Source organism: Panicum virgatum, chromosome 6N, assembly GCF_016808335.1.
Source record: "Panicum virgatum strain AP13 chromosome 6N, P.virgatum_v5, whole genome shotgun sequence".
NCBI classification, from domain to species: Eukaryota; Viridiplantae; Streptophyta; class Magnoliopsida; order Poales; family Poaceae; genus Panicum; species Panicum virgatum.
Window position 1 is genome coordinate 52,475,561 of NC_053150.1, and position 127,756 is coordinate 52,603,316.

The 127,756-nt window shown below is 46.6% G+C and overlaps 12 protein-coding genes, 5 long non-coding RNA genes, 1 other non-coding gene and 1 pseudogene across 28 annotated transcripts in view; 10 read left to right on the forward strand and 9 right to left on the reverse strand.

The window, feature by feature from the left end:
• Positions 1-14,956: 14,956 nt before the first annotated feature.
• On the reverse strand, positions 14,957-17,261 carry LOC120679599 (peptidyl-prolyl cis-trans isomerase CYP18-2-like). The gene is made up of 6 exons (XM_039961219.1): positions 17,034-17,261; positions 16,807-16,902; positions 16,629-16,690; positions 15,974-16,107; positions 15,638-15,722; positions 14,957-15,283 (listed from the first exon to the last, which is right to left on the reverse strand). The coding sequence occupies exons 1-6, from the start codon at positions 17,259-17,261 to the stop codon at positions 15,238-15,240; spliced, it is 651 nt and encodes a 216-aa protein (XP_039817153.1). The 3' UTR covers positions 14,957-15,237.
• Positions 17,262-20,650: 3,389 nt separating this feature from the next.
• LOC120679154 (chlorophyllase-1-like) lies at positions 20,651-31,549 on the forward strand. The gene is made up of 3 exons (XM_039960666.1): positions 20,651-20,955; positions 21,196-21,644; positions 31,120-31,549. Exons 1-3 carry the CDS (start codon positions 20,710-20,712, stop codon positions 31,433-31,435), a joined length of 1,011 nt encoding a protein of 336 aa, XP_039816600.1. The 5' UTR covers positions 20,651-20,709; the 3' UTR covers positions 31,436-31,549.
• On the reverse strand, positions 21,984-27,078 carry LOC120679157. Its single transcript, XR_005677013.1, has 3 exons — positions 24,504-27,078; positions 23,091-23,270; positions 21,984-22,026 (listed from the first exon to the last, which is right to left on the reverse strand). It is a non-coding gene; the product is annotated as an uncharacterized LOC120679157 (long non-coding RNA).
• LOC120679155 lies at positions 27,873-31,109 on the reverse strand. The gene is made up of 3 exons (XR_005677012.1): positions 30,595-31,109; positions 29,182-29,361; positions 27,873-28,117 (listed from the first exon to the last, which is right to left on the reverse strand). It is a non-coding gene; the product is annotated as an uncharacterized LOC120679155 (long non-coding RNA).
• Positions 31,550-42,907: 11,358 nt separating the features above from the next.
• On the reverse strand, positions 42,908-43,984 carry LOC120679855. The gene is made up of 2 exons (XR_005677361.1): positions 43,800-43,984; positions 42,908-43,132 (listed from the first exon to the last, which is right to left on the reverse strand). It is a non-coding gene; the product is annotated as an uncharacterized LOC120679855 (long non-coding RNA).
• Positions 43,985-44,098: 114 nt separating this feature from the next.
• Positions 44,099-44,172, forward strand: TRNAV-CAC. Its single transcript has one exon. It is a non-coding gene; the product is annotated as a tRNA-Val (tRNA).
• Positions 44,173-46,767: 2,595 nt separating this feature from the next.
• On the forward strand, positions 46,768-47,354 carry LOC120678658. Its single transcript, XR_005676682.1, has 2 exons — positions 46,768-46,883; positions 47,014-47,354. It is a non-coding gene; the product is annotated as an uncharacterized LOC120678658 (long non-coding RNA).
• Positions 47,355-47,639: 285 nt separating this feature from the next.
• Positions 47,640-50,781, reverse strand: LOC120678657 (signal peptide peptidase-like 1). 3 transcript variants are annotated; one of them, XM_039959921.1, is made up of 5 exons: positions 50,415-50,781; positions 50,176-50,239; positions 49,006-49,872; positions 48,152-48,352; positions 47,640-47,970 (listed from the first exon to the last, which is right to left on the reverse strand). In XM_039959921.1, the coding sequence occupies exons 3-5, from the start codon at positions 49,801-49,803 to the stop codon at positions 47,854-47,856; spliced, it is 1,116 nt and encodes a 371-aa protein (XP_039815855.1). In that variant the 5' UTR covers positions 49,804-49,872; positions 50,176-50,239; positions 50,415-50,781; the 3' UTR covers positions 47,640-47,853. The 3 variants fall into 3 exon arrangements, with proteins under 3 accessions (XP_039815855.1, XP_039815852.1, XP_039815853.1); XM_039959918.1 differs by having other exon boundaries at positions 49,006-49,886; positions 50,415-50,777; XM_039959919.1 differs by having other exon boundaries at positions 49,006-49,804; positions 50,415-50,659.
• A 2,563-nt stretch (positions 50,782-53,344) lies between these two features.
• Positions 53,345-58,020, forward strand: LOC120679171 (dihydroxy-acid dehydratase, chloroplastic-like). Its single transcript, XM_039960676.1, has 14 exons — positions 53,345-53,998; positions 54,591-54,662; positions 54,995-55,042; positions 55,129-55,283; positions 55,416-55,610; positions 55,686-55,797; positions 55,960-56,029; positions 56,116-56,174; positions 56,255-56,378; positions 56,459-56,529; positions 56,665-56,766; positions 57,163-57,243; positions 57,391-57,549; positions 57,645-58,020. Exons 1-14 carry the CDS (start codon positions 53,519-53,521, stop codon positions 57,693-57,695), a joined length of 1,779 nt encoding a protein of 592 aa, XP_039816610.1. The 5' UTR covers positions 53,345-53,518; the 3' UTR covers positions 57,696-58,020.
• A 402-nt stretch (positions 58,021-58,422) lies between these two features.
• On the forward strand, positions 58,423-59,936 carry LOC120679895. The gene is made up of 3 exons (XM_039961557.1): positions 58,423-58,623; positions 59,300-59,379; positions 59,448-59,936. The coding sequence occupies exons 1-3, from the start codon at positions 58,543-58,545 to the stop codon at positions 59,698-59,700; spliced, it is 414 nt and encodes a 137-aa protein (XP_039817491.1). The 5' UTR covers positions 58,423-58,542; the 3' UTR covers positions 59,701-59,936.
• A 7,085-nt stretch (positions 59,937-67,021) lies between these two features.
• Positions 67,022-68,303, forward strand: LOC120677694. The gene is made up of 3 exons (XR_005676413.1): positions 67,022-67,103; positions 67,397-67,611; positions 67,793-68,303. It is a non-coding gene; the product is annotated as an uncharacterized LOC120677694 (long non-coding RNA).
• A 584-nt stretch (positions 68,304-68,887) lies between these two features.
• LOC120680266 lies at positions 68,888-71,048 on the forward strand. The gene has a single exon (XM_039961885.1). It carries the CDS (start codon positions 70,433-70,435, stop codon positions 70,886-70,888), a length of 456 nt encoding a protein of 151 aa, XP_039817819.1. The 5' UTR covers positions 68,888-70,432; the 3' UTR covers positions 70,889-71,048.
• A 147-nt stretch (positions 71,049-71,195) lies between these two features.
• Positions 71,196-82,499, reverse strand: LOC120680264. 2 transcript variants are annotated; one of them, XM_039961878.1, is made up of 8 exons: positions 82,417-82,499; positions 82,205-82,245; positions 75,947-76,000; positions 75,152-75,315; positions 74,854-74,923; positions 73,623-73,683; positions 72,369-73,361; positions 71,196-72,177 (listed from the first exon to the last, which is right to left on the reverse strand). In XM_039961878.1, exons 4-8 carry the CDS (start codon positions 75,223-75,225, stop codon positions 71,873-71,875), a joined length of 1,503 nt encoding a protein of 500 aa, XP_039817812.1. In that variant the 5' UTR covers positions 75,226-75,315; positions 75,947-76,000; positions 82,205-82,245; positions 82,417-82,499; the 3' UTR covers positions 71,196-71,872. The 2 variants fall into 2 exon arrangements, with proteins under 2 accessions (XP_039817812.1, XP_039817813.1); XM_039961879.1 differs by lacking the exons at positions 75,947-76,000; positions 82,205-82,245; positions 82,417-82,499 and having other exon boundaries at positions 73,623-73,752; positions 75,152-75,185.
• On the reverse strand, positions 82,397-84,054 carry LOC120678317 (homoserine dehydrogenase-like). Its single transcript, XM_039959442.1, has 7 exons — positions 83,986-84,054; positions 83,766-83,892; positions 83,280-83,395; positions 83,108-83,161; positions 82,952-83,008; positions 82,596-82,683; positions 82,397-82,509 (listed from the first exon to the last, which is right to left on the reverse strand). The coding sequence occupies exons 1-7, from the start codon at positions 84,052-84,054 to the stop codon at positions 82,397-82,399; spliced, it is 624 nt and encodes a 207-aa protein (XP_039815376.1).
• Positions 83,313-86,745, reverse strand: LOC120680267 (annotated as a pseudogene).
• A 1,714-nt stretch (positions 86,746-88,459) lies between these two features.
• LOC120680265 (ELMO domain-containing protein C-like) lies at positions 88,460-91,862 on the forward strand. Of its 4 annotated transcripts, none has more exons than XM_039961880.1 (10): positions 88,460-88,623; positions 89,140-89,304; positions 89,391-89,499; positions 89,855-89,967; positions 90,490-90,558; positions 90,715-90,830; positions 90,933-90,987; positions 91,082-91,202; positions 91,333-91,475; positions 91,575-91,862. In XM_039961880.1, exons 2-10 carry the CDS (start codon positions 89,167-89,169, stop codon positions 91,674-91,676), a joined length of 966 nt encoding a protein of 321 aa, XP_039817814.1. In that variant the 5' UTR covers positions 88,460-88,623; positions 89,140-89,166; the 3' UTR covers positions 91,677-91,862. The 4 variants fall into 4 exon arrangements, with proteins under 4 accessions (XP_039817814.1, XP_039817818.1, XP_039817815.1 ...); XM_039961881.1 differs by having other exon boundaries at positions 88,461-88,623; positions 89,143-89,304; XM_039961882.1 differs by having other exon boundaries at positions 88,468-88,623; positions 89,158-89,304.
• Positions 91,863-93,102: 1,240 nt separating this feature from the next.
• On the forward strand, positions 93,103-107,523 carry LOC120680263 (terminal uridylyltransferase 4-like). 5 transcript variants are annotated; one of them, XM_039961875.1, is made up of 10 exons: positions 93,140-93,294; positions 93,638-93,669; positions 97,592-97,777; positions 98,324-98,503; positions 99,253-99,437; positions 99,544-99,639; positions 104,945-104,990; positions 105,103-105,209; positions 105,909-106,010; positions 106,120-107,523. In XM_039961875.1, exons 1-10 carry the CDS (start codon positions 93,221-93,223, stop codon positions 107,185-107,187), a joined length of 2,076 nt encoding a protein of 691 aa, XP_039817809.1. In that variant the 5' UTR covers positions 93,140-93,220; the 3' UTR covers positions 107,188-107,523. The 5 variants fall into 5 exon arrangements, 4 of the variants coding, with proteins under 4 accessions (XP_039817810.1, XP_039817809.1, XP_039817807.1 ...); XM_039961873.1 differs by having other exon boundaries at positions 93,143-93,294; positions 106,096-107,523; XM_039961876.1 differs by lacking the exon at positions 93,638-93,669 and having other exon boundaries at positions 93,133-93,294; positions 106,096-107,497.
• Positions 107,524-116,786: 9,263 nt separating this feature from the next.
• LOC120680284 (probable 2-oxoglutarate-dependent dioxygenase SLC1) lies at positions 116,787-119,218 on the forward strand. Its single transcript, XM_039961902.1, has 2 exons — positions 116,787-117,843; positions 118,695-119,218. Exons 1-2 carry the CDS (start codon positions 116,890-116,892, stop codon positions 119,004-119,006), a joined length of 1,266 nt encoding a protein of 421 aa, XP_039817836.1. The 5' UTR covers positions 116,787-116,889; the 3' UTR covers positions 119,007-119,218.
• A 7,594-nt stretch (positions 119,219-126,812) lies between these two features.
• The window catches only part of LOC120677309 (protein RGF1 INDUCIBLE TRANSCRIPTION FACTOR 1-like), a 1,953-nt gene continuing 1,009 nt past the window's right edge, over positions 126,813-127,756 (reverse strand). The window contains exon 3 of the mRNA XM_039958454.1: positions 126,813-127,559. Coding sequence (XP_039814388.1) covers positions 127,398-127,559 — 162 coding nt within the window. The 3' untranslated portion in view covers positions 126,813-127,397. The remainder of the gene's footprint in view (positions 127,560-127,756) is intronic.

Sequence of the window (127,756 nt, forward strand, 5' to 3'; positions counted from 1 at the left end):
AATTAGGCTTTTTCATTTAAACAGACCGATCAAACTATCAATTTAAACGGGTCGTGGCTGGGATGTCCCGAAGTTGTGGCCCAAGCACGGCCTGCTCCATCAGGCCGCTGGCCTGGCCTTCCGGGATGTGCACATGCACCTCTCAGCAGAAACCAACCAATCTAGCAGGCTGTTAGTCTTAACGTAGCTCCCTAGAATTTGGGTTTGCGGCCTTGTGGTCCACATGTTCTAATTTGTCCTACATGCATACAAACACTGAGCGGAGTGACAAAATCGTCAAGTATTTATTTTTCAAGCAATACAGAAGTTAATGTGAAGACTGAGGTGTGTGAAGTTCTAAATATTATGACTGAATCTCTAGCAATAAATATTTGGGTTTACCGGCGATGGTGGGGGCTGATCGTAGTGATTGTTTCCGCCATCTCATTGATCGGGTGAATTCTAGAATCAATGGGTGCAAGGAAAAGTTGTTGAGTTTGGGAGGAAAGGAGATCCTCATGAAATCTATTGCTCAAACGGTACCAGTGTATGCGATGACAGTGTTTAAAATCCCAAAAAAACATTTGCAAAGGAATAACAAATGCCATTTCGCAATACTGGTGGGGTGACGACAATGACCATAAGAGGATTCATTGGCAAGAGTGGTGGAAACTTTGTATGCCAAAAGGTAAAGGAGGTATGGAGTTTAGAGATTTGCAATCCTTCAATTTGGCAATGTTAGCAAAGCAAGTATGGAGGTTGCTACGGGAACCAGAATCTTTGTGTGCTAAGAGCTCGCTACTATCCTGATGGAAAATTGTTAAATGCAAGAATGAAAGGTGGGAGTTCCTATACCTGGCAAAGTGTCTTAGCAGGCCTCTATTGCTTCAAGCTTGGTTATATATGACGGGTTGGAGATGGTACGCAAATTAATATATGGGAAGATAATTGGATCCCAGGCAGCCATAACATGAAGGTCCAAACACGAAGAGGCAACAACATACTGAGAACAGTGGATGAATTAATTAATCCTGTGGATTGTACTTGGGATGTTGAGCTGATACGTTCTATTTTCCAGCGGGTTGATGCTAATAGTATCTTACAGATACCGATTACCCCAAGGTGAGAAGATTGTGTGGCTTGGCACTATAATAGAAATGGAATGTTTTCGGGGAAATCAGCTTACCATGGTCAATGGAGAAACAAATTTGGAGCTAGGCAAGCTGTTGCACAAGGCAGTGAGACTAGTGAGCGTCAGGTTTGGAGGAAACTATGGAAACTCCAAGTGCCGGGAAAAATTAATTTTTTTGGTTGGAGAGCTCTACGTGGGTTGATAACGTGCAAAGCAATATTGGCTAATAGACATATTATCCCTAATGGAGGTTGTCCTGTGTGTCAAAAAGGAGCAGAAGATGTCAAACATAAGATCTTTTCTTGTGATCGAGCAAGAGCAGTATGGAGCTTGATAGGAGTTTGGGAGAAGGTAAGTCACCTACTTGATACTGATCAGTCAGGGTCCATCGTGTTGGAAGAAATAATCCATAGAGGAGAGGAGATTCTGGGGCTAGAGATAGGACTTGCTGAACTTATTTTGACAGGTGGCTGGTATCTGTGGTGGGAAATGCGACAGTTAACACATGGTGAAAAAGTTCAACTTCCATCAAGATCGGGTCTAGCTATTCTTTCACTGGTAAAGATTTATAAGATGGCAGCGAAACAGGGAGTTAAGTTATGACAAGGATGGAGAAAACCTCCTGAAGGTTACATTATGTTAAACATAGATGCTTCCTATGATGATAACCAGGGATGCGGAAGCGTTGGTGCAATAATCAGAGATGGATCGGGAGGGATGATTTTAGCAACATGTACTTTTATTCCCTACATTGTGGATGCACCAATGGGAGAAGCATATGCTCTAAAAGAGGGGTTGATGTTAGCCCAACATATTGGAGGCAATCGCTTGATTGTCCGATCTGACTGTATGGAGGTTGTTGAGATCATTAGTAATGGAGGCTTCACTGCAAACTCAGCTGCTGCAATTTATGATGAATGTAATATTATCTGGAGCGGTTTCGAGGAGATATCCTTTGAACACCTTAGCAGGGAAGCGAACCAAGTGGCACATGAATTAGCTAGGCACGCTATGTTTAGGAAAGAAAATTGTATGTGGGACGATGATCCCCCTAGTTTATTGTTCATTTATTATCCAATGATGTAACGATCCTCATTCAATAAAGCATGCCTAGGATTTTGTCAAAAAAAAGTGGTAGTCTTTTGATTTGTTAATCATTAATACTCAAAAAGATAAAAAGAGAATGATATTTGAGGAGGGTACAGACCACCATACACTTTGCTTTGAAATGACAACATTTCAAGATGTAGACAATATTCAAAACAAAAGACAATAAGGCAACAATGAAGCACCAATGTTAGAGAAGGATGGGACAATATAGAGAACAACCCAATGACAATTCTTAACAATATATCTTGTTTGCCAATCCAATAGTTGGCTTGCTTAATACTTAGGATTTAAGATCACACAATCTCTTATTTGCATAAGGCAACATCAGTTGTTGCATGTAATTGTTGCCCTTACTTCACCATTTAAGGAAATGGTGTAGGTGGGCATTTTGGGTTGCACACTGGGCAAACGGCCTCGCATTTTTCCCTCTTGGTATAACAATAAGCTACTGGCTTTTGGTTCATGCAGCAGTAGCAAACTTTGAAATGGCAAAGTGACCGGACACAGAATTTCAAGTAGATTGTCCTCTCATCTAATGGTATATAGTCAACTGCAGTAACATGGGCAGAAAACGCTACCCAAGCAAAAAGAATAATGAACAAGATGGTCATTGTAACAACCACCACGCGGACAGTCCGCGAGGTGACGGCGGACAGTCCGCGAGGCGTCGCCCAGATATTTATCTGGATGGGCTTGGGACCCACTCATCAATCCTCTCTTCTTCCTCTTCTCTTGCAGAGCCGAGCGGAGCTCGAGCTCCCGCGCCATCGTCGCCCCTTGCTTCGATCTCCCTCCTCCGTCCACCAGACCTCGATTCCTCGCGCAGGAACCTTCCTCGTCACCTCCTCCACCTTCCCAAACCCCTAAACCGGCTTATCCCCGGCCGGAATCTTTCCACCACCGCCGGACACCATTGGGGGTGCTTGAAGCTTGCTCCACCGCCGATCCGCCTCTCCGGTCGTCCTCCACTCGAACTGACCGCGGGAATGGATTCGTGGTGAGTCCCTTATGCTTCACAGCCTTTTTCCCCTTCCATGACGTGTCGCCGGCGCCGGAGCACGGCCTCCGCCGTCGCCGCCGCCCTTGCTGCCGCCTAGGGCGAAGGTCAGAAATTAGTTATCGCGGACGGTCCGCCTGGGAGGCGCGGACGGTCCGCCGGTCAGGTTAGTTTTTGTCCAGAGACGATGTTGCCTCTGGTTGTTTTTGCAAGGTTGACTGCGGACAGTCCGCTATAGGGGAGCGGACGGTCCGCCGTTGAGGCTTGAATTTGTTCCAGAGACGATGTCGTCTCTGGGGGTTCGCAGGGTTGAACTGCGGACGGTCCGCCACTTGGGCGCGGACAGTCCGCAGTAGAGTCTAGGAAATTGTCCAGAGACGTTTTTGTCTCTGGTGGGTTGAGTACTTGAACTGCGGACGGTCCGCCAGGGGTGGCCGGACAGTCCGCAGGTAAAATGGGAAAAAGTTCCAGAGACGTTGTTGCCTCTGCTGGGTTGGTAGGATAGTGCGGCGGACAGTCCGCCACTCGGGCGCGGACAGTCCGCAGGGTATTTCAGTTAAAGTAAACAAGTTACATTCTTGGGCTGCACTCATTTAATTCATATGCATACGTGTAGCATCCGCATCTGAGGGAGCCGTCTTTGAGGTGATCGCGGCACCACAAGAGCAAACGACGCAAGCCCAAGAGGAGAGGTGTGAGCACCCGGCCCAAGGCCCGTCTGGCCCCAGTGTTGAGCAGCAGGCGCAAGGCAAGCCCCGGTGCACATCCTAGTATTTTAAATTAAGACACCTATGTATGTTTCTACTACTTGTGCATTAAGTTCAGGAATTGTTTGGAACCCTAGTTGCATGATTCATAGGATTCCCGGAGTTATACTAGCATGTATAGGACGATAGTTGTGCTAAGCTTAATGTTACCGGTAGAAGACGAGTGGTCTCCTGCACTCGCGAGATGTAGGATGTTAGGAGTCGAGTAATTTCCGGTTACTCGCGAGATACGTTATTATCTTTATATAATTCAGTATGTGAGATTGGTTTCGAAATGAACATGGAAATGTGAGACCGGGCGGGGATGATGGATAGGTATGGCAGCAGGACAGGGTTCCTGGGTGTCTTAGCCCCGTCTGTGTCGATTAAGGACCGGTGGATGTGGCAGTGCTGATCGGGGATTAAACTGTACTAACCGCATGCCGGGAGTAGGAGATAGTCGAAACCGGTAAGCCGAGTACTGCCTTGCTTCGAAAGTACAGGAACCCGCACCCAACTCCTGGGGCGAGTCGAGTAGTCGCGGAGAATTGGGATGCATGTGTTTACTTTTGGTGGTCTCACGTTGAGCTCGGCTGACCATATGTCGTTGGGCTGGTTCCTGTAGTTCGAGGCGGGGAGGGGAATGGTTGGTATGTATAGTCCGACGGGGCAAATACGTGCCGTGTTGGTTAGGTCCACCTTGCAAGGTTAAATCGGATCGATTCGCCGTGTCTCGCGGTTATGAGGGCCTTGGTCTCTTTGTCACACCGTAGCAAAAATGTAGAATATGAGTTAGGTATGTTTATATAAAATATCGAGCTCATCGAATTATTTTGCTTGCGTCACCATGTTTGCTATAGTAGGTCTTTGCGAATATGAGATGAGAGTTAATTTATATAGAATCTGAAGCTAAAATAATGAAAGTAAGGAATTACTTTAGTTGCTTTTTCTGCAAAATAACCACCAGCCAAAAGCCTTGCATGTCTAGCTATGTGGGCTAAGTTATACCCACTGGTCGGGTAAGCCTTGCTGAGTATTAGAATACTCAGGGTTTGTTGCCAACATTATTTCAGGGCACACAGACGTAGACTTCTGTCCCTGCTGCGCCAAGTTCATCCGCCGGGATGCAGAGGGATGGGTGGTCGTGGAGCCGGACGTTTAGCAGGGATCTCTCTAGGGCTCACTTTTGGTAGCTGTAGGCCCCGTTCCTCTAGACGAACCAGGATTTCAGTATTGTAAAGTTTGTGAATTATGTATTTATTCAAACTCGGTTTGTAAAACTTAAGGTCAAGTTCTATGTATATTTGTTGTATATTCAAATATGTGTCGTGCTTGTACCATCTGCGCCCACCTTCGCGTGGGACTATCGGTGATGTTTCGATCGGGACGTGGGTTGCGAAAGGATCGCCAAATTAAGCCGTTAAGCTAATGAGCCCGATGTGTTCAAGTGACGGCCATTACGCTTAATTAGAGTTTTAATTTGGCGGTTCCGTCACAGCTGGTATCAGAGCCGAAACTCACCGAGGGTGGTACAGGCGTGACTAAATTTCGAGTTTTTCTAAAAATATAAAATGGGTTTTGTCCGTAAGGCGAGCATGCATCTCATTTTTGAAGGGTTTTTGGGGTTTTTCCGTGGGAATTGGTGGGGGTGTGAGTCTACGATCCTAAGGACCTTTGTAGATGGCGTACGGATCGAGAGGGTTGGTAGGGGGGCGTAAAAGGTTGCGAGAGTATCGTCGGCCGGACCGGAGGCACTGTCGCGAGGCATGTTCAGCGGACAGTCCGGTTAGGACCCGCGGACGGTCCGCCGGACCTTGAGAAAAAATTTACCAGAGCCGGGTGGAACTGAATCTGGTTGACAGTGCGCACGGCGGACGGTCCGCAGACTCTCCGCGGACAGTCCGGTCAACTAGGATTTTGGGAAGCGGACGGTTCGCCCATGTACTGCGGACGGTCCGCCGTACTAATTTCGGCTGGACCAGGGCAGCTCGGTCAGACCAATTGGTGGCGCCGATCGATCGCCTGGCCCCGCCTGCTAGTATCCTTCAGAATTGTTTTGAAGCCCTACATTCTGCATTGTGCCATGACTTGCAAGGATTAGTTGCTATCGGTTTTGTCTTGATTTACCATGGATGATGGAACTAACCTCGTCATGGTTGAATGCAGAATGGGAGAACCACCGAACCCTCCTGAGTTGGCCCAGGCCATTGCGGCCATGCTCACTGGGCGCGATGAGCAGACGGCACTCCTCCGTGAGCTCGTGGCGCAGGGCAGAGTGCCGCAGCCTGGACATCACCACCAGCCGCCTGCTCCTGGATATCCAGAGTTTCTGGCTACTCAACCACCGCTCTTCCATAAAGCGGATGAACCGCTGGAGGCAGACAGCTGGCTTCGGACTATCGAGTCCAAATTCACCCTGCACCAGTACAATGATGTGGACAAGGCAGGATTTGCCGCTCAGCAGCTTAGGGGCCCAGCACGCACATGGTGGGATAATCATGTGACAATGTTCCCCGCGGACACTCGTTTCACTTGGGAACAGTTCAAGGAAGCCTTCAGAGCGCATCATATTCCTGCAGGGGTTATTCGCAGGAAGCTCACCGAGTTCTTAGCCCTGAAGCAGGGCAATAACAGTGTACTACAGTACTCCCAAGCATTCAACACTCTCTCACAGTATGCTGGGTACCATGTGGACACTGACGAGAAGAAGCAGGCCTGTTTCAGGCAGGGGCTCAGTACCAAGCTCCAGGATCGCTTGGCGATGGTTAGGTTCGACAGTTTTAGTGAGCTAGTCAACGGGGCTATCATACAGGAGGACGCCCACCTAGCTCACAAGGCAGAAAAGAAGAGAAAGGCGCCGGCAGCGGGATCCTCAAGCAGTGCCCCTCAGAGGTTTCGCTTGGTGCAGTCGGGCCCACAGCGAGCCCCCTTTCAGCACCAGCCACAGCAGCAGTGGGGATACAGGCCCCCTCAGTACACTCAGCCACAGGGGATGGTCAGGCCTCCTGCTCCTCAGCAGAATGAGCAGAAGGTCTGGGTGCAGCAGCCGGGGGTGCGCCCCAATCTGTTTCCGTGCTACAACTGCGGGCAGCCGGGTCACTTTGCACGGAATTGCCCAATGCCACCCAAGCAAGGCCAGCAGTCGAGCCAGCAGGGTCAGAAGCAGCAAGTGGCCCACTTCAAGCCGGGGCAAGTGCACTACACCACCCTCGAGGGTATTCCTGAGGAAGCTCCAGTGATGGCGGGTACGTTCTCAGTAAATGAACAACCCGTTACAGTATTATTTGATTCAGGGGCGTCTCATACCTTTATTAGCAAGGGGTGTATTGTTAGACTGGGATTAAAAGTTGAAAGCATGCCCAAGCCATACCACATTCATTCGCCTGGGGGAAAGTTAATCACCAATCAGTTTGTTAAGCAAGTACCCCTACAGTTGCAAGGAAAAATTTTCCCTATGGCCCTGATAATGTTACCAACCCAAAGGATAGATATTATATTGGGTATGAACTGGATGGAGGGTCAGGGAGTTACTCTGGACACGACCTCACAATCCGTGCACATCAACTCCTCTATTCATGGTAGTATGATTTTGAATTTGAGGGATCCAGCGTCTTTGACTCATGCGGTGCACCACGCTGAGGGCAAGAAGCTAGAGGACATACCAGTGGTGTGTGAATATCCGGACGTCTTTCCGGATAATTTGCCTGGAATGCCACTGGACCGTGATGTGGAATTTGCCATTGAATTGCAACCGGGTATGGCACCGATATCTAGGAGACCTTACCGGATGCCACCCAATGAGCTAGCAGAGCTAAAGAAGCAATTGCAGGAATTGCTTGATAAGGGCTACATCCGTCCTAGCAAGTCACCCTGGGGCTGTCCTGCACTCTTTGTGAAAAAGAAGGATGAAAGCCTCAGGTTGTGTGTGGACTACAGACTTCTAAATGCTGTCACAATCAAGAATAAATATCCCCTTCCCCGGATTGATATTCTGTTTGATCAGCTATTCGGGGCCAAAGTATTTTCCAAGATTGATCTCCGCTCTGGCTATTATCAGATAAAGATTAGAGCTGAGGATATTCCCAAGACAGCTTTTTCCACCAGATACGGACTTTTTGAATATCTGGTCATGTCTTTCGGGCTAACCAATGCCCCTGCTCATTTCATGTACCTCATGAACTCGGTATTCATGCCCGAGCTAGATAAGTTTGTCGTTGTTTTCATCGATGACATTCTTATATTTTCCAAGAATGAAGAAGAGCATGCAGAGCATCTCCGCATTGTGCTTCAGCGCCTGCGGGAGCACAAGCTGTATGCCAAATTTAGCAAATGCGATTTTTGGCTCAAGGAAGTCCAGTTCTTGGGCCACATCATCTCAGACAAAGGGATTTCTGTTGATCCTAGCAAGATTCAGGATGTCCTGGATTGGCAGGCTCCTACCTCTGTTCCTGAGATTCGAAGTTTTCTTGGGCTAGCAGGATATTATCGCCGGTTTGTACCGGAGTTCTCAAAAATTGCTAGGCCCATGACCGAATTACTCAAGAAAGGAGTGAGATTTAGTTGGGGCAACAATTGTGAGCAGGCTTTCCAGACCTTGAGAAGACTTCTGACGTCTGCTCCTGTCCTGGCTCAGCCAGATATCACTCGACCATTTGATGTTTATTGTGATGCATCAGGTATGAGTTTTGGCCGCATTCTCATTTCCGCCTTTGACTTAGCCAGGTATGATTCTGGCCTTGATGTTTGTATGTGATGCATTAGGTACGGGCCTTGGCTGCGTCCTTATGCAAGATCAGCGGGTGATAGCTTATGCTTCCAGAGCACTTAGGCGACACGAAGAGAATTATGCCACTCATGATTTGGAATTGGCAGCAGTGGTGCATGCGCTGAAGATTTGGCGTCATTATCTTCTGGGTAATCCTGTGCATATATACTCCGACCACAAGAGTCTAAAGTATATTTTTACTCAGAATGAGCTAAACTTGCGCCAGAGACGGTGGTTGGAATTGATTAAGGATTATGATCTGGAAATCCACTATCACCCGGGCAAAGCTAATGTGGTAGCAGATGCATTGAGCAGAAAGGCAAGTTGCAACTGTATCTCAGTAACCCCTATGCATGCAACTCTATGCCAAGAGATGGAGAAGTTGAATTTGGCTATAGTAGCTGAGGGTACACTTACTCATATTACCCTCACTCCAATACTGCGGGATCAAATTATTGCCGCTCAAAGAGATAATATTGGCATGGAAAGGATTAGGCAGAGGCTCATGGAAGGTGACCCTCGTGTGGCATGTTTTCAGTTAGATGGCGAGGGTGTGTTATGGTTTAAGAACCGGCTGGTGGTACCTAAGGATTTAGAACTCCGGAAACAAATTCTTGATGAGGCTCACCTCTCTAGGTATTCTATCCATCTTGGCAGCAACAAGATGTATCAGGATCTGAAACAGCGGTTTTGGTGGACAAGGATGAAGCGGGAAATCGCAAGTTATGTGTCAGAATGTGACACCTGTCGGAGGGTTAAGGCTAGCCACTTGAGATCAGCCGGCCCCTTGCAGCCATTGAGTATTCCATCCTGGAAGTGGGAAGACATTAGTATAGATTTCATCGTCGGTCTACCCAAAACTTCCAAGGGGTATGACTCGATATGGGTTATTGTAGATCGTCTCACCAAGTCGGCCCATTTTCTACCGGTAAAGACCACACATGCGGCGAAGCAATACGCTCAGCTATATATAGATCGCATTGTGAGTCTTCATGGAATTCCAAAAACAATCATTTCAGACCGGGGTGCTCAGTTCATTGCCTGGTTTTGGGAGCACTTTCATGCCGCCCTCGGCACTCGGCTCCTCCGCAGCTCGGCTTATCATCCCCAGACTGACGGTCAGACAGAGAGAATAAACCAAATATTAGAGGACATGCTTAGAGCTTGCGTGCTCACCTACAGTCAGAAATGGGATGAGTGCTTGCCATTGGCCGAGTTTGCTTATAACAACAGTTATCAAGAAAGCATCAAGATGGCTCCATTTGCGGCCTTATATGGACGGAAATGCAGAACGCCTTTGAATTGGTCAGAAGCGGGGGAGAGAACTTTCTTTGGGCCCGATATGGTGAATGAAGCAGAAGAGCAGGTTCGGGTCATTCAGGAAAATTTGAAGATTGCCCAATCCCGACAAAACAGTTATGCGGACAAGAAGCGTCAATCCACCCTGTTTCTAGTGGGGGATCATGTCTATCTGCGGGTATCTCCAATGAAAGGGGTTCAACGGTTCGGGGTGAAAGGAAAGCTCGCACCTCGTTATGTTGGGCCTTTTCTTATTGTTGAGCAATGTGGGCCAGTGGCATACCGTTTGGAGCTTCCTGCCCACTTATCCGCGGTTCATAATATATTCCACGTATCTCAGCTCAGGAAATGCCTCCGTGTTCCAGAGAAGGTGCTTGACATTGAGAAACTACAAGTGGAACCCGATCTTGTCTATCCCGAATCCCCAATCAAAATCGTTGATCACAAAACCAGGGTCACTCGGAATCAAACCAGTGTTTTCTATAAAGTGCAATGGAGCAACCACTCCGAGCGGGAAGCTACTTGGGAGACGGAGGAATATGTTCAGGCTAAATGTCCGGAATTACTACAAGTCTATCAAGGTACACACCAATTTATAACTCTCCCTTTAGCTATTCCTTAAATCTCGGGGCGAGATTTCTTTTAGGGGGTAGGATTGTAACAACCACCACGCGGACAGTCCGCGAGGTGATGGCGGACAGTCCGCGAGGCGTCGCCCAGATATTTATCTGGATGAGCTTGGGACCCACTCGTCAATCCTCTCTTCTTCCTCTTCTCTTGCAGAGCCGAGCGGAGCTCGAGCTCCCGCGCCATCGTCGCCCCTTGCTTCGATCTCCCTCCTCCGTCCACCAGACCTCGATTCCTCGCGCAGGAACCTTCCTCGTCACCTCCTCCACCTTCCCAAACCCCTAAACTGGCTTATCCCCGGCCGGAATCTTTCCACCACCGCCGGACACCATTGGGGGTGCTTGAAGCTTGCTCCACCGCCGATCCGCCTCTCCGGTCGTCCTCCACTCGAACTGACCGCGGGAATGGATTCGTGGTGAGTCCCTTATGCTTCACAGCCTTTTTCCCCTTCCATGACGTGTCGCCGGCGCCGGAGCACGGCCTCCGCCGTCGCCGCCGCCCTTGCTGCCGCCTAGGGCGAAGGTCAGAAATTAGTTATCGCGGACGGTCCGCCTGGGAGGCGCGGACGGTCCGCCGGTCAGGTTAGTTTTTGTCCAGAGACGATGTTGCCTCTGGTTGTTTTTGCAAGGTTGACTGCGGACAGTCCGCTATAGGGGAGCGGACGGTCCACCGTTGAGGCTTGAATTTGTTCCAGAGACGATGTCGTCTCTGGGGGTTCGCAGGGTTGAACTGCGGACGGTCCGCCACTTGGGCGCGGACAGTCCGCAGTAGAGTCTAGGAAATTGTCCAGAGACGTTTTTGTCCCTGGTGGGTTGAGTACTTGAACTGCGGACGGTCCGCCAGGGGTGGCCGGACAGTCCGCAGGTAAAATGGGAAAAAGTTCCAGAGACGTTGTTGCCTCTGCTGGGTTGGTAGGATAGTGCGGCGGACAGTCCGCCACTCGGGCGCGGACAGTCCGCAGGGTATTTCAGTTAAAGTAAACTAGTTACATTCTTGGGCTGCACTCATTTAATTCATATGCATACGTGTAGCATCCGCATCTGAGGGAGCCGTCTTTGAGGTGATCGCGGCACCACAAGAGCAAACGACGCAAGCCCAAGAGGAGAGGTGTGAGCACCCGGCCCAAGGCCCGTCTGGCCCCAGTGTTGAGCAGCAGGCGCAAGGCAAGCCCCGGTGCACATCCTAGTATTTTAAATTAAGACACCTATGTATGTTTCTACTACTTGTGCATTAAGTTCAGGAATTGTTTGGAACCCTAGTTGCATGATTCATAGGATTCCCGGAGTTATACTAGCATGTATAGGACGATAGTTGTGCTAAGCTTAATGTTACCGGTAGAAGACGAGTGGTCTCCTGCACTCGCGAGATGTAGGATGTTAGGAGTCGAGTAATTTCCGGTTACTCGCGAGATACGTTATTATCTTTATATAATTCAGTATGTGAGATTGGTTTCGAAATGAACATGGAAATGTGAGACCGGGCGGGGATGATGGATAGGTATGGCAGCAGGACAGGGTTCCTGGGTGTCTTAGCCCCGTCTGTGTCGATTAAGGACCGGTGGATGTGGCAGTGCTGATCGGGGATTGAACTGTACTAACCGCATGCCGGGAGTAGGAGGTAGTCGAAACCGGTAAGCCGAGTACTGCCTTGCTTCGAAAGTACAGGAACCCGCACCCAACTCCTGGGGCGAGTCGAGTAGTCGCGGAGAATTGGGATGCATGTGTTTACTTTTGGTGGTCTCACGTTGAGCTCGGCTGACCATATGTCGTTGGGCTGGTTCCTGTAGTTCGAGGCGGGGAGGGGAATGGTTGGTATGTATAGTCCGACGGGGCAAATACGTGCCGTGTTGGTTAGGTCCACCTTGCAAGGTTAAATCGGATCGATTCGCCGTGTCTCGCGGTTATGAGGGCCTTGGTCTCTTTGTCACACCGTAGCAAAAATGTAGAATATGAGTTAGGTATGTTTATATAAAATATCGAGCTCATCGAATTATTTTGCTTGCGTCACCATGTTTGCTATAGTAGGTCTTTGCGAATATGAGATGAGAGTTAATTTATATAGAATCTGAAGCTAAAATAATGAAAGTAAGGAATTACTTTAGTTGCTTTTTCTGCAAAATAACCACCAGCCAAAAGCCTTGCATGTCTAGCTATGTGGGCTAAGTTATACCCACTGGTCGGGTAAGCCTTGCTGAGTATTAGAATACTCAGGGTTTGTTGCCAACATTATTTCAGGGCACACAGACGTAGACTTCTGTCCCTGCTGCGCCAAGTTCATCCGCCGGGATGCAGAGGGATGGGTGGTCGTGGAGCCGGACGTTTAGCAGGGATCTCTCTAGGGCTCACTTTTGGTAGCTGTAGGCCCCGTTCCTCTAGACGAACCAGGATTTCAGTATTGTAAAGTTTGTGAATTATGTATTTATTCAAACTCGGTTTGTAAAACTTAAGGTCAAGTTCTATGTATATTTGTTGTATATTCAAATATGTGTCGTGCTTGTACCATCTGCGCCCACCTTCGCGTGGGACTATCGGTGATGTTTCGATCGGGACGTGGGTTGCGAAAGGATCGCCAAATTAAGCCGTTAAGCTAATGAGCCCGATGTGTTCAAGTGACGGCTATTACGCTTAATTAGAGTTTTAATTTGGCGGTTCCGTCACAGTCATCTTGTAGCTACTACCATCTTTGTTGCTCATAATATTCTAGTTGTTGGGTTGAGAGGGAGAGAGAGAGAAGGTTGTGCCTTCCTGACGAAGGACATTATATATAGATGCATCATGAATGCAAATGTCTTAAAGAATGTGAACTCAAATTTGATTTTGATACTAAGAGTTAGAAGAGAAATCTAATTTTACTACTAAGATCAAGAATTCAAATTGAGTTTTACCTCCATATTTCAGAGAGGGTGATTTAGCTAAATGGAAATGATGTCACACCTGCATACATACATACATACATACATACATACATACATGCATGCATGCATGCATGCATGCATACATACATACATACATACATAGGGCCCCTATTTAGCACGCTGGGTGCTGAATTAGTATTTAGCACCCTCCTCCCCCGTCCAGAGAGCCAGGGAATAGATCGAAATCAGAAAATTGTTCTTTCAACCGGAAAAACACACTCACTGAAAGCCGAAATCGGAAAAGTATTCCCGAAACCGGAAAATTGTTATTTGAACCGAAAAAACACGCCACACCCCTCGACAAGAAACCAATGTTTCTTAAACCGGAAAATGGTGCTTGTAATGGAGAAACCCTAGGGTTGAACCGAGCTGAAATAAGAAAACAATGATTCCGAAACCCGAAGCATGTATCAGCTATGATCGGAAAATCAAAAATTCTAACAAGAAAAATATGAATATATGAAGCACGTTGGACTACATAAGAAATCTCTTTGCCTAGGGAAGAGTATCAGCTGTGATCAGAAAATCAAAATTTCTAGCAAGAAAATTATGGATATATTAAGCACATTGGATGTGGTTTCATGCTAAGGCTAGAAAATTGACAACATGGGTAGAAGAATGAGACTTTTGCAACAGAAAAACAAAATAAGGAGGACGCGAGGAGTGAGAAAGGAAAACAAAATAAGGAGGACGTGGGGAGTGAGAACCGCTTCGCATACAGTCCCACAAAAGGCTTCGAGCTTCGAGCCGGCGCAATTCCCAAACATTCAATCTCTCGGTCACGTTGAATCGATTTCCAGTTAGAAACTTGGGTTTTCCGGTTAGGACCTTTTACCTTTCTGTTTGCCTAAATTTTCTTGTCACGTAGACCGATTTCCGGTTAGGACTTTTCAGTTTTCCAGTTGCGGGATGAATGGTCATGACTCGGCTAAATTTTCCGGTCACGTAGATCTATTTCCGGTTTGAACCTCTTAATTTTCCAGTTGCGGATAGATGCTAGAAGGGCTTGGGTCTATGCGTGAATCAACCTGTTGTTCGATGGCATGTGGGGCTGGTCAGCGTGTTAAATTAACACGCAGCGTGTTATATATTATATGTCACGTCCGTGGTTACTGTTCTGCCAATCCTGAATAGTTCTAAATGTAAATTCCTAGAAACTTTGGACCTCATCTTTCAACTCGATCCTATCAGATTTGCATAATGATCGACTCCTCGGTCAACAACTTTGGATGACTGCTTTACTGCTTCTTTGGTCCACCGAACCGAATGAAACCGTATTCAGATTTAGCGCCATGTTTGTTATTTATATTCGTGAACCAAACACTGGGTCCATTCTGACCTAAATGGATGAGTGGAGATGGGGGCGAGCAGAACATCATAGTAGAGATCAGGACACACAGGAAGCCCCGTCGCCGCTTCAAATCCATGCTAGTACAATAAATGATATGATTGACTGAAAATCCCGGCCAATCTAAAAAAAGGTTTTCAGGTCAGACAGATCGAGAGATGAGATTCATCAATAGCTGAATTTTCGACTATAACAGTCGTTCAAGCCAGGACCGTGCCATTTCGCAATCTTTTTTCGCATGGCACCACTCCTAGGAACATTAAACCTAAACCAACACAAACATAGTTCAAAGAGCCAAACTCGGCACGTGATGCTTCAACTCAATCTTTGACGATGGCTCGAAGGATTTTTACTTCATGGATGGGCCTGAAACCAACAAAGGTAAGAAACCTCAGCAAGGACAAACAGAGACCAAAACAGGAGGACACACTAGTTTGACCACTAGATTGAATTGGAGAAACACGAGTTCCTGACAAGTGAAGCCATGGGATATGGTTTGCCTACTATATACATGGTATATATTCATCAAGTACCAGAAAATACAATCCTATGTAACTTCCTAATCAATGGTTACATAAGCAACTGTGTCACGTTCCCTTTCCATTCTACAGACACAAAATTAACACATGTACAGAAGCTCTTCGTGCACACTACAATGCCAATGCGGCAATGTAGTACAATAAAATACTTTCTCGAGGAGAAATCAGATCCAAGTATTACCTGTCATTCTTGTCGGTCTGCACACTTCCAAGGCGCTTAACGATTTCCATTCCTCTGCATACCCTCCCAAAAATTGTATGCTTTCCTGGAACATTACAACATCATTGTTAATTGTATGAAACCGCGAGCAAGCAGTCAGATTGAGAAAAGTTTGACTAGAGTGCTATATATATCTATCACGCAAAATTCAAATATGAGCAAAATTTGACGATTCACATTCCAAGATGCAAGACCTCCTAAAGTTGAACATTGACCTCCTAAAGCCAACACAAGGCAGATAAGCAAAACACATAGATGCAACTGGATATACCAATGATCCAAAGTGCCTAGCCTTACCATCAAGAGACTGACAAGGTGCGAGAGTTATGAAGAACTGGCTTCCATTTGTATTTGGACCAGCATTTGCCATGGACAGAATTCCAGCTCCAGTGTGCTTCAACTCTGACTTTATCTCATCCTCAAACTTTGCTCTACAATGAAAGAAAGCAACAGCAGCAAGCACACCAACCTTAGACAAGATCACGAGTTCGACAACTAAAGAACAAGAATGACACAGACAATTTCATCTTACAGACGGCCCTAGACTTACATACAGGCTGCCTAAATAGCTTTTCGCCAAGAAATAGAGTAGCTAATGTTTCCTAACATAATGTATTTTTTTACATTATGTTGGGAAACATAATGTATGCTAACGCTCCACCAAATACAGAGCATACATGTCTTACTGCTTTAAGCTAGCATTTGCTCGGCTAGAGTGACATTGTAATTAAAGGATAGCACATATAGCTAGCAGGCCAAAATCGGTGGTAACATGGCCATTGAAATGTTATGTTGTAAAAAAAAAGAGTAGCGAATCTTTACAACACAACACCTTATTTATACTCCACCAAATACAGGGTATACACACATGTATTGCTGCTGCAAGCTAGCATTCGCTGGACTAAAGGAACAATGTAATCCACCAAACAGGGGAAGTGTACAGATTGCTCACCCGTAGATGGACTCACCACCTCTGCCGGTTCCCGTAGGATCCCCACCTTGCACAATGAAATCCTAAACAGGCACAGGAACAGCATCCACTCATTAAGCAACCGCATCTCGGATGAGATCACGCAAGCAAGAGGATCTCAACAGCGAACGAAAGAAGGGCGGAAAGAAAAAGGAGAGACCTTGATGATGCGGTGGAAGATGACGTTGTCGTAGTAGCCTCGCCGCGCTAGCTCGACGAAGTTCCGGCAGGTCTTGGGTGCGTGCTTATAGTACATCTACGGATCGAGTAGGGTTTCGAGACTCAGCAAACAAGGAAGTAGAAGAGAAGGATGAAATCAAAGATTATTTATTCCTTGGCCCAGCGCCAAGGGAGCCCCCTGACGATATAGGTGGGGTGGGATGGTACCTCGACTGTTATGGCGCCCATGGAGGTCTCGAGGGTGACCTCCGGCGTGCCGCCGTCGGTGCTGCCCCACATCCTGGGCACGGCGAGGTGGGAGGCTGCGGCGGCGGGCGGCGGCGCGGGGAGAGGGAAGGGAGAAGCGAGGAGGCCCGTGCGAGAAGGGGGAAGCGAGGAGGCCCGTGCGAGGAGGGCGGCTTGGAGATATTTCGTGTACATTGCAGAAACAATCATCAAGTTGTGTCATATATCTATCTTTTGGAAACCTGAAGACTGATTCTGAAATCTGAACAGTAGTTCCGGCTAGAGAGATGGAGTAACTAAGTTTTTTTTTATAATACGTATATGTATTCTTAGATAAGAAAAAACGTACAAGTACTCGTACGCATACAGAGACGTACGTAGAGACGTACGTACAGGATACAGAGGAAGCTGATACAGCCAAACTTCACAAAGGACCCTAACCAAAAGAGAAATTGCAAAGAAGCCCCTGGAACCTTCGTGAAACCCCTGCCGCCGACCTCGTTGTCGCCAGCTATCGCCGTCGAGGAAGAAGCCGATCTTCACCGTGAGCTGCCGAGGCCCCATCGCACCCTGGCTTTTGAAGGAGTCGCAGCAGAAATCGCCGTCGGCTGTAGCCCATCGACCGGGGACACGCCCCGACCTCTGCAACCCCCGGATCCACGCTCGCCATCGACGGCCGCCGCCGCCGAGGTGAAGGCGAGCCCGATCCGGCCACCCAACCTCCACAAAACCCACAGCTTGCCCTCTGAGGAGGAAACAAAAGAACTCACCTCCGACACGGTACCAAGGTCGAAGAATGACCACAGTACCCGAGCTGGAGACGAGGAACAAACACGCAGGATCCAGTTGCCCAGATCCGCGAGACAAAAGGTTCACCAGCTCCCCGCCAGCAACAGGAACGACGCCGAACGGACGGAGAAGGAGCAGGAACCACCTTATTCCCCACACCATCGTCTTCCCCGCAACAACGATGGCGCACAGGAAACTGGACCTAAAACTACTAGGACTATTTACACCACCGCGCAGCAGAACCGGGGTCCCCCACTCTTCCGGCAGGCCAAACGCCCACCGGAATCGAAGGGGACCACCGGTCTCGCCGGTGGAGACGCGAGGTCGCCTCGGTTCCGCCTGCAGTCGCCTTTCTCTGGAAAGGTCGAGGAGGCCTCTCGAGAGGGTACCCTTTTGTTTTGACTAGCAAGGCGCGGGGAGGTTGGGATGAGGGGAGTAACTAAGCTTTAACGCTAGATAAATGATATGATAGTGAAAGACATTCAGTCAATTCAGCCCACATGCCACGAGCTAGGTGCATTTCTGGTTGGCCGTGTTCAGATGCCAAAATTTTGGTAAAAAAACATCACATAACATATTTGGACATATGCATGAAGTACTAAATGAATTATATTTATAATTTTATTTGTATGGATGAGTTGTAAATCGCGAGACGAATCTAATGAGTCTACTTGATCTATGATTTGCAACAGTGATGCTACAATAACTATTTGCTAATTATGAATTAAGTAGGCTCTTTAGATTCGTCTCGCGATTTACAACTCATCCGTACAAAATGTTTTGTAAATAGACTTTATTTAGTAGTTCGAAATAGCAAGATTATGTTTCAAAAAAAATTTGGCCAAATGAACTAAAAACAACCTTGGAGTAAGTATTTCTCGAGTAACAGGGACGAGGGGTTAAAAGTAGAGCAATAGTGTTTGTTCGACTTTTGCAATCGAACCCTATTTTTTCTATACTTTTCTACTCCAATCTTTAGCTGTTCTAGTGCTCTATTTCCCGTCCTCTCGGCGGCAACGGTGTTGAGGTCCCTCTCGATCGATCGCCTCTGCACTGCACACGTGTGTCTCTCTCTTTTGTTGTGTGTGTGTGTGTTTGAATAATTATTCGTGACACACGTGTGGTAATCGCCGCGCGGAGTGTGATGTGCCTGCTTGCAGTTGCAGTGCAGGCAGTACTGAGTGCAGGTGTAGACAGTGGCGGAGGACAACAAAAAAAATTTAGGTGTGGCGGAGGAACAGAGGCTCCCAAGATTCTCCAGCAAGGCAAACAGTGAGCAAGCAGCCCCAAAAGTCCAATCTTCGGGACGGAGCTCCGCCACAAATTCTGGAGGAAAATCAGCAAGCTCCGTAGCTGCAGAGCCAAGAAACCAGCAAGCAAGAGGCAACCTTTCTACCCCCGGCACCTCAAAAGTCAATCAGAGCCTCCACGCCCAACCAGCTCAGCTTCTTCTGCGAGCTGACCAACCGGGCGCCCCTAGCAAGAACCCCCAGCCTTGTTCAGATCGAACCCCGCCCACCAACTCACCCACTCCTGAACGGGGCTACTGGCTGCAAGAACGGCGGCCGCGTGCGGAGTGCGCGGGGTCGACGAGGGGCCGGCCGGCAGCGGGCGCACCGGCGCAGCCTGCGCGCGGCCGCGCGGGGTCGCCGAGGGGCCGGCCGGCAGCGGGCGCAGCGCAGCCTGCGCGCGGCCGCGCGGGGTCGCCGAGGCCCGAGGCGGCGAGGTCGACGAGGGGGCGCCGCCGCGCCGGCCGCCGCGGCGAGGTCGACGAGAGGGCGCCGGGGGCCGGGGCGGAGTGGCGGAGGCGGACGACGGGCGCGGGCGTGCGGCTAGGGTTCGGAGGGGAGTGCGCACCGGCGCAGCCTGCGCGCAGGGTCGCCGACGCGGCAACGCCGAGTCCCGAGGTGGCGAGGTCGACGAGGGGGCGCCGGCTGCTGGGGCGACGTCGACGAGACACGAGAGGGCGCCGGGGGCCGGAGCGGAGACGTGGAGACGCGGAGTGGCGGAGGGCGGAGGCGGACGACGGGCACGGGTGTGCGGCCAGGCTTCGGAGGGGACAGGGAGCTCGGGGAGTCGGACGCCAGCCGCTCGCTTTTGCCTCTCGGATACATGGGCTGGGCCAGTAAATGCGGGGGTATGAAAAATTTGTTTGGGCTTTAGGTATGGCGCGCGCCATACCGGGCCATAACAGGCGCTCCGCCCCTGGGTGTAGATGCATGCACATACAGCATGCTGATCGATGATGCACGACGGAATCTCAACACGGAGGATATATCCAACTATATACATTCAGGCAACAACAACAATGAATCGATCACTCATAAGAAAGAGAGAGAGAGCATATGCATTATATTCCTGCTGGGTGTGCATGCTTCACGTTTGGGTTCATCGTGGTCCTCCCGGGCTGTAGTGGCGAATCTAGCCCGAAAATGTAGAGGAGATCCTGTCCACTTTTTTCTTCTTTTTTTCTTCTTCCTTTCCTCTTCTTCTTCATTATTTCATCTAAAAAATAAAAAAGAATTTAGAGGAGTATCCCCTCTTGCCCCCCATGTGTATCCGCGGCGGGCTCCTACGACGGAGGATAGATGCTCGTTGGATCGGCCTGGGAATGCAGAGACAATCCATCCTCATCAGCAACTGCCGCTTTGCAGACAGCCGTAGTGCAGGTACTAGCTAGTAGTAGGTCTCAGCCGGGCCCACACCATGCAAAGCAACCAGCCGGCTGCAAAACTAGTCGTGGAACACGCACGCAAACATCCTATAAATGATCTAGCCGGCCTAGCTGTTGATCATTAATTCCATCCTGCTAGCTCGTTCATCCACACACTACTAGAGTACCAAATATACCAGCAGCCAGCCGCGATCGATGGCGTCGTCCCCGGTGGCCATGGGCACGGCGGTCTTCCAGCCGGGTCCGCACCCCGTCGCCGCCAGGCACGTCGACCAGAGCCAGGTCTCCGGCGTGCCCAAGCCGCTCATGGTGGTCACCCCCGCCGACGCCGGTACCTACCCGGTCGCCCTCTTCCTGCACGGCTGGAACCTCTTCAGCAGCTGGTGCGAGCGCCTCCTTTCGCACGTCGCCTCCCACGGGTTCATCGCCGTCGCGCCCCAGGTAAACTCACGAATCTATCCATATATAATATTATTATATTAGGTTAATCTCAGTGGGAGTGTCGTCGTAGTGTCATGGATATTAAATTCACTGACATGACAGCGTCATTATAGAGAGAGAGGAGGCAGAGTGTCATGCAATTGTGATGATTACCTAGTTTACTGATTTGTTAATTGTGATGATGACACTTCCATTGAGACCGACTTTACAAAAAAAATTAATTAACCAACCAACCAACAGCTCTACGGCGTGGGGGCGATCAACTTCGACGACCCCAAGGACATTAAAGCCACCAGGAAGCTCGCCGCCTGGCTCGCCGACGACCACCAAGGCCTCGCCCACGTCATCACCGACGTCTTCGCCCTGCCCGGCGTCAACCCCGACCTCTCCAGGCTGGCGCTGGCCGGCCACAGCCGCGGCGGAGACACCGCCTTCGCCGTCGCCCTCGGCCTCGACCCCCAGCATAGTATTAATCCCAACAACGACGCCGCCGCACCACCGCCGCCCAAGTTCTCCGCCCTCGTCGCCGTCGACCCCGTGGCGGGGCTATCCAAGCAGGCGCAGGTGGAGCCCATGGTCCTGACCTTCAAGCCGCGGTCCCTCCACCTGGGGATGCCGGTGCTCGTCGTCGGCACCGGCCTCGGCCCCAAGCACATCGGCGGGCCGCCGTGCGCGCCGGCGGGGGTCAACTGTGACAGAACCGTCAAGTTAAACGGCTTAATTAAACGTAATGGCCATCATTTGAACGCATCAGGCGCATTAGCTTAATTAAGTGTAACCTGACAGCCTGTTTCCAACCCACAGGCCGATCGAAACACACCAGAAGTCTCGCGCGACAGCGAGCACAGACGGTACCAGCATAATATAATTTCACAAAAATAGATAATAACATATATATTTACACAATCACTTTAAATTTAGAATTTACATAAATTAAATGACAGCAGCGGATGAGAATATGACCTGAGAGGAAGAAATTTGATTGAGAACCAATAAAACGAAATGATAACTATGAACACGTGAGGACGTCACATCGAGCCCACTGATGCGAATCCTGGTTAGCTTCTATACCTGAAACAGGGTAAACAACAAACCTTGAGTATACTAATACTCCGCAAGGCTTACCCGACCAGTGGATATAACTTAGCCCACATATCTAGACATGCAAGGCTTTTGGCTGGTGGTTTATTTTGCAGAAAAAGCAACTAAGGTAATTCCTCACTTTCATTATTTTAGCTCCAGGTTCTATATAAATTAACTCTCATCTAATATTTGCATAGACCTACTTTAGCAATCATGGTGATGCAAGCAAAATAATTCAATGAGATCAATATTTTATATAAACATACCTAACTCACATTCTACATTTTTGCTACGGTGTGACAAAGAGACCAAGGCCCTCATAACCGCGAGACACGGCGAATCGATCCGATTTAACCTTGCAAGGTGGACCTAACCAACACGGCTCGTATTTGCCCCGTCGGACAATACAAACCAACCATTCCCCTCCCCGCCTCGAACTACAGGACCGCCCCACCAGCGTATAGTCAGCCGAGCTCAACGAGAGACCACCAAAAGTAAATACATGCATCCCAATTCTCCGCGACTACTCGACTCGCCCTAAGGGGTGGGAAGGAGTCATGTACTTTCGAAGTAAGGCAGTACTCGGCTTACCGGTTTCGACTACCTCCTACTCCCGGCATGCAGTTAGTACAATTCAATCCCCGATCAGCACTGCCACAACGACCGGTCCTTAATCGACACGGGCGGGACTAAGACACACAGGAACTCTGTCCTGCTGCCATACCTATCCATCATCCCCGCCCGGTCTCACATCTGCATATCCATTTCAATCCATTTCTCAATTACTGAAGTATAACGACAATAATGTATCTTGCGAGTAACCGGCAATTACTCGGCTTCTAAAGTTTTCCTATAACTCGGGAGTGACGAGAAGTCACTCGTCTTCTATCGAGAACTTATTAAACATAGCAGTTCTATCGTCCTATACATACTAGTACAACTCCAGGAATCTAAGGATCATGCAACTAGGGTTCCAATCAACTCCTGAAACATAATGCACAAGTAATAAAAACGTATATAGATATCATAATTTAAAATAATCGGACATGCACCGGGGCTTGCCTGGGATGAACACTGAGTCAGTGTTAGTTAGATGATACTCGCTTGGCAAGTACCTTCCTTGGGATCATGCACATCGGGATCCATCCATCCATCTTCTAGACGTGTCCACCATTCACCGTCTTCTGTCCTGGCTTCAACGTGACATCCTTCACGTGGTTCATCTATCGTACCTAAATGAAATGCAGCAATGCATATGTATGAATGTAAAGTTCCGAGTTGTTTAGTGATTTAGGTGTTATTATTTTTTTCTTCACGATAAAGTTGTAGTCTAACAAATAGCAAACAATCATATCCCATGGCAATCGTTTATAGAGTAGTTAACTACATTTCTAACTACTCATGGCATCACGATCAATCAGCACAAAAGAAGTTCACTAACTGCACAAACAAGCAGTAGTTGATTCCTATAACATGCAGGTCTTGGCTTACTAATAATTAAATAACTCAGTACATAAATAAAAACAATTTCAGCAACAATTATTCTAAACAGAAGGTACAAAGAGAAATCTGCTTTGTAAAAATCATGTCATTTCATGCATCCATTTAATCCGAACAATTCATTCATTCAAACAATTCCTAGAACAAGATTGAATTATACAAGTCAGACCAGAGCAAAACAGAAGCTGAAAATTTAACAGGAGGTCGACACAGGGATTAATTAGCTACTGTGAATTTTTCATGATTTTATCTACACAGAATTAATTCTAAGAAAATAAACAAAACAGACATCAATCTTACAAGATTCATTTTTAACTTCTGTTCTATTCATGAACTGGTGCTCAAACTTCATGGACAAGCTAATATATTCAAAAAGAACACTCAGAAATATTTTCATGATTTATCATGAATAGAAACTATTTACCATAATTAAAGTCTACTAAACAAACATTAAATCAAAGAAATAGCTACTCATGAGAACTGACCACGAAATTTTTATAACAACACTAGTGTAACATTAACAAACCACCATAAAAATTTCAGAGCATAACAAGGCTCCAAGAATTAATTAAGAAAAAGAATAAACAACTAGCCTTTATGCACCTAGTAACATAAATCTAATTTTCCAGCAAAAATTTTAAACTAACAACCAGCATATTATGATTCTACTGCATAGATCTTTACACAAGGATTCCAGAACAATTGGATTTGCTAATTTACGAATTTTCTACGAATTTCTACCGAATTTCAAAGTTTACAGCTAGAAATTACAAAGAAGTCCTTAAAGCACTATTCGTCTGAGTCACAGTCTATTCAAATAACCCCCTGGACTTTCTTGAATTTCAACCCGAGGTCCTTGGTCGCGAAACAGAGCAGGGGCGGCGATTTCGGGCCCGATTCCGGCGGCAGGGCTCAACGTCGGCATGGGGAAAGTTGGGGAAAAGCTAGAGGGACTCGAGAGCTACCTCTGGGTGGTCTTAGAGCGCGAGGAGGTGGTCCGTGGCGGCGGTTCCACGGCGGGCGGCGGCCGGCGGCGGTACTGTGCCGCTGTGGCGGCGTTCCGGCGAGGCGTGGAGGTGATGGCCGGGCCTGGGATCTTCGTTGGGACGAGAGCAAACGGATTTGGGGGTTGGTGGGGGTCGGCGCTGGCTCGAGCGGCGGCTCGGCGTGGAGGGGCGGCCATGGCCATGGCGGGCGTGGCGACTGGCGAGCGCTCGCAGGCAGGCGGCGTAGGCAAGCTCGGCCGGTGCGTGCGCGAGAGCGAAGAAGAGCAGAGCAGCACGGCGCGTTGTGGCAGCGAGAGGAGAAGTGGAGCACGGAAGAAGCTTCGTGCGACCGGCGTCGTGGCGTGCGCGAACGGCGCCGTGGCAAATTTGGCCACGGTGAGCACGCACGGGGAGGAGAGAGCTACACGTGTGGCTTGATAATTTTGACCAAATTTGAATCTTCAAATCGTGTTTAGCACTCCTAATTGAGGGGTGTTACAATCCTACCCCCTTAAAGAAATCTCGTCCCGGGATTTAAGTGGAGAGAAAGTAAAGGAGAACAATCGATAAACTAAGGACAAGGATCGGTTGATGTGGGTGCTAGTCTCTAGATTAATCAATATATCTGATTTTAATGGTATAAATATTGCCAGCTGATTTGCTAATCCCTTGCTCGATATGATTCTGGAAGACATAAGTTGCATAGCAACCAGACTGTCATAATTTTACTGAAAATTAACCGTGCCACGGTATGAGCTAATCAATTGTTTTTCCACACTAAAAAGCTCCAGGGCTTCAGATTTTGCAGCAAGTGTCTGTGGATAATATATGTCGACACAAACACCATCAACGTCGGCTGAAAAAGTCCGGTTGATTATTCTCGTACTACAGAAAGTAGGATTTTTAAAGAAGAGAGGTTCTAAGCTTCTCAACGAATATGAATCAAGGAGATTTCTGAGAAGAATCAAATTCTCAATTTGGTGGTGAATCTAGATAGAACAGACATCAAAGTGAGTTTTTAACGAACTCTGGGAAACTGAAAAGAAAGGGCATCAAAGCAAGTTTTTCTCAAGAATATTCTTGCTCGATATTGTTTATTAATGGAACTGCATGATGCAAGATGCATATGTTGCCATGCATGTTAGTATACTACTATCCCAGAAACTCAAACCTAAAACAGCCCGTTCGCGTCGTTATTTGTCTAGGGCCTACCCCCTTAAAGAGGACGAAGTAGAGAAAAATATTTTATGGGTTGCATAAAAAAGACAGTCGTAACAGTCCATGTCCCTTCGTACTTAAGCGCCAGCGCGTACCCAGCGGCACAATCGTATGCGTCCATACGAGGCACTAGGTCTCGTCGCGGCACTATAGTTTGAAAGACAATCACCGCTACGAAAGAAAAATCATAGAAAGCAATCCAAGCAGCACAAATTCAGAGAGGTTTTTCATATTTCAAAAACATCAAAAGTTCTACGTAGACATACGGGACACATAACGTTAGTTAGCCTATCATCCGGTTTCACCTTGTTAAACCCATACCTAAACAATGTATGATTATGCAATGCAACAATATTGCATTCCTATTCATGCAAGATGACTATAATGTAGGTGATTAAAATCTTTAACTTATTCACATTGATTCGAGCAAGAATGCAAGTGAATCCATATTAAGGGTAGGAATCAAAATAATTAAGAATGAAGGATATCAATACTCGAAGAACAATAGAATGTCTTTAGTCACCAAGGATAGTTGGGATGGATTATCTTCGAGCATTTGAACACATGGTCTAGAGGCAAATTAATGTTGACCAATACTAGAAAAGATCATTGTTTGGATCAATTGGAAAGGTCGTTGAGCCACTAATCGGTTAATTGTAGTTAGTTATGGTATGAAAGTTATACCAAAATAACCAACCAAGGGTTTCACCTAAGGATAATATCTTTATTTGGACTTTCGAAGATAATGAGAATGTTAAGAAAGACCTGACCATTACTACTGAGTCGTAACTATAAGCATAGAAGGCACTGGATCAAAGGGGCCAAGTTTAGTCTGGAGATCCATATGAACATTCCCCTAAGGTCGTTAAAATTTCTATAATATGTAAATCTATAATTTCTCACATCTTTCTCATAATCAAGTTTTTCAGGAAAATTTATTTGGATAGCTAGAAGTTGGATCGATAGTAGTGTAGCGCAAAATTTCAAAACAGCGATGTATGCTCTTAGTGAACAAGTATTGGGTGCACCAGAAAAACCACCAAAAACTCCACACATGATGATATGATGATGCATGCTCGTCTAATTTCGTCCTCTCCAAAATTTGCCAACATAATTATATGGTAATATACGTGGATACTCGGTGGCATACATACGTACTCTCCCTATTATATATCTAGTCGTTTTGTACTCGTTCTAACTCACGCAATCGTTTGTTAGTGTACCTGCAGAAAATCACATGATATACATATATATATATATCCACGACTGGACCCTTCGTGCCAGCACACACGAACGGCCCCCATGTGTCCTACGCCACATGGGTAACGCATATGCAGTTGCCCACATATTCACACATACATCACCATCTACTATAGAGATGGCGCCCATGCGTTTAACGCTGCATGGACAGCGCTGCATACGTTACTGAGGCAACGTATTCACTTCCCGTACAAATCGCCTTACGGGACACCCAAGGGTAAACGTGTCCCAAGGTACACGGTCATGGCCAATCGCATGACAGATTTACATCTCGTAACATTGCCTTACGAGATGGCCGTGATTGCAACCACACGGCGGGAAGTCCGCACTCCATATCAGGCGGCAGATAGCGACAGGCTCATTTGAATAGAGCCTTATCACATCCTCGTATGCTCATCATACGGGACCCGCGCAGGTATGAAACACGTGGGCTATTCTAAGGGACTACCAAGAATGTTTACCTTGCTTACCTTAGCGTAGGTGCGTCGATACAATATTAAATAAATATTATGTAAGAAAGTAAGTTTTGACATAAATGTAATGTGCTGGAAATCAGTTGATATTATATAGAGCCACCTGATACAATTTACACTATATAGGGCTTATGTACTAATCTTCCCTAATCACTAAAGCGCAAAGAAACGTATCTTTCTAAAACTCATTTTTAAATTTTGAAAACACTAAAAATAATCATGCTAGTACCCTCCCTGGTGCATTTCAGCTCTGATACCAGCTGTGACAGAACCGCCAAGTTAAACGGCTTAATTAAGCGTAATGACCATCATTTGAACGCATCAGGCGCATTAGCTTAATTAAGTGTAACCTGACAGTCTGTTTCCAACCCACAGGCCGATCGAAACACACCAGAAGTCTCGCGCGACAGCGAGCACAGACGGTACCAGCATAATATAATTTCACAAAAATAGATAATAACATATATATTTACACAATCACTTTAAATTTAGAATTTACATAAATTAAATGACTGCAGCGGATGAGAATATGACCTGAGAGGAAGAAATTTGATTGAGAACCAATAAAACGAAATGATAACTATGAACACGTGAGGACGTCACATCGAGCCCACTGATGCGAATCCTGGTTAGCTTCTATACCTGAAACAGGGTAAACAACAAACCCTGAGTATACTAATACTCCGCAAGGCTTACCCGACCAGTGGATATAACTTAGCCCACATATCTAGACATGCAAGACTTTTGGCTGGTGGTTTATTTTGCAGAAAAAGCAACTAAGGTAATTCCTCACTTTCATTATTTTAGCTCCAGGTTCTATATAAATTAACTCTCATCTAATATTTGCATATACCTACTTTAGCAATCATGGTGATGCAAGCAAAATAATTCAATGAGATCAATATTTTATATAAACATACCTAACTCACATTCTACATTTTTGCTACGGTGTGACAAAGAGACCAAGGCCCTCATAACCGCGAGACACGGCGAATCGATCCGATTTAACCTTGCAAGGTGGACCTAACCAACACGGCTCGTATTTGCCCCGTCGGATAATACAAACCAACCATTCCCCTCCCCGCCTCGAACTACAGGACCGCCCCACCAGCGTATAGTCAGCCGAGCTCAACGAGAGACCACCAAAAGTAAATACATGCATCCCAATTCTCCGCGACTACTCGACTCGCCCTAAGGGGTGGGAAGGAGTCATGTACTTTCGAAGTAAGGCAGTACTCGGCTTACCGGTTTCGACTACCTCCTACTCCCGGCATGCAGTTAGTACAATTCAATCCCCGATCAGCACTGCCACAACGACCGGTCCTTAATCGACACGGGCGGGACTAAGACACACAGGAACTCTGTCCTGCTGCCATACCTATCCATCATCCCCGCCCGGTCTCACATCTGCATATCCATTTCAATCCATTTCTCAATTACTGAAGTATAACGACAATAATGTATCTTGCGAGTAACCGGCAATTACTCGGCTTCTAAAGTTTTCCTATAACTCGGGAGTGACGAGAAGTCACTCGTCTTCTATCGAGAACTTATTAAACATAGCAGTTCTATCGTCCTATACATACTAGTACAACTCCAGGAATCTAAGGATCATGCAACTAGGGTTCCAATCAACTCCTGAAACATAATGCACAAGTAATAAAAACGTATATAGATATCATAATTTAAAATAATCGGACATGCACCGGGGCTTGCCTGGGATGAACACTGAGTCAGTGTTAGTTAGATGATACTCGCTTGGCAAGTACCTTCCTTGGGATCATGCACATCGGGATCCATCCATCCATCTTCTAGACGTGTCCACCATTCACCGTCTTCTGTCCTGGCTTCAACGTGACATCCTTCACGTGGTTCATCTATCGTACCTAAATGAAATGCAGCAATGCATATGTATGAATGTAAAGTTCCGAGTTGTTTAGTGATTTAGGTGTTATTATTTTTTTCTTCACGATAAAGTTGTAGTCTAACAAATAGCAAACAATCATATCCCATGGCAATCGTTTATAGAGTAGTTAACTACATTTCTAACTACTCATGGCATCACGATCAATCAGCACAAAAGAAGTTCACTAACTGCACAAACAAGCAGTAGTTGATTCCTATAACATGCAGGTCTTGGCTTACTAATAATTAAATAACTCAGTACATAAATAAAAACAATTTCAGCAACAATTATTCTAAACAGAAGGTACAAAGAGAAATCTGCTTTGTAAAAATCATGTCATTTCATGCATCCATTTAATCCGAACAATTCATTCATTCAAACAATTCCTAGAACAAGATTGAATTATACAAGTCAGACTAGAGCAAAACAGAAGCTGAAAATTTAACAGGAGGTCGACACAGGGATTAATTAGCTACTGTGAATTTTTCATGATTTTATCTACACAGAATTAATTCTAAGAAAATAAACAAAACAGACATCAATCTTACAAGATTCATTTTTAACTTCTGTTCTATTCATGAACTGGTGCTCAAACTTCATGGACAAGCTAATATATTCAAAAAGAACACTCAGAAATATTTTCATGATTTATCATGAATAGAAACTATTTACCATAATTAAAGTCTACTAAACAAACATTAAATCAAAGAAATAGCTACTCATGAGAACTGACCACGAAATTTTTATAACAACACTAGTGTCACATTAACAAACCACCATAAAAATTTCAGAGCATAACAAGGCTCCAAGAATTAATTAAGAAAAAGAATAAACAACTAGCCTTTATGCACCTAGTAACATAAATCTAATTTTCCAGAAAAAATTTTAAACTAACAACCAGCATATTATGATTCTACTGCATAGATCTTTACACAAGGATTCCAGAACAATTGGATTTGCTAATTTACGAATTTTCTACGAATTTCTACCGAATTTCAAAGTTTACAGCTAGAAATTACAAAGAAGTCCTTAAAGCACTATTCGTCTGAGTCACAGTCTATTCAAATAACCCCCTGGACTTTCTTGAATTTCAACCCGAGGTCCTTGGTCGCGAAACAGAGCAGGGGCGGCGATTTCGGGCCCGATTCCGGCGGCAGGGCTCAACGTCGGCATGGGGAAAGTTGGGGAAAAGCTAGAGGGACTCGAGAGCTACCTCTGGGTGGTCTTAGAGCGCGAGGAGGTGGTCCGTGGCGGCGGTTCCACGGCGGGCGGCGGCCGGCGGCGGTACTGTGCCGCTGTGGCGGCGTTCCGGCGAGGCGTGGAGGTGATGGCCGGGCCTGGGATCTTCGTTGGGACGAGAGCAAACGGATTTGGGGGTTGGTGGGGGTCGGCGCTGGCTCGAGCGGCGGCTCGGCGTGGAGGGGCGGCCATGGCCATGGCGGGCGTGGCGACTGGCGAGCGCTCGCAGGCAGGCGGCGTAGGCAAGCTCGGCCGGTGCGTGCGCGAGAGCGAAGAAGAGCAGAGCGGCACGGCGCGTTGTGGCAGCGAGAGGAGAAGTGGAGCACGGAAGAAGCTTCGTGCGACCGGCGTCGTGGCGTGCGCGAACGGCGCCGTGGCAAATTTGGCCACGGTGAGCACGCACGGGGAGGAGAGAGCTACACGTGTGGCTTGATAATTTTGACCAAATTTGAATCTTCAAATCGTGTTTAGCACTCCTAATTGAGGGGTGTTACATCAACCACGCCGAGTTCTACGACGAGTGCGCGCCGCCGCGGTACCACGTCGTCGTCCGGAACTACGGCCACCTGGACATGCTGGACGACGGCCTGCCCTACGTCATCAACAACTGCATGTGCATGAGGAACCGTGATCCCAAGGGCTCCAAGAACGACGCCAGGAGGACCATCGGGGGAGTCGTCGTCGCCTTCCTCAGGGCCACGCTCCAGGACGACGACCAGGACCTCATGGTCGTGCTCAGCAACCCTCGAGGCCTCGCGCCGGCGGTGCTGGATCCGGTCCACCATGATGATGATGACCTGCGTGCTGGCAACTGATCCATGAGTGTGTGTGTATATATATATATCATGCAGCATGCACACTCTCTATCTCAGTATCTCTTGCAATATAATATAGATCGAATAAAAATGTTCGCCACTTGCATGCAGGAAGAGCACGCGTACTGTACACCATTTGCGATCAATCATGCATTAACACACAATTTTGCTGCTGAATCAACCAACCTCAAACCCTGAATATATATATAATCGATAGATGTTGATCCATCGAACGCGTGCATGCAGCTCACAAGTCACGCTCACTTGTCATCTTGCAAATGATGCAGACGTTGAGTTGGCCAAACAGGCCGCACGACAAGCACGGCAGGAACCGGTACAACACGATTAGGCACAAAAGGCTTGGGATATTTAACTATTTGCCATCTTTACGGATGGCACCTCTTCAGTTGCCATCTTTAGGGCATCCACAGTGTGGTGAACTGGGAGCGTTCCTATTTTGGGTCCCACAAATGACATGACTCGTCCTGTAGTTTACCGTGCAATGTATGGAACCACAGACCGGGTCGATAGACGGACCCACGGGAAAAAAAGGAAAAAAATGACAGAGGGCGTTTCTTCCCGCAATCTTCTTTCCCCATTCTTCTCGCGACTTCCTGCCGAGTCTACCGCGGCTCTGCTAAATCCGCCGCTGCGCCACCTCCTCGTCTACCTCAGCCGGCGGACGGCGCTCCTCCTGCCTCCGCGTACGGCGCTCCTGCGAGCCACCACCACCTCGTACGGAACCAGCGCCGTTGGTGCCGACGGCAAGAAGAAGAACAAGATGGGGATGGGGACGGGGCTGGCAGTGGGTGCGGCGGCGGGCGTGCTCGGCGGGCTGGCGCTGGCCGGCTGGTCGAGCTACCTGGAGGACAAGTTCCAGGAGTGCGTGTTGGAGAGGGTGGAGGAGAACATGAGGCGGAGGCGGCCGCTCCAGATCCGTGCATGGAGGATGCGCCATCACTTTGATAATCTGCGGTATGGTTTGTCTTTCCCTGATTAATAATAGTTTTGGTGTTGTGTGCATGCACGCCTGCTAATTTGCGTGTTGCTATCGTATAGGAAGCATCAGATCTTTGGGCCAGCTGGTTTTGGGAGTTGGGAGTAGTACTTATTAGCATCTTGTTTCACGGTCACTATTGTTACAAAATTTAATTGAAGTTACAATAGAAATTTCCATTGATTTAGGCTACAGCAACAACAATAAAAAACTAAAAATAACAAGATACATGCAAAGGACATCTAGACACTACAAGTTCTAAGGTTGCTGACCACCAAATTTTTGCCATATATGTTCCACTAGATATGCCTGCAGACGTTTATAAGTCTCTCTGTCATGAATCATATCATTGATCTCTAGAATTCTGGTAAATCCATGAATTGGTCCATGGTCAAGTCCTTCAATTGGTCTGGCAGCTCGACCCTCTTCATAAGTGGTGTCCAGTTGCAACTGATATGAGTCCCTCTCATCCTCAACTATCATATTATGCAGAATAATACATGCCATCATAATATCTTCTAGCTCTTGCCTATCCCATAGACGTGCTGGATGACGTATAATGGCCCATCTTTTCTGTAGAATCCCAAAAGCACACTCGACATCTTTTCTTGCTCGCTCTTGATGCTGAGCAAAGAGTCTATCCTTTTCAGTAAGAGGTAAAGTAATTGGAGTAACCCTCTTGCCTCTCCAACTTGGAGTAACCGTTGGATATCCTGTTCATTAGGTCTTCTAAGATATTTCTCCCCATATATGTGTCTAATACCTTGAACAAACTTGATTAGACACTCTAAAGCTGTGGTTTCAGCAATTCCAAATGCTTCATCCATAAGGTCTGCTGGTGATCCATATGCTAACATTCGGAGGGCAGCCGTGCATTTCTGCAGCGGTGAAAGACCCACCTTACCGAAGGCGTCTCTCCTTAACTGAAAATAAGGGGACCAATTTTCTAATGCTTCAACAATTTGCAAAAATATGTGCTTTCTCATCCGAAACCTTCTACGGAATTGGTACTCAGTGTACAAAGGATTCTCAGCAAAGTATTCAGCAACTAATTTTGCATGGCCGACTTCATGGTCCCTATTAATGTACCTTCTTGAGTTGTGGCTGCTACCTGCCCGAGCTTGAAGTTTAGCTTGAATCCGAGCTTCCATTTTTGCCTCCACACGAGCCACCATTGGGTCATTGATTTCCTCCAACATGAGATTCTGGAGGTACTCACTAGTGATGGGCTGATTCTCAGAGTCTTCAGCCATTTGTTGGTAGTGGTCTGCTTTGGTGGATGGAGTAGAAGGAAGTGTGCTGAGTGGTCTGTCCTTCATATTGTATTTATAGAGGGCTTCTCCAACGGCTAGTTGAACTTGGTAACAGCTGCATTAATTCTACTCCAATGGCTTTTGAGCTGTCCCTTTGACCTTCTTCTTGCACCTTCAGGCAGGCCCGCATTGAATCCTTTTGCTACATTGTTCCAGTAGGCCTCTCCACTCTGATCTGTGCCACGAATGGAATCTACTGAATGCTTAATCCAAAGACTTACTAGGCGTATGTTCTCTTCCTCAGTGTAATTAATTCTCACAGCCCTCCTTCCTTCATTCGGGCTGTTGCCGCTTGAATCTTCCTTTCCTTCATGTTGCTCCGGCTCTCTTATTTGCGATTGCGGGGTTGCTGAATCTGAGCCATGTGAAGATGCACCACCACCAGCACCTACAAACATTCCACCTGGGTAGGCAAAGTTGGGTAGTGGTTGAAAACCTTGATAACTTGGCGAAAACTGGGCATACTGTTGGAAACCGCCTACACCACCAAAGGGATTCAAGTTGTGCATTACATGAGTAGGTGGACTATGCTGGGGATAATGGGGTTGGTTGAATGGTGGTGGTGCGGTGGGGAACTGAGTTTGGTTGAAAGTGTTGGGTGTGAAATTTGGCATGGGGTGGAAGCTTGTGTCATCTGCTCTTGGATTTCTAGGATCAGTGTTGACCAACCTACTAAAACTTCCCTCTGAGGGCTCCATATGAACTAAGAAATATGAGTATTGTGTTGTTTTGATTTTGCTTCACTATTTTTGTTTAGGCTATTGGGAGCGAGGAGGCAGAGAAATATTGCTGGGACCAAAGGAGGCTGCTGCTGGGAACAAGCAGACAGGAGAGGAATGTTGGAGGGAAGGAAGAGGCTATTCGGACTCCTTTTGAAGAGGCGTTGTGTTGAGCAACAAGGAACATTGTTTTCTTTAAAGGCAACGGTCAAGTGTCGTTGTATTGAGACCGTTGAAATCTGAAGCTCATGGCCGTTGGAGCTGTGCATGGAGTCAGAGGGGTATATTTCTTTATTGTATAAAATGCTGGTTCCATACGTCACCCACCTCTCCATCGAACCCACCCTACAGTGTGTTGGACCCGGTTCTATGCATACATTAAATGCATAGAACCGGCTTCAACCCGCACACTGCTGACGCTCTTACGAACGACTCTACATATTTGCCATCGATAATAATCGTACTGGAATGGCAACGACAATTAGCAGCGGTCATCAACCATCATTAATCATTCTAGTGCTCCATCGACGTTCACAGTCCAGATTCCACACACAATGAGCAAATCCATACTTCAAGCTACGATTCCTACTGAAATAATGAAAATGGTCCACGGTGCTGCATAGAAAAGGGGAGCCGTGGGCGCCGCCATCATCATGGACTTGAATTATTTTATTTCTTCATGCAGTGGAAGAGCAACGGAATGAAGCCTCAGCAAAGTCAAACCAGCACAGGGCGCCATTAGCCTGCAGCAGGCGGCGTTCTAGCCGCACCTACGGGGGCAGTGCGGTTGCGGAGCCCGCGGGGCTGGAGGCCGTCGTGTCATGCGAAGGCTGAGGAGGTCGTGGAACGGTGCAACTGTGCAAGTGGGGTTGCAGCGGGCTGGCGGGTGCCGGGAAGGGATCCGAGCAGGTGGGAGGAGCCCGTGCACAGCGGGGCGAGCGAATCCGACAACACGCCGGCGTCGGCGGCGGTGCGGGTGAAGGCGGCTCCGCTGCTCGTGCGCCTTCGGGGAGGGGTTGGGTTGGTGAGATGTCGCTGCTGCTGTAGCGAGTCGACGGGGATGGAGCATACGGTGGCTCTGGAGCTCGACATGCTTGTGGATTGGGGCACCGGCCTGAGGTAGGGGATGACAGGTTGGGACCACATGCCATAGAAGTAGGAAGGGAGAGTGTGGGGTGCCGTTGGGTGGGGTCCAAGTGTCGGAACATCTCAGGCCAACACAGCTGAACATTTTTTTTTTTTGATAAAACGTACCTGTATTAAAAGATAAGGAAAACGTACAAAAACAAGTACGTAGTACAAGGATACGGAGGAGGTGTCACCAGGGTTTCTAATCCCGACCGGACCGGCCTAACCGCCGGGCTCCGGTACCGGTTTACCGGTCCGGTTAGGCCGGATACCGGTCGGAACCGGACAAAAGGAAGTTTGAATTTGTTTGAATTCAAAACTCGCAGGTCAAACGGTACGGACCGGTATACCGGTCGGACGGTCCGGTTTACCGGCCGGTTTGACCGGTATACCGGTGATGTGGGAGGGGTAGCCCGAACCGGTAAACCGGTCGGTTACACCGGTATACCGGACGGTTATACCGGTAAACCGGCCGGTTGGACCGGTATACCGGTTTGTTTTCCAGCGCTTCAAAAATAGATCCCGGTGTAAAATAAAAGAAAATTTCGGCATGAGCTATGCACATTTTAATGTAAATGACCATACCAAAGCAACAAGTTATAATCATACATACAAATACAATAGTAATAAGCGTGCATACAAATACAGAGTCATACATCTAGACATATGAAACGAAAGTTCAACGTAGAAATGGGAAGACCCCCATTTGGGACGCGGTTTGGTATTCGGCGTTGGACATCAAAGCGATACCTCGCACTCTAAGCAGCTCAGCCTTGTAGTGTTGCCAAGTTTGGCCCGTCCACGCCGATGTTGTCTGCCATTCCTGAACTAACATAGTGTAAAAATGGGGGTCTTCCCATTCGTACACCCATCTCGTCGGTGGCTGCATGCTGATGTCAGGAATGGGATAGTGAAAAGAGTGCCTCGAATCGCTGTAGGAGGAAGAAGAGTGCTGTGGACTATCATAGTCCGTTGGTCCACCTGTTCTCCTCTGCGATTGCGGTGCTCCATGGTCGGTGTCCTGAGTAGCATGTGTGAACTGAGTCTCCCCTGCAATCAACCATATTTCATAATTAGTAGTCAATAGTCAGAAATATGTGTCTATTTGTATGTGCAATGTATACCTGTGAAACGAACACTACGAGCACGACCACTACCACCAGCAGCAGCATCAGCACCACTACCACCACCACCAGCATCAGGCCCAGCACCGTCACCATCATCACCATCATCACCATCATCGGCCGAGCTGCTATCCTCGGACTCCTGATATGGAGGACTACGCTCACTTTTGCCATCATCAGTCTCGGTGTCGCTGCTCACTGGTTTTGCTGTTCCTTTGCCTTTTCGACGCTTCGGGTCACCCTTCTTAGGTCCTTTCTGCAACTTTCTCTTCCCTAGGTGAGTGTCACCTATATTTGTACGTGCCCAATCGCTGATGGAATCATTCCCCGTAGCCTCACGTAGATCTGACTCGTTTATTTGATCTCTGACAATATGGGACGGGAGAGGGATGTCGCCGTCATCATCATCCTCGTCCAGAACTGGAGCCCGGTTAGATCTACCATATTCCATCCATTCCCGCACCGGATTTTTCTCATCATAGAAAGAAAGATGGGCTAGCTGGTCAATGAAATCACCTTCTTCACGCATCAGTGGCCCGGAGACCTCCTCAAGTCGGAGACGAAGATTGTAGTTGACATAAACAAGCTTATTAAGTTTCTTGTGCGACAACCGATTGCGAACCTTTGTATGCAGCAAGGCAAAAGTACTCCAGTTCCGCTCGCATCCACTGGACGAACAACATTGTGAAACAAGCCTCATGGCAAGGTACTGCAGTTTTGGAGTACTTGATCCGAACATCATCCACCAGGACGCTGCATGTGCAACCGAGTATGTAAGCAATATTTTCGAATAGAGAAAATAACAATTTCATACGGAATAACTCTTACATGGGGATGTCTTTGTGTCCATCGCCATCCGCATTGCCATATCACTGCTATACTCGCCAATTTTCTGCCGAAACACGTCAAACTCCTGCAATGCCTGGACGGCGCTCTGGAGATCCGTCATGCGCTGAAATGTATCCTTAAGTCCACGAAACATTTGTTGAGTTGGATCCATCGTATATGCATACCTCGGATTTAGGACAGCAGCTGCAAAATATAAATCACTTCAAATAAGCATTATTTCAATAGAGTTTAAAAATAGACGACTGATGTGTGCTTACCTGGACCCACATACGTGCCTATGAACACATCACGCAACCTCTCGTCCACCACCTCAACATACTCTTTCAGTGTGGAAACATTTGTTCCAAAGAAAGACTTCAGCTCCTGTTTCATAGTCTGGTAGGCCATCACGACTTCGCACATGTTCGGCTTCTTGTCCTGATCAGCGAAGCGAAGGAACTTGTATATTGGTTGAACCGTGTCGATGATATATTTCAATGCATCCCACCACTCCATACTTGAAAAACTTGCATGAGTAAATCTACCATCTTCGGTATTCGCCCATTTGCTGTGTTGGAACTCAGTAGATGCCATCCACTGCATGAAACGATCACGTTTCCGATAGATGCTCTCTAGGAACATGTAGTTGGTTCCAAATCGAGTGGCATTCCACTTGACCAACTCACCACCGATTGCGTTCCTCGTCATTGTATTCAACTGACCATGATTGTGTAACCAATTTGAAATTCGCTTGCACTGCTTGATGATAACACCATGTTCAGGCCTTCGAGCTATATCCTTCAACATCAAATTGACGGTGTGTGCTAGACACGGTGTCCAAACTATGTGGTCATACACGTCACTTAGTAGTTCGTTGCATGCTTTTTTGTAATTCGAGCCGTTGTCGGTGACTACATGCACGACATTCTCCGGTCCAATCTCTTCCACCACCTTTTGAATCTCCTGCAATGGAAGACAGATTGTTTAGTAACATGTCAAAACATACACCATGCGAATGAAACATGTTTAGGGACTACCTTGAACAAATATGCAGCATCTTGAGTTCTTCCGGTCGCATCAATAGACTTATGGAACCACATGACCCCATTGCAATATATCAAAAAGTTGATGACACTCATCCTCGTCGGACCAGTCCATGAATCACACATCAACGTGACGCCAAATAAGGGCCAGTCTTTCTGAAACTTTACGTACCTTGTCTTCAAGTCTTGCTCGTTCTGATCAAGGTACTTGCCATCAATATCCCGTCCAGTGGGTGATGCGATACCTTCACCTGCAAACCATATGAAAATCATGAGATACAAGGATGTACGCTCATAGGTATCATTGCAATGAAAGAAAACTTACCCCACTTTTGTGTCTCCCTGACCGCACTGATAAAGTATGGACTGTCAGCCTGTCTTCCAGGAACTCCTGCAATATGGAAAAACTTTGACCAAGCTTTACCAATAGCTTCCTTTGCGTTCTTACCCTTCTGCGTCCAGGAGCCTGTATCAATCCTTGGTTGCATCATTCCTCTTCTCCCACCAGCTGCCAAGTTATAGTCCTCCACCACAGGACTTTCCCTCTGCGAAGTGGACCTTCCAAACATCCTCTGCATAACATTCCCCCTCGTCGAACCACTACCTCCTCCACGCTCATATGCACCTCCTCTCTGTTCCACCCCCCGTCGGAACTCTGCTTCCGCTCTTGATAGATCCATGGCACGCTGCACCTGAGCTTCCTCATCTTCTTCATCACCGGGATAGTTTCCCTCCGCTGCAGCCTTCTCCCGTCTCAACCTCTCTCGAGCCCGGTCAGCAGTTGCCTTCTTTGCCCTATCCAACTCACGCTGAAAGAAGTCCCGCACATCAGGTGGCACATTCCTGCAATGGACCACCTCCGCCCCGCGCCCAGCCAAATGTTGTTTCAATCTAGTCGCACCACCTCCTCCTTTCTGCGTACGACAATAGTTGCATCGCCATCCGGGATAAAGATTTTCCCCGTGTTCCCATACAACATCTCTGCTTGCCATTGTCTATCTGCATACATGGACAACAAAAATATATCATCTAATATTCTAACTCCTAAGTCATAGTGTCTAAAATCATCTAAATACACCTAAATCCTAAAACATTCTAAATCCTAAAACATCCTAAATCCTAAATCTTACCTACATTCTAAATATACCTAAGTCATACATCTAAATCCTAAAAAAAATCATCTAAAATCATCTAGGGAAAAAAACCTCACCTGCCGGCGGCTTACCGCCGCTCGTGGCGGTTTACCGCCTAGCCGGGCCGGTAAACCGGCCTCCGAGGGCGGCTAACCGGTGGATCCGGTGGCGCCACGGCTTACCGGTGCGGGGGCCGGTTAGCCGCTCTCAGGAGCCGGCTGGCCGGGTCAGGGCGGCGGACGGCGTATGCGGGCGGCGGACAGGGCTTCCTAGGGGGCGAGAGGAGCGGACGAGTGGCTGGTGAGGCTGCGGGATGGTTGTGGATAGGTTAAATACGCTGTGCCGCGCGATGGGCCTTAATGGGCCGTCGTTTTTTTTCTTTTTCTTTTTTGATTTAACTTCTAAATTCCGCAAACCATACTAAATGAACGAATTTTTGAGAAATTTTTACACCATTAGATTCATCACACCTTGAAATATTTTTAGGAATTTTTTGGGAATTTTTCATTTTTTTGAATTCAAATTCAAAATTTGAATTTGGACCGGTTGGGAACCGGTCGGAACCGGAACCGGTCCGGACCGGTTTGACCGGTAACCGGTCAAACCGGACCGGTTCCCAACGGTAAGGTTAACCATGGGTGTCACACCCCAAATTGCAGAGAAGGCCCAAGAAAAAAAGAGAAATACAAGCACGCCCTCATGGCTCTCTGCTCTTGCCAACAGGGACTGCCGCCGCCGCCGCCGCCATCGCCGGTGAACAACGTCATCGAAGAAGCCACCAGGGGGAGCCGGAGACGAACAGCACCACAACCCGGCCAGGAGGAGCCACAACGCCCTATGGCTTTGACACGAACCGCAGAAATCACCCGCCCCTTGAGACGAGATCTTGAGCACTGATGGATTGCATCGGTCGGGGACGCGCCCCGCTCCGCCATGGCCACGAATCCGAGCAAAAGAAGCTCGAACCGCACTTCTCCCCATCGCACCACCCGGAACCGCCCCTCCGCCCACCTCGTCGCCAGCATAACGCGGAGGAAGACGGCAAAAGTCCACCAACCTCCGTACCGGATGACAAACAAAACAAGCTCCTGTACAAACCCACCAAGAAAGGAAAAGACCTAACCTGGATGAGCAAACTCCCACAACCCCCACACCGGCGCCGGAGCGGACGCCGCCGCGGCAGGATCCAGGGCGGAGAGACTTATTCCATCGCGGCGCCGGCCATCCCGCTCGCCGCCGCCGCCAGGACACCAAACCTAGATACCTAGGACCTAACCTACCCGCCGGCGAGAGATCCACGGTCTCCTCCACCTCCCGACGCCGAAACGGCCGCCGGAGGCGAAGAAGACCGCCGCCTCCGCCGGCGGAAGACGGAGGAACACCAGTCGCCTCTTTTTCGCCCCTCCTCACTGTAGCACCACCGAGAGACTTCCGGAGCCCCCGTGGTGGATTTTCCTCTCTCTCTCTCGGTGCTTGCCGACGAGTCGAGCTGTTCCCCAGCTCCCACCGCCCAAGAAAGAGAGACTGCTCACACAGCTGAACATTGTGAAAGTTATAAGGGGCAATGAGGACTTTTTGCATGCTCGGGACACATCGGCAATCCTAACTGGTGTGCCACGTCAGATGATTGGCAAATATGTAAAAATATTTCACTCTGAATGGCAAATATGTAGAGTAATTTGTAAAAATGACAACTGGAGAGGTGACATCCATAATAATGACAAATAGTTAAATATCCCCAAAGGCTTAGTCGTGCCGGCACCGCGAGCTGGTTCCTCAACACATGCACATACAATTTGGAGTTAATTAATCATGTAGGCTCAAACAGCTCAGAAGAGATTTTTTCACACACAATCATAAATTCAAACCAAACATAAAACCATAGTGATATTCGAATAGAGCACGTGGAGAAAATAGACAGAAACATATATTTCAAGTTTGACCCGGTGCAATGGCTGCCTCACTAAAAACCTATCTAGCTAGATAAAACTCACATCTTGTCAGAAACCCTAGATATGACAAAAGAGTACATGCTATCTCAACTAATACTTAAGATACATATCATGTTGTGCTCTTGCCTCCCTGACTTCGCAATAATTGATGTAGGATAGCATCTCCAACATTTCAGGGGTCGATCATCGACCCTCCTTCATGATCCTGCCAATTAGACTAAAAGCAGGCTCTTAACATATAGCAGACATAGGCACAAACAAAACATCTTTAGCTAAGATTGAAAGCACGGGACATGTTATTTGTGCTCATGCCACTAGTTTAGGATGTTGAAATCATCGTCAAATGGTTGACATTGTCACTATACAAGTAGGAAATTAGCTAGTTCAGAGCCAATATCAAGACCAACACTGCTTGTTGCTTGCGGCAAGACACTTGCGTAAGTTCTTCTAGATAAAAGGGATGGGGGTAGAGGAAGAAGTGTCATTATCAGAAGTAATTCCAAAGTTTGATGAACCAGCACAGCATAATCAAAACCAAAAATATTACCCCAAGCAGTTTTTTCGTACTGGAACTGGTTGGCTATAATAGAATCTACATCCTCACTACACCAAAGGGGCTCCCTGGCATGCCTCCTTAGTAAAAAAAAATCTATCATGTAGTAGTATGTTTTTTTTTTTTGGATAAAGTCATGTAGTAGTATGTATGTACTCCGTTCTATATCTATCTACACGTGCTGCCTTTGTACCATGTATCTTTTAAATAAATTAGTAATATCCATCAATGTGTATGTGTGTTTTGAAAGCGATTTGCAGTACGGAGATTCTCTACACTTTGATTCTCCTCAGGATCGATAGTCCCCTGACAAAGCTGATGCGCAAACAAAAATGAACCCAGCCTGCCTCACGTTTCGGTTCTTGATAGGTTCCTCTCCTACCCCGGCCCCTAGCTATCTAGTCCATCCGTTAAATCATTCTTATTTTTTGAAGAGTTAAAAAATTTCAAATTTAACCAAAGTTATAAATAAAGTACTAACATTTATAATACCAAATAATTATCGTTAGATTTTTATTAAATAAAATATACTTTCATAGTATATATATTTTGTACTATAAATCTTTTTAATTTTTTCTATAATTTTGATAAAATATAAAAGTAGTTTAACTATCTGAAAAGAAAAAGTTCAAATGACTTACAATTTAAAATGGAGGGAGTAGAAACAACCAACACATCAACATAATGAACGTAGCAGGCACAGGTTATTATTGAAACGTAGTACTGTTCACGATACATGGACATGATGGGAACAAGGGGAAATAAACTGATCCGGCTAGCATAAGTACTACTACTACTTTATTTAACTACCATCTGGCTGCTTCGAATTAGTTTCAGCTTGTTGAGCCTGCTGAACGCTCCTGTCTGGTTTGGAGAAGAGCGCCAACGATTCCATGCCCTTCCTTATCTGCAAATGAATTTAATTTGCAACAAACTCATATCATGAGTAGTATCAATAAGCTAGCAAATTGATGATGCACATCTACTATTAAAATGGTGTTTAGTAATCGCGTGCAGCATTTATTACTGAAAATTTGTTCAGTAATTAGTTAGGTGTAGCTACACATAAGATGTAGTAGTGTATATCTCTCTCTGTGTGTGCATGCGCGCGGGTGTTTGTTGAAGATGGCCGGTAAAAGTGCCTAAATGATGAAGCATTAAGTTGAGTTATATATGTTGATGATTAATTAAAACGGTGGACAAGTTAAAGATGAGTTACTGAAGACCTCATTCTTGGCCATTAGATGGCTAGCGTTCATTCATAATAGATATATACTCAGATTCAGGTGCAAGGCAATACTCAAACAAAACATGCATGCTAGCTACTGAACTTGATTACTACATAATGATACGGGGTATGGTACGGACCATTGCAAGAGATAAAGATGGAGGTGCTATAATTATTAAATGTTGCATGCATCAGAAGCAAATTAAGAATTGACCTAGCTTGATACGGTAATATCTAGGCTAGTAATCGCATGAGAACAACAAATTAAAGGCTATGATGTGATTATTTGGACGCGCACAGAAGCTAAGCTGCTGCTATAAGGCAGGATGGTAGAAAGCGCACGTACGGGGTTGGGGTAGTTGGGGCCGTAGTCGGCGGTGAGGAGCAAGTAGGCGGCGGTGGCAGCGCCGACCATCGCCGTCCGGCGAACTATCCTGTCGGATCTCGAGACCACCGGCGGCATCGCTGACTGCGAATCAACCTGTGGGTTGCTGGGGGTGTGGGCTGTCGGCGAGTCTCACACTCTGCCCGGGGGTGGAATGGAATGGAAACCGGCGGAAGCGAGGAGATGAAACTAGAACAAGCCACGTCGTGTTCGGATTGTTTAACAGCCAAATAGTTCCTTCTCAAGCATCGAGCAATATCGTCTGGGTGGTGTAGTTGGTCATCACGTTAGTCTCACACACTAAAGGTCCCCAGTTCGAACCTGGGCTCAGACAACAAGCTTTATTTTGTCCTTTTCGCTCTTTTTTTCTGTACAAAAAAAATGAGCCAATGACAGAGTTTTCACATAGCATAGCTATCCCATTTTGTATTGTTGAGATAGATCTGCATATACATTTGTCATTTCGTTGTGTGTGGGTGGGTGAGATTTTCTCTTTACAAATGAGATGAGATTCGCATATATAGTAGGCTGTCCTAGTGAATTTTTGGACCAACCGCCCGCTGAATCAGTTGACGGTGCCGCCGCACATGTACTCTACTTTCTTCCGAGCCTATAAGGCCATGCATGAGCAAGCTCAGATCTTTATTCAGCTATACTACTAGCTGTTCTGCTGATGCAACAAAAGCATTCGCCACTGTGTTGCCATGCTTTCCTTTTTTTTTTACTTTTGATAACAACTTTCATTAATCTTTAAGAACAGAGTACATGAAGGAGATCAGATTCATCCCTGCAGGATGCACAGTGCAGCTCCTCTATGAAAGGGCAGCCTTCGAGATGATTGGCATGCGGACATGATCGAGAAAATTGTTATTACAAAAAATCTAGCAGATCGAACTGCTAGAGAGTGGGTTGTGTTGTTCCCATGACCATGACTCCATGAGTATGTAGGGCCTTGCACACTGAGTGCTGACAGAAATCGGCATTGAAAGGCTGGAGCCTCCCTCGTATCCATAAAGTTGTAGCACTCGATGATCGATTTGCCCGTTTATGATATCAGGACAGGACTGGTTGTCTGAGTTTAGAATCAAATGCTGTAGCTGGAACCTGGAAGATACCTGCAATTTCAGCTGCCAAAACCATTGCCATGGCCTCAGCTTGGACTCTGGTGGTAGCATTTCAGTTCTGAATGACTCGAGAGTCTGCTTCGTTCGCTAAACCACATCACTTTCGTGTTGCCACATTGGAATGTGTCATGCGTGACGTCACTCAGCAACCATTCTGATTCTACCACGAAGGCGACCACGATGACGAAGACGAATTGACGATCAAGTCAACCTGGCCGTGGCCGGAGAAGCTCGCTGCAGCGTCGCATCGCATCGCACTTGGCTTCGATCCCTTCTACTCTGCTCTGACTCACCCGGCTGGCACCATCACACAACAAGCCAACCATGGAGATGGAACCGCCGCCGCCGATGCCACGCGCTCCGCCGGCGCTAGCGGACGAGCTCGTGGAGGAGATCCTCCTCCGCACCCCGCCGGACGACCCCGCGCCTCGTCCCCGCCGCGCTCGTCTGCAAGCGCTGGTGCCGCCTCGTCGCAGGCCCCACCTTCCGCCGCCGCTTCCGCAGCCTCCACCGCCGCCCCGCCCCGATGCTGGGCTTCCTCTGCAACGACGTGTCCCGCGCCGGCGCCGACGACGCCTGCTCCGCCCGCTTCGTTCGCACCGCGGCCTCGTGCCCGCCCGCCGCGGCTGGCACGCGCTCGACGCCCGCGCCGGCCGCGTCCTCCTCCACCGTGCCTCCGCCGCAGCTCCCGCGCAGGCGGCGATCCGCCTCGCCGTCTGGGACCCGCTCGCCGCCAGCGACCGCGGCCACATCGACCTGCCAGCCCCCGCGCTGCCGCGGCGCCCGCGGAGCTGGAACGCCGCGCTGCTCTGCGAGGACGACCCGGACGGGCCCTTCCGCGTCGTCCTCGTGGGCACGGACGCCGAGGGGACCTTCGCCTGCTTCTACTCGTCGCCCGAGCCCGCTGCGTGGAGCGAGCCGGCGTTTCACGCGCCTCAGCACCCGGGCGGCGGCGGCGGTGGTGACCACGTCGACATGGCGCGCGGCGTCCTCGTCGGGGACGCGCTCTACTTCGTCTGCCAGATGAGGACCAGGGTGCTCAGGTACGAGCTCGGCACGCGCGCCATGTCCGTGGTGCACCTGCCGCCGGCGTCCCATAACCAGCGCATCGCGCTCACGACGACGGAGGACGGCGGCCTGGGGTTCGCGAGGATGGAGGGCTGCAGGCTCTGCCTCTGGTCGTCTAGCGGAGGCGCCATGGAATGGACACGAGGCGGAGTGATTGACCTCAGGACGCTGCTCCCCGTCATCGATGTGCTCGGATTTGGCCATGGCCTTGGCATCATCTTGGTGGGGACGGTGGATGGCTTCTTCTCCGTGGATCGGAAGTCTGACCGGATGCAGGGTTAATAATGCCGACCGGTCTGGTCAAATTGCCGTCCTCCGATAGTGGTTTACCGGACCGGAAACCGGTTGAATTCAAATCCAAATTCAAAATCGCATGTGTAATCGGTTTGGACCGGTATACCAGCCGGTTTGACCGGTTTACCGGCCGGTTTGAATTCAAATCCAAATTCAAAATCGCATGTGTAATCAGTTTGGAACGGTATACTGGCCGGTTTGACCGGTTTACCGACCGGTTTACCAAGTGGGCCTTAATGGGCCGTCTCATTTTTTCCTTTTCTTTTTTGGTTTAACTTTAAATGCCCGAAAAATATGTTAAACGAACGAATTTTTGAAAAAATTTGATACTATTAGATTCGTCGCACCTTGAAGTATTTTTAGGAATTTTTCATTTTTTTTTGAAATTCAAATTTGAATTTTGAATTTGGGCCGGTTTGGTACCGGCCCAAACCGGAACCGGGCCGGTGTTACCGGTCAAACCGGACCGGTTCCCACCGGTTTTGTAAACCCTCGGTAGGAGACGGCCCTGGCTTCTACGAGTACAATGTTGTTCCCTACGTGAGCTTCTACACTCAAGGTAGGTGCAGTCCAACAACTTGCTTGTTAGTCTTTGTGGTTATGAATAACAAATGATGCCTCAGTCTGCTGCTGAATGCTGATGCTGCTTTCATTTCCTTTTCCTTGTGTTTTGTGTTTCTGTTCTGCAGCAGCAGCACTGGGAACGGCATCTGCAGATGAGGGATTTTAAATCAACAAGGAACGGAGCGCTCTCTACTTCGTTTGTCTTCCAGAGGAGTGGTCTGGGCCTCCGGCACCTCCATCGACACAGAGCACACCCTGCCTGCCATTCACCCCAACTCCCCAAGACACTGCTCCTCCTCTGTAATGTAATGCAGCCGTCTTGGTCTGCTGGCTACATCGTAGACGCTTCATTGATCACAGTAGCTTGCTGAGTCTACTGAGAGTCTGAGACGTTGCAGTGTGAATCAATGAGCATGTAATTGCCTCATAATCTTGTAAAGGCAAACTCTTGCTGAGTCATGCTCCACATTTCTCCAGTGGAATCTGCGAATGCTTACCACCATCTACTCTTCAGCAAATGCAAATGCTGTGGAAACCCCACCTTTTGCATTTTTTTTCTTTCTTTCTAACAAATTCGACCAAACACCAGTTCTGACTAGTGACTGGTTTATAACTAGTGTACCAACAGAGTAACACTGCTCTGTGGAGCATCATATCAAAACCATCTTGCAAAATATGAGCGACACTTGATCACTGATGGCAACAGCCACGGCACTAACTCACACCATTCAAGCAGTCGCTCAAGAGCAGATCCAAGGGTATAAGCTGAAATGCATTGAACCTTTCTATTACAAGCAGTTAGGTGATACATATGTGCTTCCTCTTGCGAGGAAAACAGCAGCGTACAAGCTTACATTACTAGACAATTCTAGCTTATAAATACTATCCTCAGTATGAGGAGCTGAAGTGATGTTAAATTAGATTGCATCATGGTGGGCGCTGATATTTTTTGGTCCCCTTGGATCTTAGACCTCCAGCAAACGAGCTTTCTCGTTTAGAATCGGCCCAGATCCTTCCCACAGCTCCCACAGCTCGTTCCTTAACCATGACAAGTACATGACAGGCCCCAGTGTCGATGGCACCTGAAGGCCATAAATTCTATCAGAAACTACATCAAGTGTGCTATAAGAGTGGAGCTGTAGCTTGTAAGGCCATGACTCAATGCTATGTGATGGGCGCGACCAAGTCAGAGAAGCAGAATTCAACAGAACAAAAAATGGTAGTGATTTCTCAAACCTGACTGTTTAACCAGGCAACACTTACCAGGTAGAGTAAGGCAGGCTGGGGAGATTGAGACAATATCCCAGCAGCTAATGCAGCTACCAAGCCTACACCATACCCTGTTAGGGCATGCCAGACATAGTTTTGCCGCTTTGAGGGAGACACATCTGATGGAATATTCGCATCTTTGTGCTTCCGGTTGTCGAAGAAGAGTACAAGGGCTAGAAGCATCCCTGGAATAGCCTACAGATGTCACGGCAAACACACGCACAACTGATTAAATCCAGATCATCATGAATATGGATAGGGGATAACTCGAGGCATGAGAAATACTAGTAATCATGCTGCTTTATCTGAAGAATTCTTCAAGGTGAATACACAAATAATGTTACCCAGCTCTCTTAAGTCTGAAATGAAAATTTTAGAGTAGAACAAGCAAATATGTAGGGTGGAAATTAGCTACAGAATTTGTACGGCAGTACACTACATCCTTGTACACCAATTTTTTTTTTTATCAAGCTGATTGAGGAGTGTGTGTAGCTTGGTGCCACGATAACCTAATTGCCAAAGTGGACAATGAACAAGTTCTAGCATTTCTATTGCCTTAAGTGATAACACTCACAAGTTCTTGCCATCTCTTCTTTACATGTTATATATGTGATTTTCATCCAGCATAAACATTCTTTACTAAGTTACCAATCACCATTATTTTGGTGATTAACTTATTCTGGAATGTAACATACACATAAGCAAGACAGATACTGTGTAGGCCAGCATAAGTTTTGATGTACTGAATACTGATAGCAAAATCATCAAAGCTACTTATCCTATGATGGACTTCAAGATGAAAGTTGAATCACAGAACTAACTGGAAAATCGAGGTATAAATAACTTACCATGTCTCCAAGGCCAAGCATCATGTAATCACCGGGACTACTTCCTGGAACAATCCCACCCAACAAATTTCTCGGAAAAACAAGCTTGACTGGAAGCTCCAGTTTCTTTGTAATTAACTGCAACCCTGGCAGACTAAGCTTGTTTGCTACTGTGTGAACAGGATTAGATGCCTTCTGAGTGGCAACAGAGACCATAACATTTGCTCCAAAGAACCTCTCTGAGAAGAACACCCAGAAAATATCGTACACAAACAAGCATACCAGAAGCAATGCACAAATCTTTATGTTGGGAAGCCTGACATGGCTGACAAATGCTATACATATGGAAATCCCCAGAACATTATTTAGCAACCAATGCCCTGAAACCAGCCAGGCTAACACTGTGGCTATGCAGAAGAGCATCAGCAAACCTTGCAACCGGGTAAACGACTTTGAACAACACCTGGACATGAATGGATCCATTAGATTGAATTGTGTCTTGAGGTAGGTAATGTATGGAGACAGGCAAAAGAACAGTGCCATTGCTGAGGCCACAGTGGTAAAAGCGGTCACGAGATGTGAGACAGATGAGAACAAGTAGAACATCAGCAACAGACTGCATGAGCTTGCAAGGGGAATCATTAGAGCCTGCGACCGATCCAATGTAATGGAAGCCTCTGAAAAATCCAAGTTCCTCTCCATCTCCTTGCCATAGTCTAGAGCACGCGATGCTGATGCATAGGCCACCGAAATGGCTGTGGCAATGAGAGCAAGTGATGCAGGCTCAAGCAAGTAGGTCAGCTTCCACAAGGATTCCATCCTATGGAAAAATCAATTTCAAAATTCAGCCCCTTGTTCTATGCTCTGACTAACCCAAGTATCTTCCACCTGCCATGCCAAAACTAATAAACAACGGCAAGTATCAAGGAAAGCTAAAACATATAAAGCTTGATTCATTCTTCCAATTCTTTAGTTGCTACGATCTTTGTTAATCGTTGTGTAAATTCGCTAAGGAAAACACTCCAGCAGCAGAAAGTCAACTAGAAAGATTGAAGTTTTTCAGCAACGATGACAACTATATTGGAAATTTAGCTTTGTGCGGGACAAAAATTGAGCATGGGGCCACGGGTGATGAGGTTTTAGTCAATTTCTTAGGAAAAAAAAAAGAAGCTGGAATGAGTGCTCCCGCACCTTGGGTAGTCCGATGGGGGGCCGAAAACTGAAACGGATCTGGCGCCGATTGAGGACGAAGAACCTGGTGGAACCACGAACAAATCCGCAGTTAACACGACAGGGCAAATGAAATACTTTGATTCGATTGCTCACACCCACAGGAAAAGGAGAAGGGAAGGAAGATCCCCAGGACAAAGCAAAGTACTGAAACAGGGGAATAAATCCTTCCTGGCAAGCCGGTGGCTGGGGTTCCTTACCAAGGGAAGAAGAAATCAATCCAAGCCTCCGTGGATCTCCCCGGCTTTCCGTGTCACGGCATGCAGTCTAGAGCGCTGAGACGAGGAAGGTCAGGCCTGGGACTGGGAGAGAGACTGGCGCAGTTGGGTGGAAGTAGGCGTGCGGGATGGCGGCGCAGTCAGGCGAGGAGGATCGGTCGGGGGTGGACGAGAGGCTGCCCTGGGGCCCCTGATGCTTTGGTGGAGAGGTGCGGCTCCTTTGCTGTGTCAGGCGACCGGCGAAAGCAGCCTCCAATCCACCTTCGGAGCACGAGAATCACGAGATGGAGGCGGCGCAGGGAGAGGGTCGGGCGGAAGGCAGGCGAGGAAACGGCCCTCGCTTACCAATGCGATTTTAGTTTATTTTTATCTAGAACTGGAATTTAGTTTCTTTATACTTGTATCTAAACAGGACCAAACAGCCTGACCTAACGATTTGGGAAGGGAAAGAGAGTGAGAAGAATTCCCCTAGCCTTTCGTTTTCTTTGACAAACTTAAATCTTTTTTGAGAAAGCCCAATTCAAATCTCAGCGTGCACAATTAGTATGTAGCAGACAGTGAGTGCGTGGGTTCATCCATAATTACATGATTATTTCCACGTTTTGTATGCAGTGTAATGGTTTTATGTATTCTAAACTGATGTTAAAAGATATTTCTCCTACTATTTTTTTTCAAGCTCAACTCATATTTTAAAGTTATAAATTATTAACACTTTTACAATTAAGTGAAATAATTATGTTCTCTTACTGATTTTGTCGGATTGACTGGTTATCTAAAACTAGTCATCATAGTGATGAATATTCTAGGCTAATATGGTATATTGGTCTCATGTTTTCATTTTTATTTCTTGCCAAGAAAGCTTGTTGATTTTTTTTTCTCCGTTCTACCTTTGATTCGATGATTCAATTCTTCCAACCAATTTTATTTGTCAATTCCAACACAAAGTCATGTGACATTCAAATGCTGCTATTTTCATTCAAAACATATTTTGTAAATATACTCCATACTGTGAGAATATAAATCGGCGGCAAAACTATATTTATCAAAACTTGAACTCTCTAATACAATAAATTCTTTCTAGTTTAAAGTAGATTTTCTATCTTAGTACGCGGAAGCCAAGTTTTGCATTTCATTATCTTATAACTATCTCTGATATTAAACTAGCTGATGTCAAATAGAAGACATTGGAAAGAGTAATTATTATATCTCATTTGTAGGAGTAATTATTATTGGATATAAGCAAGTGACGCCAAGTATAAAAATAAGGTAATAGCTTCTCTACGGATGGCCGTGCGGAAGGACTACAATATGGTCATCATGTGGCTTATTTACCATCGTGCATGCTTGTGACTATCCCAGCACCATGTGCTGATGGCTCTATTTTTCATTTCTCTCTCCCACGCTGACTTCACTACTATGTGCAGAGACAAGTACAATTAGATGACACATCAGATGCAATCACCGTGTTCGGCAGGTTGGAGCTGGAGGCTGGAGCTGGAGTGGTGTGAGAGAAAAATACTGTTACCTGGCTGGTGGCTGGAGGCTGGAGCTGGAGTATTGTGAGAGAGAAACACTGTAGAGCTGGAGGGCTGTATACCAGCCGAACACAGTGAATGTGGTTTCAAAACTTAATAATCATAAATTGAAGAGCAAGCATGCGAGTTAAAATCCGATTAGACTATTGTGTTCCTCTCAATGATACCTTCAAAATAAGATCCTACTTGCATATGTTTAGATGGCAACTTTTTCATGGTGGAAAATGCTATGCCTTTGTTCTAATATGCTTATGATTTTTCAAAAATATGCTTATGTGTTTGTAAAAGATTGCTTATTAAAGTTGGTTTGGGCAAATGAGTTTAGATAATGGTGTCCATGACCAGAAATGAGCACTAATGATATGATGGCATTATGACTGGATAATTAAGTGGAAAGAGTGAATATTTTGTACCAAAGACGTAGGCAATTTTGGTAAATAATATTATAAATTTTATTTGATTTATTGACGGCTTTTCATAGTTTGCTATAGGCAATTCTTTGCCTATTAAAGATATGGTTTCAAAATATGGACAGATTGGTCTTGTTTCGTTGATAAAAAATATAAGAATTATAATGGTGCAAACGGATCCCAAATCTGAAATATGATTCAGAAAATATAAGCACAATCTCTTCTTTCACGCATTCACACATATCCTATGGATGCCCGCAACTTTTTTTGTGGCTAAAAGTAGAAAAGATATATATTTGTTACATCAATACTTTTCTAAATTTGAATGTACCGTAAAAAAGGTTTAAAGTATGATCGACCGATCCTAAAAACTATAGAGGTAGATAATTTTTGTTTCACCTCCTCGACAACATTGCTCACAGAATAGAGGTAAGGCTATGTTTGGATGTCGATATTGGAGGGCATGATATTGAATTAGATCCAATGCCAAATCGACCATGGTATTGAAATAGATCACAATTCAAATTCAGTTGTTTAGATGACCTTTGAGGTTTGAATTGACTTTTGGAATCGTAGAAAGCAAACAAATTTGATTACTATTTGGATGTACACACATAAAATTTGCATTTGTTCAGGGATGGCAGAGGACCACCACTCTAAGACAAGCTCAACAATCCTCCCTACCGCCTGAGACGAAGATTTGATTACTATTTCTGATTCCGAATTCAAAATCATCCAAACAATCGTATTTGAAGCTAGCCTATATCAATTCCGAATTCCGAGATTTGTAGGATGGTGAGACATATGCTGCTCTAGTCAGAGAGTGAGGAAGCCGGATTTTGGACAAAAAGGACCTCGGTTTTCTAGAAATCGATATGTAAAGTAATTATATATTTATATGGGATTGGGATCGAGGCAAAAAAAAGAAGGAAAAAAAAACATGGGCGGCCCCTTGTCCCAGCTGTGTACTGCTCGTCGCCTTCCTAGCGCAATTCCTCCCCCTCCTCCCGCCGCCAACCGCCGCACGCACGCCCCGCCCGCCTCTCCACTTGTCTCTATCCATCCACGCATCCCCCGTCACCTACCTCACTCATCGCCACCCAAAACCCTAAACCCCATTCCGTACCTCGCCGCCGCCGCGATGCAGTCCCTGGCGCTCACCTCGCCCTCCCTCCCGGCGGCCGGCCCTGTCCCCGGCCGCCGCGGCCTCCAGCGCGTCCGCGCCACCGCCGTCTCCGACGAGCCCAAGCTCAACAAGTACAGCGCGCGCATCACCGAGCCCAAGTCGCAGGGCGCCTCGCAGGCCGTGCTCTACGGCGTCGGCCTCACCGACGCCGACCTCCGCAAGCCGCAGGTCGGGGTCTCCTCCGTGTGGTACGAGGGGAACACCTGCAACATGCACCTGCTCCGCCTCGCCGAGGCCGTCCGCGACGGCGTCCGCGAGGCCGGCATGGTCGGCTTCCGGTTCAACACCGTCGGGGTCAGCGACGCCATCTCCATGGGCACCCGAGGCATGTGCTACAGCCTCCAGTCGCGGGACCTCATCGCGGACAGCATCGAGACCGTCATGGGCGCGCAGCACTACGACGCCAACATCTCCATCCCCGGATGCGACAAGAACGTGAGCTCCTCTCTTCTTCTAGGATTCAGCAATATGTGTTCTGATGACTGAAATGTGCTCATACTTCAGATAGTTTAGTAGTACTAGGAGTGTACAAGTAAGATAAAGATGGTAGTTTTCATCATCCCTCCACTGAAGCTTTCAAGTGTTAAGAGTACCTGATGCCGGATCTTCACCAGCTTTACATTTTGATTTTGGTGGGTGTTAACTTTTGTGATGGAGATAGGGCTGGTGGCAGGTTGGTGATGCATGTTTAGGTTAGTGCTAGAGAGGGGGGAGAAAATTTGCAATAACAAACTGGACCTTTTCTTCTTTGCACTGTCCCCTTGGTAGAAAAATAACACCCCTGATGCAACAAAAATGTAATATTTGCTAAACAGAACATGAGCAGTCATATGTATTTGGTTAAATGTGTACCCTTTATGTTGTTTGATTGTGTTCTGGGTGATTAGGCATGCTCTTTTACTGCAAGTTTAGGAAAGTTTTAAGCTTTCTACCAAACGAGTCATACAATAATTATACACATTGTGATCTTAATTGCAGCTGGATTTAATGGTTATTTAGCTGGATCTAATGGTTATTGGCATTGCAGATGCCAGGTACGATAATGGCGATGGGACGGCTTAATCGGCCTAGTATCATGATATATGGTGGAACTATTAAGGTAATGATCTCTTGCTGTATTAGTGTACTTATTCAGAAATGCTCTGTTCGTCTATGGAATCTTTGCTTGGTTTGAATGTCTGAATGACAATTTTCATGGACTGAACCACTTTCGGGAACCTAGAATCGTGCTATGCACCCTTATAACTTAATAACTGATAGTTGCATGCGGAGTTTTTTATACTATAAATCTAGGTTAATGTGGCTGACACATCTGTGTTTTGGATCCTTAACCAGTGACACAATAATCTGTTAAATATATTTGATCTTATATTTGATCTTTGAATTGTTCTTTTACTGTCTATTTTCTGATGAAATTTATTTTCAATGCAGCCTGGTCACTTTCAGGGCAATTCTTTTGACATAGTATCTGCTTTCCAGGTATGTTTACCACCTTTTATCTGTTTAGCAACTGAAGTTCTTATATACATGTACTTAATCTACCTTTTAAATTAATTTTTGTGCAGTGCTACGGAGAATATGTCAGTGGATCAATCAGTGATGAGCAAAGAAAGAATGTGCTCCGCAATTCATGTCCAGGTGCAGGTGCATGTGGTGGTATGTACACAGCTAACACGATGGCATCGGCTATTGAGACTATGGGCATGAGCCTTCCATACAGGTGCAATTAATGTCTTAATGTTTAACCTGTTTGTTGTGAAGCAATAAATAATATTTTATTACATCAGTTTGTGTCATTTACATATATTAACTATTCTCAATCAATATTTCTTTGTGCTTTATGTACCAAAAGTTCTTCGACTCCTGCTGAAGACCCTCTAAAGCTAGAGGAATGCCGCCTTGCTGGGAAGTATCTTTTAGAATTGCTAAAGATGGACTTGAAGCCTAGGGACATTATCACCGAGAAGTCATTGCGTAATGCAATGGTCATTGTCATGGCTCTTGGTGGGTCAACTAATGCTGTCCTGCATTTGATTGCCATTGCTCGGTGGGTTATTGCCCTATTGTATCCCATGTGCTTATTTTCTTTGTAGGACAAAGCTCATTAGTTGTGTTCTTTCAGGTCTGTAGGTCTGCATTTGACTCTTGATGATTTTCAGAAGGTCAGTGACCAAGTTCCTTTCCTTGCGGACCTCAAGCCCAGTGGCAAATATGTCATGGAGGATTTGCATAAGGTAAATGCTTAATGCTACTAAGGTTTTAGTTTTGAGCATATGATAAATCCACCTTATGTTTCTGGTTCTACGTAAATATAAGGGCTTAAACCAAAAAAGTGAGAAAACCTAAAACCCAAAATTAATCAATGAACAAGTTTAAAAATAAGCCACATGTTACAGATTGGTGGGACACCTGCAGTAATTCATTATCTTCTGGAGCAAGGTCTTCTTGACGGGGATTGCATGACTGGTGAGTACAGTCAATAATCATATGTGATGTAAAATAGGAGCTATTTTTTTGGTAATGACATTGTATTTCTTTTTTTTTCCTGATAGTCACTGGGAAAACTCTAGCTGAAAATGCTAAAATCTTCCCTCCTCTTTCTGAAGGGCAGGTAAAGCTCAATTCTGCCCAATTTTGATATTTCAGATTTATTCTTTAATGATAATGTTTACATTTTCCATTGACACGCAGCAAATTATTCGGCCTCTGGACAATCCTATCAAATCAACTGGCCATATACAAATACTTTATGGCAATCTTGCACCAGAAGGCTCTGTAGCAAAAATCACTGGCAAAGAGGGACTGTTTTTCTCAGGTGACTTATTCCTTCCATCATCAACCTTTAATGGCCTCTATATGTGTGTGGAATTTAACTGTTGCTTGGTAAAATGTCAGGCCCAGCTTTAGTTTTTGAGGGTGAAGAAGCCATGATAACAGCTATCTCAGAAAACCCTGCAACCTTTAAGGTACCACTGTTGTATTCTTCTATTAAGGCGCACAAAATTGCCCTTCTCATGGCTTGCTTGTGGGATATTCTTATTTCCTTGGAGCAACTCTTGTTCTTATGGCAAATTATTTTATTGCAATGCTACTAACAACAGGGAAAAGTAGTGGTGATCCGTGGAGAAGGACCAAAAGGTGGGCCAGGGATGCCTGAAATGTTGACCCCAACAAGTGCAATAATGGGCGCTGGCCTTGGAAAGGTACAACATAGCTCAACCTGGCATTTGTGAGCCATTGTACTTGTGTTTCTATCTGTCACCTGGTTCAGCTCTATGCTTTTATGAATTGTGTATAATACTTGGTAATGTGGAGAAAAATACTGCATATTCCTGTGATATGCTGAATAATTCTGAAGTGCTTCTGTACAGCTGCCAAATTGTTTAAATTTCAAAGCAACAAACATCCTTCATTGTTAATAAACACAATACTGGGGATTAGATTTCCTTACAATAAATATCAGCTTTGACTTGTTCTTTGCTTCTTTGATGCCTAGCTGCATGTGCGCCATGCAGTTATTTTTCTTTCTTCAGGTCAGTCATTCCTCGTGGCACTTTAATGTTGATCACCTTTAATTTTTCTGTTCAACCTTCGTTTAGGAGTGCGCCCTGCTGACGGATGGTAGATTTTCTGGAGGGTCACATGGATTTGTTGTTGGCCACATATGTCCTGAAGCACAGGTACTGTGTTGCAGCACCAAACCAATGGCACTAGTCCAATGGCTCTTCAATAGCAGTTTGAGTTATTTTCCTAGCAACATTAAAAGATAAGGGGGGAAAAATTAGCAGCAGAATGTATTTGTTGTTCACAAAGGTGCTATTTTTCAGGAAGGTGGCCCGATTGGTCTTGTCCAGAATGGTGATTTGATAACAATTGATGTTGTTAAGAGGGCCATTGATGTCGATCTGACCGAAGCACAGCTTGAAGAAAGACGGAGGAAATGGAGCCCACCATCATACAAGGCCACCTGTGGAGCCCTTTGGAAGGTACTCTGTCTTGAGCATTGTCTGTCCTATTGTGGCATATGTAGTAATCGTTGGCTCTATACTGAATATGGGTCTTCCTCCGTCTCTTGTTTCAGTACATAAAGCTGGTGGCCCCGGCGTCGAGAGGATGCGTCACCGATGAGTAGGGCGTGTTCCATGGTGTTAGTAGGTTGTGCACATCATGTGTTGCGAGGCAAAGACTGATTATGTCAGGAACAATATTCCTGTGAGTGATTCATGGTTGGCTAGGCTTGAGTGTGGTCGCCTAACAATAAAACGTCAGTTTCCAGGAGGGTGGCAAAGCTGAGGAAGCTGCTGAATAATGGAGTGTTCTTGGTTTGTTGGAGGCAGCTAGTGGGTAATTTAGCTTCAGATCCTTTCTGTACACTGTACTACCTTGTACACAGACACATATACAATCATGTGGATTGTTCTTGGGTCAGCTACTGCCTACTTGAGACTTCTTGAGCATCTGGTGCACTGACATCTTGGCTGAGGCTCCCGAAATCGTCCTGTATCTCTTGTCACCGGGAAGCGGCTAAAATGTTCTTGGAATTGTTTACATGTAGATGGTTTGCTAGTGCTGCCACAAATCTCATAATAATCTTTTTATAGTACAGCCTAGTAAGATGAGCATCGTACATAATGGCTTGTGCTTGTCAGTTGCGTGATCTCTACTCTGCCACCTGCATGCAATACTTGAGGAACGAAAAAAGATTGTTCAAACCTCTCCTCCATTCAAATCTATCAACAAGTTTGCACAAACGGTGAGTTTATAAAAAAAAAAAGTTTTCTATGGGCCGCACGGTTTACAGTTACATTTGCACGGCTAGACCGGCCCAAAATTGGACGTAGCCCATAGCCCACAGCCCACCACACTTCTCCTACCTCCCGGTCCCGGCTAGAGTCCGTCTCATCGGCTCCTCGCCTCCCTACCCACCGCCGCCGCCACCGCCCTTGGCTACTCCCCGATCGCTGCGTCAACCGTCAGCGATGGCGACAGAGACGCCGCAGCCGGAGAAGAAGAAGGCGCCGCTCCCCAAGGTGGTCACGCTCAACAAGGCCCTCAAGCTGGTGAGCTCCGCCTATTCGGATCCTCGATTCCTTCTCCTTTTCCTTCCTTCTGGGGCGTGGTTCCCTCCTTCAGTGGTGTTCCATGGCTCGATAGGTTTTGTAGACGCTGCCACTAACCTGTTGGACGCAATTGAATTGGGGAGAAAGATTGAAATTACACATCCACGATTGTTACTCACTGCTGCTTCCCATTTGCGCCCTATTCGTACTTAGATGCTGTCATGCTGCATCAGGTTAGTGTTCAAGCTGCAGCCCCGCAGTTTCAATATACAGAAGAAGCAGGTATTGAAATTGAAGCGTTTTTAACTGCATCAAGAGGTCTGCACGGTCAATAATACTCTATTGGATCCCATTTAGTCATAGTTTTTTTTCTTTTTTTTTGAACGGCGTCGGGGGGGGGGGGGGGGGTTGAGAAACCCCACCTACTATTCATTGAATTGTAAGGTTGTTACAAAGTTTAACCTCGGCATTCCGAGGGGTGAGAAGTACATGAGAGGGTTAGAGAGCAGCAAAGAGAGAAACTAGGTAATACAGCCCGCCATCCACTCAATGAATAGTTGTGGGTCTTGTTTAATCAAATGCTTTCAACTATGCAAGGTCTGATTGTCACATGCCCTTTGCACTCTCCACCGTGTTATTTCCCTCCCTACTTACCCATGCCATAAATCATTGTCAGGCTCAGACATGGGTGGACAAAATGACTGCATCGGAGCCAGATGAACCCCATGACAAGGATTTTGAGGGCAGGCCATCCAGGTATATAGATAGTTTTCTTTTTTGCATTCCTTTATAATTTGTACTATATAACTGCAAACGTTTTACAGGCTTGGTCTTGGTGCTAAAGTGGCACCTGGTGTCAAGCGTGCGGCACCCATTAACCCAGTTGAGAGAAAGTTGCTTGGGAAGGTGAATGCTCAGAAGAGAAAGGCCTTGGAGGATGAGAATAGAACTGCTAAGAAGGCGAATGAGTCTAGTGATGATGATAGTGATGAGCCTGAAAGCAGAACCAGTGCCTTTAACAAGAAGAGGACATTGCCTTCAGTTACTTGTACATCTTTAGGGAAGAAGGCAAAGTGACAAGTTGTATTCAGAGACTATGGGAGTGATATGCTTGTTCTCTGGTTGGAGGCTCTTACTAACTCCCAGATTGATGCTATTGTCATGGTCGTAATATACCCTCCCATTGTCTAGTATGTGATTTCTGAATGTAAAGGGATAGCTGTGCTGTTATTGTTAATTGCCAATTCAGAAATTGACATATTGTTTGTTCAAAGGTAAATACGCTGTGATGCTCGTTTGATTATTTTTCCACCGATTCAAATGTCATGCCTGCTCAAATCTCTTAGATTTTCATCTACCATGTTGGTTCATATGTTTCTTTGTTGTATAATAAAAAATCCGTGTAATCATTTCTCAAGAACAGCTGATGTTCTGATTAAGGTGCCTTTGCTGTTATGATTGTTTCAAGAACAATATTTTTAAGCTTATGCATAATGTTATATCATAATTGCATGGAAATATCTCGTCTGCATTTATTTCATTATTAATCCTATACAGAAACAAATGATGGATGATGGGGATGGGTCTGTACCACCTTGATGCACTAGCGCCACAGCTGGAGTATATGTGCTTGTGATGTAATCAGTGAGCAGATGGGCCAAACCCAATACTCACCATTATACCAGCAGTCAAGAAATGCATCCTCATACACTACAAAGTAAGTTCAGTTAACAAGAAGAGATGATATTTATGATTTTTGGGGCCCTCCATGGAAGTAGGAAAGGCACCTCAAAAATAGGCGTATGCTGCCATTTGCAGCGTGCACACGGTATTTCTTCTTTAGCAAAAGATGAAAGAATAGTTCACTGTGTTAGCACCGGGCAGCTGCGTGCTTTCAAGTGGGTCTCCCTGCCTCCCCACTTATCCACGCAGCTGGATCTTCACCCGAAACTAAGGGTTTTTTAGGGAGGGCTCCAGCTCTGGCTCTGCTCTTCCGGGGGAGAGCCGGAGCCTGGAGCAGATGTGGTATTACTATGTGTCGGCCTCTGAGTGATTCTGAAACAGTGAAACCACCCTTTCCTTTTTCACTTTGACCAGCCATACGGATCACTTTGATTTTTTTTTCATGCTTTGCTCCATGAAAATGAGCTTTGGTTCCTGGACTTAATTTTCTGCCTCCCTGAAAGCAACATGGATGACTTGTGACTGGTTGTGATTGACCACCACAAAGTCAGACTTGTCAGCTTCCACCTTTTGCAATTTAAAATGATGCTGACTGATGCCAAAGAGCAAAGATGACACGCGACAAGGTCTTTAAGTTTGGATCTGGTCATGATATTGTTGCTCTGGATTATATTCTTGCATTTGCTACCGCAACTGTGAAGCTCTGGATTATATTCTTGCATTGCTGCTGAAATTATAAACACACTGTTGGTGGGTTTGAATTTTTTTTTGCAATATTTAAATTTTCAGACTTCTATGAGTTACTAGCTCTCTTGCCCCCTCCCCCCACCACTATTGTCTTGTGCTATCATTTATCCCTTCCTACACACCCTTTAGTTTTCAGTAAATTAGCTGGCGATGAGAACTGATGCGAATTTAGAGGAAATATAAGTAGTGGAGGGATTGATAAAAGCATCCTTGTGCTGCCCCCAATTCGGTTTCAAATCCATGGTGGCGTGCTGGAGATCCTCCATCAGGACATATTGGACTTTGGTTGGTTTGGGAGCAGGGAGATGAATGCGGGCCGCACAGCATGGACCGTCCCCCATGGATAAGGCTGAGGAGATCACTAATTAATTGATTACACCTACCTATTTGTAAATTCAAAGTCATGCAAGGAGAAAAAAGGTAACGGCAATAATTTACATGTCACTGCATGCGACAAAGGCAGAAAACGTGAAACGTTGTTGAATTTTGGCTCGTCCATGACAGTAATTCCAATTGTGGAGCAAAATATCGAGGAGATCCTCCAGATTCAGCAACCAACTAAAGCAAACCATACTAATATCGCCAGACCAAGATTCCAGTCCAGACCAAGTAAGTTCAATTCATCGCATAACTACAGGGGCTAACACCGAAAATTCGCCCACATTGTCTGCAAAACTCCTGATACACAGAGTCACAATGTGGGTGGCAAGTACTGTGTCAGCAGATCTGCTATTGTCTGAAAAAAAAAAGAGAATGCAATCAGTAACACCAGCATTTTTATCACCATATTTAGCACTTTAGTCACGAAGCTACCTTTTAGCCTTAGGACGACCAAGTATTTTTAATACAACATTCGGGGATTCCACTACTTTCTTTAATAAATAGAATTCATCAACCTTCTTCAGATCTTCACAAATACTGTATTTAGAAAAAAGTAATCACAAAAATAAGCAATAACTAAGTCTATCATGAAAATACAGCTCTACGATGTAATTTACTCAAATACTTCCATAATTCTTAGCCATATTTCCCTTCATCGTTTGTCCAGTAAATCTTAGGCTCCGTTTGGATGTCGATATTGGAGACCTTGGTATTGAATTGAGTTGAATACCAAATCGGACTGGCAATGGAAATGGACTGAAATACCAAAGCTGTTGTTTGGGTGGTCATAGAATTGCCCGGGCTTCGCAGACAGAGGAGATGAGCCGCGCCGGCCGGGCGTCGCCGGCGAGGAGAGGAACGGCGTGGCTGGGATTCGCAGGCGGAGGAGAGGAGAGGTGCTGGCTGGAGCTACGCCGACGGAGGAGATGAGCCGGGCCACGCCCGCGGGGGAGATGAGCAGCGCTCGCAGAAGCCTGCGCCCGAGCCGCTGCTCTGGTTCCCGTCCGCGCCGCCCACGGGAGTCAAGCCGACCTGTGGAAGACGCCGCCGCTCGGTGCAGATCTGGGATGCCGGAGTGGGAGGCGGCCGTGTTGCGGTGGTGGCGTCCGCGGCCTGCCGGGGAGGGCGCCGGCGGCCGCGTCCTCGCTGGACTCTGGCCCCACGCGACGCCGACGAGGAGGCGCGACCGCGCGAATAGGCGGGGGCGGCACCCACAGCATGCCGGGGAGGCCGGCCCAACGCCGGCGAGGAGGCGAGGGCATCCGCCCATGGGAGTCGCGCAGTCCGCCTGCTGGTATCCGTCCGCTGCCGCCCTGGCTCGGGTCCGCGCCGCGCCTTCGGAGTGGAGCCGCCGCTGCCTTGGGGTCCCGCGCTTGGAGGTCCGCTGCCGCCCTGGCATAGGAGCTCAGGGGAGAGGAGCGCGCGCGGAGGGAGCAAGGAGGCCGGGTCGTCAATGCAGCGCAATACGGAGGCCAAGAGGTCCAAATTTGAGGGAGGTGGTGGAGCGGTACCCAGAATACCGCTTGGCATTGGGTCCAGTTTCCAATTCCAATTCCCAAATCATCCAAACAGCTGGCATTGAGTGTATCTAATGCCAATTCCGAATTCCAGGCTTCAATGCATACATCCAAACGGGGCCTTAGGCATATTTTACTTCCCCATGCATACATTTGTTGTTATATTTTACTTCCTCATGCATACATTTGTTGTTTGTGTCAGTAGTACCACTATTAACTATCCATGTTAGCACACCATACTTCCATGATTGTTGCTTCATCTTCCTTTCCGGGAATTCCTAATGAGAGCATGCACATCAGGTAAACACTTTGACTTTAGGCAACAGAGTCTCTTTTAAGTGGCTCCTTGGTACCAGTGGTCAATAGAGATTGCCTAACAATTCTGGACACAGGGAGTATGTTTATGGGATAATGCCAGTGGTTCATTAAATGATATGATAAAATCATATGGCACATAAAACAGTGGCTTATGTGAAGCAAAGGCTGCCACTGCACCTTCAAAGTAATGATTAGTGCAACCATTATTTTTAAACCTAAAAAAATGAAATGCGTAACGTACAATAGATCACAACTTATATACTACTAAGTACTTAGAAACTGGAAGACTAACATTTAAAAGGGAACTCAAACCTTTATTCACAACTCAACTTGATACAACACGAGATGACACTTACACTCTTTATGTGGCTATCCTACCATGACACCACTACATTATGTCAACCTTGTCATCTCCTACTTGAGACCTCTTATGCCATGGTATGGCAAGGTGGAGGGGGACACCCCTATTTATAGGACTTCATGGTTCATATGGTGTTACCATATGTCCACCTTCTACACTCTTCTATATTTATTTTTTTCCATCTTTCTCCTATCATACAAATATATTTCCTCTAGAGAATTCTACACTTCACCATGAAGCATGATAACTATTACTCATACTTGCTCTCCACTCTTCTAGAACCTTCTTACCTTGGCATGATCTTATCCTCATGCATTGCAAAGTTAGTTTCTTGTATTTTTCACAATCTTCTAGAATGTTTCAAATATGCATTGCATATTTCAACAAGATTGGTCAGAAGACCACATTCACAAAACGAGAATCACGGGCACACAGATCGTAGTATCTATCTATCTGTATCAGCCACCAACAAGACAAACAAACATAATCCTTTCCTCGATGGAGTGGCTCCATCATTAATAACAGTGTTTCATGGGGTTCCCCTCCTCCTCCTTCGTTCGTCATCAGAGGGTCGGTCAATCTCCTCTCCTCCATTCGCGCATCTTGCTTTCCTTGCAGACAGGCAAACGCGAGGCCATCACACACCACGATGACATGACATGCATCTTGCTTCCCAGAGCCAGCCGACAATTTCCAAACTACCATCACATTTCTTTAATTAGACACTACTACGCTACCCAAATGTATACTACGCTTGTTTCCCTTTAATTTCAAACGCCTGTTTCTTTCATTCCTTCGTTTTCAGGTTGAGAGCGAGGGGCGCCTCCCTTCCATCGATCTCCATTTGGCAGCCACGCACGCCCCTCTCCATCCATCACATTGAACATTGAAGTTGCAGGACACCCATGCATCTCTACTTAAAATCCAAGCTACAGGGACGGCGATGACCCACATATGCATGCGTCTTCGTTGCTGTGGTAGGAACATGATCCATGCATGATCATATCCCTAGCAGATCGATACCTTCTTCTCTTCTTCCTTGTGCCTGCTTCCTTCATTAATTCATCCCCCCTTCCTCTTCTGTCTTATCCGGATTTGGTGGTTTCATGGAATAATCTCCCACCGGCATGCCTCTGATGCACTAACAGGTTATTATTCAGCTTCAATGGATGATTAGTTGTTGATCTTCTTTCTTGGCTATACAAAATAAGAACAGAAGGAAAAAGGTAGAAACATCTTTTCTCTTCCCTCCATGCAAGTTCCATGGGTTCAAAAAATAATCAGTAAGATTATATTATCTCTCCTTTCCAGTTCCTCTTTCCAAACTTTGTTAGAGCAAAGGATGGGAATGCCGATCCAAGATGTAATACAGAGTACTCCATCAACTCCACCGATTAGTTCTTGACTTCACAAAATTATGTCTCTTTCTGTAGTCGATGATGATAAGAAAAATCCATTATGTTCAGAAAAATAAGAAAAATCCATTCCCTAATTAATCTTGGAAAGTTGAAGCTTGACATATAGTACTAGTTAAGGAATGGCAATGATTGCTAACTTAAATAAAAAAGCAAAAATAGAGTTTTTGCATGTTATAAAAGTAATGTATAAATTTATTCAAGTTCAGACAATTGTGTTGGGTTTTCAGTTGACTTGAAAGAGTCTCCAGAGCGGTCATCAATGGCTTCCCCATCAGCATCATCCTCATCCTTCTTCAAAAGTCTTTCCGGTATCTATGTTTTCCATCTTGCTCCATTACTTACAATATTCTACACTCAATCATTATTTACTTTGGAATTTTCATGTGTTCCTCAACTCTTTTGACCCTGTATTATCAGCATAATTTCCCTTTCCCTTTTGTAACTTCATCTTGTTCCAAATAGAAAGCAGAAGTTTGAAGTTCAGTGGTTTCAGTTCTCCAGCAACAAGTAGTACCCATATAGAAGCTTTCAGGTGAGAAATTTGTCAGAAATAAAGCCACTAATTTGCAAATCCCTAATCTTTTCAAATAATTTCATTATATGTCACACATAACCTAAAATTTAGATTTTCTCTGTTCTTGCTCTGCTTTTCATAGGGTATTTGCAGCCACATGGAACGTAGCTGGAAAAACTCCAGAAAAGGATCTGAATCTGAATGATTTCCTGCCTTCTGATGACTACTCGGACATTTATGTATTAGGGTATGCACAAACTTAATCATCATAGAATTATACAAGTATATTTGCTAGCGTCTTATCATATAGCTAAACATTTTAGTCCGTTTTCATAATGCACAGTTTCAAACAGCACATTATTTGACACGTTTCCTTTTGGGCTTAAATTGTTGTCATTTTCGTATATCCCTCACCACAAGAGATTTCAGCACATTTGCTACACTTGGGGATGCCTATCATGCAAATTAATGACACATTTTTTCTTGTGGTGTCCTAATCTACTGGCAGTTACATAGCAGCTAACATTATCAGCTGCCTGTTCATTAAACTAACATGGTCCACAAAAATCAAACGCCATTTCCATTGGTAACTCGATCAATATACTAATGTAAGATCTAGAAAAATAGCACATGTAATCCATGGGCCAAGTATCGTTAACCTCAGTTACTTAATTTGAAGTTTGAATTCCCACCATTATTGTTGCAATGCAGATTCCATCAAGTCGTCCCCCTCAACGCCGGCAACGTCCTGGTGATCGAGGACAACCAGCCGGCGGCGAGATGGCTCTCCCTCATCAACCAGGCTCTGAACCGCCGTTTCTGAAGCTGCGGCGAACTGCTCGTTCAGCCGATCCGTGAACACGACGCCGCCCTCCGGCTCCCCGGTGTCCGCTCTCGCCACGCCCAGCTCCAGCCCGCTCGACCCGTCGCTGTTCCACAAGTCCTCCAACAGGGAGATCCGGGGAGGGCGACGCGTCGACGTCGGAAGAGGAGGACGACGAGGTCAGGACCAGCAGCTTCGCGGCGTCCGACGTGAGGAGCCCGGCCCTGGCTGCGGCGGCGAGCCGGCGGGAGCGGTACCGCCTGGTGGCGTGCAAGCAGATGGCGACGGTGTGGGTGCGGCGGGAGCTGGTGGCGCACGTCGGCCAATGGGCTACCTCGGCAACAAGGGCTGCATGACTGCATCTCCGTGAGCATGTCGCTGCACCAGACCAGCCTCTGCATGCTTCGTGTGCAGCCACCTCGCCTCCGCCGCAATTCCGACGTCGTCGAGATCCTCAAGAACACGCAGTTCTGCCGCCTCTGCAAGCGATCCGGCCGCAGGATCCCCGAGAGAATCCTCGATCACGAGTAATTAACTTTCTCACACACTACTCTCTGTGCATACATACACTTGATTCGATGCCAGAAACTCATTCAGAAATGCTAACAGACAATGGTTGCAGCCGTGTGATCTGAATTACCGGATTGCCCTGAGCTACTCGGAGGCCAAGAAGCTCGTCGAGGCCAACGACTGGGGTTCCCTCTTCGAGAAGGATCAGGTAACTGACCAAATGTATTGCAGTTTGCAGTCACTTATTTTCGAAAATAGCCCAAACAGTTTCAACATATGGAAAAATAACTTCATGGATGAATGTCTCAATCAAGCTCATAGAATGAAGGAGTCCCTTAAAGTTCCTTTCCTCTCTTGGTTCAACTCACTTGTGTAGCTTTCCTGTATCTAAAGCTCCACCTTGTAGTCTCTCTGCCTTCTTTGTACAGCCTAGCTAGAGTTTGTAAGTAGCTCTTGTGTCCTGATGTGACTATCTTTTTTATTTAATAAATTTTCTCACAGTGGGGGACTCCCTCGCTGTGTTTCTGTCAGAGCTCTGCAAGTGTTCATTTGGTGTTCTGAACCGAGCAGCTAAAGACTGAAAGGGAGAACGGAGATTTCAGAGGGTGGAATGAGGGCAAGATCTTCTTTGCTCCGACATAAAAGTACTCCTGAAATTCCGACAGTTATGCAGGGGAGGACGTCACGTCGAAGAAGAAGCGGAGAACACCAGCATGGTAAGGCTGCATTCCAAATGCAATGCCAATATAGTTTCTGAACATGAATACTTGCAGACACAGTAATTCAGTTCCCAATACCCCGTTTCAATGCAGAGTAGTTTTCCCCCCCTGAAACTTTTGTTGGGGCAACTGAATGCTCAGTGCGACAACAACTAAAACATGTGTTTTCTTTTTGCAGGTGTGACCGGATCCTTTGGCATGGTGAAGGGATAGTGCAACTGTCCTACATCCGGGGGGAATCCAAATTTTCAGACCATCGCCCCGTCTGCAGTGTGTTCATTGTTGAGATTGCGGTTCTCGACAGCAAACTTATCAAGGTTGCATCGGGTCCTAACATGAAAGTCGGAAGAACTCCTAATTGCCCACCAAGTAGCAGATGATAACACAGCATTTGCTCAAGTTCATACACCACACACACATGGTCATTCAGGCTTGGAGCACTAACTTCAAATATTGTGTACACTACTGAACGTAGGTAACTAATGAGAAGCATGTCCTGAAGTGCTTCCTAGCTGGCTAGATGCACTCTGGGCTAACTGAAGCTCCACATATTTGTTGTTTCGTTGTTATTTCAGCAATCAATATTTTTACCTTCTGCATCGGTTGGAAACCAAAGGGTTCCCAAGACCATGTATGTATCTACGGCTGATATCAGACCTTGGACTTTATGGACATTGGACAATGATTAATTTGATTAGTTGGCAAGGTTGAGGGGGCTAGTAGCATAGCGTTTGCAACTTCAGTTCTCCAAAACGCATAGTCATGTGCATCTTTGTATTCTGTTCCATACATGACTGTCAAATTGTAAATCAAAACTCGGCCGGGTGGGGAAAGACCGCCCCACCGGTATTAACTTAAGAAGAAACCTCGGCTTCCCCGACCGAGAAAATCCCCGAACCCTGGCCCCGCCCTGACACTGGGAGACGTAACTCTTAGGAACTGTGCCTGGGCCATGTAAGGGTCCTCAGGCCGACCTAAGCCATCTCACAACCAGTGCTTTGGCACACGGGGCCAGCGAGGGGATTTTTTTACCCTCAGCCTGAAATTCGCTCCCACAGAGAGTCGAACTCAGGACCTGAGGGGTGCCGCTGGAGTGACTAACCAACTGGGCTAGTATCCTTTGGCACTGTCAAATTGTAAATCAATAGAAGCATGAAAAGGCTCTCATTGGGCCTTTGTTATTTTTTTTTCATTCTGCAAACTTGATGCTGACTCAAAATCAGAAAAAAAAGGGTGTAACCTCAGGACACACAGACATACCGATTTCCTTCAAGACTGACATAGTACACATATTTCCTTTTCGAAAAAAACAAATATTTGAACAAACATGCATGATAAGAGTATGACAATAATACAATTCAAATCGGTTTACTCCTTGAGGAGAGAATTCCTTCAATCATGGTCAGTCAGAGTCCTCATTCCCTTCTCTCGGCATTCTATGCTGCAGAAAGCACTCTCACCCCTGCAGCATCAAGAAGTTAAACTGGGCGGTGGGGAAAAGTCTCGAAGCTAAGGAGAAATAGACTTAAGTTTAATAGCAGCCTTTCCAAGAATGGTGTAAGAATTCATCAATTTGTTAAACAACAATAATTCCTTCTTATACAGAAACACAAGTTTTCTTATGAGAAACAACTCTATCAAACCTCCTTGCATAAATGGAACATTGGAAAAGAACTAAAAGGTACCAACAGCATATCAAAGCCTAACTTGATTGAAACCTAGCATAACATTTAGCAATGAGAAACAAAAGGCTGCATAACTCAACAGATCTATAGCTACCAAGCAAAGACAAGAAACGTACTTGTAAATGTAGATATCGGCCTCTGGGACAAGTGCACGGTTACATGAACCACAATACTGCAGAAAATGGAGCGGTTGCATCTGCATGATTGGAGATGGCTGTGAATGAACACATATGCCAGTCTTAGTGTAGGTGACTGATCTGGGTTGTTCAAGCATAAGCACCCTAATGCCAAGCTATAGTGCACCTATGCAGTAGCAGTTATCACTGCAGAGGATATAGTTCCATTCCCTAGATATGCATTATTATGCAGGGGCTAACAAAACGGAGCTGATAATTTTGTTTCTTGAAGGGAACTTCATGACTGGATGGACTTGTTCGCTGTGCTGGTGTTGGAGGCTGCTGCTGGAGTGGTGTGAGAGAAAAACACTGCTGGCTGGTGGCTGGAGGCTGCTGCTGGAGTGGTGTGAGAGGAAAATACTGTTGGCTGATGCTGGAGCAGAATAGCAGAACAGGGTCGATATAATTGACCATTTCTTCCAACTTTTGTTGGTTGATAATTGTTATCACTCTAATAATTGGGAAGTGACAAGTTCTTTTCAATAGATAAGAGAAAGATAGAATCTCACTATCAACACATAACAATCAGCATTGATAGGTCTTTTAGATGTCATTCTAATCCACCGTTTTGATTCTTTCCTTTCTTATGTCACAAAACGACAAGGCACCGAGACGTCCAAACTTCACCAATCAAAAAAAAAATCCTACATAAATACGTTATCCTCCTACGTAGGAGTATTTGGCATTAGCATATGTTGTTAATGGCTAGGAAATCTAGAGTTTGTTGGTTGCAGAATGCAGATGATTCAATTGCTTATGCCATGGTTGATAGTCTGAATTTGAATTCACCAGGTAAGTAAACATCTATGCAAAACTCGAACAACTCGAACGCATTGGATTGAAAACGAACGGGCGAGATGAGACTCACCAGGAGACGACCCTTTTGCTCCCATCTCCACTGGGGATGTAGTTACAACAATCTTTATCCCCACCGCCCAACCGACCGAGCCGGATCCGATGGCGAGCGGCGGCGCGTACCCCGTGCAGCTCCTCCACCGCGCAAGCGGCGGCGAATGGCGCAACCTCGGCGCCGCCTACGCCGCGGTGACGTTCCTCCGGCCGCAGGGTCAGTCCCTGGTCCTGTACGCCGGTCCCGCCGACGCCGGCGGGCCTCATCAGCGCATCGTGTTCGCGTACCCGATCCTCCCCGGCGACGCCTTCGAGCGGCTGGACGGCGCGACGCTATCCTGGGCGGAGCCCGAATCCGGGGACGAGTTCGCGCTCTGCTTCCTCGACGACGCCGCGTGCGCCGCCGTCTGCGGCGCCATCGCCCCGGCGGTGAGGAGCCCCGCGGTGGACGATATCGCGGAGACGCTGGCGGGGCTGCGCGTCGCGAGGGAGGAAGGCGCGCCGGCGCCCAGCGGAGGCGACATCGCCGCGCGGCTCGCGGCGCTCAGCATCGGCCGCCCATGACCCGGCCGGGATCGAGATTTTTGTGTTGCCATCTTGAAATTAATCAGCTAGGTTTCAGTTAGTTCTTCGTCATCTTCAGACTCCAGTCTTTTTCTTAAGCTGATTCCTTTGGTTAAGCTGTACATATATGACTTCTACAATGGCAATAACCTATTAGCAACTCCAAGAGTCTCTGTAAAAAAAATTGAATAGCAAAAAAAAAAGCAAAACTAGAGTTAAAACTGAATCCAACAGTGTCTCCATTTTCCTCTCCAAGCTCTCCATTTTCCTCTCCTAGCGCCACTCTCCTTTGCTAGGCAAATACACCTAGCCACTCTCACTGGCCATCCCCCGCTAGTCTGTTGGAGTGTATCCGAATATAAAGAGAGAATCTTGATCAGATGGATAGCTAAATGAGAATATGGATAGCGAGATTTGACTAGACTCTTGAAGTTGCTCTAACAACGCCAGTGCTACCATGTTTCTACTAAATCATTTGCAACATTTCCTTTGAAGGTTTAAGCTGTTGCTTTCTGAAATGCTTTTAGTAATCCAACAATCTTAAGTACCATATCCTCCGAACACAACTATCACCAGCACGTAGATACGCAACCAGAAAGAGGGGGAATAAAGATCACGATGCTGGCCAAAAACTTCATAATATATTAGTCTTAGCATTTTCAACTCGAAAATGGAGCCTTGATCCAACATCAATGTCAGCAATGCATGATGCCACATTGCACCAGCCACCAGCGACCAACTAGTTATTGGTGTGAATAAGATCTGGATGCTAACCATTCCCTTCTGCGGAGAATATCCTGAACCTAGATTTTATCAGCAACAACATCAGCAGTGTAATCGTTGCCAGTTTGTTCCTTCACCCTGAATCACCTGATGAGCGAGCTTCCTCACATTTGATGTATCTATCCACCTGTGTCGCACGACACAACGCATCTTTAAAAATTTTCTTATCAGAAAAAGCATCAAAATCACTACACAAGCATACTAGAAGTCCAGTGGCATCCCGAACATATCATTGATCTCTGCCATGACATCACGAGTGGTGATTGTGGGCTCAAATAGACAATTCTCAGCATCAGATTTACAGGGGTTTTTCTGATTGGCTTTGCTGGTGGGGTTCTCTTGTATGTCATCATCAGCTAATATGGAGAAACCGGAAACTGGAGTCAGTTTTCTAACTGACAGTGCATTGGTTTTCCTCTTTGTTCTCTCACCCTTGAAGTTCAATGGTCTACCAAACATGTTGTTTATATCATCCATAGCCTCCTTCAGATTGATAGTTGGTTCCAGGGGCGGATCCAGCTGGGGGGCTGGGGGGCTCGAGCCCCCCCCCCCCCCCCCCAGCCCCCCGGAAACTCCATTGGAGCCCCCCCTTGATTTTTTCCCCTGCCATTGAAGAAAGCTCAATGTTGAAGATGAACAGTGTGTAGTTGAGCCCCCCCCTCCCTTTCTAGTCTGGATCCGCCACTGGTTGGTTCCACTAACCCATGGTGGCATGCATTTTCCACCCTAGGCTCATCAACTATAGTGGACCCAACAAACCTATGAATCACAGTGTCTTCTCGAAGCCCAGAATCTGCATGATGAGAACCTTCATGATATCCTGTCCCTGAATATTGAACTGGACGGAGCAAAGAATTATTATCATGAGTAGTCTGCACCGTTCTGGAATTTATCTTAATACCTTCATCACTTCTCCCAGATTGTTCTTCATCATCATCTTTCAATATTGCAAGTCCTCCCACAAATGGCTTCTGGAAGGTACTTTCACATTGATGTCTTGATGCGTCACACAATGGTCTTGGAGGATGCTTATTATTCTTGTGCCACATGGCATTCTGGACATTGTCATTAGCCTCATCTTCATCAACATAGATTTCAAACCCAGCTTTTTCATGATTTAACTTCACGTTTTCCTTATCAGAGTTCCTGTTTTGCCCTGCATTTTGGTCATTGCCATTAGGACCATCCTGGTCAACAAAGATCTCAAACCCTCTTGTTTGCTGACTGAAATTTGGATGGCCTTCCTTCATTCTGTTGTTGTGAAGCCTGTTTGGATCATTGCCATTAGGTTCATTTTCATCAACAAATATATCAAATGCACTAGCTTGCTGATTATGATTTGGGTTTTCACGCTTTGATCGTCTCTTGAGCATCGTCTCAGGTTCCAGTGGCTCCAGAAACATGCTATTGATGGCATCCATGGCCTCCTTAGTGTTTATAGTTGGTTCAACTAGGCCATGATGGCAGGCATCTTCAGTTTCTGACCTCCCAACCAATGCAGAGCCTACAAACCGTACGACTACGGTATCATCGCTATTACAATGGGAAAAATTCTTGACAGCACCTGAGTTGCCTCTGGATAGCATGCCAACTTTAGCTTTAGCAGGCACTAATGGAGGATTACATTGTAATGAATGATTAGAGCTGCTTGCTGTCTTGGATTTCAGTTCTGTACATTTTCTGCTTTCACCTGCAACATATTCCAAAAAATAAGTAAGGTAACTGCAACAGATCAACCGTTTTATTTTTCATTTCACTTAGATCAGGAAATGTGTTTGGAAAGGAAAAATCCATGTAAGGATCCAGAACTTCAGAAGAAGAAATATGTTTGATTCATGTTGGGGAAAAATGACCAATAAGCTTTTAATAGAGAGAGAAGTGGCAGGTCAACATTGGTCACGCCAGGATCTGATTTCTCATTTCTGTACCCTTTTTTTTTTCACAGGCCTACCTTCAATTTGGTTGATAGGTGCAGCACTTGACCCAGCTTTCCTGTGCATTCTTTCCTGCAGCTAAAGCTCATAGATTGAAAAAGGAGTCAGCAAACCCAACATTGGCCATCAATGGGCTGGAGTGCTGGACTGCCGACAAGACGAGCAGGAGATTTCAAATGGGCGAAACCTCGGGGGAGTTTAGTTCCCAAAATTTTTTGCGTGAAAAGTTTTAGACAATATTTGACCATTAATTAGAGGTATTAAACATAGACTAATTATAAAACTAATTACATGGATGGACGCGAAATCACGAGACGAATTTATTAAGACTAATTAATCTATCATTAGAGGTTGGTACTGTAGCACGGCATTGTCCAATCATGGTCCAATTAGACTTAAAAAATTTGTCTCGCAATTTCACCCGGGAATTGTGGAATGGATTTTGTCACTTATCCACATTTAAAACTCCTAATTAGTGGTCAAACATTGTCAGTTACTGTAGCACTCAAAAAAATTGGAAACTAAACGGGCTCCTCATCGTGGCAATGGCCTCCGTTCCAATGTGAATGGGCCGGCCCACCAAGACGACGGAGATACTCCATCAATTGCAGCCCAAAAGTGGCCACGGCCCATTGGACGATGGAGAAATTGCTCAAAAACAGAGCCCATCAGATGTTCAGACTTGAGACATGGCACATCAGCGCCACCACCTGTCTCAAAATATATATGCTGGGTACAGTACAGCAGAGCTGCATAACTGACCAAGATTATTCACACAACACGTCAAACTCCTCTGATCAACCCATATATGTAATGGACACCATAACTCAAATATGCTAACTCTCTTTATTATGCTAACAAGATGCCGTGGACGCTGGTTATGCCATCTTCGGGAACAGGTATTGTAGGTCAATTATGTCAGCGAGAACACCTGCAGCAGTGGTGTCATTTCCAGCTCCTGCGCCTTGGATCACCAGAGGGGAGCTCTGGTAGCATCGGCTGTATATTTGACAAGTTTTTGCAGACTCTACTTTTCATGGAGCTAGAGAAATTACTCTAGGAAGAGTGAAATAAACACTGCATACACCACCATACTGATTCTAATTACAGTTAATACACAACGGTGCTCATCTAGTATCATGACTTATTAGGATGAATGATTTGTCTCCCATGAATAGGAACCAACCAACAACGGACAGTGGCGACATACAAGGACGACCAAACAAAGAGAGAATAGGAGTAACATACCACATTGTCACTTCCCCTCAATCTACCAAGCGCAGAATCTTTTGGGAGCTCTTTAAGGCCTACTTGGCACCTGCAAACTAGAGAGTTTTAGACCATTGGAAGATTGAAAACCAGCCAGCAACATGCAAACATTAGAAAGAAGTTCCAACCAAATGGTAGACAACATTATTTTGGAACATTGATCATGACAATTTCAGTAGTAAACCGTGCTTCAGATTAGAAAACATATTGGCCTTGATTTACGATGCAAATGGGCATTGCACGGCGCTAGCACACTATAAGCTGGATATATACATACCCTGTGCTTTCAATCTCACACACATAGCGAAGAACATTTCCTCTCGAAGATGCTGCTTTGACCTTTTCTTCCATGCTCTTGTCAAGTTTTTCTAAACCGCTTTCAAGGAAGTCCTTTGTGGACGTTGTATCAGGCCCTAATTCTCTAGGATATAAACTCTCAACCTAACAATGATGGAAAACAAAATTAGCTCACTTAGGCATTGCCAAACACACAGTGCCTGAACCTGTTCTATTACAGTCCCAACAATTCACTGACCATAGGGCATAATATAAATGATCTACCTTTGAATAGAGAAAGGAATTTAGAGAAAGAAGTGACTTTTAGTGTTAAATAAATTCAAATTAATAGCTCTCATATTATATAAAGTCCAAAGAAAAACTCCCATGCCATGTAATAGAATCAAATTGATAAACAAATCAAATCAATCAGCTATATAAATAACTTTACAATTTTGGAGGCTATTCATTGTACTATTTCAAACTTAGCATATCTGCATAAGGTTGATATAAAAGTCTATATATGGCCCAGTAAACCAGGACACAATAAATAAAAGGAATACTGCCCACAAGTACTAGATGTGACCAGGAATTACTTTGCCGAGAACCTAGTTGGTTACCTTTAATGTTGAACAGCTAAACTAACAGTGAAGTAGCACTCGAATATAGTTTCAGCCATAATCAATAATAATGAAAATATCGCACGGTGTACAGAGCACTATGTTTGAAAAAAGAAGAAGAAGGTGTTTTCGAAGTTTAAGTCATAAACTTTGATACATAGCATAGATAGCCATACATTGATATTCTATATGCTAATTTGTTGCCCCAGAAGCCTAGCCAGGATCAAAGCCTGCATGCAAAGGTGAAGTTCTTAGATCTGACCCCCTACATGTTAACAAAGGTAAATCAAAATATTCGAACCAAATCTCTGTTAGAAGCTCAATTCTAACTCTCATTGAGCTGAGAGGATGACAATGAACTTGGGGCAATTTTCTGGGTTTTCTTCATTCACAAACTCAAAGCCATGCCTTCCAACGGGAGCGGTGGCCACACATATATACAGCCAGCCAAGGAGCTGCTAACTGCCTAGTCTAAGATGCTCCTGCTGTCCTAGAAAAGTAGATGCTAACTGCTGCAACTGTAGCTGTCCTAGCAAACTAAAAAGCAGTCCAAGATGCTGTCCTCTAGGGGCAGCACAAACCCACTGCATGCTGCAGCAAAAAAGGAGATGCTGCAGCAAAAAAGGAGATGCTGCAGCCCCCACAAAGACCAAGAGTACAAGACTTATTCCCTTCATTCTCCCCCTAAGCCTTGTGCGTCGTCTTGTGGGAAAGTTGGACCATCCCGGTCCTGGAGCAAAGCTCAAGGAACTTGATCCTCCCAAGAGGCTTGGTGAGCAGATCCGCAAGCTGATCCTTGGTGTTGATGTAGCTCGCCATGATGCTTCCTTCCTCCAAGCAGCCTCGGATGAAGTGATACCTCACCCGGACGTGCTTGCTCTGTTCGTGGAAAACGGGGTTCTTCGCCAAGGCCAGAGCGGACTTGCTGTCCACCCTGAGCTCCACTGCTCCAGTGTCTCTGCCGAGTAGATCACCAAGCAGTCGAGCGAGCCAGAGCGCCTGAGTCGACGCGGTGGAGGCCGCTATGTACTCGGCCTCGCAGCTGGACAAGGCCACCACCTGTTGCTTGACCGACTGCCAGCTAACGAGGCACTCGCCGAGGAAGAAGAGGATCCCGCTCGTACTCTTGCTGGTGTCGATGTCGCCGGCGTGGTCGCTGTCGCTGTACCCGACGAAGTGTGCCGCCCCAGGGCACCTCGGGTAGTGGAGACCGTGGTCGAGAGTCCCCGCAACATAGCGGATGATCCTCTTCACGGCCTGCTGGTGCTCCGTCGTCGGTCGCTGCATGAACCGACTGACGTAGCCAACGGAGAACGCCAAGTCCGGTCGTGTGTGGGCGAGGTAGCGGAGGCTCCCCACAAGACGCCGGTACTGAGTAGCGTCCACCTCCTCCGCCGTGCTGTCACGGCTCAGCTTCAGCCTCTCCTCCATCGGAGTGAGGGCTGGGTTGCAGTCGGTGAGCCCAGCGAGCTCGACGACGCGCTTGGCGTAGGCGGTCTGTCGAAGTGTGATCCCGGAGTCGTCCTGGTGCACCTCGATCCCCAGGTAGAAGGAGAGAGGCCCCAAGTCGCTCATCTGGAAGGTGGCCTTCATCTCCTCCTTGAACACCGCCACCTCCGCATCCTTGGTGCCGGTGATCACCAAGTCGTCGACGTAGACACCCACCAGCAGGGCATTGCCTCCTTTGCCCCGCCGGTAGATGGCCGCCTCGTGCGGGCTTTGCTCGAAGCCCATCCCCTTGAGCGTGGAGTCCAGCTTGGCGTTCCACGCCCTCGGGGCCTGCCGCAAGCCATAGAGGGCCTTGCGCAGACGTAGCACCTTACCCTCCTTGCCGGGGATCGCAAACCCCGGCGGCTGGTGCACGTAGACCTCCTCCTTCAAGTCGCCATTGAGAAACGCCGACTTGACGTCCATGTGATGGACACGCCAGCCCTCCTGGGCAGCTAGCGCAAGGAGGAGTCGCACGGACTCCATCCGTGCCACGGGAGCGAAGGCATCGTCGAAGTCGACTCCCTCCTGCTGCACGAAACCTCGTGCCACCAGGCGAGCCTTGTGCTTGACGACGGTGCCGGCCTCATCCCTCTTCAGCTTGAACACCCACTTAAGGGTGATCGCGCGGTGACTGCGAGGGAGATCAGCAAGCTCCCAAGTGCGGTTCTTCTCAACCGCGTCCATCTCCGACTGCATCGCGGCACGCCATGCCGCGTGTCCCTCGGCCTCTGCGAAAGACCGAGGCTCGCCGTCGTCGCACGCGAGGTGCAACTGTGCCTCCAGGTCGTGAGGCACCAGTCCTGGCACCGGCTGATCACCGAGAAGGTCCTCCATCGTACGGTACCGCAACGGCTCGCCATCATGGTACGCATCGACGCGCTCCTCGTCGTGAGAGAGCGGAGTAGCGAACTCCACCGGACTGTGCTCAGCACGAGCAGGTGTCGAAGTAGACGGGCCCGGAGGAGTGGCTATCGGTACTGGAGTGCGCGGCATCACCGGCTGTGGTGGTGCAGCTGAGGAACTCGGCGCAGCCGGAGTCGTAGCTGAAGGGCGTGGTGCCACCGGTGTGGCGGGCGCCGGAGTCGGTGGAGGCTCGGGGACCGGGGTAGGCACGCTCGGCGAAGAAGAGCTGCCTACTCCCCCAGCTCCCTCGAAGTGGACGTACTCGACGGTGAAGTCGTCGTACGTCGGAGCCGAGCCGTCGTCCACCGCCTTGTCCCACGCCCATCCTCGCCCTTCGTCGAACACAACGTCGCGCGCCGTGCGCACACGCTGTCTCCGGGTCGAGAATGTGGTAGGCCTTCGAACCCGCCGCGTAGCCGATGAACACTCCCGGAGTGCTCCTGTCGTCGAGCTTGCCGATGTGGCCAAGCTCCTTGGCAAACGCGAGGCAGCCGAAGACCCGCAGGTGGGAGACCGCCGGCTTGCGCCCATGCCAAGCCTCATACGGCGTCATGCCGTCGAGTGCCTTGGTGGGCAAGCGGTTGAGGATGTAGACGGCCGTCACCACCGCCTCTCCCCAGAAGACAGCCGGCATCCCCCTCTGCTTGAGGAGGGCCCGGGCCATCCCCACAACCGTCTGGTTGCGCCGCTCGACGACGCCGTTCTGCTGCGGGCTGTACGGCGCGGAGTAGTGGCGCTGAATGCCCTCATCCGCGCAGTACGCCGCGAACTCGGCCGCCGTGAACTCGCCGCCGTTGTCGGTGCGCAGCACGCGCAACTTGCGGCCGCTCTCCGCCTCCGCAGCAGCCTAAGCATGCCTAATGGCGTCCGCAGCCTCTCCCTTGCTGCCGAGGATCATCACCCACATGAAGCGGGAGAGGTCGTCGACGAGCAGCAGGAAGTAGCGCCGTCCTCCTGGTGTGACCGGTGTCACCGGGCCACACAAGTCCCCGTGTACGAGCTCGAGCCGCTCCTTGGCTCGGAAGCTCGCCTGCTGGGGGAAGGAGTGCCGCCTCTGCTTCGTCAGCATGCAGACGTCGCAGAGCCGCTCCACGTGGTCGAGGCACGGGAGGCCTCGCACCATCTCCTTAGCGCCGAGCCGCTTCAGGGCCTCAAAGTGGAGGTGCCCAAAGCGCTCGTGCCACTGCCATGCCTCGTCGTCCCTGCGAGCTGCAAGACAAAGAGGCTGGGCCACCCCGACATGGAGGATGTAGAGGCGGTTCTTCCCTCGAACCACCCTAGCGAGAAGCTGGCGACGGTGGTCCCAGATGCGGAGGACCCCGCTGTCGATCACCACGCGGGAACCGCTCTCATCGAGCTGCCCAAGGCTGATGATGGAGTTCCGCAACGCCGGGATGTAGTAGACTTCGGTGAGCATCCGGTGCTCTCTGGACTTGGCGGTGAAGATCACGGAGCCCACGCCCTTGATCTCCACGGCGGAGGAGTCCCCGAACCTGACGGAGCCACCTACGTCGACGTCCAGGTCGGAGAATAACTCCCGCCGCCCGGTCATGTGGTGCGTGGCGCCGGAGTCGAGGTACCAGCCATCGACCCTGTCGTCGTCGGAGCCGTTGCCGAGGAGAACTCGGGCACGCGGCTCGTCGAGGTGGAGTAGAGCGGTGACAGGCGGTGCCGCCGGCTGCGGCTCCATGTCCCCGTGGAGTAGGAACAGAGCCGGCTCGTCATCCGGCTGGGCCTTCGCGATGTGGGATTGGCCCCCACGCCTCCGCTGCGGGTAGTCCCTGGCCCAGTGGCCGGGCCTGCCACAGTTGTGGCAGGCGTCGTCTCGTGCCGCCTTGGGCCCTGTCAGCGGCGCCGCCCTGAGCATCTCCGCGGGCGCCACCCTCGCCGCGCCCTCGTGCCCCGGCTTGGGCACCTCCGCGCCCCTTTCGCGGCTTGCCGCGCTTGCGGCCACCAGTCGAGGAAGAGGGCTCCCCCCTCCTCCTGTCAGCGCGCCGAGCCTCCCACTGCTCCTGAGTGAGGTGGAGCTTCCCACCGATGGAGATGCCTCCCGAGGGAGGCTGTGGCTCGTCGCTGTCGACGACCTTGAGGCGACCTATCGCCTCCTCGATCGTCATGGTGGAGAGGTCCAGCAGAGACTCGATCGAGCGAGCGGTCTGCCTGTACCTCTCGGGGACGCAGCGGAAGAGCTTCTCGACGGCTCTCTCCTCGTCGTAGGTGTCGTCGCCGAACTGCACCACCTTCTGCAGTAGAGTGTTGAGACGGAGGGCGAAGTCATCAACATCCTCACCTGGCTTGAAGGCCAGGTTCTCCCACTCCTTGCGAAGTGCCTGGAGAGTGGTCTTGCGGGCGCGGTCGCTGCCGATACGTGCCGCAGCGATGGAGTCTCAGGCCTCCTTGGCAGTTCGCTTCTTGGAAAGCGTGAACTGCATCTCGGGCGGGGCTGCTGCGATGAGAGCATCCAGTGCCCGTCGATCCTCATCGTAGTCGACGTCGCCGTACCGGACTGCCTCCCACATATGCCGCACCTGGAGCTTCACCTCCATGACTGCGGCCCACTCGACGTAGTTGGTCTTGGTGAGGGTGGGCCACCCACCACCGGGACCGACGTCCCTGACCACCGCCTAGAGGCCGTGGTAGCCGGGGGCGCCGCCGCGCGCACCCCATCCAGGAGCGCCGCCGCCAAGGGCGCGGCCGCCGCCAGGGGCGCCGCCTCCGCCGCCGGGCGCGCGGGCCCCTGGACCGCCGCCGGGCGCGCCGCCGGGCACGCCGCCATCTAGGCCGCCGCCGGGCGCGCGGAACCCTGGACCGCCGCCGGGCGCGCCTCCGTCCAGGCCGCCGCCGCAGGGGTGGACTGCTGCCAACCGCGCGGTCCGCTCCCGCGCTCTCTCCTTCTCCAACTCCTCAAGGTCCTCGTCGGCGGTGGCGTCGCCGGCGATGGAGCCGCTGAGGCTGCCGCGCAAGGTCTCAACCTCGACCTCCGCCGCACGCGCTGCATCCTCCGCCGCCTCTGCTTCCACCTCCGCCCTGGCCGCCGCCAGCTCCGCTGCAGCCAGCCTGGCCGCCCTCGCCGCTGCTGCAGCGGCTTGTGCCGTCGCTCGCCTGCGCTCTTCTGCCGCGGCGAGCTCGGCATCTCGCTGACGCCGTGCGCTCGAGGCGACCGAGCGCTGAGACGGTGCGTCGGACATGGCGCGCCTCCAGGGGGCTGCTGCGTGGAGAAGACGCAGCCTCTGCTCGTCTGCTCGGGTGAGGAAGGTGGAGTAGAGGGTGCAGCAGGTGCTGCTGCGCTAGCCGCTGCTGCTGCGCTAACTGCCGCTGCTGCTGCGCTAGCTGCTGCTGTGCTAGCTGCTGCTTGAGAGGGAGAAGTGCAGGAGATGTCTAACCTACAGAAAAGTACGGCTCGGATACCAGATGTTAGAGGCTCAATTCTAACTCTCATTGAGCTGAGAGGATGACAATGAACTTGGAGCAATTTTCTGGGTTTTCTTCATTCACAAACTCAAAGCCATGCCTTCCAACGGGAGGGGTGGCCACACATATATACAGCCAGCCAAGGAGCTGCTAACTGCCTAGTCTAAGATGTTCCTGCTGTCCTAGAAAAGTAGATGCTAACTGCTGCAACTGCAGCTGTCCTAGCAAACTAAAAAGCAGTCCAACATGCTGTCCTCTAGGGGCAGCACAAACCCACTGCATGCTGCAGCAAAAAAGGAGATGCTGCAGCCCCCACAAAGACCAAGAGTACAAGACTTATTCCCTTCAATCTCATCTTGGGGCATTGTATCCTATGATGATGTAACCATAGAAAACCATGAAGGTATTAAACTTGAATACAGACAGTGCTTAACATAGCCTACCTGAACAGGAGCATTGCAATAATGGTTATATTTATAAGCTTTTTCGCTCAAATCCAAGTAGAACAAACTAAACTCGACTACCCAACACGGCAGTAATTCATGCAACACATAACAGTTCTCTTCAGAAAAGAGAGGAGCGACAAACAGAAAACAACTTAGTGACCGGGAAATTGTTGGGTATCTGACCTTTCTGGCTACATCCATTCCACCAAGATCATCACGTGGATCTGGCCAAAAATAAATAAGTAAAAAATATCAAGAAATGCACATTTCCGGCAGGTAAAACAACAAATAATTTAGCGACACTGTTTGAGCTCCACCTCACAAAAAGAGCTAACTACAAACCGACACATATGAAAATTGTAATGAAGAATATATCTATAAGATATCTGCAAGACCAGGTTCTGTATAGCCAAGAGACTTGGCTGTTTTCACAACTTCACTAAATCTCTTTCCTTCCTCCAGCTCACTCATCACATACCCAAGTGTACCTACAAAACAATATGAGGGAAAACTTGTGTTATCTTTCTCAAAAAGCGTGGCACCCTTTTTACACAACAGACAAATAAGTGCGTACCACTCAGACTGCCAACAATACGAGAAACTGGATCTCCAGATGCAATAATACGGGTTACAGAAGCTATCACAGGCAAGCCAGCTCCAACCTGAAAGTAAGAACAGCACATATAAATCACCAGGGAAGCTAAAAGAAAGTGAAAACACAGTAGAGCTATAAATCACCAGGGAAACTAAAAGAAAGTGAAAAAATAATAAAGCAGAGAAAAATGTGAAATAACTACATTATAAGTATGTAACTCCTATCATGTATATGTCTGTATGATCTTCTGATGTCAAGAAGAACAAGTACAAATTAACTCAATGTAAGCAGAGAAGAATGAATTGGAATGATATGGTTGATTTGCAGCATAATACCATAACATCAAATGCATTACAGGCAAGGTTCTGAGATAAACCCATAACACTGAAATTCTGGTCATAGATAGAGGTAGTTTGAACAAATGTAGAGGCATCACGTTGGAAACAAAAACAGAGAGAGAAAAAATGGCATCCATAGAAGCATGAGCGTACAGTAGATTCGAATCTTATCCGACGGAAGTTGGAGACCAACTTTTGAAAATCCTCCTGCGACGGCAACAAATTCATTTGATAATCAGATAACTCTTTGTTTGATTACAGGAAGTAGTAGGATTTCAGCATCAATAAAGACTATATGAAGAAAAAAAAGGTCAAATAGTATTACATAAGCGCCGGTAAGAGGTTTTTTGTTTGCCAATACAATGCAGCATCCATGATCCACAGCATCCTTGAGTAGACTGACAGTATCATAAGTTGCAGAACAGTCGACCAGTACGAGACCTGGGAATAGGCGTGTGATAATGAAATTTGGGCTCAACATCAGAAATAAGATGGAAATCTCTGATAGACAAAAGAAAACAACAAGACTGCAGGCCTTTTCGAGATCTACTGATCAGAACATAAAAGGCAGAAAGTAAAATATACTAGGCAAATGGAACAGGAAAATGTATGTGTTGTTGAATACTACAGAAACAGAATAACGAACCAGTTGTCCTTGCAAGTGTGGTTGCAGCGTCTGTGACTTGACTTGTAGCCTCAGGGTTATTGAACAGCCGACAGTGTCCTGAATTAGCGAATCCAATTAAGTATTATTGTACATGTTGATGAAGATGATGGATGATGAGCAGAGTGGAACGGAGGGGATATGTACCTAGGCCGAGCAGGGAGGATAGGGGAGAGCCGGCGGTCTTGGCGGTGCAGAGGTGGGTGAGGAGCGCGTCATCGAGGCCGCTGGAGTGGACGTCGTCGGCGACGCCCACCACGCGGATGGCCACGCCCTGTAGCCGGTCAGCAGGTGATTATCAGCGATAAGTATCAAATGAATCAGGCATACAGGTGGAGTGGTTGGCGTGGAGCGGCCGGCAGGAGACGATGTGGCGGAGGAGGTAGCGGCCGACGCCGCCGCAGCCGAGCAGCACCGACTTCACCGGCGTCGGCATTTGCATCACTTGGACTTGTCCGTAGATCTATCTCTCTAGGACCTGAGGAAGCCGCCGCCTGCACACCTCCACCGCCCGGTGAATCCGCCAACAGCCGCCCGGGGTCCTCCGGCGACGGAGGGAGTGGGGTGATGGACATGGACCGTGCCAACAGCTCGTCCCGGGGTCCGATCTGGCATTCGATTATGGTTGCACAATCTCTGCAGCTGTTGAATCAAAGTATTGTGCAGTTGTGGAATTTTATTCTGCAGATATTCCATCTATTGCTGTCTGGAATCAACGCATGAGTCGGTCCTGTCCTATTTGAAATCAACCCTTAAGTGCTACAGTAGATTGCAACCAGCTGGGTCTCTGGACCCTGGTGCACTGGAACCTGTATTTGCTTGCCTAGTCGCATCAACTTAATTTGGCGAATTGAGTAAAATTCAAGTCAAACAAGAATACAAGATACTTTTAGCTGCATGGTGTTTTTCTTTTCCGCTAGAGGATCACTACTGCTTGCATTCGCCCTTGTTGCTTAGCTTGATGAGGAACACACAATCCGGATAGCAAATACGGGGTACTTTTAGCTGCCAACAGCCCCTGTTGAAGGACCGGTTCAAGGATTTCCCCTTGAGCCCTGCAGCCTTCTGTTCTCTTCCATGTACCATCTCTTCAATCTCTCTTGAGCAATCTCCACCTGCAAATAGGAATAAGTAACAATTCAATATGATATGCAACCGTCTAGCAGTCCATAGTTTTCATCGATGAATCAAGGTAACCTACCTGTTTGTCCCAGTTGCTCTTTAATGTTATGAACAGAAGCACAATGGTTTGGACTAGTGTTCTGAGCAGCATGCCAATCCAAATGCCCTACACAACGGTCAATAGACAATGAAATTACCAAGGGGAGTGGAGGACAAACTTAAAGCTAAGATGCAGCATACGCCAATCAAATAATCTTTACCTTCACATGAAATCCCACCACATAGCCTAGTATTGCTCCAAGAGGAATGCCAATCAAGTAGTATGATGTAATATTAACGTAAGCAACTACGCTTTGCCAGCCCACACCAACAGCAACACCTATAGATAATCAAATGACATCTTAGTGTCAAGAAAGCATCCTTGGTGTTTTTAGCATCTATTGCTCAGAAGAATATAGAAGCAGACCTGATAGCACTGGTTGAACACTGTTTAACAATATGGAGAAGGCTAGCAGAGGCGAAAGGTTAGCAACTGCGTTGGCTACCGCTTGACTCTCAGTAAATATGTAGGCAAGGCTTCCACGGAAGAAAAGAAAGAGCACGAACAACACGAATCCGATCGAGAAAAGAAGTGATGACCACATTGTAGATCGCGAACTTGGCCCTTCTTGCACTTCCAGCTCCAAGCTCATTAGCCACTCGCACTCTGAAGATACATTGCATTAACATCAAAATTGTGGTATACATAAAAACATTTTTGACTGAAAGTGAACAAAAAGACAAGTGTATAGTTACCCTGTTGCAGCCAAAAAGCCGATAGAAATCATCATTTCCCAATCGTTGATATTAAGGCTGCACATTTCACAAACAGGTACCACAATGCTTAATTATGCTCGCTTTTGAGACCAAAAGGGACAACATGACTAACAAAATGACATGTAAGAGTTAACACCTGGATAACAACTACTGAGTGAAGTGCATAGTAACCTGTATCTTACCGTATTGAGAGGGCATCAAGTGCAATCGCTGCATTCTTCATATAGCCTGTGTGGAGCACCAATATGGTGTTGTACCACAGTTCCAAACTGAAAGGCAAAGCAGAGCAATAAATATATATGTCAGGCATATAGGATTCTTGGTAGAACCAGTAAAATAAAGGTTGCCTAGTAGTAATCATCAGAGTTGTGTTTTCTTTTCTGAAACTGTGTATGTTATGTTTTCTTTTCTGATGAAACTGTGTATATGTATACTGAAATATTAATGCTGCTTACCAGAGCTGTTTTTCTTTTCTGAAACTGTACATATACATTCTAATGAAACAATGAATGCTGCTTACCAGAGCATGACACCAGAAGACAGCGATAGCTTCATAATGGCAGTAAGGTCAGTGAAGGCAGCAGACGAGAAACCTGTCCACATGAGAGGGCAACCGCCGCAGAAGATGAAGGCAAAATGCCCAAACACTGGGATTCACATGGCGATAACCATGGATCCCATGAGACCAGCAAGGCCGAGCCGGAACCTGATGGTCATGAGCCAGGACAGGGCGAGGTGGAGGCCGAGGTTGAGCATGGCGAGGTAGGTGATGATCAATTGATCATGTTCTTGCTCTGCGCCTGCAGGTACATCTGGAGCGTGAAGGACCAGACGTAGGAGAACATGACGGGGATGTACCAGAGCAAGATGGTGCCGGCGACGGCGGAGATCTGCGGGTCCTGGCCGAGCGCCACGAGCAGGGGCTCGTGTGAAGAGGTAGACGGGGAGGAGGACGACGGCGCAGGCGAAGATGATGATCCAGGAGCGCTGCAGGTAGATGCCCAGCATGTGGTACTTCTTGGCACCGTAGGACTGCCCGCTCAGCGTCTCCAGTGCGCTCGCCATGCCCAGCTGCAGCATTTTGCAACAGTTTGCATGATTGGACGAAATGCATTATAGCACCACAACGTGCATGAAGCATAGTAGTAGTTAATTTTAGCTTTGTGTAAGAGTAATCTGAAGTGGCATTAACACATATACATACTTGGTGAGGCCATGTATTTTTTTTAAGAAAAAGAAATTATCTCGTTTACACAGAGATTGGTTTCTTGTGATGATATCTGACTGGTATGCGCTGAACAGGAGAGACTGTTGAGGTTGCGCATAGCAAAGGGAGGTGTTTGCGTTGTTTTCGTATGGACCTAGAATTGAAGTCTGATGGTAACCCATTTGAACTGAAGACTGGTAAGGAATCCAGTGGCAGAGTAGTCCATTGTGGCCCTGCCTTTGGAGCTAGCAGTGGGCGGTGACTGGACAATCCATGAGAACGGTCGTGATGAATCACCTGTTCTTCGTCAAGAGAAGAAGAGAGCAACTGAAATACGGGTCAAGTTTAATTTGTCCCTTGCAGCACCACTCGCAAGAAAGTTTCAGACAGATGTGAGAGCGCGACGAGCCAGCGGCGGCAACGATGCAGCAGAGGCGGAGTAGGAGCGGAGGAGCGCCATGCCTGTGGGCTGTGGGCCTGTGGCGTTGTGGTTGCTGGCGTCAGCGGGCCAGCAGACCCCCAGAGGCGGCTTTTTTATTTTTATATTTTTTTAAAATCATTTTTTACAGAAATATATTTTCGGTTTCATAATTTACAGTTTTGTACCCCTACCGCCCGGCTGCGGGGCGGCAGGGTACCTGCCGCCAACTGGCGGGGCGGTAGGCCAGGCAAAAAATTATTTTCTTTTTAGTTTCCAGAACAGTGAACTTCTAAATTCAATTAAAAATTATAGAAAAATCAAAAAAATACAAACTAAAATTTGTTAGGTTTATTAAATCAAGATCTATCGAGAAAAAATACTCATGCATGTGAAATGTCAATTTTGCCCCTGCTAAAATTTTAGGTTGTGTTTAATCTAGTTTATTTTGTATCTGTTGTTCTGTTTGTCTAAAAATCCTGAAAATTTTGTGATAGCTTAATATTTTCATGTGTATTCCACTGGAAAATTTTCAGGTGCATAGCCTAAGTGCATATTTGTGGATCTATTATTGTTGGATTTCCATCATTTAGCAGTAGAATAATAGATCCACAAATATGCGCCTAGGCTATGCACCTGAAAATTTTCCAGTGAAATACACATGCAAAAATTAGGTTACCACAAAATTTTCAAGATTTTTAGACAAACAGAACAACAGATACAAAATAAACTAGATTAAACACAACCTAAAATTTTAGAGGGGCAAAATTGACATTTAACATGCATGAGTATTTTTTCTCTGTAGATCTTGATTTAAGAAATCTATCAAAATTTAGTTTGTATTTTTTTGATGTTTCTATAATTTTTAATTGAATTTAGAAGTTCACTATTTTGGAAACTAAAAAGAAAATATTTTTTTGGCTGGCCTACCGCCCCGCCAGTTGGCGGTAGGTACCCTACCGCCCGGCAGGGGGGCGGCAGGCTCCCCCAGGAGCCAAAATGCGATTAAAAATAAATTTTATTTACATTCAGGTCCCTACCGCCCCGTCAGTTGGCGGCAAGTACCCTGCCGCCCCGCAGCCAGGCGGTAGGGGTACAAAACTGTAAATTATGAAATCAAAAATACATTTCTGTAAAAAATGATTTTAAAAAATATAAAAATAAAAAAGACGCCCCCCAGAGCACATCAGGTGGCTTTCAGCAATTTTGTACTCCTCGAGGGGATTTTTGACTAGTTCCACATCTTACTCCATAATTTTACAAACACCCCTGCAGGACAAGAAAATTACCACTCTGTGTAGATCACAGCGCCGTGCCGTGCAGTTGGGGGATCTCAAGTCTCCTCTGACCTCGCCACCTCGCGGAGGAAAAGGGGTGGAAGAGGGAGCAGCGGGGAGACTGGAATCAAGCCTCAGTCGGGCGGGCGGCGGACAATCGCTTCGGTAAGCGAGCTGATGCAATGTCGCTACCTACCCTTGGCATGCCTTTCTTGTTGGAGAAATTTCATGCCAACTTGGTTGATACGTTGGTGGAGGCCGACCTGAATCCTGACCTTCCCTGCGGTTTGAGCGACGACCGCGTTACCCGCCTCCCTGATAATAATCAGGGCTGCAAGTATTGCGCTAACTAGCGGCGGAAAACTGATTTTTGCTTCCGCCGTTTGACTAATTGAGCGTGAATTTTCGATGCCATTTGTTGTGCTCCGCTTTATGCACCCCTTGGATTTGACCTTTTGATCTTATCTGGTCATCTTTCTATATATATTTTTTTCTTCCGGGAAGCCGTCAAGTTTTGTTTGTAACCACTCTCTCAATGGTTTGCCTGTGTTAACCTTCTAGTAACTTAATCCTACGATTCTTGTTGACCAAGAGCATATTCGTTAGTTTGGTCTTGCTCCCTATTGGTTAGTTGTTTGCAATGGTAAAGCTTTGCGATATTGTTCCATTTTTCTCTCACAGCAGGCATGATTCATACAGCCCACTAGTATGTCCTCAAAAGCTATAAAAAGAAGACCTTGCAGTGCTCAAACTGATAAAGCAAGTGAAAAACATATGGAGGTGACACTACCAGATGCTATGACTGAATCTCTTCTAGGAAATTCTCCTCCAGAAGATAAATCCAAGGTTAGTAACATCTCCTGAGGCTTAGGCTGTTGACCATCTTTTAGTTCATGCTTTGTCAGCGCACCTTTTCTCTTGTTTGCTTGTAGAGATATGAACCCACTACACGGTCAAATTTCTGGAGTGGGACAAGACAGGAGTGCATTCGTTGGGCGCATCTTGTGTCAACATTTATTGCTCAATCTGCAAGAAAGATAGGTACTTTTCATGGAGCCTTAATCCAAGAAAGCTAGATGTCATTGTGTTCCTCCTATGCACATGAAAGAACATGCTCCTACAATTCTGCTTGACAAAGTTGTCATCTTTGGCTAAGTGTGTTTATGAGTGCTTTTGGGCATCATGGGGTATTGACTGGAAAATGTATGTTGCATTCTATGTAGATTCTAGTTTAAAGATTTCATTATGCTAGAGAAAATTTGTGTATCATTCATGATTTCATGTTGAAATTCACCTCTGTAATTCTCATCTAAGTAATATTCTGTGCTTACTATTGTCATCACTGCCTTTCTGAAGTTTGACTGTTCAAAAATAACCCCAACTTCTGCCTATGCAGTAAATGTTCTTTCTGAATTCGGATCTTTGCTTGCAAGATTCTTTGGTTGCTCTTCTGCTCCCCAATGTTCACCAAATGGAAAGACAGTTCCATTCAATCTCAGTCCATTACAGGTACGCTGGTACTTGTAAAAGTCCTATTTTGACTTAGACTACCATGCAAAGAAAAGGTAGAATAATCATTCTATTGAAAGCAGAGTAGAATGTAGCATGTGTTATTGTCGAGATTTTTTTTGTTAGTACAAGGAGGACTTTCTTGTAAACTCTTGGATGAGTTGATCAGTGCTTAAACTCAACCTCTTTGGTTTCCTCTGCATAAACATGTCCTTTTTGTCAGGATGTGCAGACACAAATTTCTTACTTGTTTACTTTATTGACAATCATGAACAATGAATATTGGTTCATCAATGTCACATTTTTTTTTCAATTGGCTTTCTCCCTTAGATGCTTACATGCATGTTTAGAAAGGAAATAAAGGAATCCTCTTCTTCCCTTACTTCCTACCTTTTTCAGAAAGCAATGTTATGTACATTATTTCTGACTTCCTTTCAGTTTGCTGAAGTAGTGTTAGTGTTGATATTGGCTAAATTTTTTTTATGCTGCATTATGGTTTTGACAGGTTCATTTACTTTTCAGGAAGAAAGATTAAGATTGTTGAGACAAAGGTTAGATGTGCCATATGATTGCTCCTCTGTCAAGCATCAGGTCCACATTCTGCATGCAGAGCTTTATAGCGTCCTTTCCCTTAGCAAGTAAATGCTAGCTTGTACCTTAAAAGAATGATAGCTGTAATTAAATTTAATATGCTGATATTCTTCACTGAAGAAACTCTGCGAGATAAAGTACCTTTTTCTGTTACAGGATGCTCTGAAAGAGCTTTGGAGATTGGCTTATCCTAACCGACAAGTTCCTCCTCTAAAATCAGATCTTTGGAAGGAGATGGGCTGGCAGAACTCTGATCCTGCAACTGATTTTAGGTTCAGTTCCCAATTGACGATGTTTCATGATAAATTATGACACCATGTGGACACCACTTTGAGCCAATATGATCTGTATGTTGAACTATCTAATGCTTGCAGGGCAGGTGGGTTCATGTCCTTGGAGAATCTAATATACTTTGCCAGAAATTACCCAGTATGTTTTTATTCATCATGGATGCTTACTCTATAAATTGGCCATTAGTGACTGGCTCGGTTGTGTTTAACACTCGTATTTCTTTTACATGCAGGATTCCTTTCACAAGCTGTTGCACAAGGCTGATGGTGAGAGAGCTGAGTGGGAATACCCTTTTGCTGTAGCTGGTGTGAACATATCTTATATGTTAGTGCAAATGCTGGATTTGCAATCAGGTGATTGAATACATTTGTTGCTAAATCTATTTAGTATCCATTCAGAAGAATATTTTTTCTCCACTGCCTGTTTGGTCCATAAGCGGACAGTGTATGCAGAACTACAGCTTACCTTTTGCACCTCTTATAGGAAATATGAGTACAATAGCTGGTGCCCACTTTGTTCGACTTCTAGAAAATGATGATGCGGCTTTCGATAACCTTTTCTGTGTAGCATTTCAAATGCTTGATGCTCATTGGCTTGCAAGGGGGGCTAGTTATATGGAATTCAATGTGGGTATTCCTCACTGAGGAAAATAACATCAGCATTACTAATCTTTTTAGCATTTGATCACCATGTTTCGCTGCTTATCTTTACTTCCATTTTATCAGGAGGTTCTAAAGTATACACGAGTTCAGTTAGAACAAGAGCTTGCCCTCGGAGGTATTTGTAGGGTCGAAAATATGCCATCGTTCAGAATGTTAAAAAAGTAGCCATGTACATCGCAGGAAAAATACTGTTACCTGTTGATAGGTTGTTTAAAAATGCAGTCCATTCTTTAGGCGGATGTTCAAGATGTATTAATGTGTGTATTGATCGCAATGTAAAGTTCCAGTTCATGTATGATTCATTGATACCTTGACAGGAAAAAGAAACACATGCTACAGCTTTCATTATCATCTTTTCCTTCTTTGCCTCTTTGGGCAATGGGTGACAAGTTATATTTAAGTATTTCTCTGGGAGAACTATCTGCTTTCGGAAACATGTTAAATTTGCACGAAATAGAAGGTACACACTTATGCTATATTTACTTATCACTGAAATCTAAAGGGAGAAGATGTATTATTTCTCTTATCTGGAGCTATTACGATTACAGCCTGTGATGTAACACAGCCACTAAATGACATTTAACTTGAGATTGATCAGAACTCATCAGTACAACCTAGGCTAAGCGAGATAGTTTCTTCAGGTTAATGAAGCAGCCTAATGGAATTCAAAGAATTAAAGAACAGTTACACACTTGTCTAGTGCCGAGTCGAATGCCACTCATGTTGTCCCTCGGCTAAAAGCACCCCACCCGAGCAGCTTGTGTACAAGAAGTTCATTCAGCTTCTCTGCAGCAACGGCACTGGCAGCATGACACTAGAGAAATTCAGTATACCCAAGATAGGACACCTGAAAAGTGAAAAACCTCCCTGGATATCTGACACACGCACACACAGGGACACTCAATTGCACACACTGATCATTGTTGGAGGATGTATTCCCTCTTCCATGTCTGAAACATCCTTCGGCTTATCAGCACCTTCATCAAACAAACTGAATTGTTTGAGATGTACATCATCCTTGCTGCCTTCATCAAAAGCCTCATACCCGTCGAACAGGCACCCGATGTTGCTCTCAAAATCCACATCGATGAACCACTCGCTCATAATCCATGCAAGGGCTCCATAAGCTTTCTTCGATCCCATCATCGACCTCTGAGCAGCTCTGCGTTACCATCATGCTCTGCATTGTGATGGGGGAAAATAGCATTTCTGTGACTACCAATGCAAGGTTCCTTATTGTGATGCAATCAGTGAGCAGATGGGCCAAACCCAATAATCAACAGTCAAAGATTTACCGAACAATTTTTTGATTCAAACAAAGCAAATTTATTTATATTTAGTGAACAAAAAGACTTTGATATTTATGATTGTTGGGGCCCTCCCTAGAAATAGGAAAGGCACCCTCCAAAAATAGGCGTATGCTGTATTTCAACGCCTCCTCTTATCCACGCAGCGAGGTGGGACTAATCACCTCTCGGTCACTAGGCCGCCACGGCACCGGATGGCTGGGCTCGCCATTCACTCGTGGGCCTCTTTTCCGTCAGGCCTAGCGAAAAGATAGGCCCAGAGCGTTTCCCACCCAATGCGGGGCCCACCTTCGTCGAGTGGTTGGGGGAGGACAGGACAAGGCTTCTTCGCCTCTTCCGGCATCTCACACCCTCGCCCCGACCGCCGGGCCGTCGTCGCCGATCTCGACGCCGCCGCCCGCCATGGCCGCCGCCGCCACTTCGCCTCCGGTTCCTTTAGGACCCGAGGCCTTCTCTCTCCCGGGCCTCCTTCCCAGGTTCCTTCCTCGCCTTTCCCCCGTTTCTCTCTATCTCTCTCTTTCCCCCGTTTCTCTCTATCTCTCTCTTTCCCCTTAGCCAATTTACTGTTCGGTTGCCTGTCTTCCTCTCTGGCTGAAATTGGAGGCGCGGAGGCACGATTCTAGACGCCCTTTTGTCCTAGATTCTTACCAGATACAAAAAAAAACATGTGTTTTTCTAGTTTGCCGCGTTAGGATTTTCATTTCCTCCCCCACTGCGACAGACCGCCGCGACGCCCTTGTTCTGTGCATCGTGCCAAGCATGGATTTCCTCCTTCGGCTTCTCATCTGTTTCAAATTTGCTTTCTTTGCGATCCTGCAGGCCCCACGTCGCAATCTCATGGGACTCCCAAGGTACATATCTATGTCTGCTTATCTGCGGCCAGCACTTGTGTTGCCGCTCTACCTGAAGCATACTGCTCCCCACTGACCTGCTGTACATATGGAGTAGTCAGGATAGAGTAGAACGGAGAAGCTGGAATGTGAAGGTGTTAGTGCTACGGGAAATTATTACATGGACCTGTGCCGTTTCCTGTGTGGTCTGAAAAAGAACCCTTCCTCATCCAAGGAAGAAAGAAATAACCACCTTCCTTTCACTACACTTCCTTCCTCGTGTACCTCCTTACGTTACGTTTAGGAAAGTGGATCTGGTTGCACACACGTGTACCTCCTTACATTACGTTTAAGAGGATCTTTCATTTAGTAGCCACTAGTTTCGTATCACCTTAGTTGCTTTCAATATTACAACTTACAAGTGTATGTTCCTTTTTGGAAAAAAAAGCGTCATCTCTCTTGAACATGCAAAATGCCAATTAGTTTGTAACGTTATTTCTTACCTTACCACCTAGAATTCAGCCAGCATCCGCAATTCGTGATCTTAAACTTCCAAGCATGTTCTAAATAATGTTATACAACAACAACAACATAGTCTTTTTTCCCAAGCAAATTGGGGTAGGCTAGAGATGAAACCCGAAAGAAATAAGTTCAAGATTCAGGCACATTGATAGCTAGTCTCCAAGCGCTCCTATCCAAAGCTATCTCTTTAGAGATATTCCAATCCTTAAGGTCTCTCTTAACCGACTCATCCCATGTCAGTTTAGGTCTACCTTTACTCCTCTTTACATTATCGACCCGCTCAAGAACCCCATTACGCACCGGCGTCTCAGGAGGCCTTCGTTGGACATGTCCAAACCATCTCAATCGATCATGGGTAAGTTTCTCCTCAATTGGTGCCACCCCGACCCTATCCCGAATAACTTCGTTCCAGACTCTATCCCTCTTTGTGTGCCTGCAAAACCACCGCAACATCCGCATCTCTGCTACACTCAGTTGCTGGACATATCGCCTTTTTGTAAGCCAACATTCAGCACCGTATAACATCGCCGGACGAATTGCTGTCCTATAGAATTTGCCTTTTAGTTTTTGTGGCACTCTCTTGTCACAAAGGATGCCAGAAGCTTGCCGCCATTTCAACCAGCCAGCTGAAATTCTATGCCTAACATCTTCATCAATGTCGCCATACTTTTGTAGCACCGATCCTAAATACCGAAAAGTATCCTTCTGCACCACCACTTGCCCATCTAGACTAACATCTCCCCCCTCATGCCTAGTCGCGTTGAAATCGCACATCATGTACTCGGTCTTGGTTCTACTAAGTCTGAACCCTTTCGACTCTAACGTGCGTCTCCACAGCTCTAACTTCCTATTAACCCCTGCCCTACTCTCGTCAACTAGCACCACATCATCAGCAAAGAGCATACACCAAGGGATCTCACCTTGTATATCCCTTGTGACCTCATCCGTCACTAAAGCAAATAAATAAGGGCTCAATGCTGACCCCTGGTGTAGGCCTATGTTAATAGGAAAGTCAGTGGTGTTGCCATCACATGTCCGGACAAACGTCGTCGCATCCTTGTACATATCCTTAATGAGGGTAATGTACTTAGTTGGGACTTTGTGCTTCTCTAAGGCCCACCACATGACATTTCTCGGTACTTTGTCATGTCTTCTCAAGGTTAATGAAGACCATGTGCAAGTCATTCTTTTGCTCCCTATATCTCTCCATCAACTGTCGTATTAAGAAAATCGCCTCCATGGTTGACCTTCCAGGCATGAACCCAAATTGGTTTTGGGTCACACTTGTCACTCTTCTTAGGCGATGCTCGATAACCCTCTCCCAAAGCTTCATCGTATGGCTCATCAGCTTAATCCCACGGTAGTTAGTACAATTTTGAACATCGCCCTTGTTTTTGAAGATAGGTATTAATATACTTCTCCTCCATTCTTCCGGCATCTTGTTTGACCGAAAAATGAGATTAAAAAGCTTAGTTAACCATACTATTGCTCTATCTCATAGGCATCTCCACACCTCAATGGGGATACCATCAGGGCCCATCGCTTTACCTCCTTTCATCCTCTTCAAAGCCTCCCCGATCTCTACCTCCTGAATTCTCCTCACAAAACGTCTGTTGGTATCGTCAAAAGAGTCATCTAACTCAAGGACACGGCCCTCACTCTCTCCATTAAACAACTTGTCGAAGTACTCTCTCCATCTATCCATGATCTCCTCATCCTTCACTAGCAGTCGATCTGTCTCATCCTTAATGCATTTGATTTGGTTGATGTCCCTTGTCTTCCGCTCGCGGATCCTAGCCATCCTATAAATGTCCTTCTCCCCTTCTTTCGTGCCTAGCCGCTGATACAGGTCATCATACGCCTTACCCTTTGCTACACTCACAGCTCGCTTTGCAACCCTCTTCGCTAATTTATAGCCCTCGATGTTGGCTGCACTCTTGTCAAGGTGGAGGCGCTTGAAACACTCCTTCTTCTCCTTAATAGCCCTTTGCATCTCGTCATTCCACCACCAGGTGTTTTTCCCCTCCTGTTTGCCTCCCCTACTCACGCCAAACACCTCTGAGACCACCTTCCGAACACATGTTGCCATCTTTAGCCACATGTCATCTGCGTCTTCTCCTTCTTTCCAAGGCCCCTCACCTAGCATCATTTCCTTAAACGCTTGTGCCGCTTCCCCTCTAAGCTTCCACCACTTTGTTCTCGCAATCTTGGCACGTTTGTCCCGGTGGACACGTACCCGAAGACGAAAGTCCGCCACCACAAGCTTGTGTTGAGGGACAACACACTCCCCAGGTATCACCTTACAATCTAAGCAATCACGTCTATCCTCCCTCCTAGCAAGGATAAAGTCGATCTGGCTCGAGTGTTGTCCACTACGAAACGTCACAAGATGGGATTCCCTCTTCTTAAACACGGTATTCGCTATCAACAAGTCGTAGACTAACGCGAAGTTCAACACATCCTCCCCCTCTTGACTCCTGCTACCATACCCAAAACCCCCGTGCACTCGCTCGAAACCCTACATTAGTCGCACACACATGGCCGTTGAGATCTCCTCCTATGAAGAGTTTCTCACTGGTAGGCACGGTACTAACCATGCTATCTAGATCTTCCCAGAACTGCATCTTGGTGCTCTCACTAAGGCCTACCTGAGAGGCATAGGCACTGATCACATTCAAAACCGAATCTCCAACTACCAACCGGATTAGGATAATCCGGTCGCCTTGCCTTCTAACCTCTACGACTCCATCCTTAAGGCTTCTATCAATCAAGATGCCTACACCATTCCTACCCGGAGTTGCTCCCGTGTACCAAAGCTTGAAGCCAGTATCCGCAACCTCCTTCGCCTTCTGGCCCTTCCATTTAGTCTCCTGAACGCATAGAATATTAACACGCCTCCTAATTGCTGCATCAACTAGCTCTCGCAACTTACCCGTTACGGACCCTACGTTCCAGCTATCTATACGAATTCTAGTTGGCTCGGCTAGCTTCCTTACCCTTCGCATCCGTCGAGGGAAGTGCGAAGACCCTTGCTCATTTTTCACTACACCCGGGCGTAGATGTAGCGCGCCATTCAGGTGACGACCCGACCCTTGCTCACTTATCATCGTACTCAGGTCACGATACGATGCGCCCTTGGGGGGATGGCGACCTGGCCCTTGCCCATTTATCACCACACCCGGGTTCCGATGTAGCGCGTCGCTAAGAGGGTTACACCCCAACGAGTTTCTTGTGGGTTTCAAATCCATTAGAGTGGCTATTTTTTATGCCGGTTTGCCAAAACCTAACGCAACCCTCCTCCTTTACCCGGGCTTGGGACCGGCTATGCTGAGACGACTCAGGAGAGTGAGAGTCTTCCAGTCAGCATAGGCGGAGTTGTTCTAAATAATGTTATCTGATTCGAATTTTGTATTACATGCAGCACTACGCAGCCATGCAGAAAGAAGCGAGATGGAGTCCAAGGCGTGCGTTATTGATCCTGCTCTGCTTCCAACTCTAGAGGGTTTACTGCTGGAAACGTATGCATCATTGCAACCAAAGCCAGTCGACTATGAGAACCGACAGGTTATGATCAATGTCTTCAACAAAATAGCGGAAGAGATTTTTGGTAAGAAATCTTTCGTTTGAAATTTTGGGATCAAGGTAATGTGCTTTTGTGATCATTGCTAATGATTGTGCGTGATGTTTATTTAAAATGTGCAATTGTATAGACATATACACAGCTTAATATTAGCCTCCACAAACTTGCTTGGGACTAAAGGTTTTTTTCTTCTCTTTGTTGTATATACATCATGAAAGTACCACACTCTTTTGAATGGTTGTGGACGCCTATTAACTTATTCTCTTGTAAACCATAGGTGCATGTACAATCAGCCATGCTATTGAATATGCACAAGTGTTTCGCCGTACACATCATTTATGGATATCTTATGAGCTTGGTGCCTTAGAAAATGTTTGTGCTTCAATTAGTAGAAGAAACATACAGAGAAAATATTCTACGTGATAGAGAATCAAGAAAAAAAGTCCAGCTTGTGTTCTGCACTTCTGCCAAATCGCATGTCTACCACTTCTATTAGGAAGTCATTGTTTTCCATCTGGACATTTTGAATTTGCATGATGGTGTGATGTGCTGTTGGTTGGTGCTTCTTTTCAGGTAAAAAGAACGGGCTTCCTGTTGCAGAAGCATTCGGATCATTCACAATGGATCTATTTACTCCTGAAAGTGACCTTGACCTCTCGATCAACTTTAATACTGATACCAAGGATCTGTATCCTCGCAAGGACAAGATTAATGCTATTAGGAAGCTTACAAAAATCCTATATTCTCATCAGAGTAATTGTTATTCTAAGCAGATTTCTCTCACATCTTTCCTAGGATTTGGTTGCCCCTTCATCTTAAAATGTACACTAGATTTGTTACATATGCATTCTTAATCAGTTATTTGAATTGATTGAGCCATCAAGGATTGTAACTAATAGAATACAGACCCAGCAACTTCATTATTATGTGCAAAGTAATCTTGAAGTCGTTCATCTGAGAAAACATTAACTGGAGAAATAGTGATCAGAGAAGCTGGTTTTGTAGTTTCTATTACTTAGCTTGCATATATGTGCAACAGTAATGGAATATATGATCCGATAAGACACCGCGAAACTTTTATCCCCCCCCCCCAAAGTTGTGACACCTCCATGTGTGTATTAAAACTGTTATGAAGGAAAAGCGAAATGTATAATGCCTTAGATTGGTGCCTGTTGTGAGCTGTAACATTGTAACCATATTAAATTAGGATTGCGATCTTGACTTGGCAGCAGCCAGCAGGTGTGTATTAGTGTATTCTTTTGGCAGTTGTCTGATTGGATTCGCTTTTTGGACAAGGTTGTATGATAGGATTGATATAGGATGGGTGTAGTGAAGGAAAAAGTGTGAAGAATGTAGCCAACAAAATTCTCCTTCCGATGCATGTTGTTAGGTGCCAGTGAAATTCACATTCCTGGACATGTGACAAGGCAAACATCTCAATGCCAGTTTTAAGTGTGTTGTCTTTTTCTTGTCTAATGTATCTCCTGTATTACCAATTTCAGGGCATGGTCGTTGTTATGGGGTTTTACCTATTTCAACTGCTAGAGTTCCTGTATTGAAGGTTACTGATCAGGGAACTGGTGTAGAGTGTGATATTTCAATAGAAAACAAAGATGGCATGTCAAGATCAATGATAATTAAATTTATCTCATCAATTGATGAAAGATTCCGGATACTTTGTTATCTGGTATTGCAATTCTTTGCCTTGCTATCTTGATTTTGAATGAGATGCTAAGTGACATGAAACTTCCCATATACATGATATGACAACTCCTCTAATATTTATTATACAGATGAAGTTCTGGGCCAAGGCACATGATGTTAACAGCCCCAAAGATCAAACAATGAGCTCAATGTCGATTATTTCTTTAGTTGCTTTCCATTTACAGGTAAACTGATACTGTTGTTGGTCCCTGCAATCAAGGGCCAGGTAAGCAACCTGGTCACCTTCCTCTCCCTCTCTTTGGCTCCAAGGTAGAAGAAGAGCTGAGCTCTTCTGCACACACATACACTCTGCTGTCTGCTCTCTGCGCTGGCTGAGAGCTGAACACTAGAATGTGGCAAGAATGAACTGCCTTTTCTCATTGCATTGCATTCATATTTATACACCATTGCTACCTACTCTAAGGTGCTACCAGTTATGGCTAATAACTTCTATCACTATCTGAACATTAGTGGCCTAGAGCCATAAGTCAACAAAGGCTGCAAGTCAACAAAGGCTGCTAGCAAACTGCAGACTTCCTTGACCAAAATCAGAAAAGGGACAGCTGCAGATTAAGTCTTACATTACTTCCCCTAATCCTGCTGCTAGCCCTGGACCTCATCCATGCCGATCATCTTCCTCAATTCCGAGAACCGAAGACGCCCGAGCGACTTGGTGAGGATGTCAGCGAGTTGCCGTCCGGTGTTGACGAACTCGATGACAAGGTGCCCCCCATCGACGCAGTCCCGAAGAAAATGGAACTTCACATCGACATGCTTGCTTCGGTCGTGAAAGACGGGGTTCTTTGCCAGCGCAATGGCCGGCTGGTTGTCCACCTTGAGTGCTGGCGGGCGAGCTTCAACACCAGTGAGCTCACCCAACAGCCGGCGCAGCCAAACGACTTGGCACGCCGCGGTGGCCGCTGCAATGTACTCCGATTCACAGGTTGACAGCGCCACCACCTTCTGCTTCAGTGACTGCCAAGCCACCGGTGCGGTTCCAAGGGAGACGAGCACACCTGTGGTGCTCTTCCGTCCATCCACATCTCCAACCATGTCCGCATCGCTGAATGCCGTCAGCTGAAGCCCGCCGTGCCTGGGGAAGACGACGCCCATGTCCAGAGAGCCCTGGACGTAGCGCAGCACCCGCTTGACCGCTGTCCAGTGGTCCTCCCGCGGGTCTTCGAGGAAACGGCTCACATACCCGACTGCGAACGTGATGTCCGGCCGCGTATGCGTCAGCCACCGCAGCCCGCCGACGATGCTCCGGTAACGCGTTGCGTCCACCCTCGCCGCCGTGCTGTTCTTCGACAGCTTGATCCGCTCCTCCATCGGCGTCGCCATGGGCTTGCAGCCCGTCATCCTGGCCTGCTCCAGCAGTTTGAGCGCATAGGCGCGCTGGCCCAGCTTGATGGAGTCCCTCCCCTGCTTTACCTCGATGCCGAGGTAGTAGGAGAGTGCGCCGAGATTGCTCATTTTGAAACGAGCCACCATCTCGCATTTGAACGCTTCAATGTCCTACGCCCGAGCTCCGGTGACGATCAGGTCGTCCACGTACACGCCGACGATGAGCTCTTCCTTCCCCGTCGTCATGTGTACAGCGCATGCTCGGTGGCGCAGCGTGCGAACCCAAGCTCACCCATGGTGGTGTCGAGCTTGGCATTCCACGCCCTGGGAGCTTGGCGCAGCCCATACAGAGCCTTCCGCAGCCGGAGCACCTTGTGCTCTGCACCCGGCACCGCGAAGCCCGGCGCCTGCTTGACGTAGACCTTCTCCTCCAGGTCGCCGTTCAAGAACGCCGATTTGACGTCGAGGTGATGGACCTGCCAGTCTTTTGCCGCCGCAAGAGCTAGCAGCAACCGCATCGACTCCATCCGAGCCACCGGTGCGAACACCTCCTCGAAATCAATCCCTTCACGCTGCACAAAACCACGGGCAACGAGCCGAGCCTTGTGTTTGACAATGGCGCCGCGCTCGTCCCGCTTTACCTTGTAGACCCATTTCAAGCCAATCGGCCGGCATCCCGCCGGCGGATCGACCAGCTCCCAGGTGCGGTTGTCCTCGATTGACCGCATCTCCTCCATCATGGCCTTCCGCCAGTCCGCGTCACGCTCCGCAACCGCGAACGTGGCCGGCTCCTCCGCGCTCATGAGCATGAGCTCTGGATCGGTGAGACGCGAGGCCAGCCCCGGCAGCTCTGCATCACCGATGACGTCGTCCACTCGCCTGAATCGGAGCTCCTCTCCGTCGTGGTAGGCATCCACGAACTCCGAGTAGGAGGACGGGGGGATGCGAACTCAGGATCCGCCGCCGCTGTCGGGGTCCCCTGTTCTGGAAAAACAGGGGAGGCTGGGGACGCTGAACTCGCCGCGCCAGGACTTGGCGGAACCTCCGCCGTGCCAGGACTTGGAGGCTCCACCGCCTCCGCTTCTGGCTCCTGCGCTGCCTCCTCTGCGCCACTCCGGTGCTCGATCACCAGCTGCTCGACGACGAATTCGCCCGTCAAGCCGCCGCCGGACCCCTCTGCTTCCCCTGCCGCGGGCGTGCTCCAACTCCATGCCGCCACCTCGTCGAAAATGACATCCCGGGACACCACCACCTTCCCCCGGGCTGGGTCGTAGAGCCGATAGGCCTTCGTCCCATCTTCATAGCCCAGGAACACCATCTTGGTGCTCCGATCTTCAAGCTTCCCAAGGCCTGGCTTGACGGTCTTCACGTGCCCGATGCAGCCGAACGTGCGTAGGTACGAGACGTTTGGCTTACGCCCATACCACGCCTGATACGTCGTCATCCCCTTCAGGGCCTTGGTCGGTGAGCGGTTCAAGATGAACACCGCCGTGCTCACCGCCTCGCCCCAGAATTCCGCCGGCATCGCCTTCGCCTTCATCATCGAGCGTGCCATCCCAACGATGGTTTGATTTCGCCGCTCGACTACGCCATTCTGCTGTGGCGAATATGGTGCCGTCAGTTGACGCGCCACTCCCTCTCCTGCGCAGTAGCTGGCAAATTCCACCGCTGTGAACTCGCCGCCACGGTCGGTACTGAGGACGCGCAGCCTCTTCCCGGAGTCCGCCTCTGCCCGCGCCTTGAAGCGCCTGATGGCCTCCGCCGCCTCATCTTTGCTCGTCAGGAGCTGCAGCCACATATACCGACTGCAGTCGTCCACGAGCAGGAGGAAGTATCTCCGACCACCATGCGTCGTCGGTGTGATGGGCCCGCACAGGTCCCCGTGGACCAGCTGGAGCACCTCCTGCGCCCGGTACTTGGCCGCCTTTGGGAACGGCAGACGCCTCTGCTTCCCGGCCAAGCAGCTGTCGCAGAGCTCGTTGACGTGCTTGATCTGCGGCAGCCCGGTCACCATCTTGCCCAGGCGTCCAAGCGCCTCAAAGCTCAAGTGGCCGAACCTCCCATGCCACAGCCATGGTTCCTCCGTGCACGCCGCCGCGAGACACACCGGTTGCTCCACCTTCAAATCCAGGAGATAAAGCCGGTTACGGGAACGTGTTACCTTGGCGAGAAGACGTCGTTCTCGGTCCCTGATGCTTAGTACTCCGGCCTTGACGAGCACCTCCGACCCGTGCTCATCCAGCTGCCCCAAGCTCACAATGTTTGAGCGCAGCTGGGGAATGTAATACACTTCCTGGAGTGCACGGTGCTCGCCGTTGCGGCACCTGAAGAGGACCGTGCCCTGCCCGCGGATGATGACCCGCGAGCCATCGCCGAACTTGACCGTCCCGGTCTTGGTTTCGTCGAGGTCAGAGAAGGCGGCCCTGCTCCCCGTCATGTGGTTGCTGGCCCCAGAGTCCAGGTACCACCTCTGCTCCAGCTCAGTCGCCGACCGCGCCCAGCAACACCCGCGCCTCTGGCTCGTCAAGGTTGACGGGCTGCGGCGCAGTCCTCTGCTCCGTGTCCGCCTCCTCTGCTTCGCCATCCTTCAGCGCGCAGTACTGCGCCATCAACAGCGCGTGGCCGTCGTCGCTCTCTTCTTGAGCTAGGTGGGCCTCCTCCTTCTCTTTCCGCTTCGGGCACTCCTTAGCCCAGTGCCCGATCTTGCCGCACTTGCGGCAGGCATCGGGGTCGAAGTTCTTCTTCTTTTTCCCCTTCCCGCGCGGATTCCCGCGCGCCTTGTTGCCGCCGGCATACCCGCCGCGGCTTGAGGAGTTCTCCCCGGTCCGCCGCTTCATGCACGCGTTCCACTCCTCCTCGGTGAGCAGCAACTTGCCACTCTCCTGCCTCCGCTCCAGCGGCGCATCAGAACGCCCTTCGGCCAGGCGAAGTCGACCGACGACGTCCTCGAGCGAGACCTGATCCAGGTCCAAGGTGGCCTCGATTGTAACCGCCATCTGGCTGTACTTGGCCGGGCACGCGCGGAGCAGCTTGCAGACGACGTCCTCCTCCTCCAACTTCTTCCCCAGCGTTGCCAACTGGCTTGCCAACGACTGGAGTCGGAGCGCAAAGTCCTCCACAGCCTCGCCGTGGCGGAACTTCAGGTCGTCGAAGTCCCTGCGCAGCTGCTGCGCCTTGGCCCTCTTGGCTCGATCCGAGCCAACTCGGAATGAAGCCAGCATGTCCCACGCCTCCTTCGCCGTCTTCTTGTTGCCGATGGCCTCGTGGAACTCTGGTGGCGTGGATGACAGCAGTGCGTCCATGGCCTGGACGTCTTCATCCTCTTCTTTGGTGCCGACTTCCACGGCCGTCCAGAGCTTGCGCGCCTTGAGCCGCCACTTCATCAGCACCACCCACTCGCCATAGTTGGTGCGAGTGAGCTGCGGCCAGTCCCGCGAGCTCGTCTCCCGCACCGTCCTGATCACAACCTCCGAGACATCCTTCCCTTGTCGCCTGCACTGGACGCCGGGGAGTTTTCGCCAGCCATCGTTCAGCCGCTGGGCTAGAACGACACGTACGGCTCTGATGCCACTTGTTGGTCCCTGCAATCAAGGGCCAGGTAAGCAACCTGGTCACCTTCCTCTCCCTCTCTTTGGCTCCAAGGTAGAAGAAGAGCTGAGCTCTTCTGCACACACATACACTCTGCTGTCTGCTCTCTGCGCTGGCTGAGAGCTGAACACTAGAATGTGGCAAGAATGAACTGTCTTTTCTCATTGCGTTGCATTCATATTTATACACCATTGCTACCTACTCTAAGGTGCTACCAGTTATGGCTAATAACTTCTATCACTATCTGAACATTAGTGGCCTAGAGCCATAAGTCAACAAAGGCTGCAAGTCAACAAAGGCTGCTAGCAAACTGCAGACTTCCTTGACCAAAATCAGAAAAGGGACAGCTGCAGATTAAGTCTTACAACTGTTACTTTTGGATTTATTTTCTGTCATTCTGCATGATCATGAGTAGAAAGTAGTTTCACTGTTCATATGGAACTTCCATAACAGATTTGTGGCCTGAATGTATATGATGGCTTTTTGTAGCAACTCTCTTTTATATTTGAACACTGAAAAAAATGAATTCACTTGATAATTGTACAATGTGGATTGCAGACCCGGCGCCCTCCGATATTGCCTGCATTTTCTGCCATATTGAAAGGTACTCCCTTAGATGGAGCACATGTCATCTCCTTTAACCGCATTTTCTGGGTTCATCATCATGCTATCATCCAGCTATAGATACTAATATGATAGCTTCTATCCTCTTGCAGATGGTTCAGATTTTGCAAGTATTGAGAAGAATGTCTCACTATTCAATGGTTTTGGGAGCAGCAATAAAGAATCTATTGCTGAACTTTTTGTATCAATGATGGTTAAAGTGAGTTGTTCACCTGTTATTTATATTTGTCGCATATCAATATTTAAAAGGAGCACCTGTTATTTATATTTGTCGCATATTCAAAGCTTTGATGATTTTCTATCTTTGTTTTTGGGTATAATCAGTGCACTCATTTTAGATATGTCAGTATAACATATCTATAAGGAGTGCACTGATTATACCTAAACATGTCTGAACTCCAGTGCACTCCTAAACTCAGAACTCAGTCTTACCCTTTAAGAACTGGAGGCCTGCTCAAGTACTTGAGCTATGGCACTGTTACTCTAATTCTCATAAAAAGATATCTTTTTTCCCTCTCCAGAGGACTGAGTTATCACACCCCTCAAAGTTAATTTGAACTCCAGTGCACTCCTAAACTCAGAACTCAGTCTTACCCTTTAAGAACTCGAGGCCTGCTCAAGTACTTGAGCTGTGGCACTGTTACTCTAATTCTGATAAAAAAAATCCTTTTTTTCCCAGAGGACTGAGTTATCACACTCCTTGAAGTTAATTTTTTAACTCTTCTGTTCCTTTTTGGCATTGTGGCTTCATATACACCACTTGTGACAACCGTGCACTTTTTAACAAATAGGCACCTTTTGACTAAGCTTACATGTTACTTTGGTTCCTCAAAGGTCGAGCTTTAGTAGTTAGGTCATTATGTTCAGTTACATATTCTGTTGGCCTTGTCTCATGTAGCTAGTGTCAGTGGAGGGTTTATGGGAGCAAGGGCTCTGTGCCAGCAATTTTGAAGGATCATGGATATCAAAGACCTGGGGAAAAGGTGTTGGCAATTTGAGTGTAAGTACCATATAGTTTTTGGTTTCAACATTGTACTGGGCAGTGCCTGTAAAGCATTGTTTATGTACCCCAACAATTCATGCAGGCTGACTTCTTGGATCAATCTCAGAATTTCGCCAGATGTGTAGGGATGGGACAGATGCAGAAAATCTGCGAATGCCTAAGGGCTACTGTTTCTGATTTGAGCAAGTTTTTTATGGGTAAAACTGCTGCGCCCAAGCTAAAGGCCCTTTCGTTTGAGCCTTTGAACCAGGTTAAGCCAGTCACTGATCCCATTCAGAAAACTGTTAAGAGGAAGCGTGTTAATCCAAACAACACAAGCACTAACCCTAGTAAGAGAAATGCTAAGAAGAAGAAGAAGCCCCTTGAGCAGGACAAGCCAGTCATTTCTCTTGGTCAGCGAGATGATAAGAAGCCCCTGGATCAGAAGCCAGTCACTTCTCCCATTCAGAAAGATGCTAATAGGGACAAGCCCCTTGATCAGGTTAAGCCAGTCATTTCTGCTGGCCAGAAAGATGACAAGACGGAGAAGCCCCTTGAGCAGGATAAGGCAGCCATTTACCCCGGTCAGAAAGATGCTAAGAAGAACAAGCCCTTTGGTCAGGATAAGCCGGCCATTTCTCCTTGCCAGAAAGATGATAGGAAGAAGCCCCTTGGTCAGGATAAGCCGGCCATTTCTCCTGGCCAGAAAGATGCTAAGAAGAAGAGCAGCAACGTGGGACGTGACTCAGGAAGCAGTCAAGAGCAACAAAAGAAAGCAAAGGTTACTGTATACACTTCTGGTTCACGACCTCCTAGTGTTATCCCTCCTCAAAGAATGCATCGACCAGTACTCACCCAGCCAATTATTAATCAGTTTGCACATATACCTCAGCATCCGATCACCCCTCCTGCTTTTGGTTATGGGTTGCCACCACCGCATTTGCATTCAGCTTATCAGCACCCTCATCTGGGATTGGTAGGTCAACCGCAGGGTGATTTCCTTCATTTGTATCATGGGATTCAGATGCAGCATCAAGGACAGGCTATGTTTCGCCCTCCTCCTCCAGCAGCCCACCATCCCGTGCTCAATGGGCTTCACCCGTATGGTAGCATTGGTGCTCAGCAGATGCAGCATATCGATAATAGGCTGGTTCAGAGGCCACCGTACGGAATGAGGCAAGGTTTCTGGAGATGACTGTTGCGGCTTGGGAAAGTAGATATGTAGGTAGTTGGCGGGCTTTTTTTGAGGCGAAAGCTTAAAGACTGTTGTTGTGTAACTAGCTGTGTGCCATTGTGTTTGTAACTGTTGTGAAAAGAAAAGTTGTAAGGTGAGAATGGGAGGCTAGGTCTTAGTTTAATCTGTTGATTCTGTTGAAGTGTGTTGTAATTGTGCGAGGTTTATCTGAGATGTGAGACCGAGTTGTCGAAAATGTGGACAGCCGTATTTGTATTTATGGACCAGGCATGCACAGTCTGTATTGCTGGGTTGCGAATCATAACGATAATCTCAAACTGGAAGCCAATGCCATAAGTGACGAATACATGGAGAGGTCAGCACCTTGGCTCTGAGGTGTGTTTTGCTACTGATTGGAAGCAACTGTATGCTCTGTTGCTGGCAATCTGGAATGGCAACAAGCAGGCGGCCATGAACCGTTGCTTGTGCTGTTCGAAACAGAGGCTTGCGACAAGACACCTTGCCTGGCGCCCATGGTAATTGCTCATTCTGGGGGTGTTGGATCATCAGCTAGCTAGCATCCGGCGACACTGAACCTGGAAGGTGGGAGCTGATGCATCTCACATAGACTGAAGCATGGTGCTGTCGCCGGCCACATCACGCTTGCCGTGCTGCCTATGGCTGATGTGATGCAGCGGCGTCGACAGATAGCGTTTGGCTGAAAGAGATGGGTCGATCAACTTGTGCTCGTGGAAGAACAACTAACTAACTACCTCTCAGATGTTTTGCCGTCATGGGCAGAGCATGAGAGAAATGCATGCCAAATTGCCAAGGAGGACAACCGATCGATCGAGGAGAATCTGTCTGTTTGTTATGGATTCAAACCCAGCTTGTCTTGTCGATCTGAGCAGCACGTAATTTCTACCATCTTGACCAGACAGACACACGAATGTAAAAATATCTAAGAGGAGTCACCAATATAATAATCAAGTAGTGATTTAATTTGTAGCCCAGTAATATATATGATCACATCACCGTGATTTGGCTAATCTGGTAGAGCTGTATATATGGTACATGCCTACTATAGACAGGTGTGGCATGCTGTGCATCTGCAGCAAAAGACACAACACGCAACAAGTCCATCCTTTGTGAATTGGCAGATAGATAGCTACTTATTAGACGCTAGATCGATGAGCTGCCCTGCAGTGACTGGCCGGCCTGAAGAAAGCTAGCTAGCTATAGGTCACCAATTAAGAAGATCACTGCCGCACTGATAGCTAGCTAGTCACAACTTGATGATGCTTTAGACGTTTGGAATCCAAACTAGTATAGACTTGCTGTTCGTGTCCTATATATATATATATATATATATATATATATATATATATATATATATATATATATATATATATATATATATATATATACACACTGGCGGAGCTTGATTGAAGAAATCGGAAGAATGAGGGGGCCACCCTTATGCTACAGTGATGAATAGTGTCAATATTACTATTCATATAGTGCAAAATTTGCAAAGCCAGGGGGGCCATGGGCCCCCTTGGCCCTTGTGAAGCTCCGCCACTGTATATATATATCGCCAAGGAATAAGAAGGTTGGTTTGTATGTTGGTGTTTGCTGATGGTAGTAACTAACTCCCTGAACAACAAACACTTCATCATCTAGCTATATATATAGATAGGTCGCTCACATACAGTTTGCATATGCAGCCTGTTCGGATGGCTTAAGATGGCTCGCATGCTACAGCAACAATACAGTATACAGTAGCTACAGTGCTGCCATATTATGCCTCACCGTGTTTTCTTAAGCCTCTACAAGAAACAGTTGCTACAGTACCATCTGCTGCAGTATTAGCCGCTGCAGTGCGAGGCCTCTCTCAGAACCAGTTACTACAGTGAATCGCCCAGCCAAAAACAGCCATTCGAACATGCTGAAGAATTTCCATCCACTTGAAGATAGATCGGTCAATTGCGGGTAAATTAATATAAACGGGTCAAATATAGATGGCACTGCATAATTAATTGCATATATACTGATATCCATACAATGAGTAATTACATATATATTTGTCGTTACAAGCAAGTAAATTAAAAGACGGTGGTTACCGAAAGCTAGCATGCATTCAGGACTAATTAGAAGCGCTTTAGTCTATGACATCTGAAGAGAAAAGGATGCATGCTTTGCCCAGCACTTTCATTGTGATTGTTCTATGAGCAGGTTTGAGGACACGTATATGTACGTGTATGCTGATCATGATGCATATTCTGCAAAGGCATCGCACGGCTACCCCCAACATCACAGTCCAGCTGGTATATATAGCTAATAGCTAGCTAGCTTTATTTCGTCGATCGATCAGAGGACGACGGCATCATATCATTGCAAGAAGAGAACCAAATAAACCTTAGCTTTTCCGCCGTACACTAGCTTAGGTAGCTGCACAGCTTTGACATCTGTCTTGGGGACACCTGTCGCGTTTTGCCATGCTCCATGGAGATGAGTCAAATATGCTCTTGTCTTTCTTTGTAAGATGAGGGAGAAAAGGTGACATGCGTACTCATCATCCACAACAACACAATCAAAACGAGATTTTGTGTGAGAGAGAGTATATCCACAACAACGCCATGAACAACACACACTTCATCATCTAGCTATATATGTAGATAGGTCGTTCGCATGCAGTTTGCAGCATATGAGTTTCCATCCACTTGAAGATGGATCGATCAATTTGCAGGTAAAAAATAATATAAATGGGTCAAATAATATATATGGCACCGGTAATACTATTCTACACATTAGGTATAGCGTTTATTCTAAAGGAGTCAAATTACTGATCGAAATGATCAGAAATTACTGAACCAAGTTGCCGAATTACTAAACCACATTCAGTAATCGTGCACAATAGTTATTATTATAGAAAATTTGTTCAGTAATTAGTTGGGTGCTGCTACTCCGCCTATGGTGTAGAATAGCACGCGGGATATGACACTGCATAATATATCTCCTAATGAATATATAACCAATGAGTAATTAGATATTTCTCGTTACAAGTAAGTAAATTAAAGAGTAAAATGCGCCAGAGGTCCACCAACTTGTAAGGGTGTGCCGTTTAGGTCCACGAACTCCAAAAGTGCATTTTAGGTCCATTAAGTTGTAATTCGTGTCACTTAGGTCCATAAACTATGAAAGTGCATTTTTAGGTCTATAAACTTGTAATTTCTGTCACTTAGATCCATAAACTCCGAAAGTGCATTTTTAGGTTCATGAACTTCATCCATGAGCAATCGTGTGGCTATAGACCCTAAAGGTCGCCTTGATATAACTGTCATGAATATCTTTCAACCCCTCATCGAGAACCACTCTAGGTTGACCCAAGTCTAACATCACCACAAGATTTTTCGCCATAACACCTTGCACCATCATATCCGGCCACCCACGTCACGAAGGATATAATATCCCCTACCATGGTACACATTGTGTTGAGTCCCTCTATAACCTCCTCTATCTTTCCAAAGCAATCAACTCCTACTCCCCACCCATATTACGGGGTTATATCTGGATCTAAGCTCCAGAACTCACCAATGCAGGCCGGAAGCCCCCTTTGAATCCCAATACATGTCAATGACCTCTAAAATAAATCTTTCATCCTCCCTCTCCCCTCCCTATGCACTTGATTTGGAATTGGGCTCAAATTTTACCATTTTGACGAAACTCCAGCAATGTGTGGGAACCGTGTAAATTCATGTTGGTGCGATATCAGTGCACGAAAGCTAGGTGGAGGTGTATGAACTTAGGTGACACAAATTACAAGTTTATGGACCTACAAATGAACTTTCAGAGTTTGTGGACCCAAGTGACACAAATTACAAGTTTATGGACACAGAAAAGTAATTTTGAAGTTGATGAATCTAAGTGACACTCTCCTACAAATTGATGGAACTCTGGTGCATTTTACTCTAAATTAAAAGACGGTGGTCACCGAAAGCTAGCACGCATTCAGCACTAATTAGAAGCGCTTTAGTCTATGACATCTGAAGAGAAAAGGATGCATGCTTTGCCCAGCACTTTCATTGTGATTGTTCCATGAGCAGGTTTGAGGACACGTACATATACGTGTATGCTGATCATGATGCATATTCTTCGCCGATCGCAAAGGCATCGCATGGCTACCACCAACATCACAGTCTAGGTATATATAGCTAGCTAGCTAGTTTTATTTCGATCGATCAGAGGACGACGGCATCATATCATTGCAAGAAGAGAACCAAATAAACCTTAGCTTTTCCGCCGTACACTAGCTTAGGTAGCTGCACAGCTTTGGCATCTGTCTTGGGGACACCTGTCGCGTTTTGCCATGCTCCATGGAGATGAGTCAAATATGCTCGTCTTTCTTTGTAAGATGAGGGAGAAAAGGTGACATGCGTACTTATCATCCACAACAACACAATCAATAATTTCGTGGGAAAGAATGGCCAGGACCCAAAGCTAGCTAGCTAGCTAGGTCACTTAGCAGCTTGCTTGCAACACACAGGTTCGTTCGTTCGTTAGTTCGTTCTCATAATGGGTTTATATTAAGTTGCATTGTTCGTGGACAGAGCTAGTCTGCATTGATCAATAATGCAATACTAGCTAGTGAACATCAATTAAAAAATCAGCTGCAAGACAACTGTACTCCCTCTATATTAAAAAAGAAAGTTGTTTTGGATAAGGTTGGGGTCAATCATTGATATATATCATGAGTAACTTTCATAAAAATATAAATATATCACCTTACGGTAAATATTTTTATAAACATAAGAAGTCAAAGTTTAATTTTGGAGGTCGTGTTATTATCCAAAACGATTTTCTTGAGTATGGGGGGAGTATGCTGGTGCTAAGTTCGGGCAGCCTAGCTAGCTATATATAGCATCAGGCTACTGCATGCCTAGCTAATGCTACTAACTACTACTGCTGCTGTGTATTGTGCAAGCTAATTAAGGAAGCCAACAACAACAATAACATCTTCAAGATGGTGTACATACGTGGTGAACAGGCAAGGGATTGAGATGGATGATATGATGTGCCAAAGAAATAAAGACGATGTTTCATGCAGAAACAGCCAGCATGATCGATTTCCAGTTGAGGCATCGCCACCTCACCGCTTTTTTGATGCATTGGGTGGCTGGCGGCCTTGCCTAACCAACCAACCAACACTTGTCGCGCATGCGTTCCATTCGATGAGATGAGTTCCCTGGATGACCCGACCAAATCCAAACCGGGAATATATATATATGCTCCATGACTAATAACTCCATGTATGGATCGCCATTGCTATCTCGCTCTCTGCGTGTGCTGACCTTTCCCTGGATGAGATGGATTCTCTCATCTCTTGCATTGTGATGAAGAGAAGCTTGCATATTGCTGCCCAGATGCCCGGGGATTCGCTGCTTTGACCAATAATTTTACAATAACAGCACATGCATATCAGTCGATCGATCATATCCATCAGATCACACGTACACACATGCTGTTCGTTTGCATTCTTCAGCAACATCTGTACTGTAATCCTCTCTCGATCGTGCCACGGCATTGTTAACGTTAACGCAATACAAAGGACAACACGCATCTACTTCAACTTGTCTCTTAATTACCTTTATTACTTAATTAAATCTGTACGTACGTTGCCCTACGACTAGCTAAGACATACTCTATCTTCATTCTGCATTTGTATAACATCATGCATGTAGCTAGAGTCGATCAGATCACTTGTTGTATTATCCATGTTGGAGGCAATGGAGACGTGGATGAGCTTGTAGCCTGACGATGGAGATTTCTATATGCTGTTCTATATGTGCTAATATATCGATCTCTGCATTGTTGGCCAGTGCACCATGCATAAGATGCTATGCATGATGCCAACAGTAATGTCTGATAGCAGTACGAATATATATATATATATATATATATATATATATATATATATATATATAATCCACGTGTTAGATAAATAGGCAAAATTCGGCAAGTAATTCCAAGATATTGAAGAGTGATCTTGTGATGACAAGTGCTTGTGTCATGTTGATTTCACTAAATAACATGAACAATAGGATAAACCAGAAATGATTTAGAATGTACCCCAAGGCAGGACCGGTGCCGGAGACACCGGTCGCACCGTTTCCATGACCGGATATTGTGCCGGTTAGGGCTATTCGATGTAGCTGAACTAAGTTGATGCTGTGCAGATGGCCGTCAGGAAGTAGTTGATCGAAGCGACATGTTGAGGAAGTAGTCGCACAGCTCTAGGAAGTAGTCGCACCGAGCAGTTGTAGTAGTCATACGTTGAGGAAGTAATCGCATAACTTGAAGGGGGGTAGGTAATCGATCAGGGAGCAATCGAGTAGTCACGTGAAGATGCTCCCTAAAAATATAATTGCCCTCTATCCCGTATAGGACCTTTAGCGTGCTGGGTCCCGGAAGCTTGCTCTCACCAGAGTTGTGTGCGCAGCTCTAGCGACGAGAATGATGATAACAATAGGAAAACAGAGGAATACCGTCGAGTGTTGAGGTCAACAAGTGAAAGGAGGCTATCTCCTTATATAGGTGATCAAAGAGGAGAAGGAGATGACCCTGGACATAATAGTGGCCATGCCATTAACCAGTCATTTAATTCTCTATTTTAATCACTAATTACATCCATTATTTTTGTCAATTACTCACATGGTATTAATTACCTTTTAACTCCCCAGCATTAACGGTTGGGCCTAGTCCAAATACTCCAAAAATCCCCACCAAGAATTTCAAGACACACGAGATATGCTCTCAAATCCACCGTAATATTTGATATACCAGTACTTCGATGGAGACTGTTAAGTTGAACATCCATCTAGAACTAAGGTTACATTTATTCACAACTAATCAATGAACTGTACTTTCGATTGTTAGTTTTGTGCAAACAAGCTTGGCCAGAGCCCTTTACTAATACTAGGCTATGAAAACATCCCCACCGTTTGGAGCTTAATTATAAGTCATATTCCAAGCCTCTTCACGAGCATCTAGAGATCACCTAATCTCATAGACTGTGACTAGTAGTTGAGCTCATATAGCCGCAATCCTTTGAGATGTTATGTAGGCCAACATCTTGGCTCCACTAAGCCACTTGGATCACATTAAGGTTTTCACCAACCTACCATATAGATTAGAAGAGAAATTCACCTCCGCTAGAACGAGTCTTGTTCAAAGGTTCTCTTCTCTTAGTCAATCAATAGCTTGTTTCACCATCCTAATTCACGGGATCTCCGATCACATAGGACTTATTACCTCTACTGAGTAACTCGCATGAGTCTCAAGCCCAATTCCTTGGATGCATTGTCTATCACTTTACGTGAAAAACACTTTGTGAATTGATCTGCCAGATTGTTAGCCATTTGAACATAATCCAAAACTATCACTCCGGAGTTTCTTAATTTTCTGACAGACTTTAACCGCCTCTTCACATGCCTTGAAGACTGCATGTTGTCCTTAGAATTGTTCACCTTGACAATCATAGTTTGATTATCACAGTTCATTAGGATACCCGGTATTGGTTTTTCATAAATCCATTAGGAGTTCGTGAAGCCACTCAGCCTCAACAATAGCGGTGTCTAACGTAGTGAGCTCTGCTTCCATAGTTGACCTGGTTAAGATAGTCTGCTTGCAAGACTTCCAGGAAACAACACCATCTCCAAGAGTGAACACATATCCACTTGTGGTCTTAATCTCATACACATTAGAAATCCAATTTGAATCACTGTACCCCTCGAGTACTTTTGGGTACTCGATGCAGTGAATCTCATAGTCCATTATGGCCTTTAGATAGCGTATTTCTCTTTTAGAGCATTCCAGTGATCATCTCCCGGGTTTGAAACAAACCGACTCAGTTTGATTTCAGCAAACAAGATGTCAGGCCTCATAGCACTAGCAAGATACATCAATGAATCAATAATCTGCGAGTATCTCAGCTGATTTCTCATTATCCTTTTGTTTTTCTTCAGATTGAGTTATGCTAGCATCATAAGGTGTTGAGACAGATTTACAGTCACTGTACCCAAAGCGACTTAAAATCTTCTCCACATAGTGGGACTGTGAAAGAGTCACCCTACCATTACTTTCTCTTACCAGCTTTATGTTAAGGATAACATCGGCTTCTTCCAAATCTTTCATCTCAAAACTTTGAAACAAAAACTCTTTGACTTTCTTAATCACATTAAGACTTGTCCCAAAAATTAGTATGTCATCCACATATAAGCACAAGATCACTCCTTCGCCCCCACCATAACAATAGTACACATACTTGTTAGTTTCATTTACAATAAAACCTGCTTATGTTAGAGCTCTGTTAAACTTCTCATGCCATTGTTTACGTCCTTGCTTTAGGCCATATAACGACTAAAGTGAACTTCAGCACATACATGGTACTTAGATTTTTTTTACTAAAGTGAGCTTCGGAATTAAACTCAAATTTGCTAGTCTTGCCATACAACCAAAATTAATATGACAAAGTTGTGAATGCCAAACAGAGGACTCATCATATGTATTTGTTACATGGTTCACAGAATTTACTGACAAAGAAAAGCGGAACAAGCCTCTGCTACCATAGTCTTTACCAACAAAGTTTCCATACTTAAAAAGTACACATTTGTTGGATTTAGAAACTAGTGAAAACCATCTCTACTCAGTAGAGAGCTGCCGACTAAGTTTTTCTTGATTGGTGGGGACATACTGCACGTTCCTCAGTCGCAGGGTCTTTCCCGAAGTAAGCTTCAGATCAACCGTACTAGCACCAAGAATGAACACGCACATACAATCCTCCCCATCAATAAGGAGGAAGTCTCCCCAACCTGATGAGAAGAAAATAAGGAAACGTCATCACATACATGAATATTTGCCCATGTGTCAACCCACTATTCAGATGATTGATATACCGAAGAATTGTACGTATTAAATTTCCGTACCTGATGTTCCTCTAGCCTCGTTAATGACCCCGAACTCTCGCACACATAAAAAAAATCTTTTTTGTTAATGATATATAGTGCAACAAAAGTTAGCAATTGGATAGCATACACATATGTTGAGTCACTCGCATCACGAGAATGAAATCTCGTTTGACTTAGAATACAAACTCCTCATTATTGTGCGCTCTCTATATTATGTACTTGTGACACAATATATATATATATATATATCCAATATAATTGAGTCAGCACCTTATATCTGATCTGCTGGTAATAGAAATAAAATAATAATTATTTTATCTAGTATATAGTCCATATACATTGCACCTGTGGAGAATTGGCAAGAGAGGCAAGGTCAAGGCGCACGCACGCACGTCCACGTGTCACCCAACACCCAGTCGTCTGACGTGGCAGGTAGCTAGCCTCTGTTTTGCATTGATGCTATACTAGGTCGCATGCACTGCAGGCAATGATGGATTTGACTAGTCAACCTGCATTGCAGCCTGCAAAACCGCTCGTTGGAGAGTTGAAGCGAAACCATGTCCGGTTTCGTTCAGAGCGGTCGCCTTCATGTAGCTTGTCTGATCCGTCCCTCCTATAAATAGCAGCTCCATCTCACCAGGCCATTTGCACCAATCCATCTCTAGCTAGCTCAATTACCTCGCTGTTACCTGATCAACACTTGTTCTCTTCAAGCACAGCTAGGTTACTTACTAGCAGCTAGCTACTAGTAGTATATATGAGCTTGGTTGCGGCGCCAATGGCGGCGGTCGTTGACTTGGCCACCAGCGCCCAGCTGCAGCAAGCCACCATGGAAGTGGAAGAAGAAGCCAAGGCCGAGCAGCAGCAGGAATCGTACAGTAGTATCCTGCTGATGAAAGGCGTGCGGCACCTCTCCGACAGCGGCATTACCAGGCTGCCCGACAGGTACGTCCTGCCCGCACCCGACCGCCCCGATGCTGGTGCTGGCCATGATGGCCTGGCCACCACCACCACCAGCGTCGTCAAGGTCAAGCTCCCCGTCGTCGACCTCGCCCGCCTCCGCGACCCCTCCCAGCGCGCCGCCGTGCTCCAGACGCTCGACGCCGCCTGCCGAGGCTACGGATTCTTCCAGGTGGTGAACCACGGGGTGGACGGCGACGTGATCGCCGGGATGCTGGACGTGGCGCGGCGCTTCTTCGAGCTGCCGCTGCCGGAGCGGGCGCGCTACATGTCGCCGGACGTGCGCGCCGCCGTGCGCTACGGCACCAGCTTCAACCAGGCCAAGGACGCCGTGCTCTGCTGGCGCGACTTCCTCAAGCTCGCGTGCCACCCGCTGCGCGACGTCGTGGCGTCGTGGCCCCGGGAGCCCACGGACCTGAGGGACGTGGCGTCCAGGTACGCGGCGGCGAGCCACGGCCTGTTCATGGAGCTCATGGAGGCGGCGCTGCAGGCCCTGCTGGGCATGGCTGCTGCTGCCGGCGTGCTGGGGGAGCTGGCGGCGGCGTCGTCGCACATGATGACGGTCAACTGCTACCCGGCGTGCCCGCAGCCGGAGCTCACGCTGGGGATGCCGGCGCACTCGGACTACGGCCTCTTCACCTTGGTCCTGCAGGACCACGTGGAGGGCCTCCAGGTCATGCACGCCGGACGCTGGCTCACCGTCGACCCAATCCCGGGCGCCTTCGTCGTCAACGTCGGCGACCACCTAGAGGTACGTACGGTACTATACCCTGCTAGCTGGCACTACTAGTACAAATTAAACACTATGCATGCGCACTAATAATATACTATTTATTACGAACAGTTTACGATCGAGATTTGATGGATCGACTGCACTAGCTATGTGTCCAGTTGCAACTGATTCGTGCCCAGTTACAATCAATTCCGTATAGTTGGAATAATTGGTGTTTGTTCTCCCAGTTGCAATTGACTACGCAGGGTGAATGCATTTTGAATAAAGAATATACCTTCTTGCATTTTTAGCCTCGTTGATGTAGTCTCATGTGTACGTGATCGGTGGCAACAAGCTGGCTGGCTTCGTTTAATTCAATTTAGCAGCTTTGACTTTTGAGCCTCGCAATATAAATGGACACGTACACATAGTATATACTAGTAGAACAGAGAAAGACGACCGTCAAATCCATCACGAACTAGTCAAATGCAAAAAAAAGTTGTGTGTAGACCGTGCATCATGTCGCAAGCTAGGTAGCTAATAGCGGAGTAATTACGATTTAAGACCTTGTACTACTATATGTAGTTTAGTTAGTGATTGATGAGGCCAGAATTGCAAGTCAAACCATGCACAGTGATGAGCTGGCCCTAGCTAGCTACTTTAATTAATTTACAGCATCGCTTTGTTCAGCTGGCTTCACACTAAATCAGCATCAGCCACCAACAACCAGTCAGCCAGCCAGCCAGCAATATTTTTTCTTTACAACAAATCAGCACCACCAGCTACCAGCCACAGCCAGCCGAAAAGAGCGAATTAATTGCTACATTAGCTAAGGTAGGTAGCTAGCGATGAATGAAATACTAATTAAAATGCATGTACTACTATTGCAGATCTTGAGCAACGGCGCGTACAAGAGCGTCCTTCACCGTGTGCGGGTGAACTCGACGCGGCCGCGCATGTCGGTGGCGTCGTTCCACAGCCTGCCGGCGGAGAGGGTGGTGGGGCCGGCGCCGGAGCTGGTGGACGAGGCGGCCGGCAAGCCGCGGCGGTACATGGACACGGACTTCGCCACCTTCCTGGCCTACCTGGCTTCCGCCGACGGCAAGGACAAGACCTTCCTCCAGTCAAGGATGCTCCTCCATGACCATGACCATGACCATGACCATTGCGCTGCTGCTTCAATTCTTCGTCCTTCTAACTAGCTGCTACCATACCATGCATGCCCGGCCCATATATAGTTAATTAATAGCAGCTAGCTCAAATAAAATTAGTAGCTAGCTAATATATACTTGGTTCATCATCGATCGATCGGCAAGCATTGACCGCTCTTCAATCCCAGCGGTCGATCGGTTACGTTGCATGCATGTGTATTATTGAGAGGGAATATAATGGATTATTATATTGGATGAAGCTAGCAAAACTAGTATATGTGCATCGATCCAAATCCTACCAGATCGATGCGATACATGCATGCATGTATGTATGCTTGCGTTTATTCCCGACATATATATACGTACACATGCATTTTGAATGTCTAAAATGGGCGAATTAAATCTCCTTCTATATATTGACCTTTATTTTCAAATGTAATTTGACCTTTTTGAGAACTCTAGATGAAATATAAAGCATATGGAGATTAACTGACCAATGAGTGAAGCGCATCTAGGCCCATAGGTGCATAAGGTAAGTTTCGGTGATTAGTGACAACCGTATGCGACTAACGTGTGTTTTGAAGAAAAAATCAATTACCTTTTATGTCTCATATGAAATGTGAAAGGAGACCCCTCAGTTCAAACAAATCATGCGTGCCAAAGACTCGTTTTAAAGTTTAAGGACCTTTCTGTTGCCGAGTGTCACAAGGAGATGAAGGACACTTGATTTAGTTAAGGTTTTACAAATTTTAGTTCTTGACCATACTATTAAGAGGGGTTCTTGAGTTAGTAGCTTGATTCAAATCGAGTTGGCTCTAGAAATCTCGCACACTTGCTCAAACTCAGCTCATGACAGCTCAAAGAATTCAAGAAAACACTTGAAGGATCAAAAACTCGAAGAAGGAATCAACTCCAAATCAATTCAGCAGAAAACAACAAAATTAGCAGCACCGGTTAAACCGACGCCCAGGCGTCGGTGCAACCGAAGGGCATCGGATGAACCGATGGCTAGGCCTCGGCCTAATTCTACCATGCAGATAGAATCATGTGAAAAAATCTCTGCTGCACCGGTTGAACCGATGCCTAAAGAACATGCATTGGTCTATTCACCATATAAACCATTACTCAGAGAGCATGTTTTGAGGATCAAAAATCAGCTTCAACACCAGTTTAACCGATGGTATCAAGAAAAGCATTGGTGCAAGCACTGTATTATTGACCAGAGAGATGTTTTGATCAATCCAAAACATCCTTCAGCACCGGTTTAACCGATGCCCCATCAGAGAATGCATCGGTGCAATGACGCAAGCCACACACTGTGTCAGATTCCAATGGCTACTATTTGGGCACAGAGAGACTGGTTTAACCGATGCCTACCCATCAGTTTAACCTATGGTCACGACTTTTGTGCAGTGGACTTGTAACGGATATGGGGGCTTCTCCACTCTATATAAGTCAATCCCTTGGCTCATTTATGATGCCTTTGACGCATTGAATATCTGAGGCCACCCTAGAGAAGAGAAGAGAGTGCTTTGAGCCATGAGATGAAGATCTTGAGCTTGAATTTGATCCAAACTTGAAGAAAACAACCACTTCATGAGTAGTAAGTGTGCTTGAGCTTAGGGCCATTTCAGTGAGAGTCAAGTGAAGTCTTGAGAGCTTGTTACTCTTGGTGTTTGACGGTACTAAGACGGTCTTGGTGATCGGGAGGTTCTTGGTGAGCTCTTGGAGTTTGTGGGAGCCCCAAGAGTGAAGATTGTACACGGTGTGAAGCTCGCCGTTCCGGAGATGGAAAAAGAGTATTCTTAGTGGAGACTTCCTTCTTTGTGGGGGCAAGGGAGCTATACCCTTAGTGGGTGCTCCAACGTGGACTAGGTGAAAGCGTCAACTCCTCGGTACCACGGGAAAAAATCCGGTTGTCTCGTATCCCTCGCATTTACATTTCTAGCATTTCATATTACTTGTGCTAGGTGTTGCTCTACCTTGCTTGCTCCTTGACTAGATCTTTCACTTGCTAGTATGTCCTTTTGACTAGGTTGATTACTTGTTAGTGTGACTAGGTTGATTGTTAGTGTGATCTTCTCTAGAAAAAATGAGCATGTTAGTGTGTTTACCAACATAGGTTTATAATGCTAGTGTGCTCTAGCTGATAGGTTTCATCATTGTAGATTGGGCAATACTAGTGTTAGGTCAAGGACTCGCTAGAAATTGAAAAAATTTCAATTCAACCCCTTTTCTTGGACCTCAATCCTTTCAATGAGTAATATGAATATTTTTTCGGAGGAACCCTAGCTAAATGATTAATTGGCCACAAGCAGGCAGCCCCTGAGAACGTCTCATCATTAGTTACTTTGATGGTAGTGTACCAACATGAAGTATACATGCGAGACATCATGTTTATTCGCTCGTGTGACCTCTCTTTTTCTTTTTAATATATCAAGCACCTCTCCTACCCGGCCCGTTGATTTTTTTTAAAAAAAAATTGAAGCCAAGACGAGAGATGACATCATACTTTATATCACAATCACCATCTTGAGCTAGTCAAAGCTACTAGGAGTTCAACACAAGGCCTTCGGTTTCTAGCAAATTAAATTAAGTAACCAGCGTGGGCCAAAGAACAAAACTATACTACATTTAAATTTGTCGCACACACGAAGAAACGCTGAAAAGCTAGTACGACTTTTGCCTTCCAGACCAAAAAAAAGAAGAAGAATGGACACCGTACCGTTTTATAATACAATAATACTCCTATAAGCAGAGTCAAGGGCTAGCAATGGAGAGATTGACGCGCGCGTTAGTAATTAATAATGATGAACAAATTAAATAAAAAATTGAAGGCATGAGTGCCAGGTCAGCTGCATTAGACAACTCCATATATCTCCAAACCCCGCCGATAATAAACAACACAGACTAATTTATCCGTTGACGTCAACGATATATATATATATATATATATATATATATATATATATACACACGAAACCATCATACATATATATACATGATATTATTGATATATATAGCACGCATGCATTTGACTACCGCTGCGCCGGGTAGTTCTTGCTGGTGTAATGTTGTATGTGACGACGATACATGCATGCATCTATATATCATACCTAGCTAGCTCGCTCTCTCAGACAGGTTGACAAACTTATGAACCTGTGCATATATAGATATATACTGTAGATGGTTAATATATATATATATATATATATATATATATATATATATATATATATAGTAGGATAGATGCAGTCATATATATGCCGTCGATCGACAACACATATATACAAACCAGCCATATACTATGCATCATGACGTACATGATGTTTGATAGCATCTCATCAAGTTCATGAACGTTCCAATAATAATAAATAAATACTATTATTGTTAAGCTAGCTGCTGGAGATGCAATGTACCAACATAAGCAAAGGTAGGGTAGTTGACAATCGGAGCAAGTCAACTCTATACCATGTCCAGTCGTCAGCATGGATGCATGTCAAAATTAAAACTATATTATTATTCTTTTGTTTTCGTGGACATGTAAGAGCCCATATATGGGCAAATGTAGACCGGCAGTCAAACTATCACATAAGGTGGAACAAATTTTTATTATTGCGGAATAATCTTTTTTGTTACAGAACAATCTTTAATTTCTTTGTTACTAGAACAATTGAAAAAATGTTCCGAACAAAAAATAAATTGTTCTATCATAAAATTCGGCGAGATCAAATATGTGGACCGGTTTTAGTCCAAAACACGGAATTCTAGGGGGAGGCTGCTGCTACAACACCTCATGCGTGACCCCGAGCAACGCCCCATATATAGCCCTGCTAATGGGTTGGAACCCGCACCATACCCAACCCCACCCAAAATTAACATATTTAGATACCCAACCCAATTAGTTAATTTCTCAACTCTAACCAACCCGCCCCATTATAAGCGGGTAACCCATAAAAACCCATGAGTTCTAATATGCAGAGGAATTTAGTGGTTCTACACTTAATGTGGGGACCACATATATGTCTAGCCACACTATTTTGTACAGAGTATCTGTCAGTCATATTGACTCATCTCTAAAAATTTCAGTCAATTTCGATAAAATTTTATAGTGTGAACGCGAGGTTTTAATTCCAGGGTCCGGCTCTTGATGTGGAGCCCACGTATAGTTATAGCCACGCTATTTTGCACAGATTAGCTGCCAGTCGTACTGAGTTATCTCCAACAAATTTCAGTCAATTTCGATAAAATTTTATAGTGTGAACGCGAGATTTTAATTCTAGGGTCCGGCTCTTGATGTAGAGCCCACGTGTAGTTCTAGCCACGCTGCTTTGCACAGAGTAGCTGCCAGTCGTACTGAGTCATCTCCAATAAATTTCAGTCAATTTCGATAAAATTTTATAGTATGAACGCGAGGTTTTAATTCTAGGGTCCGGCTCTTGATGTGGAGCCCACGTGTAGTTCTAGCCACGCTGCTTTGCACAGAGTAGCTGCCAGTCGTACTAAGTCATCTCCAACAAATTTCAGTCAATTTCGATAAAATTTTATAGTGTGAACGCGAGGTTTTAATTGCAGGGTCCGGCTCTTCATGTGGGGCCCACAGGTAGTTCTAGCCACACTGCTTTACACAAAATAGCTGCCAGTCGTACTGAGTCATCTCCAACAAAATTCAGTCAATTTCGATAAAATTTTCTGATATAAACACGTGGTTTTAATTTCAGAGTCCAGCTCTCACGTGGGACCCACATTTATATATAGTTATACTATTTTGTAAAAAGTATCCATTTCAACCCACCCCAACCCGCCCCAACCCGCATTTATATAGAACCCGTCCCGACCCACCCCATTAACTAATACAACACATTTTAAATCATCCAAACACACTCTATTTCAAAACCCACCCCATAAAACTCATTTCAACCCAACCCATTAGCAGGCCTACCCATATATAACATGCGTAAATAGGAGGCGGCTTCTCTTGTTATTATCAGGCGTACCAATGAGGCCAGTGATTAACATTTACTCATTTAGTATGGCACAAGGCCCACCGTTATGTGTTTTTTACAAAGAAATAAAGGTTACGTAGTTAAATTTGGGAAGCAAGAAATAAAAATGGGCTATTCAGTTAAATTTGGGAATCTAAAAACAAAGGATTATTTTGGACATGCATGTTGTTGGAGTGTTTGAGGGCTTGTTTGGCAGAGCAGCACGTTATAGGTTGATTGCAAGAGGAGCTCCAGGAAATGATATTTTTATAGGGAAGTGATTCTAGACCGACGATGTCATTTTAGAAGTACTCCCTCCATCTTGAATGCAGGATATCTTAGATTTTTGCAGACAGATTATGAAGTTAGAAAAAAGATGCATGTATCCCTTATCTGTGCATTGTTTATTTAATCAATTCAATTGCTTAATTTTCAGTGCCCGTACAAAAACAAAAGAGATTAGCATACTTTTTTTACTCTCCTGGCCCACCAAAATTGATTTTTTTTTTAAATTAGCACCAAAACAAAAAAATTAGCATATCTTTTTATCCAAAGGACTCTAGGATGCCTTATATTTGGGTATAAATTATTTAAGCCCTCCAATTAATGCCTTACATTTCAAGATAGGGAAAGAAACAAAGTGAATTAAATGACAATCTTATCCGTAGTTAATTCTCTCGTTGCGGGCTACAAGTTCGGTGGGCCCATTCCAATTCTGCTGTTTGTCTGTATATTGCTGCTTTCTCTATCATGAGCCCATGGGCCAAGAAGAAACTGGCAGTTGGACCACCGGCGGCCCATAAATAATTAGGCGCGCGACCAGAAAAGAAAGAAAGCTGAAGGAAGGAGGAATCACATGAATGATATGTGCTGGTGAATTTCCTGATGCGTGCCGTGCATTATTGTGGGACCCAGCCCAACCCAAGCATGCACTATGTAGCAAAGCGACATAGATGACAAACAATTCGCACATGCATGATCCAAGACCTCCAAGCTCCTCCATCTCTTTAACTATATTACTTGAATTATTATTAATATAATCGAACCATTTTTGAAATTATTGTGAGATACGACGTACGGCGGGCCGCAAATTCAACTTTTTGTGAAAATGAAAATGAAAATTTGTTTGAACATCACCAGTTGGGCGTGCGTTGGTTGGGTTAGAGCCAGCGAGGGAATGGAATAAATGGACCCAACCTAACCAAGTACTAAAGAGAAATGAAGAGAAGGCAACAACAACTAGTGTGTATAGTAGCTAATAAGCTAGCCAGCTCAATGCTGCCTGCACTGGCCGGTGTTGATGTCCCAATCCGATCGGGCGGAGTGTAGGTAGTGGTGGCTCGGGTCGAGGTCCCAATCCAACCAGCCAGTGTTGAGTGATTTTCGGTTGACGTCCCAATCCAACCGGCCGGTGTTGTAGTGTTAGATTTTGTAGTTACGTTTATGCGATTTTTTGGCCCGGTTTACCTATAAATAGAGTCAATTCTCTTCTTCTTATTAATATACGCTGAACCGCAAGGTTCTGGATCTTTCAAAAAAAAATGCTGCCTGCACTGCATGCATGTGACGGGTTTGGCTTTGGCCGGTCACCGGTGGTTGCTCGTATATATATCTGATGACATGCCCCTAGCCTCTTCATCATCATCAAACACAAACAACTATAGGAACCATAGGAGTTATCATTCATGGCTACATATCTCCATATTTCTCACATATATATTATTAACAGCAAAATAATAAGGTTGCAAATTAAGAGCACATTATATATTAATTATGCATGGTCAACAACCTACTAGCTAGTACCTCATTAGCATTTATCTATATAGTGGCAAGAAGGGCAAATATATATGATGTGATGAGATGATATGCCAGTTTAATTATATATAGGCCCTCTACCATACAAGTAGTAAGCAACGAACTAACTCTGGCCGGCCGGCCGGCCTGCGGTTGTTATGGTTATGATAGAGTGTATATGAGAGCTAGCTAGCTCTGCTAGCTACTATCTGACTACCCAAAACCTGATTCTGACTGCATTTATACAATTGCATCTTCAGAAAACAGACAGGCACTCGGATTAGTATACCGATATGTAATAAGCGCGCAGCTCTAAACATGCCAACAAACGTATCGATAATGCAGGCACATAATAATATAGTATATATTGCATTGCTTCTGGCCGGGTCCTATAAATTAAATTATATCCCCGGCCGGGCTGGCTGTTGCATCGATTCCATCCCATCCAGAAAGCAGGCACATCACATTCCCTCCAAAATGCGAGAGAAGAGAAGAGAAACAGACGACAGAAAAAGGTTGGGTTGGGCAACAGCGACAGGCAGCAGCGTAATTATATTGAGTTAGCTGCATAAACAAGATTATTATCTAATAAGAAGCTCTGCAACAAACATCATATATATAAATATATGATGCTAGCTCCATCAGTCGTCATGCATTATATATTAGCTAGCTAGGATAGGAATCTGAAACTAACCATGCACCTTCCTTCCGTAGCATGAATGAATGTATAGGATCGAGTAGATCATGGGCTGCTGGGACGGCCAGGCAGGCACCAGACAACCAAAAAGACAATCCTTCGTCTTACTTGGCTATCCCTTCCTTCCTTCCTACACTCCTGGCCGTGGCCTATCTGCATATCTGGCCCTCTCATTTTTTTTCAATTCCCAATTAACCTCGCTCCCCAATGTGCTTGCTTGCTTCAGGAATACAAGTACTCCATCAGCAGTAATAATAATGCAATGCGTGATGACAAACTAACCAAACATTAGTGTACGTCATGTGTAGTGATCCGGCCAGGCACCAATGTCGAAAAAGAAAGATCAATATAATACTGCTCATCACCAAGTATATCCCAAGTTCCCAACCAATGTACTGTAAAAGAATCCATTTAATTTCCTGCTAATTCAGGTTTAATATGGCTATGACTAGCTAGGAGATGATGATCGGGGGCATGTCATGTACATCTACCGTGCCAAATGGTGGTATGGCACAAGGCATGGCGACTGGCGAGAGAGAGAGAGAGACAGAGAGAGAAACAAGAGGGAGATGGGGACAGACATGTTGCTTACTGGAGTCCAGCGCGCGCGCGGCCCCGGCCAGCCATCCTTCCTCATCTCCCTCTCCTTCCGGTGGTTGGGTTGGGGCTGCCGAGCTCAGCTCACCTTGCTTGCTTTTCTATCTATCTATTTCTTTCTTTCTTTGTTTTTTTTTTCTAGTTGGGCGGGCAGAATCTTCTCTCTTTCTCTCTCTTTTTTTTTTCAAAGTAAGTAAGTAAGTACGACGGAATGAACGAAGCCGGCCAGTCCCATTTTGCTGGCATTGCCTTCCTTGATGTATGTGCTTGCATTGCACTGGATTGCTGCTGATTCTTCATTCCTCTTCTGTTCCGGACGACGCCATTGAGATCGATCGATCGGGCGATTGGTGTTGCCGGTGAGGTGGGTCAGGACCAGAAGGGCGCGCGGTGGGGGATCCCCTTCCGCCGGTGGCCCTGCGGCCGCGCCGCGGCGTTCTTGCTCCCGCCGACCTCCTCCGCCTCCTCATTGTCCGCGCCGCCGTCGGTGGGCGCCGCCGCGTGGCCGTTGCTCCGCTTGGTGTCCACCAACTGCACGAATTAAGGCATTAAGGCAGGGGCGGCGAATTAAACGTGACCGAACGGAACAGAACGGAACCGAAACCCAACGGACGGGCGCTCCGATTCAATTCAATGGCCAGGCCCTGGCGCTGGCATTGTCATTCCTCCATGGCGGGCCTTCTCTTTTCTTGGTTTCAAGAATCAGAATCCCCCATGGAGGGGAGAGA

What these genes read in the sequence shown, in the direction of transcription:
- LOC120679599 (XM_039961219.1), bottom strand. Translation starts at nt 17,261, where the DNA reads ATGATTGTTTCTGCAATGTACACGAAATATCTCCAAGCCGCCCTCCTC. An exon ending in TCTTCCACCGCATCATCAAG is followed by an intron (nt 16,691 to 16,806) that starts GTCTCTCCTTTT and finishes GTGCCTGTTTAG; the next exon opens with GATTTCATTGTGCAAGGTGG. An exon ending in ACCTTGTCAGTCTCTTGATG is followed by an intron (nt 15,723 to 15,973) that starts GTAAGGCTAGGC and finishes GTAATGTTCCAG; the next exon opens with GAAAGCATACAATTTTTGGG.
- LOC120679154 (XM_039960666.1), top strand. Translation starts at nt 20,710, where the DNA reads ATGGCGTCGTCCCCGGTGGCCATGGGCACGGCGGTCTTCCAGCCGGGT. An exon ending in TCATCGCCGTCGCGCCCCAG is followed by an intron (nt 20,956 to 21,195) that starts GTAAACTCACGA and finishes ACCAACCAACAG; the next exon opens with CTCTACGGCGTGGGGGCGAT. An exon ending in TGCGCGCCGGCGGGGGTCAA is followed by an intron (nt 21,645 to 31,119) that starts CTGTGACAGAAC and finishes GTGTTACATCAA; the next exon opens with CCACGCCGAGTTCTACGACG.
- LOC120678657 (XM_039959921.1), bottom strand. Translation starts at nt 49,803, where the DNA reads ATGGAATCCTTGTGGAAGCTGACCTACTTGCTTGAGCCTGCATCACTT. An exon ending in TGCTTGGCCTTGGAGACATG is followed by an intron (nt 48,353 to 49,005) that starts GTAAGTTATTTA and finishes TGACATCTGTAG; the next exon opens with GCTATTCCAGGGATGCTTCT. An exon ending in AGCCTGCCTTACTCTACCTG is followed by an intron (nt 47,971 to 48,151) that starts GTAAGTGTTGCC and finishes TATGGCCTTCAG; the next exon opens with GTGCCATCGACACTGGGGCC.
- LOC120679171 (XM_039960676.1), top strand. Translation starts at nt 53,519, where the DNA reads ATGCAGTCCCTGGCGCTCACCTCGCCCTCCCTCCCGGCGGCCGGCCCT. An exon ending in GGCATGAGCCTTCCATACAG is followed by an intron (nt 55,284 to 55,415) that starts GTGCAATTAATG and finishes ATGTACCAAAAG; the next exon opens with TTCTTCGACTCCTGCTGAAG. An exon ending in TGGGCGCTGGCCTTGGAAAG is followed by an intron (nt 56,767 to 57,162) that starts GTACAACATAGC and finishes ACCTTCGTTTAG; the next exon opens with GAGTGCGCCCTGCTGACGGA.
- LOC120679895 (XM_039961557.1), top strand. Translation starts at nt 58,543, where the DNA reads ATGGCGACAGAGACGCCGCAGCCGGAGAAGAAGAAGGCGCCGCTCCCC. An exon ending in TCAACAAGGCCCTCAAGCTG is followed by an intron (nt 58,624 to 59,299) that starts GTGAGCTCCGCC and finishes AATCATTGTCAG; the next exon opens with GCTCAGACATGGGTGGACAA. An exon ending in TTTGAGGGCAGGCCATCCAG is followed by an intron (nt 59,380 to 59,447) that starts GTATATAGATAG and finishes AACGTTTTACAG; the next exon opens with GCTTGGTCTTGGTGCTAAAG.
- LOC120680266 (XM_039961885.1), top strand. Translation starts at nt 70,433, where the DNA reads ATGGCGAGCGGCGGCGCGTACCCCGTGCAGCTCCTCCACCGCGCAAGC.
- LOC120680264 (XM_039961878.1), bottom strand. Translation starts at nt 75,225, where the DNA reads ATGGAAGAAAAGGTCAAAGCAGCATCTTCGAGAGGAAATGTTCTTCGC. An exon ending in TGAGGGGAAGTGACAATGTG is followed by an intron (nt 73,684 to 74,853) that starts GTATGTTACTCC and finishes TATGAGCTTTAG; the next exon opens with CTGCAGGAAAGAATGCACAG. An exon ending in TGCATGCCACCATGGGTTAG is followed by an intron (nt 72,178 to 72,368) that starts TGGAACCAACCA and finishes TGGATCCGCCCC; the next exon opens with TGGAACCAACTATCAATCTG.
- LOC120678317 (XM_039959442.1), bottom strand. Translation starts at nt 84,054, where the DNA reads ATGCCGACGCCGGTGAAGTCGGTGCTGCTCGGCTGCGGCGGCGTCGGC. An exon ending in GGATAAGATTCGAATCTACT is followed by an intron (nt 83,009 to 83,107) that starts GTACGCTCATGC and finishes ATCTATGACCAG; the next exon opens with AATTTCAGTGTTATGGGTTT. An exon ending in TATTGTTGGCAGTCTGAGTG is followed by an intron (nt 82,510 to 82,595) that starts GTACGCACTTAT and finishes ATTGTTTTGTAG; the next exon opens with GTACACTTGGGTATGTGATG.
- LOC120680265 (XM_039961880.1), top strand. Translation starts at nt 89,167, where the DNA reads ATGTCCTCAAAAGCTATAAAAAGAAGACCTTGCAGTGCTCAAACTGAT. An exon ending in AATGCTGGATTTGCAATCAG is followed by an intron (nt 91,203 to 91,332) that starts GTGATTGAATAC and finishes CACCTCTTATAG; the next exon opens with GAAATATGAGTACAATAGCT. An exon ending in CTAGTTATATGGAATTCAAT is followed by an intron (nt 91,476 to 91,574) that starts GTGGGTATTCCT and finishes CCATTTTATCAG; the next exon opens with GAGGTTCTAAAGTATACACG.
- LOC120680263 (XM_039961873.1), top strand. Translation starts at nt 93,221, where the DNA reads ATGGCCGCCGCCGCCACTTCGCCTCCGGTTCCTTTAGGACCCGAGGCC. An exon ending in CTCCCGGGCCTCCTTCCCAG is followed by an intron (nt 93,295 to 93,637) that starts GTTCCTTCCTCG and finishes GCGATCCTGCAG; the next exon opens with GCCCCACGTCGCAATCTCAT. An exon ending in TTGTATCAATGATGGTTAAA is followed by an intron (nt 105,210 to 105,908) that starts GTGAGTTGTTCA and finishes TGTCTCATGTAG; the next exon opens with CTAGTGTCAGTGGAGGGTTT.
- LOC120680284 (XM_039961902.1), top strand. Translation starts at nt 116,890, where the DNA reads ATGAGCTTGGTTGCGGCGCCAATGGCGGCGGTCGTTGACTTGGCCACC. An exon ending in ACGTCGGCGACCACCTAGAG is followed by an intron (nt 117,844 to 118,694) that starts GTACGTACGGTA and finishes CTACTATTGCAG; the next exon opens with ATCTTGAGCAACGGCGCGTA.